The following is a 144179-nucleotide window of genomic DNA, read 5'->3' as shown; positions in this document are numbered from 1 at the left end:
GGCCAGATGCCCAGCTCTGAAGGCAGCGCTGCTGCCAGCAGCAGCACAGAAGTAAGGGTGGCAATACCATACCATGCCACCGTTAATTCTGCACTGCTGCTGGCAGTGGCTCTTCCTGCAGAGCAGGGTGGTGGTGTACATACTTGTGCGGTGGGAGCAGAGGAGGGGGCCATAAATGACGACAGACGCAAAGAAGGGAGGGGGAGTGATCAAATAGGTTTGAGCACCACTGAATTATACAAGAATCTGTTGGTGATCTTCTGGCGTCCCACACAACTTTACATTTCTAGGTCGCCTGCAATTGGTATGATATGGCAAATATTATGTCTAGCGGGTTGTTATCGATCTGAGTGATTTAAAGCTGGTAAAAAGATTGTCATCACATTGCTTGAGGAAAAATTGGTTTTTCAACTGTATGGAATTTTTGATGGAAAATGCCTGTTTTTAAAAACCCGAATCCTAGATTTTAATCAAATCTGAAAACCAATATTTTTTTTTGCCCCCCTGCAAAAATATTGGGGGGGTTTCAGTTTTGACTGAATCAGAAAGATGTTTGATGAAAAAGGGACTAAAAAGGAAGGTGTTTCAGTTGAAATTTTGTTGAAAGAATTTCCTAATCAGTTCCAAATTACTATCATTTGAAAATTTAGGCCAGAAGTGTGTTCGATTTTGCTTTAAGACCTTTCAGTCATGCCAACATGGAGCAGGAATTACTGGTTACATGCCATAACCAGTGGGAAATCAAGGTGAGCAGCTCACAAATATGCTGTAGGCTGTAATCTGATCACGTAAATTATTCATACAGATGTTAGACAGGCATTTATTTGATTTGCATTTAAAATCTATTGGGTGATTATGCTGAAAGAATACCTCAGTAACAATCTGGATCTGCAAATGATTCCAGAACTAAACAGAGAGAAAAGGTTAAATTCACTGTGTATGTTATTCATAACCAATAATCCGACCTGCTCCAATACTAATCCAAAATCCATGAAACAGTTCCCATGTTGGCATGGTCTGTGTATTGCACTTCTACAGGACGCACGGGCAGGTGCAGCTCCTCCTTGATGGGAAAGACGCCTAACGCAGGAAGTAACTCTGAGCACATTCAGGGTGGGGTTGTGCTTCCTGCGTGGAAAGAGAAGAAAATGTTTTTTCCATCAGTAGCACCAGCAGCATGAGGAGCTGCCTCTGTGATCTGTATGTAGCCCAGTAATAAACACATGTTCTGTTTACTGAGCTCACGCCTTCCTTCCTGGGGCGCTGCCTATTTGTGCTAGTCCACCAGTCTGATGACCATGAAGTCATGCAATGCTCATTTGAAACTAATGCAAAGATTCCTGTTGAGTTCAATAGGCCCAAATTTGGCATGATTTACAGCGGAGCTAAATACCACTTAGTGTGTTCAGTACCCCACTTAGTTAACGGTTAGAACGAGCCCTTGTTCAGGGCTCTGAATATGGCATGATGCATAGTCATGCTGTTCCAGGGAGGAACTGACTCAGAACTGCCTCCTTCTGGGGATGGGGGGTGTAATTTGCTGCTCCCTTTTACAGGGTGTAGCATACTCCCCTCCCAGCTGGGAGCTGAGGAAGCACAGCTAAGCTTTGCCCTGGCCTGGTACCTCTCCATCCCCTCCTGGCTCAGGGTGGAGGACCAGCCACTCAACCCTTTTTTTCCCCTCTGGACCCAAGGTCTAGGGACGCCTAATATGGCCATCTGGGTGGTAGGAGGTTTTCTTTGCTGCATTAGAGCCATACACAATATAGCCTGAAATGACTACCGTATATACTCGTTCATACTCCAAATTTTTTAGTAAAAAAGGGAAGCACCAAAGAAGGGGCTAGGCTTGTGAATGGGGATAGAGAGGGATACAGCCTCTCCCCACAACAGAGGGAGCAAGGAGAGGCAGCACAGCCAGTAGAGCCAGAAGAGAAAGGTCTCTTTGCTTCTAGCCACGCTACTCTCCCCCCAGCCTCCGAAGCAGCTGCAGCTCCAGGGCTGGCAGGCTGCAGCCTTGCTGCTCGGCCCTGCTCCACAGAGCAGGCTGTGGCCCCACTGCCCAACTCGCTGGAGCACGCTGCAGCCGTGCCGCCCCACCCAGCCTGCCGGAACATGCTGCAGCCACACCGCCCGGTCTGGCCCGCCGGAGCAGGCTGTGGCCGCACTGCCCAGCCTGCCAGAACAGCTTCAGCCAGGACAGAGACATCCTCCCCTAGCCCTTCCCAGATAAGGTGGGAAAGGATAGAATGGGGAGAGTGTGGGGGTCCTGGGCTAGGAGTGTGGTCATGTGGGGGGTGGTCACAGGAGTTGCTCCCCTGATTCCCAGCTTCTCCCCCCAAAAAATTTCCCCACCAGTTGCTGTCCCGGCCCATCAGGGTAAGCAGCTAGCACTCCGGGACGCTTTGTTTACTTAGGTTTACCTCCGTGCCTGCGGATGCTCAAGGTAAACAAACCATCTCAGCCGACCATCGGCTTATCCTGATGGCCCAGGGGCCAAAGTTTGCTGACCCCTGAATTATAGAGTCACCTTATGAACGGGTTATAAACATTTTCCATTTTTACTTATCCATCTTGGATATAAGCTTATAAATGAACCTGCTTATGATCGAGTATATACGGTATGTTACCCTTTATTCTTATCATTGCACTGAAGTTTTCAAAATCACCTATGTGACATAGGAACCTAAGTTACTTTGGAAATAGGACTTAGGCTCCTAAGTCACTTTGCAACATTTGAACACTTCAGCCAGGAAGTATGCTTCTTCCAGTGACTGAATCCCGTGTAACTAAACACATGTAAAGAGATCCAGGTGGGACAGGGGACATCCGAGTCTCTGCTCTGCCAGATTCGAGGCAGGTATGTGACCCTGGGTTTCCCACATTCCAGGAGAGTGCCCTCCCCACCAGGCTGTATTTGGGAAACCGTAACTCCCCTCTTTGCAAAAAAAAAAAAATATATCCAAAGGTTTGGTTTCATCCCAGTGTGAAACAGCATTTTTTTTGAAATCTCAAATTTTCATGGGATGGGAAAGCCATTTCCTGCCCAGCTCGAGTTCAGACTAGAAGGTGTTTCTGAACTGTTCACTTTACCTATTCTACAGAGACGTTGCTTAGTTGGTTACTTGAGTTACATGGTATCGTTTCTGCTTCTTGGTTGGAAGACTGTAGCGGGGCAATAACCCCACTCCTACCCTGAAGGGCTTAAAACAGCCCAGTGAGAGGGCTGTGGTGGGGAACCAGTAAGTCTGGGCTGATTGGGGAAGCAGCCGCAGCTGGGCCACACCCCAATCAGGCCACAGCTGGCCCTATAAAGGGGCTGCGGGGCTGGAGCTCAGAGAATCTCTCTCTAGATGCTGAGAGGGATGGACCTGATGCTGGGAGCTGAGCAGGGGACCTTAAGTGGAGCAGGGCTTGGGAAAGGCCAGAGGAGCTGCGGTGCTCCAGCCTGGAAAGTCCCCAGGCTGCAGGCCTTGTTAAAGGCCAAGAAGGGTACTGGAGTTGCAAAGGGGCAGCCCAAGGGTAGGCAGAGGCAGCAGGGCCAAACCCTCCTTACCGATATGAGTGGTAATTATGTTGCAGTCTGCCCCAGTGAGTGGGGGCTAGATGGTGACTAGCAATAGCTAAAGACTGAGGCGAGGCGGGGATAGGGGGTTGGGGGATCCCCAGGGAGGGAAGACCCAGCCAGACTGCAGGGTACTGCAGGGGGCAGAACCCCGAGATAAGGGGCATCAGGGTCCAGGAGGGACTCCGGGGCCAGCAGCTAGCGGGACACCAGCCTGCAGAGGGCGCTCCTGAGTGGAAAGAGCTAATTCGCTTGACGACCATCAGGAGGTGCCACAGGGTGAGCGGTCGCCCTGTTACAAAGACCAAAAACATTTTAAAGAGGAGAACAAATAACCAGCAATTAGTTAGCTCACTTGTCAATGCAAGTTTTTGGATGAATAAGTTTATCACGAAGAGTGAAGCCATGCGATTTGTAGAATTCACCACTGTTTGGATTTCTACATCCCTGGTTACTATTTAGACACAAGCAATGCTATGAAAATTAATCTCTATAAATTGGGACAGTGATTAAGTGCTTTTCACAACCCACATTAAAATCACACATTTGGTTTTTTGAGCAATAGCATTTCTTTCCTCCAGATGTTTCTTCATTTCTCTCAATTAGAGAAATGCTGTTATCTTTCATAAGTCCTCTGCTCTGCCATTCCGCAGACCCCGTGACCTAACTGCTTAAGCTTTTGTCTTCTAGGATAAACTCTTCCACTGCTAAAGTATCCAAGACACTTCCTGCATCTTTACTGTGGCTTATTTCCATAGCGGGAAAAGAGTGCAGAATACTGTTCTGCAATTTATATCCAAGCACAAATGGCTTTTACTGAAAATTCATCCACTCTATGTTCTGCCTTAGGAGTGCTTACATGTACTGTACACCAGCGAGACACTATTCCACTGGAAGAGAAAAATCACCAAAAAAGGGCACAGCCCAATTTGTGCTTTATGGGGAGCCACAGTTCAGTTCCTCAGAGCTTTGCTGCTGCCATTCAGGTTTGTTTGGCCTAGTTTTACCTGTTATTGGTGCTCATGTAAGGAGCAAGTTTTGGTGACGTCTCTTCAGATACAAGCAACTTGCTGCTAGGCAGCCCTTTTTTTTACAACAGAAAGGGACAACTGTGCAGTGTTAGAACACTGGCGGGTGATGAGGCTTTCACACACAGGATGAATGAAATGTTTGCCTGAGACTGCGTTAGTAAGGCTGGCAACTTCATTTCAGCCATGTTTTACAGGGAACTTTGAAGCCTTTTTTCCACTGGCTTCTGCCATAAGCTGTTGGAAAGGCTGGTAAACGGTAACTGCAGCTATGTAATCCTTCCCCACCTCTTCCCTCTCCGGAGAACAAGTCAATCTTGCATGTGTAAAGAACACCTTATAAAACAGACTCCCTTCATATAAAATAGTTAATAAGCTCAGGCAAGGCCACATATACCGCCTGGTTCAGGATACCTTAGGTGCTCACCAGGGAGGATATTCACCTATTCAAGGTTCCAGTTTCAGCAGCACAGCCCATCAAATAGTCCACAGGAGGCACAACAGCCCTATCCCCTCTTTGTGCCAAGCCACCTGAACAGAAAAACCCAGCAATGGTTCCCAGTCCCGCAAGTAATTAATTAAAGAGATCTGCCTTGTACTGTGCTCTGGGGGCTGATAAACTTCTGCTTCTTTAAATGAAGCAGTGACAGATGGACTGAGGTCCACATTTTACATGCCTCTCCTTCCCACTTAAAATGCCTCACTCCTCATCTCCAAACGGAAGAATCTGGCACCCTTACTCCCACAGAGCACCTTATACCATGAGTTGGCCCACTGCCATTACATGTGGTTGTCAGAATCTGACCCCGCTACAGGCTGTCTCCAAACCGATTCAGCTGATCTCATTCATCACAGTGATGCATTGCTAGAGAGGTCCCAGGTCCCAAGCCATATGGAGCTTTATAGAATAGGAGTAAAGTTTTAAATCGTGCTTAAAGACCAGACCTTCAAAGGCATTTAGGCACCTAATTCCTACTGATTTCAATGGGAGGTCAGTGCCTAAATGCCTTTGTGGATCTGAGCCTAAGTAACTTAGGCTTGGTCTACACTTAAAACTTATACTGGCATAGCTATGTCAGTCAGGGGTGTGAAAAAAAACACACAGTGATGGGAAATAGATGTACTGGCCGCACTCAGGGCCACCCAGAGGGGGGGCAAGTGGGGCAATTTGCCCCAGGCCCCACAGGGGACTCCACAAGAATATAGTATTCTATAGTATTGCAACTTTTTTTTTAAGGGAAGGGGCCCCTGAAATTGCTTTGTCCCAGGCCCACTCAATCCTCTGGGCAGCTCTGGCTGCACCCCCAGTGTAGACCTCGCTTTGGGGACAGAAGGGTGCTTCTCTTGGCTCAGTAAATGTCGTTCAGGGAGATGGTGTTCCTAAACCGACAGAAAAACTCCTTCTGTGGGTTTACACTGTCTCTGCATTAGGGGGCATGTTGGCACGGCTATGTCAGCATAGGATCTGTAGTGTAGGCATAACCCTAAGAACCAAAGCCTCATTTTAAAAAATTAACTTAGGTTCCTAAGTCCTATTGATTTGCAATAAAACCTAAGCTGTTACGGGTCAGATTTGTAAAGGTATTTAAGCAGTTTATTCCCAACCTGAAGCATATTCTCACCAGTAACTGCACACCACACCATAGTAACTCTGGCTCAGGAACCAATCCATGCAACAAACCTCGACACCAACTCTGCCCACATATCTACACCAGTGACACCATCACAGGACCTAACCAGATCAGCCACACCATCACCGGTTCATTCACCTGCACATCCACCAATGTAATATATGCCATCATATGCCAGCAATGCCCCTCTGCTATGTACATTGGCCAAACTGGACAGTCGCTACGGAAAAGGATAAACGGACACAAATCAGATATTAGGAATGGCAATATACAAAAACCTGTAGGAGAACACTTCAACCTCCCTGGCCACACTATAGCAGACCTTAAGGTGGCCATCCTGCAGCAAAAAAACTTCAGGACCAGACTTCAAAGAGAAACTGCTGAGCTTCAGTTCATCTGCAAATTTGACACCATCAGCTCAGGATTAAACAAAGACTGTGAATGGCTTGCCAACTACAAAACCAGTTTCTCCTCCCTTGGTTTTAACACCTCAACTGCTAGAATAGGGCCTCATCTTCCCTTGTTGAACTAACCTCCTTATCTCTAGCTTGCCTGCATATATATACCTGCCCCTGGACATTTCCACTACATGCATCTGACGAAGTGGGTATTCACCCACAAAAGCTCATGCTCCATAACGTCTGTTAGTCTATAAGGTGCCACAGGATTCTTTGCTGCTTTTACAGATCCAGACTAGCAGGGCTACCCCTCTGATACTTTATTCCCACTGACATTCCTGGGGGGGATAATAAAAAGGTTTTGCATTGGATCCAGTGATTGGAAAGTCCATCACTTTTTGCCTTGTAAGGACTCTTCTCTCTCTATAGTCATGTGCAACTGTAGCCAATCTCAACTGGAGTTAAGCATGCATATGGAGAAAATAAGAGAGCTTGAAATCTACCATACAAAATTCATTGTTTTCAGTGGTTTTAGAAACAGGATTGCCCTCTTTATTATCTCTTCCTTTGAACTTTCCTTTATCATCGCAGAGCAGCCTGGTCCTCACACATTATCAAGCATGTCAGTGATATAAACACAGTAAAACAATCTTTAGTTTCACTTCAATAATCTGACTTTCATTGCACATATAGCAAGAAGCATTTTACCATATATGCTGGTCATGAATTCCTGGCACTTCTGCTGCATAGTTTAACCATGGGTTTAACCATCAGCTGTCAATGGGATTTTGGCTCCCAGGTGCCTAAATCTCTTTTGAAAATGGGGCTTAGGGTTGTCAATCATTAGTCATTGTAAAGCTGAGCACAGCGATGCTTAAATATCTTTACAAATCTGGGATTTCAGTGCTTATGTCACTTTTGAAAATGTTACCCCAAGAACTAATGCTTTCGGATTGCATTCAGAAACAATTGGGAAACCAGTGCAAAACACAGCTGTGATAATATGCTCCCATCAGATCACTTCCACTGGGGTAGTTTTGCCTAGGGGTGTCTGTCACCCCTCGGTTAACATTTTCAGCAGAAGTGCTAACGAATGCATGAAAACAATTAATTTTGCCTGGTAGATTTCAAGCTTTCTTATTTTCTCCCTGTGTATGCTTAACTGCAGTAGACCTTGTTTACATTTGCACATGAATGTGGAGAGAAAAAAGCCCTTCAAAGTCAAACAGCAATAGATTTTGCAGTCACTGGCTCCTACGGAAAACATTTCTACTAAAATTACTTAAGTATAAATGCTGACCATGTGACAAAGTGGAATACGAAGTAATGAAGCAGGAAGCAGAGATGTTATCAGCCTGGTGACATGCATCAAGATAGGAAGATCTGAGCTGCTGCCAGAGACAAAGGAACAGCAGGAAAGTTCTACAGCTCCTTTTACAAAAAACTTCTGTATTTGTCTCTGCCCCACCCCCCACCCCCTGACTCTCCAAAGCGGAGGAGTGAAAGAGGGAAAGCTAAGGGGTTTATCTCTTCCCACTGCAGCTTTTTGACTTTCTGCAGAAGGTTTTGATGGAAAATGTTCAAACAGCCCAAGCCACACAGTTCTCCCCTGGGGGAGAGAGAAGAGAAAGAAAGAGCTTCACATGACAGATGTTAGTCATGTCCTTAATGCACAAATGGAAGGTGGTCAGGTCCAGATCCCTGTGGATATTTAGGTACCTATATACCTTTGAAGATTTGGGTCACAGATACTACAGGGACGAGGGCGGTATAAGAACCTGTATAGAATAGGCCTCTGAGGTAGTATCTTAGGCTTCAGAGTTTATTATCCCAGTGTTCAGTTATCATTGATTTAACCTTACATTTTGATTACATGGAAATGTGCTTTCCATCTTCTCATCAATGAGCTCTTACTGACTTTTGTCCTCAGAATTCATCTCAGTGGAAACCAATGCAGCTCCTCAGACCTCCTCACACTTTTCTCCACATTGCCACTTCAATTCACCCCACACTTCTCAAGGTCTCTTCCCACCCCTTGAGGAAAGGTTTAATTCCCCCTCTCTCCATGAAGAATAGCTTCTTTGATAATTAACTTGTAATTAATATCGGCGTTAGCTGAGGTGATAGGTTAGGGGTTAGGCAGAAGTTGAGGTGAGCATGTGTGTTGTGGGCATATGTGCCGGGAGTTCTGAAGTCTGCGCTAAGACAGTTGTTTATTCTGGATTGAGATACAAGACTTTTCTGTAGGAAGTCCTCCAGCTTCCTGGAGTGCAGCCCATTTAACCTTCTGCAGCAAATCTGAGCCTTGTAGAAGGAAATAAACCAAACACCTTAGAGGGCTCAGAATATGTACAGGGACCATCAGGTACGTGACTGGACATGAGAAGGAATTAAACAGAAACCAAAACCAACTGGGAACACTGCATTGGATGTGTGATATAGAGGAGAGGAAAAGTTCACTACTAACTGTGGCAATGTACTCATCGTGGACAAATTATTGGACCAGATTCTGTCTTAGCTCTCTTACATTCAGTGGAACTCTGTCAGTTTACATCAATCCTCTTAGCAATCAGTCTTTATGCCTGCACCAAATAGTTACCAAAAAATCTCTGAAGTATCTCTGATTTGAATATGACAGGCAGCTGAGAAAGAGCCTAATTGATGATCTTTGGTCTTAGGGCCAAAATTAGGTCTTTAGACCACAGTACTGGTATGCAGAGTCTCAGGGAGTGTTTCTGACTCTTGTGTGGCAATCAAGGGTTTCCAAGTGAAACTACTACAGATGTTTGGAACGATCACATTTGTTTTTCTTGAAATAAGCAAACCTGAGGTTACCCATGGACAAGATATTCCTCCCACACTCAAACCCCAGCTCCATCTTACCTATTCTTGCATACAGACTCCAGTGTTGCAAAGATCGCCGCACAGCTATTCGCAACAGCTGTTATAATAAAGCCACACACAGTCAAAGACAGCTGATGAAGAAGAATAGATTTATAGGTAAGATCTCTGTGAATGGTGAATTCTCCCAGAGCCATTCTTATTTTCTCAGTCGGATTCAAAGTAATGACATTTTGATGAGTGGGGACATTACGAAAGTGCAGATTTAGGGCCTAATCCAAAATCCATTAAAGTCAACAGAATGGCACCCATTTACTTCAAAGGGCTTTGGATTAGGTTCTTTTCTTCTACATCTGTCGGGGCACATCCTCTTCTTCATCAGTCTTACACTGGTGAAGCAGCAGGGGCTATCAAGATTGTCCATATTAAAAGATGTCTACTGTCCATCCTTGGCTACTTCTGGAATCTCCATACTTCAACCATACATGCAGACAGTAAAAAACTGAAAATCCACTCCAACGTGTCTCGCCCCCTGATTGCTCTGTGCCATTTGATTTAAAAAAGAACAACACAGTAAGTAAAATAATTACCCAAAATCATTTAGTTTAAAGAAATCCAGAAAATGGCAAGGCATACATTCCAAAAATTGCCTTGAACAGGAAAGGACCTATTCTATTCACCCTCATTTGGAAGTCTTTGAAGTCAGGATGTATTATACATTTACATAATGGCTTTATAATAGTCTCAGCATTGTCCTCTTTCATAAGGTGCCCTCGCATTGTTTATTTACTACCACACAATAAGCAGATGTTTTCAATGAGCAGTACTGAGTGATTCATAGGGCCACTTCCTATCATCTCTCCCCCGACTGCTATTATCCCAAGGTTGCCATTTGGATTAAGGTGGTGTGAAGGGTGTCTGCTCACAGCAAGGCACCTTCTGGTGGCTGCGTGTAACATGGTAGGTTCCTTCTTTGGGTGGCAACTGCCTCCTTCCATGGTGTGCCCATCTTCCTGGGCCAGCTCAGTCCTAGAATTTTTCCTTGTGGGGGCAGTCCAACCCAAACCAAGGAAATGACCAAAACTCAGAGTTTGTATAAGTGGGAAAAGTGAAGGCTGCCCTCTCTTGCTGTCTCTGTAGCAGGCCCTCCCATCCCTCAGGGAGGGATCTTTGGACAGTTGTCTTACAGAGAGATTCTGCCTTTCCCTTGGCTCTTCTCTGCTGGGGCTGCAGGGTGCAGATCTGCTTTCTTCCCTGGCTGCCCCCCATGTGTGATGCTCTCCTGCCTTTGGAGCATTTCCCACAGGGGCAGCAGGGTGGGGCTGGCAGAGCCCAGAGCAGCGCCTTAACCCCTTGTTGCCCAATGTGGGGTTTGTACACTCCATCAGAGGTATATACAAGACAAAAATTTGGTAAAATGTGATTCCTATCCTCAACTGGATTAAATGCTACATTTAAAGGTGCATAGCCATGAAGTGCATAGAGACCTGCCTACAAGAAACGCTGTACATGTTTGTGATCTTAACCAGCACAGTAGATTATTATTGTAAAGTTTAGATGTTTTTTTCTGTTATTCACACAGAGCTCGCGCTAGACCATATAGCAGTGTGGCTTGGGTCCTGATCCAGAGCTCACTGGTGTCCATTGACTCTAATGGTTTTGATTTAGGGCTTTCAGGCATATGATCATTAGAGGCCAGGTCCAGGATTATAGCAACCCGCAGCCACTAAAGAACTTTTCCTTTAGCTCAAGTCCTAGAGGACTGGGATTGATTGTCCCCATGTTCCTCCCCAGAGCTGAAATTTCGTTCAAACTTTGAAATTCAAAACTGTCAGCCGGCTCCAAAAATAACACATTTATTTGAATTTGCCACAAAAGATTATGGCCAAAATTTACAAAAGTGGCCAGAGATTTTTGGTTACCCAACTTCAGACACCACCATGAACTATCTCGACTCCCCACGGAACAGAGGCACCCCAAGTCAGTGTCCACTTTTGAACACTTCGGCATGTACGTCTTCTTTCACAGGTATTTCCTGTGCTATGGCTTTCAGTAGGAGAAAGCATTGCATAAGTAGTGACATTCCCAACAGCTGAATTTTCTGGTTCATATTATAAACAGCGTATTTACTCACAAATTAAACCACGGTCCTGTACACACATTACATTACAGGGAAACAGGATTAAAATTATTTAACTATTTGAGAGTAGTTTGTTCCTTCTGATTAGAGATGACGTGAAAAGAAAGTGGTAGAACTGGAGTCTTTTCATTTGATTTTGTTTTTTGCATAAACTCCAATGTCGGATGACTGATAAACAAATAAGGGACAGGATTGGATTAAGCACACGATTTGCTATGTATAGCATCACTATGTCTACCATCATTTACAGTATCAGTACAGGCTTGTGTTTCACTTCCTCGTCTGAGGTCATCCGAGGTACTAAAGCTGGTAGGGAATTTTCTGACAGAATGTTTTCCCATCAGAAAATGCCGATTTGTTGAAAGTGAAATGTTTTGAGGAAGCATGTTGATTTAGACAGATTTTCATTTTTAAAAGGTGACACTACATGCTTCCATAATGTCTGAATTCAGCATTTTCAGAATGGACCATTGTGATTTTTTTCATTTTGAAACAACAGTTTGTTGTGCAATGTCTTTTATTTTGTATTATAATAAAAAAAATAAACAAACATAAAAATCAACTCGAAATGATATTCCCTAACCCTCACATTTTTATTTTGCAGGATATTTTGAAATTTTTGATTTCGTTCTAATCGGAAACAAAAATTCAAATTCATGGAATTTCCCATAAAATGGAAAATCTGGTTCCTACACAGCATTATTGGGTACCTGGCCCCTATTAACACAGTATCTGAGCTCATCACAACTTCTAATGCATTTACCCTCACTATACCCCTATGAGATAGGGCAGTGTTCTTATTCCCATTATACAGATGGGGAACTGAGGCAAAACAGCTTGCCCAAGGTCATATAGCAAAGCAAGGAATTGAACACCCAACTCCCAGGCTAGTGCCCTAGCGCCTGGACTGTTCTTCCTCATAAAATGACTCAGCTGGACATAGGATCAGCAGTAATCTACTATTCCAATGTGCATTATGAGTAATATCCTTGCTCCACTGAAGTCAATGGGAGTTTTGCCCTTAACTTAATGGGGCCAGGATTGCACCCAGGATCTTCTGATTTACCCATCAGGACCTAACCAAGATTCTTCCTTCCTTTGCGGGACCCACCCCCCAATGCTGCTTCCACTTAACATCTCATCACAGACTGAGGCTAACTGGGGATGTGAACAGCGTCAGGACAAAGGGGGGAATCATATTTGGGAGGCAGACATTATTTTGAATCTCTCCCCTGGCTGCAGGTGTATTCTTTGCACCATATGATGGGAAAGGCAGAACAGGGTATGTATTCTTCTAACTTATTCACATGTAACATTTGCTATTTTCTATCTTGTCTGCATTTCCCGCCCCCGCCACATACCTCAGAATTTCCTCTGCACTGCGCCACCTTTTGTTTTAAGCCCAAGTACAGTCCCAAATAGTTGGTGCAAATGTCAGTGAAGTATTAGCATGCAGTGCGACACACAAAACACAAAACTTGGAGAGAAATGGAACCAAGAGAGGCTTTAGAAAATATGTTCCAGATCATTTCCTAACCGGGGGAAAATGCTTTAGAAGAAAGCTATGAAAAATCCTTTGGAACTAATGAAAAACATATCTTTCAAGCAAAATTATAATGCAGCCTGCGATTCTGGTCTAGGATGTAAATCCTTTGTGTTGGAAGTAAATAATAAAAACAGAAGAACAATTTTCTTAAGGTGACAGGGCACAACATACACAAAATCAGATTTTTCTAGTTCATTTCACCATACATAATCCAGGTTAGAAGTTGTTCTGTTGCTGACAGACAGAGGGACAAGATGAACAGGTCTTTTCTGCCTCTAATTTCAGTGATTTGTCACTAGCTAACCTCACTACAAACATCAATCTTGTCTTCCAGGAACTGCAAGCACTTTCTTCGGGAGGAAAGCCACAGATCCAGCAGGACATACAACCTATGCCTTCTGGAGAAAGCGAAATACTGTTCTGAGCATGTTCAGCCCCACAAACTAGGGGTGAGTTGCTTAGGCTTGTGATGGAGTGGAAGGCAGCCAGGCCTTATTAAGCAAGGTCCTCAGTGGTGGACCAAGTACTCTGAGTGACCCAAGCTGTAGGAGTGGTTTATGGAGCCTCCCCGTCCAGGTGATAGTTATGGAAGTGCTTTCTTTGTGTATCTGTGGAAATGGTTAGTTCCTAGGTAAGGTGTCAGTAGATGGTGCTTAAGAATCTGTAGCTTAGATCCTGGCTTTTGTAAAACCAATACAAATTGATGTCGGCACTTCACAGAGCTTCCTCTGTGCAGCTCCTTACATCAGCTCATAAAGTAGTATCAGAAATCAAAGACTTCTCACTCCTTTAGCTCTTTGGACAACATTCCAGTCTCTGTAGTGATGAGTGAGGATGACTGTGAAAACCGGAGTTTTTTCAGGGCCTCACGATCAACCTATTTACATAATTACAGACATAGTGCACTCCTGTTACAGTGCCCCCTCAAGGGGAAAAGCTTTGGGGCCTCCCTCACCCATGGTGAAGGTGGCCATATTGGTGGGCCTTCCCAAGGTGATGGTATCCCAAGGTGAGGCTCTCTGGAGGCATCCTACTCTCTCTAGGGGTGATAGTGCCCAATGGGGAGGCTGTCTTAGGGTTTACATTACACGGCACAGCTCCATTTGAGTGGGTCACCACAGGTGAAATTGAAGCTTTTCATAGAAAAGAGAATGAATGTCTGCTCTTAACAAACAATGCCATTATTTTATGGAAACTCAATTTATCATAATTAGGGAATAATAAATAACATTCATTCCTTTTGGTACAGAACCTCTGCTACACTCACACAGGTGAATCCCCCCTTCCCCTACATACGCACAAGCTTCTGTGTCTACACTTGAGGGAACAATCTGGGCCTGCTGCATTTAAGTAAGCTGAAAATCTCCACAAATCATCTCTTTCTAGTCACACATACAAATGTCACTGCTAAATCCTAAATACATGGGATTTTCAAAAGGGCTCAGCACTGGCCCACCTCTGCCCCATTGACTGTTTTTTTTAAGGGGCCTTACTCCAGAGAAAATAAAGGTCCCTCGTGCTCAATGCCTTGAAATTGCTTTGTTGTATGCAGTGTAGTTGTAGCTGTGTTGGTACCAGCATTTTAGAGAAACAAGGTGGGTAAAGCTTGTCTCTCTCACCAATATAAGTTGGTCCAGTAAAAGATATTACCTAACTCATCCTGTCTTTCAAATTTTATGCAAATTTAAGGTTCAAGATTGATGGAAAAGTATCCTCATGCTAACAGGAGCCTTGAATACAGGCTGGAGGCTTGAAAAGGGGAATGCTTCCTAACCTTCTATTTGTCCAGGCAGGAGATGACGTGATACCCTTCTCTGAGAAGTGATTTTTCTTCTGCAAGGACAAGACCAATTGGTGCTGAGATGACTTGCCCGAAACACGGTTCATAAAGAATTCATTGGGTTCAACTCACAAAGTTCTTTTGAGATTCCTGACATAGAAATAGCTTATGTTTTTGCCATAGAAGAAAATATAGATATATACAAAGTGTGAAATTCCGGTACCCTAACCGAGATCCTTTACTCCACTGCTGAAATCAGTGAGACTACTTATAGAGTAAGGTGTTGAGTGAAGGTATCAGAATCTGGCCCAAAGCCAATAAAAAAAGGATTTCCCAGCCCTCAGGCCCAACAAGTGGTAGAAAATAGGGCTCCTTCTGGCATTAAAAATGCATTTCTTTAGGATAATACCAAAGCTGTGCTTCTCCTGCCTCCTAAATTGAGAATTTACTGCTTTATAGAAAAGAGAACATCTTCTGAGACACAGGAAATAAAAGTTAGGAGGGAGTCTGGTAAAATTAAGTGCTAATCTTGTGTCCTGCTGTGCGATGTATAATACAAAGTGATGCAAAAATGTAGGTAACTCCAGATGAATCCCAGCAATGTTTTCCCCAATGGCTTTCAGAATGACTGGCTGCAGAATCAGTATTTGCCCCAAGCCCAGGACATCTTGGGTCTGATTGGTCCATTTGCACAGTGTTCTTGTTATCTGCATGCTAAAGGTGATGGCATGGACTTTAGTGGAGCCAGAACTGCATCCGATCTGCTTTTCAGGTGCTTTGGCACTGATTGCAATATTGATTTTTCTTCCTATCCAGACTTTGGGCTAGACTTTGTCCTGAGCCCATAGTAAGGGGCAGTATGTAGCTTTGTTGTGCCAGGAACATTCCTGGAAAGGAATTGTGGCTCAGGAAACCACTTTTCCCTCCCACTTTCCACTTTGCTTCTTGTGGGACTAGCAAATTACAGCTGGTTTATACCAGCAGTAGCTGCTGCCGCACACATGGTGGCTAGTGAGTGGCAGGTGGAACTCAGACACTGTCCATTCCCCACCCTTCCCTACCCGCCTGCTCTGAGGAAAGAATAAATACCCAGGGAGGTTAGTCTAGTGGTCAGGACACTAACTTGGGATACAGGAAACTAGGGCTCAGCTCCTGTAGCTCGGTCCGTTAAGGGGGATGTTCTAAAGGCACAATTGGCACTTAGGTCAGGTGCCTAACTCCCAATTACTTTCAAGGAGAGTTAGTGTCTGTTTGCCCGCTCAGTCTCTGCCTCAGTCCCCACACACAGTGGCTGGCCCCTATAAATGAAATAGGCCCCACAGCAGAACAGATGCTCCAAGTTTGGCCAGTTAAGACGGCGGGGCAGGACCTGGGGGCTATAAAGGCTCAAGAAGCGACCCCAGCAGAGGAAAATTCCCGCAGGAAGCCAGTGAGTCAGAGCAGACCAGTCTAGTTGGGAAGAGCAGAGGGCTCTAGAAGGTTCTGGAAGGAAGCCGAAGGTGTTTCCTGGGGGAAGGCTGAAGACACGGGGAGTGCCAAGAGCAGATTGATGGCTGACTTCCCCGATCTGAAGCCAGGCCAGGAGGCAAGAGGAACAGCAACAAAGGGAGCTGTCTGCCGGTTCTAAGCCAGAGCACACGGCTGGAGTGGCCTGAAGACAGGGGAGCAGTGGATGGGCTGACCTGCTGACATCTCCAGGGCTGGACAGCTGCACCCAAAGGAACCATCAGAGGGCCAGGGGACTAAGGGATGCTCGCCTGGAAAGGATGCTCCTAGTAGAGAGGCTTGGTGGTTACTGCTGGGAAAAGCAGAGTTGCATTCCAGTTTGAAGACTGTCCTGGTACAAGGATAGGAGAGCCGGGGCCCGGTGAGGGGTGCAGGGGTGCGCTGGCGAGCCAGGGCCTGGTGAGGGATGCTGGGGCTGTATGTTGTATGTACTGTTTGGATTATACTTGGGGAAATCTGGACTTCCAGTGAGGGACTCTTGTTATGATTGATGTGCAGGGAATTCCTGTAATATACGAACCCCACAAGGGCTATATTTATATTTATATGGGAAGATGGAGTACTTCTGGGGAGTCTGAAGAAGGGAAACTGAGGCAGGCATGTCTGCTGTGCTGTGGGTTGCTGCAAGGGAGCACTCCAGTTGATTCCACCTATCTGACAGGAAAATTGGAACTTTCCTATCTGCTGGGGGAGTTGAGGATAAATGCTGTATTTTAAGGAATGTGAGCTGCCTGGATACTGTTATAATAGGGGACACAGACGTAACTTAGACGTAACAGGTAGCCTGCATAAGGCTATACATGGGCTAGGTATATTTAATCCTGGGGGTTGGACTAGATGACCTCTTGACATCCATTCCATCCCGACATTTCTATGATTCTTCATAACTTCCTCCCCTGTGCAGGCATGTAGTCCAACTTAATCTAGGTCTTTGCATTAGGGGGTCATAAAATAATTCATTGGGTTTTTTTATTTCCCTATGCTAGCTAGATGGGAAAGGAATCTTTGAAAAACCTAAACCTGCCTCATGGCCATTAAATCATGTTTGGCTAGTAATACTACAGAAAGGACATTTTACTAGTGTTAGCCATTCTGCTCGGCTACTGTCTGCAGACCTTCATGGCATGTCAAGATGGTGTGTTTTAATAATGATCAAAGTCCTCCCACCACTTTCAGGTTGAAGATGGAAACAAGTCTGAGTCTCAAAAGTGCCTTGCCATTTTCTACGCTATTGTTTATACCCCATAATCTCTAGGTAAACCCCGATGACGGACAATATATATGGCTAGGATTTGCCTTTGCTTTGAATTGACCGTTTCTATCTGGAATGTTTCTCTTTGATATTTTCCAGCTGGCAGATGGAATATTTTCTGATGCTGCTCAAAGTGCCTCTGCAGAAGGAGAGGGAATTGCTAGAATTGGCAATTGAGGCTGTTATGAAACCACTAACAGAAATAACTGAAAAATATTCTGAATTACAAAACCCTCCAAGCACATTGCTGGATTGGCTATGACACTCTTGCCATGAAGCTTTCAACCCTTTCTTGTAAAGAAAAATCTTTAACTAGATTTTTAGCATAAATAAAGCCAATCGTGTGTAAGCTTTTAATCCTTCATTACTTTACTTTAATGATCAAAGCAGTAGGTTAGATAGCTTTAATATTAAAACCATATTAAGAAAAATTGGTGTCATAAAAATACAAAATATTAAATTACCAGTCAAATATGTTTTAAATATAACTGCTGTAGAAATATAATGCAGACCATATGAGTTTCACCAGTGTCATTATTTATCTCTGAGGCTGTATCTTAGCTGTTTTCACTAGAATTCTGGGTTTTTTTAACAGACAGCTCCTCTGATTTGCTGACAATACAGTATGTTCAGAAAAACTCAAAAGATCAGCAAGGCATAATTTTGAGTGCAATAAATCCTACAGTGTCATTGAATATTAGTGCATAATTTGTACTGATGACAATGCAAATTATATGCATATAGGAGGCTAGGACAGAGCTCAAATATGTGCAATTATCACTTTTAATTATTAAATTAGATTTACTTTTATGATCAATTATTGTTTTTATTACAATAGCTCCAAAAAAACCCACAACCCAATTGGGAGTAGGGTCCCATTGTGGTAGCCGTTGTAGGAACAGGTAGGAAGAGAGCCCTTATCCTAAGGATCCTAAAGTCTAAATAAACAAGGGGTGGGAGAGAAAACAAACAGTGAAGCAACTTGCCCAAGGCCACACAGCAGGATGGTGGCAGAGCCAGGAATAGACTCCAAGGCTTTTGATTCCCAGTATAGTGCCCTGTCCAATGGACCGTATCTAATTAGCCATTGTTTATATCCTATGCCTAGGCAAATCCTGAACTCCTTCCTTAGGTGTGGTCTATACTACAATGTTAGATCGACCCGACCGTGTCTTTCAGGCGTGTGAAAAATCCACACCTCTGAGCAATATAGTGAAGTCACCTTAGTCCCCAGTGCAGACAGTGCTACATTGACAGAAGAATTCTTCATCAACCTGGCTACCGGCTCGTGTGGAGACAGATTACCTGTGCCGATGGGAAAACGCCTCCCGTCGGCATAGGTAGCATTTACACAGAAGCGCTCTAGTTGTGCCCCTTTCACGTGTCAAATGTAAACAAGCCCTTAGTTCTTAGGCAAAACTCCCTTTGAAGTCTGTAGGAGTTCTCTGGTGACAATTGAGTCAGGACTTCAAAAGGTGATGCCATTGGAACAGTGCAAGGTATGTGTCAAATAGGCAGTCATAACACCACTGGATGTGGCAAAAGTTTGATACCAAAAAATTATTCCACCATTTGCCTGTAAGCGAGTGGTGAATTTTGGCCCAGTGTCTGCTGATTGTGGGCCTAATTTCCAAAGAGTTGTTGGCAATCACAGTCTGTGGTTCACCCACAACTATAACCTATGTTTCTTCTTGAGCATCTGCCCTGGGCCTCATTTTGGCTGTGTGGTCCTTAACTGGCTCCCTGGTAATTTCTCCACTGTCAAAAAAGCCAGCATGCTCAAGGGCAGATTCTGATATGCCTTGGGAATGGGTGTTCAAGGTAGGGAGAGCAGGCAGGGAGCCCACTTCTCTAACCGCCTTACACACCTCTTTGGTGAGAAACCAGACTCAGGATGGGAGTAAGGCAATCTGGGGTGTGTTGACCCTGAACTGAAGTTGTGGGCGTATGCAAATTACTTGCAGCTAAGTCAGTTAGGTCATTAAATAGTTTGTCCCCCCTGCCCCAAAGAGAAATGTAGAAAACTTGGTAGCGAGGAATGTGAGTGTAGAATGGTAGAAATGGGCAAGGCCAAGACTGGTTTTGTCCTTTAACAAGGGCAGCTGTTCCCCTTCAAGCATGTCTGGCTTTTGCAATTCCTATTAAAATTTTCAAGGCTGCCCCTATCCTGGGTGGGGTGAGGTTCTGCGGGGAGGGGATGGCTCCCTTCCTGGCAGTGCCTTCTGCTGGACACTTCAGCATCCCCACTCCCCAGCACACACAGGTGTGTCCACACACTGCCAGTTGCTGGGGTAGGATGCAGTGAGTCTGCTGCCACTGCTCTTCAGGCTGGCCGAGGTCTCGCTCCTGTTCAGTGTGCTGCTTCCAATGTCTGTCAGTGCAGAGCCCTGGGCCAGAGGAGACACCATATCCCCGCTCTCCTCCAGCTGAACACAGTGTGATGGGAAGCCTTCCAGTCACACCGTTGCCAGTCCAACCAAGGATCCTGTGTGGGAGCCTCTGCCTCCCCCAACCTGCCCCTGCAGCTGGGCCGTCTGTTAGGGTGGCTATCTGCCTCCCATGGATGGCTCCAGGCACCAGCACGCCAAGCGCGTGCTTGGGGCAGCAAGCCGCGGGGGGTGCTCTGCCGGTCACCATGAGGGCAGCAAGCAGGTTGCCTTCTGCGGCATGCCTGTGGAAGATCTGCTAGTCCCGTGGCTTCGGCAGACCTTCCACAGGCTGCTGCCGAATCCACGGGACCGGGGACCTCCTGCAGGCAAGCTGCCGAAGGCAGCCTGCCTGCAGTGCTTGGGGCGGCAAAATACCTAGAGCCGCCCCTGCTGCCTCCGAACCACAGGAGTCTTCTGCTGTGCCAGCAGGCACTTCTCCGCAGAATGTCAAGGCCTCACTCCTCAGCCCATGGCTTCTCCTCTGCCTGCCTCTGAGAGAGCTGCGAGGAGCCAGGCCTCAGCTTCTTGCCACCCTAGCAGATGGCTTTCTGTGGTAATACACACCTGCCACTCTAACCAGGGTCCCACGTGAGACAATGACAGAAATGGGCGAGTACAGTCCATTCAGTCCGGTACAGAGCCCAGATCCTTCAAGAGATTTTGAAAATCCACCCCACATCCTAGAGCAATCAAGTGTCTACAACAGAGAGGTGTGACCTGTAACCAGATAGCTTCCTGTCAGCCATGTAAGAGTTTGGAGTGAATTACACTCCAGAAACTGGTGCCAAGTTCAATGCTGGTAATTTGCGTGAGGATCTAAAATCTGATCCTTCTAGTCGCAGTGTGTCTGACTACAGGATAACTCATTCCAACTATGGGGCCAAACTCTGCTCTCATTTACAGTGGTGAATAACAGGAGTAACTCCAATGTCTGCAGTTTAAGAACTTGATTTTGCTCCAGTTCAAGTAAATGAAAACACTCCCATTGCCTTGAATGGTGCAGTGTCAATCCCCAAATGGAGAAGCCTAGAGGGTCTATTCTCCCTTTGGTATGTAGAATCAATGGGAGTTGCATAGAATGGGACTTGAGCATCAGACAGGTGCCTACCTAGCATAACATGCCTTTTGGGAGAAATGTGGAATCCCAGCTGAGCAACAATTCAGGGTGAAGCCTGCCGTGAACAATTGAAAACTATAAATTATTCTGCTCTTTAGAATCAGAGGGGTAGCCGTGTTAGTCTGGATCTGTAAAAAGCCACAAAAGACTAACAAAAGTACTGGAGTATGAGCTTTCGTGGGCGAATACCCACTTTGTCAGCTCTTTAGAGATATGCTTATATAGCTCTGAGGGCAGAGCTCACCTTAAATCCAGTCTAATCTGGAAAATTGAAGACTGCATTTCGGTCTCAAGTGAAGAGTTGTAAATTCAGTCCTTCTTAAAAGCAATAAGCTATAAGGGCTTTCAGATGGCTTATGTGCAATTATAGTGGCTGTTGAGATTTTTAATCAATACTTTTCTTATTACTATTTTGAAGGTGTGTTATAGCTCCCAAGGTGTTAACTTCAATGGAGCTATGCAGATTTCTGCTGAGGATCTGGCCCCAAGTCCTCAAGTCTGGAGCAGAAAATCCTGTGGTTTGGAATAAATGATGGAACATTTTTGTCAATAAATTACTTGAACTCTGTACTGGTTGTGCAGATTTACTTGTCTAGGAGTCATTACTCCAGTTGCCTTATCGCAACTGATCGTATTTGTCCATATTCTGCAAAGAACCTTATTCCAGCTAGTTGTCCTGTGAGATTCTTTGGTCTCTTTAATTAGCATTCCAATTAGGCTCAGTCATATGGTACCTTAATATGTTCTGTTTTATATTAATGGTCTCAAAACAGAATTTTATGGACGCACATTGTAACCTCTCACCAGTAAAACCATCAACAAAAACTTCAGCACAATTTCCACATAATCTATAACATCCATGCAGATCCGTTATTTTTTCTTCCACTTTAGAAGCAGAAGATAATGAAACGTTGACTTCCATAGTCCTTTTATAGCAGCCTGCTTGGTAAGCTTAAATTAAGCCTCATGACACTCTTGAAGGTAAGTGGGGATGCTAAGACACAGAGAAGTGTGATTCCTGATTTGGGGGCATGCAATGCATGTGCAAAATGTATGTGCCATTGCACCCCTAATTTGTGTGTGCAGCTGTCACGCTTTCATGTGCAAATTTGAGTTATTGTGCATGCAAATGGCCAGTTCTGGTCACCTGTTCATACAGTTCCCCATTCCTAGATGTAAGTCACTCCTGCGTAGAGGACTTGCCATCTGCACGGAGGTGAGTTTCAGCCCTTGTAAATACAGTTGTGATAGACGCATGCATAAATTAGGCACCTGTTTGAGTGTGTATTTGAATGCAGATTTAAAAAAAAAAAAAAAAAAGACCTGAATGACTTGCCCAAGGTGACACAGCAAAGCCAGTGGCAGGGTTTGGAATAGACTCCCAAAACCAAGGTTCCCAAAGTGTGGGCTGCAGACTGCTGGAGGTCTGTGGAGTATTTGCTGGCCACATGGTGCCAGCTTTCCTTATTTCAAGCTACCAAATTGTCTTAAAAATGCAGCTAAAAATACATTCACTGCACTCCTAATATTACTTTTCCATGGAAGTAATTACTGTGGTCAACCCAGGAATTATATGCGATCATGTATGGGAAGAGGTGGTCCAAGCAATCATGAAAGCAATGGGAAGCGGCCCTAGTGATCACTAAAGGAAGGAGAAGTGATGCAGGGGCCAATATATCAAGATGTGAACCACAATAGGAGAAGTTTGAGAATCCCTGTTCCCTGCCTCTTAGGGCTGGTCTACACTAGGGGAGGTGATCGATCTAAGATACGCAACTTCAGCTATGTGAATAACGTAGCTGAAGTCGAAGTATCTTAAATCCATTTACCTACTGTCCTCACGGTGCGAGATCGATGTTCGTGGCTCCTCCTGTCGACTCTGTTACTGCCGTTCGCATTGGTGGAGTTCCAGAGTCAACAGAAGCATATTCAGGGATCGATATATCGCGTCTAGATGAGACGCGATATATCGATCCCTGAGAAATAGATTGCTACCCGCCAATACGGCGGGTAGTGAAGACGTAGCCTTTAATGATATACTTTAGAATTTAGAACCGAGCCTCAGATGGTGCCAATCAACACAGCTCCAGGGATTCAACCAAGCTACACCCATATATACTAGCTGAGGATCTCAGCCCCTTATTTTGCAGGACACTTTCCTAAATGTATCAAATTCCTGCTAAGAGATTAGTTTCCTCTGAGGTCAGGTTCTCTGGAGTTGGGGTCTGTTTTCAGTATGACACACATAGTATGAATGTTTGTACTACATCTGTATATAAGTTCAAGGTTCAAGTTCCCTAATTTAAGGCAGTAGCCTACTTGATAGTGAACAAAGAATGCCAAGTGCTATTTTGAAAACTGATCATTACATCAGTATGAATGCTCCAGGGTGTTCCTTTATTAGAGCATTCCAGCAATTTTTTATGTGGCTGATATTTGAAATGCCAGAAAATCAAGAACAAACATAGTAAATCCCCCTGTAAAAGTGGTTAAATCCTTTGAGAAACATTTTACTGCTAAACTATCTTGATTCCAGACTCAATAGGGCTGAACTAAGAAAATAGAGGTAAGAATAAAGAGGTTTTCTTATCCTAATTTCTTTTATAAAAAAATCAGAACCAAACTATTCTAATTTCAATCAATGACTCCCATCATTCAGAAGGTAGAAGGTTACATAGACCATTAAATACCTGTTTGACATTTCTTGCCGGTTTGAAGAAGTAGGTTAAATTTTCTAAACTATCTAAACAATTTAGGAGCCCATGTTCCAGTTTCAAAAGTGACTTAGGCACCGGGACTAGATTTTTAAAGGTATTTAGTAATCTTATGATGCAGAGGGGTGTCGAATGGGATTTTAAAGGGGACTTTCACCTTGAAATCTCTACTGGCAAAAAGTTAGGCACGTTTGAAAATCCCACCAGGTGTTGTCATAGCCATATTGGCGCCAGGATATGAGATAGACAAGGGTTGGGAGTAATATCATTTAGTGGACCGGCTTCTGTGAGTGAAAGAGACAAGCTTTCAAGCTTACAAGGGCTCTTCTTCAGGGCTTGACTTTTTCACCAACAGAAATTGGTCCAATAAAAGATATTACTTTATCCATCTTGTCTCGCTAATCAAAATCCTTATCGTTTACAGTGACCTTATTTTTCAAACATTTGCAATATCACACAAAGACAACACTCACACATTGCTTGACGACAGATTAGACAGAGGAAAAGCCTAGGAAAGTGTGCGAAAAATCCCGCTAACGCTGTCCTGTTGCAACGTAGAAGCATATTGGAACATGCCACAAAGAGGGTTCTTTTTACAACCTCAGTTCTGCCTCTTGCCACTGTTTCTTTAATAACAAGAGATTCGGTATGGAACGCAGGGCTTGCTCCTATTTATTGCTCAGTCTACAACCCAGGGATGATTTTACTTGCTAGTAAAATGAAAAACCCCTTCCCCAGTTAAGGAGGAATTATTACAATAGACTGTGTGAGCCCTGTAATCCAAACAAGCAGATTTTTATTTCTAAATGTTGGAAAAGCAGACTGCATTTCCTGTTTTCTTCTTGCAGATACCCATGAAAAAAGGGGTCAAGTCAAACCCTGGCTAGCAGAGAAACAGAGCATGAAACAGCGATCCCAGTCTCAAGAGCCTCCCCACGCACAGTGACTCAGAAAGGTGATCGGAGAGGAGACAAACTTTATTTTGAAGAGCTGTGGGACAGAGGCAACGCTGGCTCTGTGACATCACCCCCGCAGAAGGGCCAGAAGAAACAACGTAATGCAAGTCTGGTTTTCATTTACAGTTTGGGTCACTCAATGAGGCGGCCTTGACTGTAACACTGGAGAACATCCAGTTTGGAGCTGCATCCTCTACCAAAGGCAGCTCCGTTTTCTGCTGCTCCGGCCTCACTGGAAAAACTGCAAGAGGATTTTTACCATTCACAGCCCCGCGCTCACTGTGGAGAATAAACAAACTCCAGGAAAGGGAGATTGAACGCCAAGGAGAAGAGATGAGTCCAATCTGCGAATAATTTGGTGTAAAAGGCCTGGGAATAAGTAATTCTTCACATTTATTTGGGGTAAGTGTTTCTTCCTCTACAGGAGCTCCGACAGCCAAGGGTTTATTAATGCTCTATATATCACAGCTGTACTGAGAGATTGTCTCCTGTGCTCTGAGTTTGCATGTGCTGATTTTGCAGATTTCAGGTGGTTTTAGCCAGAGCGTTATCTCCTAGTTATGAGATCAAGGAGCTAGATTCATCCAGGGTGTAATCGTTCTGAATCCTGCAGGATAAGGTGACCAGATGTCCGAGATTTATAGGAACAATCTCGATATTTGGGGCTTTGTCTTATACAGGCGCCTATTACCCCCCACTCCCTGTCCTGATTTTTCACCCTTGCTGTCTGGTCACCCTATTGCAGGGTAACATCCAGGCTGAGTTGGGTCCCATGCCAGAACCATTCAGGACTCTCTTCCTAGCTCTGCTGCCTCTTCCTGTAGCCAGACACAGCTACCTGAGCAATCCTGGAGCTGGAAGCCAGCAGCGCAGCGAAAGCTGAGAGCAGAACAGGAGCAATTTTAATTTTGTGGAAGGAGAGGGGAACTGAATATGGTCCAAAGCAATTAATAGCATTTTATTGACATTGCTGACCACCGAGGTCCTGGCTTTGCTGTTCTTACTGTTGTAAATGTTGCTGCAGCCCTGTCTAAGGAGCAGCATGAGAAGGGCAGTGGAAGGGGCCGGTGGCAGGGCCAGTGCCTGAGGGGGAACCTCAGGGAGGGGCTGGGATGGTGGCAGGTCCCGTGCCCGAGGGGTGGGTGGGGGCTGGGAAGGGGCGGTGGCAGGGCTGGTACCCAAGGAGGAGCCTCAGGAAGGGACCAGGGCAGGTCTAGGGTTTGAGGGGGAGCCTCAGGGAGGAGTCGACGCAGTGGCAGGGCCAGTGCCCGGCGGGGAGGAGGGGCCTGGAAAGGGGTAGTGGAGCCGGTGCCCAAGGGGGAATCTCAAAAAAGGATGGTGGCAGAGCCAGCACCCCAGGGGAGCCCCAGGGAAGGGTGGTGCCAGGGCCTGTGCCCGAGGAGGCCAGGGATGAACAGGGTGCCCCAGGGGGCCCCAGGGAAGAGACAGCATGTCCGAGGGGGGCCCCAGAGAAGGGCAGTACCAGGGCTGATGCCCAAGAGGCGGTCCCAGGGAAGGACAGCGTGCTTGAGGGGGTGGCCTAGGAAAGGAAAGTGGTGGAGCTGGCACCTGGGGGGAGGGTGGCTCTTGGGAGGAACAGTGTGCCCAAAGGGGAACCCTGGGGAATGGCGGTGGTGGGGCTGGCACACAAGTGGGGGCTCCAAGGAGGGACAATGTGCCCGAGGGGGGGCCTTGAGGAAGGGCGGTGGTGGGGCTGGCGCCCAAGGGGGTGGCTCTGGGGAGGGACAGTGTTCCCAAGGTGCGACCCTGGGGAAGGGCAGTGGTGGGGCTGGCACGCAAGGGGGGGCCCAGAGGAGGGACAATGTGCCAGAGGGGGGGCCTTGAGGAAGGGCAGTGGTGGGGCTGGTGCCCAAGGGGGTGGCTCCGGGGAGGGACAGTGTGCCCGAAGGGGGGCCCTAGGGAAGGGCGGTGGTGGGGCTGGTGTGCAAGGGGAGGCCCCGAGGAGGGACAGTGTTCCCAAGGTGGGGCCCTGGGGAAGGGCGGTGGCAGGGCTGGCACCCGAGGGGGTGGCTCCGGGAGGGCCGGCGTCCGAGGGGGATGGCTCCAGGGAGGGACAGCGTGCCCAAGGGCGAGGCCCCGGGGAGGGCAGTGGCAGGATGCTAGTAGGGTCTGTGCCACAGCCTTTGGCTGAGCGAGGGGGTGGGCGGCTGTCGGTTGTGCTGTCCTCCCCGGGCTGCAAACGTCCTGGCTTGTCCTACTCGGAATGACTGGTGCTGTTGGAGTGAGGGGGATGGTGGGAGAGCCAGGCTGACACTGGCACGTTCCCGGTGGATCTGGCTCAGCTCTGTGTGGAGAGGCTGCAGGGAGTGGGGAGATCAGGTGGGCCAGCCCACGTCGGTCCAGCCATTGGGCATGTCTGCAGCAGGAGTGCTTTTGCCTGAGGTGTTTTATTGCAATTACCTCTGAACCAGTCCCCACGGTGGGGCACACTGCCCAGTGGCAGGACACACCCTATGTCTGCACAGGAAATAGCCCTTTACTCCTTTCCTTCCACATCTTTTTTTGGCCCCCTCCAGAATGAAAAGGAAACCAACAACTCTGAGCTCTGCTCACTGCAGAGTGGGTGCTAGGGTGGGCGCTAGGGCTCTGCTAGTCCTGCCCAGCCACAGTCTCTCCCAGATCCACCCTGCCTGGCTACTGGCCTGCCCCCAACCACCCATCCACTGTCACGCCCAGATCTGCCCCCTGCCACCCACAGCCCTCACTCAGCTGCTGGACATTTCATTGCATTAGGTGACTTCTTGGAAAAGCCTCTGGGTCCCTAGTAATTTCCCGGAAGGTGAGAGGTGGCAGCTCCGTCAGTTTCCCGTGCCGTGTATTTGGTGCAGGTGGGGTGGGTGGGAGTGAGTAGTGGTGAGAATGGGAAGTGGTGGCCAGTGTCATTTCCTTACGGGGCAGTGGAGAAGTGGGGTTTTCCATGATCTGTCCCAGGTGCTGTGCATAGCCAGCGATTCACTCTGCAAGCTGGACCCTGGCTGTGGGCAGGGGTGTGTGCAATAGCCAGGCTCCCCGGGGGCAAGGTGTGTTATGGAGATGCTAATCACCTGCTCTATCTAATTGCCCTGCTGGCTGAGTCCCCACCCTGCCACTTCTGTCCACACAGAGTTGTCTCCCTAGAGGGACTGATGCATGAGAGAGGTAGGAGGGGACCAAGTGATCTCAGCAAGGCCGATTCTGCTACTCATGTGCACGCTGAGTGGCACCTTCCCCCTGCAGTGCTCCTGTGGAACCCAGTGGGGCTACACACAAAGGAGAGGTGGCACAATCTGGTCCTTTATATGCAATGCCCTGGAAGACTATGCCTGTACTGCGGCGAGAGGGAACGGCCTGGTCTTTGTGTATACAATTGTCAATGAGAGAGACAGAGATGCCCTCCCAGGGAAACCCTGAGACTTTTATTACCGGCTGGGGCCACAAAAAATGTAGCTGGGCGTCTGCTCTTGGGGGATTTTTGCTCTGACTCAGCTCCTGCACATTTGCTCTAGCAACACGCCCCTCCTAACCAGAGCCCTTGGTGAGAAAAATGTTCCTGGCCCCAGCTGCTTCCTGACCAGACATCTGGGCCAAGATTGCTCCTGCCCCAACTCCGGCTGGCTAAAGTCAGCTTCATTCCAGTGCGACACTTCTGAGAGGGGAAGCTCTCCACTTATTTGTGGCTCTTCCCCTGTGGTAGCTAAAGCAGGATCTCTGGGGTCTGTCAGTTTTAATCCCATGTCTTTGCCCCCCCCCATCTGATAGTTTAATCCCACTATTTGCTACTGCACTGCAGCAGGCATTTCAGAGAAAGCCTGTCATCAGAGCACCTCACATTTTAAAACCCGTTTAGCTCAACACCATGCTTATGATGTAGGGCCATACACTTGTGCCCACTTTGCAGGTGGGGAGCTAAGGAACACAGAGGATAAATGACTTGCTCAAGGTCACCCAGGAAGCCAGTAGCAGAGCAAGGAATTGAACCTGGGTCTTCTGAGTCCCAGGCAAGCCCACTAACTACTTGGACTATCCCTCCTCAGCCAGCCTCCTGGCTGAATGGCACTGCCACCAGTCCCCATGGTTGAGATAATTTCACTCCCTTTCCCACCATTTCTTCAGAATACAATGGAGACATTCACGAAGCGCCCCTTGAGGAGAACAAAGGAGGGGTGACTGACAGCGGATTGCGCTGTGATGGACAACGCATATGACTCCCTACATCCATGAAGCAGAACTGCCATCCAATCATGTTCTCCCCCCGGATTAAGCCTTGTAGATCCATGGCTTTTGTGGGATGAGATTTTCAGGCTGAAAACTAGGGCTCTGATCCTGCTACCACTGATCTCAAAGACTATTCTTTCCCTGATTTCAGTATCATCAGAACTGGTCCCTGGGAGTAGATATGTATTCCCACGTGACAGATTAAAAACATCCTTCACTTACTTCTTACTTTGCACTAATGATTTTGCTCTTATAATTCAGGTTTATGATCTTGACACGTGTGAAATACCTAAGGGGGGGTGAGGGAGGTATCATCAGCACCTTCGGTGAAGATATTTGCCTGAGGTTACCATTTTCCTCTTGTTTGTCAGGCTGGGATTTCATTCTATCCATCTGATCCTGGTCACATTCAGTATGAATTGTAAACCTGGCTTACAATTTTTCTCTCTGCCTCTCAGTTAAGTGCATTAAATGTAGTTTGTCTCTCGATGGTCTTTTGTGCCAGTTTTCTCCTGTGAATCAGATGTCAAGCACTGGTGTTCCACACGTCCATCACTTTTTCCGCATTTTAACGATCCGTGTTCTATATTAAGAAACCGAGCAGCGTGTGTGGAGGGGACCTGGTAGAGTAGGTTCCTACGTATAAAGAGTCATTGATTCCTGAGGGAGTTTCCTTGTTTCTTCAGCAAATACTCCCTTTCCTCTTACTAACTGCTCTGGTTCAGTCCCAGATATAAGAAGTAGAAAATAACCAGATTTTAAGCCAACAAGAGGATTTTAGAGAGAAAAATCCCTTGCAGTTCAGTATGAATTAACCACCAACCCTTCTCTCTCCTTTCCTCTCCCTTCCTTGACATACTTGCATTTTCCCTGATGTCGGCACAAGAGGGCTGGGAAATCTGCTCCAGAGGAACCGCCTTTGAGACAGAAGGGTGTGGTATGTGGTCTTCAGTTAGGGGAGTAAGAAGAGACGCTGTAGAACTAAAATGTTTGCATTGTATGGGCTCTGTTGAATGGAGAGTCTCCAAGAACTTTACTGTGGAGCCTTACCCCGTGCCTCAGAGACCTGACCCAACTGCCAATGAAGTCAGCAGAAAAACTCCCAGCAGGGGGCAGATCAGGCACAAGGAGAATAGGCAAAGTTAAGGAATAAAATAAGTCAACACACAATGTGACATAATTGAGATGAGCTGCTACAGCGGCTGTTCCTAACTTGTGTGCTCATTCCGTTTTCCTCTAGGGATGCATGAAACAGCTGATGGATTGCATAATAAGGCTGGGGAAGTTTACCAAGTGGGGCTCACAGAGCGCATAGATCCAGCTACTACATTTCTCATGAGAGATCACTACTGACTTTAGTTAGTGGTTAGGTAGATCAGGAATGAATCACTCCCCTTCATATTTCTATACATCTGAAGTGGATTTGGAGGCAAAGGGCATTTTTTTCGTTCAAATGCACATATGCAACTACCATCAGAGTTAGCACAAGTGAGAGCTACCCAGGTACAATGTGAGAAGAACATATCCCAAAACGTGAAACCCAGCCTTCAGCAAAACAGGAGAGCTAAGAAAAATTGGGTTGCAATGGCAAGGTTTTCAGATGTTCTAAACCTTTTGTTTTTTGCTTAGTCCAAGTCTAACTTGCCGTCTTTGGGAGAGGACATCATCCTAATAAAACCTTCACTTTTCAAGTGTCATCAGTTTTCAATATCAGTAAGCAGCTCTGCTATTAAACACTGTTTGGGCCAGTCTTCAACTGATGTGAATTGCTGCAGCTCCACTGAACTCAGTGGTGTGCCATGTCAGCTGAGGATGCATAGGAACTCTCAGTGCTCTACAGAAGAAGCCTGACCTTGTTTGGTGATGGTGTTGCTTGCCACAATATGACCAATGGGTAAGATTTTCAAAAGTGCGTAAGTGATTTAAGAATCTAAGTGCCATTTTCAAAGGCGACATAATCTCGTGAGTCCCAGATCTTCAAAGGGGTTCAGGCTCCTAATTTCCAAGAAGTTCAGCACCTGAATACTTTTGAAGACCTGGCCCTCACAAGCCTATGTCTCACTGAAAACCAGTGGGACTTACGCATCTAAGTGTCTAAGTCATTTCTGAAAATTAGATTTAGTCTCCTAAGTCTCTTAGGAATTTTTGAAAATGTTACCCTGTACGATATGAAGAGAACAGATGAGAAAGGCACAAAATTAGAGCCTTCAGCAAGAATCTCTTATTAGCAAAGGTTATTCTGTATCATTTGTTTCTGTTTTCAGGCATCTGGCAGCATTCAGTATAGCAGATGCCGTCACCACTTGATTTCAGGGAGTATGCTATATAACAAGAAACATCTGAGTCTCCTGCAGGTATGTCAGGCTAAAGATTCAGTCAGGGAGACTTGTAGAACAAACAGCTTTCTGCAGAATTGCTTAGACCTCCAGCTGTCAAACATTTAACATTGATTAACGTTGGGGGCCATGATTTTGACTCTGGGGTATGGTCCTCTGCAGTCTTCCAGATAACTTCAGAACTGGAATTTATTGAACAGCAGCTGTAGATGATTCAGGTCTCAGAGGACAAAGTTCCAGGAAATCAGTAACTGACTAGGAGACTTCTGAGGTAAGTATTTAGCTGGCCAATGTGGGGATGGACACTTAAAACTCATCTGACTTAAAATACAGAGTAAACAAACAATATGGCCGCTGGGGCCGTGGTTCCCTGGCTTTCTGACAGCCACTCGGCATGGCTGAGTTCTGCATTGTAGTCAGCTCTACCAGAAACAGATCATTAGTTGTTCTGTGCTGTGTCTCAGATTTCCGAAAGCAGCGGTTGTGGGTAGTGCAAACGCAAGAGTCGCTCCCTCTGTTTTGAAATGGTCAGAAACTGAGTGAGGGCAAATTTGGTTTTTTTTGGTTCGTTAGGATCAGATTTTTAAAGAGGCAGAAGGAAGTTCTGTCTTTGTGGCCTCCCTCCATTACCAGAGTATCTGAGCACCTCACAATATTTATTGCATTGATCCTCATAACGCCACTGGGAGGCAAGGCAGTGCTATTGTTCCCATTATACCGATGGGGCGCTGAGACAAGTAGACATTTCTGAATTGTAAAGAAAGGGCCCCTGTCTGGGGATTCCATAGCAGTCTGAGAATGCAAAGCCCTGCTTTAATGTTGTGGTTAGTCTTTTCTCTCTGGACATGCTAAGAGAAGGAGGAAACAATTTTGAGACTCCAAAAGGGTTTTGTTTCTTTGCTTCCTTTCACAGTTGAGATTCCTTAGTCCCAAATTTCTTAGCAGCCAATTTTACTTCTTGAAAAATGGGCCAAATTCAGTTCCCCGTACTCCCATAAGCAGTCCCGTTGATTTAACAGGATTTCTCTTTGGTAGGGGTTGGATGGGTAAAAGGAGCTGCCAATGTGAGACCCTGACTCAGCAATGCAGTTGCATTCCTTGGTGCTGCTGCAAACCATCTGCAGAAAAAATTGGTCATGTTTAGGTGAAGTCAAATTCCACCCATGTTAGAAATGCTTTTTATGGGCCAGTGACTTTTCATTTTTCTCTGATGATGTAGAAGTGCCAGATGCCATAAGGGCTGAGGAGAATTAACACAGAACTTGAATACGTACATGACATTTAACATCACCTTTTTAAACAACTGCATTTAGAGGAGGAGTTGGGTTCTTTAACACTGAATTTTAATCCCAGTTCAACCGCCAACTTGCTCTTTGACCATGGGCATTTAATTATTCTGTGCCTCAATTTCCCCTGACCAGTTTACCCATTTGCAGTCTGGAGCTCATTGAGTTTACCTAATGCAAGGGTATTGTGAGGATTCACTAATACTTGTAAATTGCTTTGAATATGACAACTATTATACTAGCAATAAATATCGTGAGTATGAAACTCACGTTGACTTTCCCCAATACTTGAGAGAACACTGTACATTCTGCTGCATATGCTGAAGAAATGTTAATCAAGGACTCCAGCAGATGGCAGCAAAAAGGAGATTACGAAACATGTCTCTTGGCAACCGGGAGACCGTTGTGACTCACACCAGAAAGAATCATATGAAGTTCAGCCAAAGCTGAGAGCTGAAGAGATAAGCATGAATGTCCTCGCTACATTAGCCTTTTTCAGTTGGTACCCTGGGACGATTGGACATTGATAACTCATGTATCAAAAAAAAATTTCTTCAGAAGTAGATCAGCAGCAGCCAGATTTACTCTCACTTTCCTGTTAGTAAGTTAGAATAGCTAAGAAGAGATGGAATTGCCTGGTTTTCTAAGACACTTAAGTCAGTTGGGCTGATTTACCCCTTTTCGTTCCTATCTGGCAAGTCTAGAAAGGGGATTTTTGTTTTGCTTGTGCTTCAGTCATGGCTTTGCCACAAGCCTTGAGCTAGGCCCAGTGTGTAGTTGCTCTGCCCAGAGGACAGAGTCATTCTCTGGGCCCTGGTTCTCCTTCAGAGAAGAAGCAATCTATGCCAACCTGGCCTCGCCCACTTCCTCAGGTGCCAAGGCTCAGTGTATTTGGGAGGTGGGGCCAAGGATAAACCCACTCCCCACCCTTTGCTGCTCATTCCCCCTCCAGATGCACGAGAGGAGGAGTAGCAGCCCCACGGAGGCTGCTCTTATTCCACACAGCTACCCTTGAAGTGGGTACCCAATGGAGAGGAGTAAGATCCTCCACCCCTGTCTCCCTGACCCTTAATTCATTTAAAAATACAAATGCTTGAGTTGTTTCTGCACACACTAAGTGGAGTTATATTCTCAGAAAGAGAAACAGCCTCTGAGTGTATCTCAGAAAATACTCTGACAAGGCCTCAATTATGATTCAGGGTATGGAATGGCTTTCAGACAAGGAGATACTAGGACTGTTTAGCTCAGGGAAGAGACCACTAAAGGAGGGGTATGATAGAGGTCTGTAAAATCATTAATCAAGTAGAAATAGTGAATAGAGGAGTGTTATTTACCCCTTTCACACCATTCAGAAACTAAGGGTCACCTGATGAAATTAATATGCAGCAGATGTGGAAGTACTTTTGCACGCCGCGCACAATTAACCCGTGGAACTGAATGCCATGAGATGTTGTTATGGCCAAAAGCATAAATGGGTTCAAAAAAGAACTACATAAATTCACGTAGGATAGGTCCATCAATGGCTATTAGCCATCATGGTCAGCCAAGCAACCCTATGCTCAGGGCAACCCTAAATTTCTGGCTGCCAGAAACCAGGAAGGGAAGACGTGGTAGATCACTCCAAGGTACCTGTTCTGTGCACTCCCCTGAAGCTCTGGTCTCAGCCACTGTCAGAGACAGGAGACTGGGCTAGATGGACCATTGATCTGACCCAGAAGGCAACTCTTACTTTCTTATATTAGTTAAGTGTGAATAAAATATAGGTACAAAATGGATTGGCAAACAGACCTCTCACTGTTCTGCTCAGGTTCTGATCCTCTGGTATCTCAGTGCTACTGCTATTGCCAAATTGCAGGCAGGATAATGCCATCTTGACACCAAATGAAATGTTTTTAAAGTCACTGAAGCATGACTTAGAAAGTAACATTGCTACAGTACGTTACAGCTAAGATCTTCAATGTCCCCCTAGTGATTTGAACACCCACTGAACATTAAACTGAACGGGAAATGAGCCCCTAAATCCCACAGGAAACTTTGAAATTCTCAGCTTCTCTCTCTCTCTTTCTTTCTCTAATATCACATGTACTTCCATCCCCTGGAAAAAATGTAGTGGGGTGGAGGGGGAAACCTACTTTGATAGTTCAGTGGTTTCTGAATGCTGCAAGCCCTACTGAAGAATTCCATCGTGTGATGAGCTGCTGATCAGTAGGGCCCTTCGGCTTAGGTTGAAGACACATGGACCCATGGCTAAAAACTGGCCATCCCATCTAGCTGCATGCCTCCCAAAGGCCTCTGGGCTGCTTTGGACTGCCCTGGGTGCCTGCCTGGCCTGCTGCCAGTGGCTCCCCACCCAAAACGTGCAGGAATTTGGTCCCTCACCCCGATGGGATTGGCTGTCTGCATAGAGCAAGTTAATGCTGGTGGATTAACTTATGTTGGACTTTTCCTTGCCTCATGCACTCATTTTGGGAGGGCTGAAGGTGCTAACTCTGATCAGCCTATAGATCCCTCCTGCTAACACTGGGATCACAACTGACAGACATGCCACTCTGCCATTGTCTACTCCAGCCTGCCACCTCTACTGGCTCCGTAACCCACAGCGGGTGTGTTTAATGCTTGTACTAAGTAGATCACCTCTATTCCCTATTACTTATCCCTCTTTGCTTTGGGAGCACTGCATGTAGATCCATGCTTCCTGTCTCCCTCAGCCGCTGCCCATGGCCTCCCAAGGCTGAACAGAGCCCAGAGGAAGCTGCACAATGAGAGAGGGAATCTAATGAGCCACCATGACTCCATGCTTTTGGGATGGCTACCATCTTGGCTGGCATATCAGGTATTGAACCATGGCCCTCCAGAGCTAAAAAGCGCGAGCGGCTACAACTTGAGCTAAAAAGCAACAAGGAGTCCTGTGGCACCTTATAAACTAATAGACGTATTGGAGCATGAGCTTTCATGGGTGAATACCCATTTTGTCAGATGCAACTTTGTCATGCATCTGATGAAGTGGGTATTCACCCACGAAAGCTCATGCTCCAATACGTCTGTTAGTCAATAAGGTGCCACAGGATTCTTTGCTGCTTTTACAGATCCAGACTAACATGGCTACCCCTCTGATACTTGAGTTCAAGCATTCAGACTGCAGCTGCGGCTCATATCCTCCGTGGACAGGGCCCAGAAAGGGACCTGTAACACACACTCACTAATGTCTTACAGACCTCAGCCCCTTCGCCCTATGGAGAATGTCATACGGACATGGGCCTAAATCTGCCTTCCGTCCATGAAATGAAACGTACCTCACTTGCACATTAGAGATTATCGGCACAAAAGCAATGCATGCATTTGTTTAATGTAATACTCAGATACAGTCCTGGATCTCAACAGAAGATTTGTACCCCTTGATCTGTGTTCTTTTGAGGCAATGCATTACGTGGATTGCTAACTGCATACGCCTAGTAAGCACCAAAAAATGCCTGCAAGAGAAAGGAGAGACTTCATCCCCTTATTTGTATAATTATAGCTCTGTAGATAGGTTTTGCGTTTTGCTAGCCAGGAGCTCTGAAGTAGAGTATTCTGCCCGGGCACCTCCAGCCCCCACCATGCCCCTGCACTGCGGGAACTAGCATAGAACTCTCTGTGCATCAGCTGAAAGTTATCCAGTGGTGGGGGAACAGTGAGTTGCCACTTTAGAGCAATGCCATGGGTCCCTAGCACAGGTAAATACATCTCCTCCATGAGTTGAAGCTTGTGATGTTTCCAGTCATCTCAGCCCAGGGGGCAGCAGGTTGGGAACATTCCGACATATCTCCGTTTGCTGGCTCTGAACAGTCCATTGCTACATCTCCTGTCCACAGCTGACGTTGGTGCCATTATGATTCTATTCCCTTCCCTCTGCAGCTTCAGTGCCATTTTGGGTGTCTCTTTGGCGTCCAGATTTCACAAATAAATCCCTATCTATTGCTCATTCTGAAAAAACTGTATAGCTGGATATTTGAATTTAATGGGAATATTGAAGCCACATTGTAATTATTCCCCTTGGACACAAACACACACACTGGAGTCATATCCACACACCCCCTTCCCCTCAAAACCAGTCGGGCCAGATGAGACATGTGCAGTGAATCAGAGTGATATGAAACAGCTGGACGAAGTTTTTCCTGCCTTTCATGTTCAGATCTTTTAGCTCTCATCATCCGCTTTGCACGTCTTTATTTTTAAAACGAGGCTCTAGTGAAAAAACAAATAAAAAATGATTTTAGAAAGTCAGTTTTAAACATCCACTAGAAATACAAAGTTATGTACAATGTCAAACTTTACACACACAAGGCAGAAAATAGCTCCTGAGAAAATATTTAAGGAAATCACTTTACTACGTTAGTAGTAAAAATGATTGCCTTTTGAAAGGGTTATTACTAACAGATGGATATTATTTGACGCAATAGAGTACATACGTTGTCTTAAGGGGTCAGTACATACTATATACATACACTGTAGCCAGATATGGTATTTGGAAATTTCAGTTTTATGTGACTGAATCTTTCCACACATAAACTATTAGTGAAATTGTTCTGCAATCTTTGTATGAATTCTAATCAGCGCAAGCAAATGTTCCGCAGTTCCAAGTTTACTAATAGCTTGTCATCCCCACAGGGATCTCAGTCCCAACTTTCTCACATTTGCAAACTGGTGGCTCAATCCTTATCAAGCTTTCACACACTGAGAAAAAAAACTTTCCATGAAAATTTAAGGAAGTTCCCAAGGAAAAAAACTTTGTTAACATGGTAGTAAATCTGTAAATAAATATCTACCACTTTCAAACAATATTATTCGAACGCTGACGTTACAATATAACAAAACATTTGAAAGGAAAGATATTCAGAGGTGTGGTTGCTTGAAAGTCAGGAACTTAGAAGGCTGTAATGCAAGAAGCCCGTTTGCCATAATGTCTGGAAGGGCTTAATCATGAGTGGACCTGCATGACTACACAGCGCAGTAAGGGACATGTGGTATCCCTTATTTCCCTACACAGGCTTCGTGCATCACAGGTTACGACACAGTGCACAGAATAGCCACTAGGAAGTTGCTACCCTTCCTCTTCTTGTGCTGCTGGGTTGGGAGTGGGCGAGAAGGGGTGGGGAATGGGTGGATTCTTGGTTCTCCCCTCCCCACCTTGAACGCATTGGCCTGCAAAGCTGAACTGACGTGCAAGGGGAAGTGAGCTGTGATAGGGACAAGGCTGGTGCAGTTTACTTCCCCCATGCAGCAAGGGGGAAGCAGTTGGTCTTTGTTTGGTTTCTACCCTGCTCTTGAGGCAGTGTGAGCCCTTTCTAAGGGCAGACTGCAGGTTTCCAATACCTTTAACTCTGCTCCTTCTCTTACCGGTAGAACGGTTTCATTTCACTCCCCCTCTTGTGCTGGGGATTCATAGAGTGCTCACGAGCATAGCTTCCTGGATGTCTGTGTGGCCCCATTAATCTTCTAAACCATCAGGCTATCCAGGTCCTCCCACTCTTGTCTCCAAGCCTTATGCCACGCAGTGCCCCCGACTGATCCTGTCTGCCACGCCCCGCCCTTTCCCTCCTGCAAGTCTTGCTGCAAGCCTTTCCCTGGCACTTCTGAGCATGCCCGTGGGAGGGACGTATGAGGAAGGTGAAGGAAAGGATGAGGTTATTAGAGTGCTGATGGTCACAAGACATGTGCATCGACAGCCTCAGCAACGTCATTTGCTGATTCCTGTGGCCTTCCTCCACCTATCCCCTCCTCACCCCTCAGTTGGTGTTTATCTCTTTTCCTGGCATGGCTTGTCTAAACTTAGACCCCCTAGCCTGTGAGCCAGGGGCCTGCAGGGCCCTGCTAACTGAGTAAGGCTCTGCGGGGGTGCAGCAATCTACTTATTGTGCAAGCAGCTCGAGGATCGGGGTTTTAGATGGGAAGCTCTTTGGGGCAGGTTTTGTCGATTCAATCAGTGTACAGTGCCCAGCACAAATGAGCGCCCTGATTCCTAACTGGGGCCTTCAGGCTGTACCCTAAAAAATAATAAACTGGAGTAACACATTGGTGAATCAGGCCCTTTGGCCTTAGCTGTAGAAATCAATAATTAAATCAGAGGACCCTAAATTAGCTTCTTAGGTTCCCCCCCAAACTAGCAGATGCTGCCTACACCAAAATGTATTTCTGTGTCTCTAAGGAGCCCAGCAGTTTCAGTAACTGAGCCGAATAACACATTGCACCAAGGTATGAAATATTATTATTACTTGTACATCACCACCGAACAGTGACTGCCATTGAAAATCAGCCCACTTCAATTTAGGTCCCTAAATATGGAGCCAGATCCTCAAAGGTATTTAAGTGCCTAATTCCCATTGGGAATCAGGCACCTAAATGCCTTTGGAGGTCTGGGTATTTGGTAACTAATTCCAAGCATCCAAATTGGAAAAGTCTCTGCACTTCATTTTAAAAATTAAGCCCACTCCCGCTCCCACTGAAGAACTGAATGACCAGCTATTAACTTCAGTGGAAGCGGGCTTGGGCCCAGGCTTGTCACCCAGGCTTGCTTACAGCAGAAGGCATAGCAAGACAGAGGCATGCATTACCTTTCCAGCAGCCTTCCTCATTGCTTCCCTCCCAGGAGTGATTCCAAGCTGGCAGGAAGCTTCATTCTCTCTGACCTCCCCCTTACTTCCTGCTTACTCTGTGCAGCTGCTAAACTTTCACCATTACTAAGCCAGTGACTCTCTCTTGTGATTGGGACAGCGACATAACAGTGTTGCCAGCAGGATTGCTAGGTGTCCGATTTTCGATAGGAACTCCCGGTCGAAAGGGGACCCTGGAGGCTCCAGTCAGCACTGGTCAGCTGTCAAAAGTCTGGTCGGTGGCACAGTGGGGCTAAGGCAGGATTCCTACCTGCCGTGGCTCCGCATGGCTCCCGGAAGCAGCAGCATGTCCCCGCTCCAGCTCCTACACATAGGGACAGCCAGGGGCTCTCCATGCTGCCCCTGCCCCACGCCCCAGCTCTGCAGCTCCCATTGGCTGGGAACTGAGGCCAATGTGAGCTGTAGGGGCGGCGCCTGCGGAAGGGGCAGCTCACAGAGCTGCCAGGCCATGCCGCCATGTAGGAGCCAGAGAGGGGAAATGCTGCTGCTTCTGGGAGCTGCCTGAGGTAAGCGCCACTCAGAGCCTACACCCCTAACCCCTCCCACACCCCAATCCCCTGCCCCAGTCCTGATCCCCTTCCTGCCCTCCAAACTCCATGTACCAACTGGGAGCACCCTCCAGCACCCCAAACACCTCAACCCAGCCTCACCTCAGAGCCCACACCCCGAGCCCAAACCCCTCACCTCTCTCACACTCCAACCCCCTGAGCCAGCCCAGTGAAAATGAGCGAGTGAGTGAGGGTGGGGAAAGCAAGTGACAGAGGGAGGGGGGATGGAGTGAGCAGGGGGGTCTTGGAGAAGGGGTGGGGTAGGGGTGGGGCCTCAGAGGAGGGGTGGGAAGGGGTCAGGGCAAGGGTGTTTGGTTTTGTGCGAGAAGAAAGTTGGCAACCCTAGTTACCAGCTCTCAGCTTTTCTCATGAAGGTTGATGTTTTACTTAATATCCCTATTCCTGGAGTCATGTTATTATGTGAGGCTCTCAGCTGCCATTTAAAATAAGTTTCTAGCCCTCATGGGTACAGGGAAAAGCTTGAGAATGTGACCTGAATGCATCCCAAAGGTGCAAAAAGCTGAAGGCAAATAAAAAGATTAACAAATGTACTTTGTAAACTATCTCGTGATATTCAAGTCAGTCTTATTTATATTTTGGGGTCCAGCTCATGATTTTTAGATATGTGGGGCTGACAATCTGGGGTATATAGAGTGAGAAGAATAATGTTTGCCTATATTGCAGGAGTGTTGCAAGGAAATTTAAGGTTTTGAAAGCCCCTTGAGATCCACAGAGGAAGACTGAGTAAGAGGGAGGATGGTCTTGTGGTTAAGTCCTTGGAGTGGGAGGCTGGTGAACTGGCTTCAATGCCTTGATTGACCTCAGCCCTTCTGGGTGAACTAGGGCAAGTTACTTGGTTGAGATTTTCCAGGCCACCTGTAGACTTAGATGAAAATGAATGGGAATTAGGTACTCAAATTGCTGAGGCAGCACTGAAAATCCCACCTTTAGTTCCTTTGTGCCTCAGTTCCCCATCTTCCTAATAAGAATAACAACATCTAGCTCTTACATGGACCTTTTCATCAGTAGATCTCAACACACTTTGCAAAGGAATTCAGCACTATTATCCCCATTTTAAAGATGGGGAAAGTGAGGCACAGAGCTGGGACTAGAACCCAGTCTCCTGAGCTCTATTGTACAATTCTGCCTCCCATCCCATCCCAACGGTATCATGAGGAGAAATAAAGTAAAGACTATGAGGCACTCAGAGACTACGGTAAATAAGGGCTGTATATATATTAGATAGACAGACTGACACTGTATTTTCTTTCTTCCGTTGTCTTGTCTATTTGGACAATAAACACTTTGGAACAGGGACCAGCTCTGTGTATATGAACAGTGCCTGGAATAATGGATGGTTAGGGTCTGTATGAATAATAACAGGAGGGCTTTATAAATGCAACACGACAGTGCTGCTGCTAAGTTGCAGACACCTTTTTCACTAATGCATGAGGGGGAGAAAGTCACATTGTAGTAAAGTATCATTGATACTTAATTATTTGGTCTTTATTAACAGCACATGGCGTGTACAGGTGGGTTTTTTTTGAGATTCTTTTAGGTCTTTTAACGCTCCACAATATTTTTTTCTTCCTAGCCTCGGACTAGAATGTGCAACCTAAACATACTAAAAAGTGTTTCCTTCATATTAAAGAACCTCTTACAAATATATTTTTTTATGGTATGCTGTATTTCAGAGCCTGTAAACAATTTAGGAAAATGACTTACAGCTGTTTAATATTAAAACAGAAAACCAAAATTGTTCGGATGGGCCCTTTCATATTAGCTGGAAACAGATTGTCTCAGTTTGTGAATATTCTTTCCCATCTCCCTACAGACCAGCTGTAATATACTGTGGCATGTTTGATAAGATGAAATACAGGTCTAATATAATATACCTTTCAGAAAAAATTGCAACAGAAAAGCTTCAAAAACATCCTCCAACGAGAAACTGCTGAACTGGAATTAATTTGCAAACTAGATACCATTAACTTGGGCTTGAATAGAGACTGGGAGTGGCTGGGTCATTACACAAAGTGAATCTATTTCCCCATGTTAAGTATCCTCACATCTTCTTGTCAACTGTCTGAAATGGGCCATCGTGATTATCACTACAAAAGTTTTTTTTCCCCTGCTAATAATAGCTCATCTTAAATTAATTAGCCTCTTAGAGTTGGTATGGCAGCTTCCACCTTTTCATGTTCTCTGTAGTATATAGCTCTTCTTACTATATGTTCTATTCTATGCATCCGATGAAGTGGGCTGTAGCCCACAAAAGCTTATGCTCAAATCAATTTGTTAGTCTCTAAGGTGCCTGTTCTTTTTGAGAAAAATATCAATCTTCTTATCAAATGAAAGATGTTATTCACATTTGGGTGAATAAGGACAGCAAAATTCTGAAGCCACTTTTTGGCTTATGCATTTTATTTCAGATATTTGATTAATAGCAGACCTCATTTTAATCCCAATTGATGAAACTAATGTTAATAAACAATCACAGCATGAAACATCCACTTGTCCAGTATTTCTAGAATCCCACTTTCCCACAAGGGGATTTTACCAGTATGATTTAATGGGAGGTCAGTGTTAACTGTTCTTCTCATTTTTTTTTTGCAAATCTAGCTCCTACAAATACTTACGTATTTGAGTCATTTTACACAGGTGAATAAACCCATTGAATTCAATGGCTGGGACAATTCACACGTGTAAGCTTTTGCAAGGTCAGTCTGCCAGTTACTTCAGTGGGGCCAGGATTTCACCCCTTTTTGCAGTTTGGAAAGGATTATGCAGTAGTCTTCCAAGAGAGCAATCTGTGGCAAGGTCCTACAAAGAAAGGAGGAGTCAGCTGGCTCAGTGACCAGATGTTCAAATAGATAACAGCTTTGTGTGAAACAGCACGGAGTTCTCCAATGGTTAGCATGTAATTGTCACAGGATCTTCCTGCGTGAACTACTATCTTACAGTTGACAGACTGATTGAATGTAAAATATATCGGGCCAGATCCTCAGCTGGTATAAATCAGTGTAGTTCCAGTAAAGCTAGCGGTGCAACATTGATTTTATACCAGCTGAGGCACTGGGCCCAGATTCTCCAAGGTATTTAGGCACCTTACTCCCATGGGAATTCCCAAGGATTACATTACTTTGTTGAGGTCCTAGAATGATGATGGTTTAATATTTGTGTTGGGCTTGCTCCCAGAGGCCCTGGCAACATGTTGCTTTTTTAAATGTTATATCTCCCTTGTTTCCTGTTTGTAGTCACAGTTCACCAGGATTAGAAATAAAGATCCAGGTTGCCCCTTCCATGGAGGAACATGCCAGAGAGGGCCAGAGTTGGCGGACATAGGGTGACCAGATAGCAAGTATGAAAAATCAGGATGGGGGTGGGGGGTAATAGGAGCCTATTTAAGAAAAAGACCCAAAAATCAGGACTGTCCTTATAAAATCAGGACATCTGGTCACCCTAGGCGGGCATCCCCTGGGTTTTCAGGCACTCTTCTCTCTCTAATGGGAGGAATTTGGGGGTAGACTCAGAGTGGCTGGGCACAAGGCTCCCCCACCCCATAGATCTATGGGGAAGGGCATTTCCCACATAGGCAGGTGATCAGCAGTGTGGATGGTGCATGACAGAGCTGGACCATCCTTCCCTTTGAAAGCAGGGCTCCATCACCTCAGCAACCCTTTGTAGGCGCTTAGAAATAGTCGGCTTGATTGGCCACTGAGTTTCTCCAGCTTCCTGGCAGTGTAAACCTACTGGAATTGCATCATCGAGGCATAAGACTGGTGGAAAGCAGTGGGGAATCAACTCCCCAAGTAAATCAGTTATGAAAATAACCCGGCAGGGGCTGTTGGGGAACAGTGACAGATAGAAGCCTACAGGTGTTAAAGCTGCCACTGCTGCTATCTTCAATCAGGATTTCTGGGCAGCAGAGCAGCAAACGCTACTGCAGAGAGTGGCTGCCCCCATGCTTCATCCTGTCTGGCCTCCTTCCCGCCACGTTTCAGAGGGAAGACAGCCCCTGAAACACCTCTGGAAGGGATTTCTCAAGGCTGTTAGGGAGTGGTGAGATGATAATGGCCTGGTAGGTATCCCTCCTTCCTTTCCTCCCAGCTTGGAAGAGTTTTGTCTTGCTTTGACTGGATTGGAACCTTTGCTTGTCAATTAAAAATGGTCATAATGCCCTGTGCTATGTTGGTTGCCTTTAAAAGGCCACGCTGCCTTACATGTGGGTTGGGAAATAATTGCAATGTCTTGCCTATTGCTTTGGGTTAGCTGTTGGTATATGTTAACTTTTTAATAGCAAGTACTTCATAGAATTGGAAGGGACCTCAAGAGATCATTTAGTCCAACCCTCTGCTCAAAGCAGGGCTAATCCCCAAATGGCCCCCTCAAGGATTGAGCTCACAACTCTGGGTTTAGCAGGCCAATGCTCAAACCACTGAGCTATGTCTCCCCACCATCATTGCTTGGGGTAATGATTGTTTGCTAACAAGGAAATAAAGTGCTGCCTTTGATTTTTCTTATTCAGTGGCTTTAATGCTGTGAAGCAAAGAAGTGCAACTAGAAAGAGTGGCAGGATAACCCAGCTGTTCATATAATCTGGGAGAGTAAACACTGTGAATTCTTTCACCCGAATAGGAAGAAAAATGTGTGTCTTGTGGGCTTTCAGTAATTCATCACAAAGCAAGTGAGCGTTTCCTATATCTCTAGCAGTTCCTTGAAACACATAGGGCCAGATTCTCAGCTGGTGCAAATCAACCGTGTTCCGTGGAAGTCAATGGAGCAACACTGATTTCATCAGCTGAGGATCTGGCTCAGCATACCTCCTCAAGTTTCAATTGAAACCCAGCGGGACAATCATGAAAAGAGCATGTGTGAAATTGTCCCACTGTGTGCAATTAACTTCTCAGGTGCTGCTTTATTTGTGCATTTCAGATGATCGAGGGATTTATTTCCAGCTGGTTTTTTGGTCAGCTGTTTGGCTTCCAAGGCTTTGTTACAAAATCTTGTTATTCTTTTCATTGAAGGTCTTGGATTCCCTTGTATCACTTAGGAGCACTGAGTTAATTGAGCTGGCAAGAACAGCAGAAAACAGTGAATGTAATTTTTTAAAGCTGACTTGGTTTAATCATTTGGCTTATTTGAATCTCTTCTGGCTCATTTGATTGCATCATGTCCTTCGGGGGGAAGAGAAATATTAAATCAGTACATTTTATACTTGGATGATATTTATCAGTTACAAAGTATTCCTGGGGTATGCTATTTAAGATTGGAAGCAAGTCTTAAATCATAAACTCACCACCAGTATGGCAGCATATCTGCTGTCACACTAAGGGCTATATTCTTCCAGCTGATTTGCCATGTGGATGTCAGATAAAAAGCTTACATAAAGTATTATCTTGGCTACAACATATAAAGTTATTCTTGGGACACTTCCATATTCGTACTACGGGATCATCCCCACACAGGAGGGGATTCCACAGAGGGGACCGGAAACGTGCAAGATTCCTGTAGTTATTCTGCAGATCAGAAGAATTAAGGTGCTTGAACTTGGAATGAGGTTTCCATGCCTGCCTTTGAGGTCCCTTAAAGGGTGAAGTGAGTAGAATTGCTATCCCAGGCAGATTGTCAGTCTGGCAGTGGCTTAATAAGAAAAGAACTAGCAATAGAAAGAAATGTTGATCAGTGCACGATGCTCCTGACTGGGTGGCCTCCAATGGCCAGCTGTAATCCTAACTTTTTTTTTAAATGGGGGAACTACAGTTAACTAAGTGAAGCACAGGTAAAGAGTGGATCGTCCAAGTCCTTGACAGAGGTCTAACTATACAAACTCCTGAGCCACAGAGACTGTGGCTTAGATCCTGGCCCATGCTAAGGTCATTGAATTGCCAGAGTGGCACAAAAGGATCTTAAAACCTCCTTATATGGGGATCTGGGATTCCCTCCAACCCCCATGCTTGTCATTCCCGAATTTTTCCTTGTGCTGTAAAATAACCCGGCTGGGTGCGATCACAGACTTTGTCCCTGGGCAGGTTTTAGTAACAGGCAGCCACATAATGTCTAACGTCGCATCACACGTTGCATCTAGTGGGGAGGAATATGGGGGGCTCAGGTGGAACCACCCCTTCCCCCCTTTGGACCTACCAGACCAGAGCTGTGTATGTTAAAGAAACACTAGGACCTCTGTGGTTTTCCCCGTGGGCTGTGGGAAGAAAGCACTTGCCAGAAGGAGCCAGCCCCCGGGGCCATAGGCACTGAAACCATCAGGAGTAGGCAGCCAGGTCTGACATCATCAAAATGTTCACTATGGTTTTGACAGGACATTCTCTTCCCTGTGCGGATTGGCTGCTTGCTCCAGCCCATCCTGCCCTCTTCCCCTCAGCCTCATTCCACCTGCCTGCCACACTTCCCTCCGTCTTCTCCCTCACCCTCCCCTTGCCCTTCGGCTCCGCTAAGCCGCTCCCAGCACTGCTCCCAGGGAAGGCTGCGCTCTGAGGGTGAGAACCCCGGGGTGTGTTGTATCAGCTGTCTCCTCCAGTGCCCCCTGCTGACGGTCACGCCGCTCCCAGGGTGGGGCTGTCTCGCAATTCACCCTCCAGCCAGGTCACATTTTAGACACACCCCTTCCGGGGTAACAAAAGTCCAACTAAAAGTCCCAACGGAAAGGATCCATTTACCCACTTTGGGGCTATTCCTCCACCCACCCTTGAGGCTCAGTCTTCAGCCCCACTCTGGGCTTAGTACTTCTTATCTTAGGCCTGTGCGCCCTGTTCTTGGGGCTGCTAGGGGAACCCCAACCCACCGTCTGCTAGGGGCTCCAGTCCAAGGACCCTGTATTAAGCAACTCTTGCAGACATCTGTTTATTTGGGCCACATTGTATGTCTGAGCCCTTTGTGCTGCTTCCCTCTAGCCTGTGCTTAACACAGCCTCCCCTCTGGTTCCCAGGCCTCTGGCTTCTCCTTGGGTCCTCCTAGCTCTGTCTTTTTCTCGTTCAGGACTGCCTCCATGCCTTACCCCCTCTCCCGGGCCCACCACAGGGAATAATTCCAGCCCTGTGGCCTTCTTCACACTGTCTTCCCCAAACCTTTTCCAGAGAGCAGCGGCTGCGCACCTCCTCTCTCCTGAGTTTCTCTGTCCTGGGTCCCTCTCCTGGACCACCCCGTAGCTTTCACTTCCTCCTTTTGTGAGGAGGACCCAGCACCTCCCCAGCTGGGCCTGACAACCAGTCAAACCCGACATGTCCTCCAGGAGCAGCCAGGTGGGCTAATTGAGCTCTCTCTCCTGCTAACCCTTTGGTCACCCCATCCCAGCCACCCCAAAACATGTTAAAAGAAGCTGGTGCTAACATACTGTTGGCCTGTCATCACTCTGGTGACTCTGCTTGGGTGCTCCAGCCCTTCCCCTACCCTTTGCCTGCCTTAGCTATTTAGACTGCAGGCTCTTTGGGACAGGGATTGTTTCCTGCTCTATGATTGTACAGCTCCTGGCGCAACGGGCCCTCAAGCTTGATTGGCCACTGTAATAAGTAATACATAATAACAACAGAGGCATAGCCATTTTCCTGTTGCACTTGGAAGGAAGCATCTTGGCCTGGCTGTGACCAGGACATAATATAGTTTGCTTTCAGCCTTTTTGAATTTCTTTATGCTTCAGTTATGCTGAACTCTCTTTTATAATGGATGCTCCTGGACCTAATGATTATTCTTATTTCTTATTTGCGTTGCGGCCGTACTTAGGAGCCCTGATCATGGCGAGGTGCTGTACACACCCACTCAACAAAAAGGTGTCTCCTGTCCCAGCAAGCTCACAATCGTCTCTTGGTGACAGTCACATGCCACCAGTCTTAGAAAAGAAAGAGTGAGAAACCACAGTGAGATGCCCAGCTGGCATTTATTGGCATAGCTCCGTTGACATTGGTGGAGCTATGCTGCTTTGCATCAGCTGAGGACCTGGCCCTTGCTGACAGATTTTATGGAAATGTTTTCTGCTCCTGCTGGTTTCCTATGACAGAACATGCCTCTGTTGGAGCCAGTAGGCTCCCTGTGTCTCTCTGCTCTTTCCTTTGCATTTAGGGCTAGATCGTGGGTTAGGCAGTACATCTGGCAGGGTTGCCAGGATGACTAAGAAACTCCTTTATGCCCCTATGTTGGTTACCCAGGCTTTGGGTCCAGGTGCACAGAAGTGAGCAGGAAGGGAGGGGTGCGGCATGGATGCCAGGCTCCGCCTCCTCAGTGCACAGGCCTGTACTGCTAAACCAGTGCATGGGGAAGGAGAGTAGGAATTTGTTGCTGTACAGGCCATGAGTAAGTTACTATTCCATGGAGCATGGAGGACAGAAGTGGGGTACCATGTGTTTCCTGGAACAGAGCAGTAATGCACCGTCCCTTCCTATGGGCTGGGGCCTGGTGGCATGATCTAGCCCTTATGTAGGAAGGGGCTCTGATCAGTGCTCCACCAAACTTCATCTCTGCAGCGCTGTCTGTTTCCCACTATTTGTGGTATCTTCTGCTCATATGAAAATGTTTTCCTTATCAGATTGCCATTTCCCATTTGGCGAACGCTGTCTCTCTTTTGAAATTCACACACCTGGTTTTTGCCTGTCAATACCCACTTCCATCTTCTAAATGACGTATCATGCCAAAACATGTCATAATTTGTGCATCAGCAATGCCAGCAGCACACATCCAAATACTGTTGTATTTAAGTGATGCTACAAACCCCCCAGAAGTCATATAAAAGGTCGGGAAATGGGACAGAACGAATGTCATCGAGAACAGAGCGTAACCTGTTACGGGACAAATCTTCTTCCCAGTTACCCCAGTGGAATCCTATTGAAGGCAGTGGGCTAAATTCAGCCTTGGCATAACCAGCACAGCTCCCATTGAAATCAGAGGGCATTATGTGTTCTGATGCCAGTGCCGAATTTGGTCCAACTACATTTCACTGTAACCGCGAAGAGAATTTGTCCCGGTTATGGTACCTTTTCATTCACAGACCTCTAGCAGAAGTCAGCGTGAGTTCTAAGTAAAACATTAATACCAGGAGAGGAATTTTTGGTATTTACTAACAGGGATGGGAGGGCTTGTGGCGGGCGATGATGCTCCATTGTTACGCCTCCGGCTGGTCATCTCAAGAATTAGCTCTCTCCTCAGCCTGGAGTGCCCTTTACAGGCTGGTGTCTCACCTGCCGCTGGCCCCGTGCCCCTCCCGGACCCTGGAGCCCTCCTATGTCAGGATTCTGCCCCCACAGTAACCCACAATCTGGGTCTCCTCGCCCACAGGAAACCCCTATCCCCACCTTGCCTCAGTGGCTACTGCCAGTCATCATCTAGCCCCCCCCTCCCTGGGGCAGACTGCAGTCTGTAAACCACTCATCATCAGCAAGGGGGGTTGGACCAGCTGCCTCTACCTATATCTGGGCTGCACCTTTGCAACCCCAGTACCCTTCCTGGCCTTTCTCAAGGCCTGCAGCCTGGGGCTTTCCAGCCTTGAGTTCCCTGGCTCCTCTGGCCTTTCCCCAGCCCTGCTCCACTCTAGGTACCCTGCTGAGCTCCCAAGCAGCCAGACCTGTCTCTCTCTGAAGCTAGAGAGTGTGTCTCTTTAGCATCTTTAGTTGTGGCCTGATTGGGACATGGCCTGACCTGTGGCTGCTTCCCCCAATCAGCCTGGCTTTTCCCACTGCAGCCCTCTCCAGGGCTGCTTTATCCCCTTCAGGCAGGAGCGGGGTGACCACCCGCTACAGGGCTATAAAATCCTTAATCCATTGACGTCAGGGGAGAGTGGCACTGGGGACAGCATGGGTCTGAGGCCTTACTTACGCCCCTAACACTGTATCGTGAGCTCTGGTGAGCTCTGGTGTGAGAATACCTTTTACACTGATAATCTCTCTATTCCTCTTTAGATCACACATTTGGTGCTTTGAAAAACAAAACAAAAAATGAGGAGACATCGGCATTTGCCGCTTGCGGCAATCTTTTGCCTCATGCTCTCAGGCTGTTGCATGGTTGATGCTCAGCAACAGGAAGGTAAGGCTCAGACATCCTTAGAGGATTTGTTATTTTCCAGAGTTTGATGATATTTCCTGTTGTGTTTATGGACTGTTTTAAAATGTGCATGTTGAAAATATATGGTGACCTGTCAAGGTTTTTGACTGAGAGTTAGTCCGAGCATAGTAGATGCTTATCGATTCCTCACAAGTCAGTCAGCCTGAATGCCAATTCATAGACACATGCCGGAGTGGACTCCCAAGTTATCCTAAGCATGCAAAGAGTAAATGGTGTCAGTCTGATGTTGCTTTGTGTTGCGAGTGGAGCATTTGCATCTACTGGGTTGACACTCTATGTATTGTCTATGCTTCTTGGCAAAGGTATTTTGAGTCCCTTATATGACCGAAAGCATGGGAAGAAAAACGGAATATTGCAATGAAAAGAACACCCAACTCCCAGCTGTTGCCACTGAGTGGGCAGAAAGCTTCCTTAGTTTTCTGAAGGGATCTAATAGCATCTTTTGGATTGTAACTAGTTTATTAGGAGTTCATGGGGAGCAGAAAACACTGGGAACTCAGTATACAGAGCCCAGTTCTGCACCTTCATCCTTATGGACACTAGCAGGGGATTCTTGTCCAAGCAAAGGTTACAGGGTTTGGATCATAGAGCATAAATTGCCTGTAAGCAATACTCATGTATATTAACATTACTTAATACCTAAGCCTGCGTTTTGACTAGTGGAGAAGATTTCCTGGTGCTAACAATCCATGCTCCAGGAGTTATTTAGTGGAAAGTTGATCCTTTAATGGTTTTAGGCCTGGATCCTGCAAAGCATTGAAGCATGTGTGTGACTTTAAACTCATTTGTAATCCCGCTGACCTCAATGGTCCAGATCATCAAAGGTAGTTAGGTGCCTATGGGAGTTAGGCACCTAAATACCTTGTAGGATCTGGGCCAATGAAACTAATCATATGCCTTTGCATCAGTGGACCAGGGCTTTCGCCACAGCCCACGGTAAGGGCAGGGGAGGAGTCATGCCACTCCAGTGAAAGTGCACAGGGGAATTGTCCCAGCGATAAGTATAATACCCCTGTAGTGCAGAAGGGGCATCATCTATGGAAGAGTGCAATGCATGCTGCTTCCCATGCTAAATGTCCTAATTTCTCACCCTGGTGCTTTGGGAGTGCCGGGTCTGGGACTAGTTCTTGTGCAGGTGGAAGGGAGGATGACTTTTCGCATCTTTCCCCCTCCTGGTGTCCCTGCGCAGAGCTATTCGCAGTCTAGCGTCAAATGATCCTTTTGTCTTGTACCAGGTTATACGGGGAATAAGGGGCTTCATTTGATAATGCAAAATAGGCCATGTCTGAGGAAGGGTTTGGGCAACATGGACTTATTCAACTGACCTGTAGAAAATCCTAAACCAATCTGTTTTTTTAAAGATGTCAGAATCGTTGCTGCTGCTGATATAATATTTCTAGTGGATTCCTCTTGGAGCATTGGAAAGGAACATTTCCAACTTGTTCGAGAGTTTCTGTATGATGTTGTAAAATCTTTAGCTGTGGGAGGAAATGATTTTCGTTTTGCCCTGGTCCAGTTCAGCGGAAACCCACACACAGAGTTCCAGTTAAATACGTATCACTCTAACCAAGATGTCCTGTCCCATATTTCGAACATGCCTTATCTGGGGGGAGGCAACAAGACTGGAAAAGGATTAGAATACCTAATCCAAAACCATCTCACTAAAGCTGCTGGAAGCAGAGCAAGTGATGGCGTCCCCCAGATTATTATAGTGTTAACGGATGGACCATCCCAGGATGATGTCGCTCTGCCATCATCTGTCCTTAAGTCTGCTGATGTAAACATGTTTGCAATTGGAGTGCAGGATGCAATGGAAGGGAAATTAAAGGAAGTAGTGAGTGAACCCCGAGATATGCACCTTTTCAACATAGAGAATATTACTTCTCTCCACGCCATAGTAGGAGACTTAGTGGCAAGTGTTTGCACATCCCTGACTCCAGAAATGGCTGGAGGAAAAGGAGTGATTAAAGACATCACAGGTAATGGCAAACTGCTGTGCTGAGACATTGCCATACTGATCCTTGAGATAAGTATGGTAATTGCTGGTATTGCACTGTTTAAAGCCTTTGTAGGGGAGGATGAAGATGGACGTTCAAAGGTTTAAAAACAAAGGTTTCCAGGCAAATCATACAGTGAAAGCCTGTCACTGTTTGCAAAATATACTGACCTCCCTGCCAGATTATTAAATCAAGCATTGTCTAGGTCTGTGAGTCAGCGATAGGAAAAAAGCATCACACTTCCTAATGCAGGCCCTAAACCTGTGATCCAACCTCCATGGGCACAAAGGTCAGCCTGCTTGCACAGAGCTGATTGCAGGACTCACAGGCAGCCTCACCCTACATTCAATGCTTGGGCCAAACTCTTGCCTGATCACAAAATGCAGGGCTTGTCCCTATTTCAAATGCATGGGCTTAATAATGCGAACAACTGCAGAAATCCCTCCGGGAGTCATTTTTGTGCATTCATTAACAGAACACAGGTTTAGGGATTTTTGTAAGAAATGTTCTTGTGAGACAACTTAGTAGAAACTAAGGATCTTTACGCCTAGCCCATAATATCCACCATTTAATATCTATTGATATAAATGCTAAAGGAGGAGAACACCCTATCAGCTGCCCAGTTGGAAGATGGGAGCTGATAAGCTGGGACTAGGCTGTCATTGATTCACAGTGAAATGTGAAATAAAGGCCTGCAGCAATAACGGCAGCTGTAGAAACATTCCCCATAAGACCTCACTCCAAAACCCATTGAAGTCAGTAGGGAGACTGTCACTGACTTCGGTGGGGCCATGAACTAGTCCTACGTGCATAAAATATATCTAGATAATTGGGTTTGTGAAATGCAGTGGATCACACTTGTCTTGTCTGATTCAAAGCCCCTCGGAGCCAATGGGAGCCACTCCACAGACTTCAGCTGGGTTGGGATCTGGCCTGTAATGAAGTTGTTTGGGGATCATTTTCTCTCCTCAAAACTTCGCTATAAGCAGACTTTCATGATAGGAAGTGAGGACCAGTTTGGCAGATGATCTTCTTCTTGCACTGCAGGGAAGACGCTGTGGGGGGTTCTATTAACCCCTGCACTTCCAGGAGGCACTGATCAGTATGAGGAGCTTCAGGAAGGCCATGCTTGCACTCTCAGAGTGACACAGCTTTAAAAACTCTGACTATTCTTCCTGTAGCTCACTGGAAGCAGATGCGGCAAGAATGGCTCCTTCCTCCTGTTGGCTCCTTGCTTGGTAACAGTTGTGGTGAGACCAGGCTCCAGATATTTTGACATCCCATGCCCACTCTAGGATAGTGGTAGCTTTTCTTCTCCTTTGCTCAGTCTGATCAAAGAAGGTGGGCAAGTTGGTAATCCCCTTTGCAGTGCTGCAGTAGAGCGCTAGAGCAGTAGGACCATCTTGTCAAAGAAGGGAATGTCACCTTGGACCCCACTGACTTCCATGGTGCTGCCCTGGATGCAAGACAGGGCAGAACTGGGCCCAATGAATGAGACAATTTTGCCCCCTTATGTGATTACGAAGTTGGAAAATAACTGTAGGTTCCACACAATAAAGCTGAATGATCAAACCTTTGGTTTTATTCCCGAGACTCCATCTAAACGTCAATAGCCTTTGGGTAATGTAAGACAATAGCGATATACAAGATATAACATTAATCCACTCATTTTGTCTTGTCTAATTAACCTCTCATTTCAGTCCCACCAGTTGCTATCCATCATTGCATGATACTTTGCACAAAAATGCGTGAGCACAGGCCTATTGTTTTGCTAAGTATTTGATGGGGCAAATAGACAGATCATTTGCAATCCATGGGGAAATTAAACTTTTTTCCACCAGTGACCTATGATTTCTCAGTTATAACAAGGGATTTTTTTTGTTATATGAAATAACTATGATACCTGACGCTCTGATTGCACTCTATAGAGAGTTCAATACTTTTGCCACTAAGGGCCTGATCCAGCTCCTACTGAAAACAATTTGCATTTTGCCATTGCCTTAATGTGTGGAGGATTGGGCCCGTATATGAAACATCTTGACAGGTAACTAGACTAATGTATTGAATTCCCTGTTGGTTCATGGACATTTTTCTAGAAGAAAATATTTTTAAGCCCAAAATACATGTTTATTTCTGTGAAGGAGTATATCTAAGGTTACCTCCCTTCAAGACTAATTTTGGCATGTTATTTTTCTACCAATAAAATGAAAGGTAACATTAGTACATAAACTGTGTTTTGTCACTGTGTGATTTACACAACCTAGATATAAATGATAATAAAAATAATGATGCAGCTGATGATCAATGCTGGATGATATTGTGAGCTCCCCTAGACATAGTCCAAGCTGATCATTGGTCTAACATGACTTTATGGTGCCATTCATTTAGCTGGTAATTGACTTTCATTCATTTTATCTTGTGATCCCATGTAGCTGTTTTTGTAAACTTCTCCACCTAAAAAGTGTCACGGCCATTATAATGCATGAAAACTAAGTGTAAGAGGAAAAGCGGACCTTGAATTTGCACTCTAGAAAACACAAACTTTGAACGCCACAGAGCTGGCTAGAGTGAATAGGAAAGTCAGCCTTGAATTTGCCCTGATGCCTACATTAAATCTTAGCTGTCTGTCTAATCTGACACACTTTGCTTAATGGTGTAACAAGCATGCTTTCATTTGTCCTCCATCACTGGCGTGTTCCATCAGTGTGTACGTTAAGTACAAGGTTTTTACAGTGATGACAAATTATCCAACATTTGCATACATTGTATTCTGGTTTCCTCTTGTACAGGAGCTACTCATACTACGATGACCAATGGACACGACAGTCAATAAATTAAATACTATTATTAAAAAGAGGGTCAGGACACATGAAATAGATATGAACAAAACCATGTATTCTTCAAGTTATTTTCTTGGCTTTTTTATTGTTATGTGGGCTGAGTACACCACAGTCTGAAATGATCAATTCAATTAAAAGCTTTCATAGCTTTTGACTAAATCTCTGAGCCCTTAGTAGTTCTTAACCATAGCGAAGTTATTTAATTGGCATTGCTTATGGGGACTGAAATGGCTCATGAGATAAATAAAGGAATAGAGCCTTTTACTGTATCACATATTTGCATCATGTGATGGTATTTCACAGAAATGGCTGCTGGTGAAGACCAGAGGTGAAATCCTGACCTCATCCAAGTTATTGACTTCAGTAGAGCCAGGATTTCGCCTTAGGTGCTTTAAAGCTCAGAGGCAGAGAAGATTTCCAAAATCAACCTGTCAGATATTTATTAATGGCTTCAGGATTGCTTAGTTATATCATGGAAACATTTGTGTCTGCTTTGGGGTATATTCTGCCCTTGATTCATTTGTACAACTCCCATTGACCTCAATGAGCACAAGAAAGGAAGAACAGACTGTTTAGGAAATTCTTAGTCTGCTTTGGTAAGTCCTGCACAAAAAGAGGTCCTGCCTCCTTTTCCAATTCAGAATTCATTTGACGTACATATTCACATTAGTGTTTGTGACCATCCAGGTTATCAGTACGGTTGGATAATTATGTCATGACTGGTTTCATCTGCCTGTTTTAACATGATTCTGCATTATTTGATTGAATATCGAGTGGTCATGCAAAAATACAAAACCAGATACCTGCATTTGTAACCAATGCAAGGTTCTGTGTTTGCACAAAACCACAAATACAAGCACATTTATTTGTGGTCTTCATCTGCATAGTTATTTTACCTGTAATGATAAACTTTCCCCACTAATATTGTGCATGGATGGGACTACTGAGAATAAAGTTCTAAAATTAAATAAACAGTCAATGGCACAGCCTTTTTTTATTGTTGGTCTACAAACACATTTTAGATACTGGTCACTCAGTGTGAAAAAAACAATATATTCAGCCAACATTTCAAACATACAGCAGAATTCCAAATAGAGGCTGAAACTTTCCATATGAAAAGAACTACTGGTTCACTGGCTGTGAATATATTCTTACAGCGTAACAGTAACATTTTGTCTTGAAAAAAGTGCAATGAGATAACTTCTCCAGAATTTAACCCTGATTACAGATTATGTTCACATTTCCACTGACTGTGCAAATGTGTGTTTATGTGTAAATCTGTTTAGTTCTTTTGGGTCTCCTAACTTCTGTAAATATTTAGACAAGTCACTTCCACAGAAATTATCTAGATTTCACAAAATTCTGTGCTCTAGAGTTTCCCCCATGTAAAAATAGTGTCATGGTATTTAACTATAAAAATGAATTTAGATTTTTTCATAATATTATATTGTCTCATGAAACAGATATTTGGTCTGTTAACTCATATTCAATCAGAATGCAGAACTAAGAGGCAAAATTCACTGTCCTTAATAAGCGTGTGTTTTGTTTTCCCATTTTCGTGTTTCTTACTATTTTCCAAAGAAACATGTCAGAACACTGTATGACTGCATGTAATCACTTGTTTTAATGCTTTCACCTTTTGCATTTCTTTTTTTAAAGCGCAAGAATCTGCTGACCTTATTTTCCTTATTGACGGATCAAACAACATCGGAAGTGTCAATTTCCCAGCCATACGTGATTTCCTTGTAAATTTCATTGAAAGACTCTCAGTTGGAACTCAGGAGATACACATTGGGGTGGTGCAGTATAGTGACCAACCCAGAACTGAGTTCTCTTTGAACCGCTACTCCACAAAAGCTGATGTTCTGAATGCAGTGAAGGCACTTAGTTTCCTTGGTGGTGAGGAAGCTAACATTGGTGCAGCACTGGAATCTGTGGTGGAGAACCACTTCACACGGGCAGGAGGCAGCAGAATAGAGGAAGGCGTGCCTCAGGTTTTAGTGCTGATAAGTGGTGGAGAGTCTAGTGATGATATCAGAGAGGGAGTGTTTGCGGTGAAGCAAGCTAGTATATTTTCATTTAGTATTGGGGTCCTGAATGCTGACAGCGCAGAGCTTCAGCAAATTGCTACTGATGGAAGCTTCGCATTTACTGCCCTGGATATTCGTACCCTTGCTGATCTTCAGGAACTCTTACTGCCAAACATTGTTGGAGTGGCCCAAAGACTCATTTTGTTAAATGCCCCAACCTTTGTTACAGAAGGTATGTATGCATTTATAGAATGTTGTATTTCATTGAATGAATGGCCTCTTGCATGTTTAAAACACATCTCTGGTATGTTCTCTGAGGGAGAGAGGAGAAGACACCGGGCTACTTTGAGGAAACACATTAGCCCAGCAGGCGACACGTTGACCTGATACTATCCCAACAGGAGGTTTAAACAAAATAAGCAGGGTATAAAAAAACCAGATGTGAACTTCTCTGATTTGTTAGTCTCTGAAAAATGCTTGTGTCATGGAAACTTACAACATATATTGCTGTAAAGCTTCAATAGAAGGCTTAAGTGTGACATTTGGTCAGGGAAGTTAACAGATGTAAAATTCAGATGAGGATTCTACAGTGCTATAGACAATGATATGACTGCAGATTGGGGTTCATTATTCTTAGTCATTAGCTAAGAAGTAACTAGTAGGGATGGCCCCAACATGCAGCTTTCATATCCAGATCTAGCTTTTGAACAACTGCTATGGTGATAGGCTGTTCAGAGCCAGTTTGGGTTCAGGAAGGAGCTAGTTGGATATGTTTTTCCCTCCTGAAAATGTTGATTTTTTTCACCAAAAACAAACAAAAAAGCCAAAAAAATGTTTTTTTTCTTTTTAGTAATTGAAAACTGAAATGTTTCAGCCGAGACCTGATTTTTTTCCTTTCTTCTCTTTTGTTTTTCTAGTTATTTTGGTTTTCTGACAAGAAATTGAAAATTTTCAGAGGACAGCAGAAATTTTCAGCAAACATTTTCATTTAGTCAAAAACAGTTTTCCACTGAAAAAAGTTTTGATAGAAAATGTCAACCAGCCCTACCTCATGTCCAGTCCTACTATGCCAGATTTCTACATTAAGGGCAAAATTCATCCCTGGGCAAAGGACAATTTCAAGTCCTACACGCTACTTAAGTCCTTTATTTTGAGGACTTAAGTGGCACAACTGAATGACACATAGATGTTGTACAGACCATCTGTACAGGAACGAGGGATAAGTTTGCATTAGAGGGTACCATTACATTGAACTATTTTTTTTTAAAAAAAAAGCAGCCCTCAATTATTTTTAGAGGCAATCCCTATCCTATTAACATAATTTATCCTTAAATACTGTCGCAGAGTTGGTTTGCAGCTTTACATGGAGGCAGTGAAAGCAAAAGTGTCACTTCTCAGTTTAATGGCAATGAAGATTTCAAGTAACACACCCAATCTGTTTATTATTCACAGCATTAACTGGGTTATTCATGCATATATCTGGTAACATGTCCTTGAAATGAAACATACCTGTGCTGGAGTTAATATGTAACACATGAATTTTATGGAACATGCAGGTAATTAGGATCCCTTGGTACTGTCATTTTATAATTGCTTTAATCAAGTTAAATTCGGTAATATATGGTTACCATAATAGACATGAAGTGCCATATTTTCAAAGGCCCCTGTGACGAGTGAGTCTTCCAAAATGTTCATGCATCCATTCAGCCAACGCTCCTTCTGGGTCATGAACATATCCTTTTGTGCATGTCATTACCCAAGTGATATACATAAGAAACCCTTTCTGGATCCAAAGGCCAGTACGGACTAGGGTACATTTTGTATGGTTCACTCACTGCATAGGCATTCGAAAACTTCATCCCAAAATGTTTGTCAGTTACATTCTGAACTATACTATATCATTGGAATTGTATGGGTGTAGCCCAGGGCAGAATTTGGCCCAATACCATATCTCACTACATGGACTCCATTTGTCCGTTGGTAAATGCATGTAATTCTCACTCATGGTAGTTGTTTAATCTAACCATCTGGCCTGATTTCAAAATTTAATTGAGACAGTTTGTTCTTGTTTAGCTAAAAGCGTCCATTCCAAAACCCACTAAAATCAAGCCCAAAGGATCCAGTTAACAGCTCATCTGCGCATGGGGTGGGCAGCAGCTTGGGGATCTGAGTTTAGAACTTTTTTCCAGTTCTTTGATATTTATATTGGAAAGGTTTTTTTTCTAAACATTCTACTCAGAGACTGCTAAGAGTGTAAATTTCAGTCTTCGCAATACCGCACGGTATTCTGTTTCTATTTGTATATTTTCTGTTTACAGCACCGCTCGTTAAAAGAAGTATCAGTTTGAAACATTAGACGACAACTAAGAATATGTGTGTGTCTAGATGTATGGAGACAGAGAGAGAAAAGGAGAGGCTGGAATTTTCAAAAGTGCCTATGGGAGTTAGGCCCTGAAATTCAATGGGAGTTGGGCACCTAATTCCCATCTGTGCCTTTGAAAATTTGCCCACAATGTACAGATTGGATATTATACAGATCAGCGCGAGAAATAAGAAATCATTCCTGCAAGGTGCTAAACACCCCTGTGAAACACCGAGGCCCAGATCTCATAGGTAGCTAGGCCCCTAACTCCCACAGTTGAGGGAGCCCTTTAGAGCCCTCAGCATTTTTCAGAGTCAGGTCCTAATAGCCTGATGCAAAGCCCATTGAACTCAGGGGGAGTATGTCCATTGGCTTCAGAGGGCTCTGGATCAGACTTTAAGAGTCTAACCTCCCCTAAACAGTCTGGAAGAAATGGCTTTGTCTTAATCTTGTCCATTGAAAGAGGCACTATGATGAAGTGGGTTTTTTAAAAAAATTTTTGGGGGGCGGGAGTTTGCAGTTCCTGCATTCCTGTTTTATGAGGAAATGTAGTGTATAATTTGACCATGGCAATCACTTATGCCTTATTGATCACCTTTGTGCCTGCCAAACTCTTTGGATGAGTCACACTAACTTCTATATAAAGTTAAAAGAGGACCCAGGGCCTCCATGTTTGGATATCTAGCTGCTCACAAGCCCAGAGGGTGCTGCTGGCATCTTTCTGGAGGACACAAATCAGTGCTTTAACAGGCCTTATTATTAAGCTGGCATCCTTCCTACATCCAAACCTCTGGCTTTGTGCCTGGCACCCCTCTCCGGTGGAAAACTGATGAGGAACAAAACTGACTGCTGGGGGAACAAATATTGGAAGGGTTTGGAATCTATTCAAGGTTCTGGAAAGCAGCAGAGAGTAAACCACTAATGAATGGTATGTGAATAGCTTAACTTTGGCAGCTTATGTTAGTAACATCCTTTTTAAACTGGGAAGCCTAGGCAGTTAGAACTAGATTGTCTATGCTGGTGGATAATCTAAATCACAGAGTAAGAACTCCTGCATCTAAGGTGACCAGATACCAAGTGTGAAAAATCAGGACAGGGGTTGGGAATAAGAAAAAGCCCCAAATATTGGGACTGTCCCTATAAAATTGGGACATCTGGTCACCCTATCTGCACCCCACACACCCAACTTTGGGTCCAGGGGCACAGGAATAAAACCTGTTCACCTGCTTGCTCTCATCTGGGAGTAGGTGGACTGGTTGTGGGCAGAACCTTGGCTTTACCCTTTAATGTAGTCCAAGTCATGCAGTTCTTAGTCAAGCAAAATTCCCACTGAGTCTTTCAAATCATAGGGCTTTTGCTTGAGAAAGGACGTAAGGCCAAACACTAGTCTTATTCAAAGACAGAATAGATGGGCAGGGGCTCGCTGACTGGCTCAAGGACTGCCATTTCCTCCCCCCCACACGTAGAAGAGTTGCTACTACCACCCATGAGCTGTAGGAGAGGCTATTACTTCTGTGCCCCCCCTACTCAGCAGCTTTGGACAACAAGTACAACATAGTCCGGAACCATTGGCCAAAGTTCCGGGGCAAGCTGCCACAGACAGAACTCTGGCAATCTTTGCCGTATTGTGCACATGGCGTACTGTATTGAATCCCTATAACAGCCTTCCCACAGCCTGCCTGCCAGTGCATCAACTCCACTGCTTTTTAGGCCTTCTGCTCCGGCACAGAGTCTGATCACAGCAATGGCCCTGATTATGGATTTTTCCCCATAAGAGCATCAAACTCCTAAGAGTATTTTAAGGTGGCACATTGCTTTTCACCGGCCAGCCACATCACAGAGAGTATTGTAATATGTAGTTTTCTTGTACCTTGCTTTCTTAGTTAGCCTAAAACATACAAAACAAGCTGGGCAAGGTTTTCAAAAGTGACTCGTGATTTTTAAAGTTTCTATTTTTGGGTGACCAACTTGAGACCCCATAATGGAGTCTGGCTTCTAGCCTTTTTTGGAAAATCCAGCCATTATAAGGCATCTTAAGTTGGGCACCCGAAATTAAAGCCCTCAAAATCACTAGTCACTTTTGAATATCTTGGCCACTGTGATCTAAAAAAAAAAATACTGGAAAAAATTCCTCCAGTGCTCCTGTATAAATTGCTTTTCACTGTCACCCGGAGAAGCCAAGAATTTGTAAAAAGAAGTGTCAGTTAAGGGTGAATGTGGAAATTGAAAGGTACCCTCTCCCCATCCTATAATTGTTGATTTTCTTATTATGGCTTCTAGGGTAATATTGTTGAAAGTTAAATGAAGATTGCGCAATATTCACATGCACAAATGATGCAATTAATATTTATTTATGATAGTGTCTACATATCATCATGTTTTATCATAATGCCTATTAACCATGTTAATATTTATTTATCTAGTGCCTACATTTTCTGTGTTAAATGTAATGGTGTTTTGATTCCAGTATGGCACAACCAACTTTTTTCTAATTACCAGCCCTTCAGACTCAACTGGGGATTTGAAAATCCAGTTGTGTTCTTTCTACTTCTTACATCAACATCCCTAAAAATATTTGGGAGTTAAAATTTAGTCAAGCCAGAATAGAATCCAGCTCACTCTTCCATAGCTGGGCTGGCTGTGTTGGGCGAAGAACAGTAATAACTTGTTTTATTAGCTAAGGAAACAGCCAGGACATGAAGACACACAGGGAACAGGTATGTGGAATAAATGGGAACTGTTCTTTACTTAATTGCTTTTGTGAGCATAACCATTTTGAGACACATGGGACTAGATGATGTAATTAGCATGCCTCCACTGAAGCTAATAGGAATACACTAGTTTATGTCAACTGATGTTCTAGCCCATTGAAAAGTATGACGATTTTTCATTTGTGTGTGTTTCTTCTGTGCTAGAATACATTTTGCAATTTTATTATGATTAGCTTTTGACATCTTTCTAACTTTTCCCATGATTTAGAAAGAGACATTGTTATAATAAATCATATTATAGTGGAATTCAATGCAATTCCACATTAGAAAATGGGGAATTGTTCTGAAAGGAAGCACTTCAAAAGGGAAGGAAGTGAAGTTCATGACAGAAGTACCCATAAGAGGCATGTAAAACAACTGTAACACTTAAAGCAAACAAGAAGTCATATAGCCCATTCAATTGTTGATGTTGCATTAATAAGCATTGTTGATTGAGCACTTCCACTGACAATATATCTGTATATTGTTAATTGCAGTTGTTGAAGTGAACAAGAAGGACATAGTCTTCCTGATAGATGGCACAACTGCATTGGGAACTAGCCAGTTTGGTGCAATCCGTGATTTCATTGTCAAAATCATTCAAAGGCTGGAAATTGGACCAGACCTTATCCAAGTAGCTGTGGCACAATATGCAGATACTGTAAAACCAGAGTTCTATTTTAGTGCCAGTCAGAATAAAAAAGATGTCATCGCTACCATTAGGAAATTGAAGCCAATGGGTGGTAAGACACTCAATACAGGTTCGGCATTGGACTTTGTTAGGAAAAGGTTCTTCACCAGTTCTGCAGGGTACAGGAGTGACGAAGGTGTCCTGCCCATGCTGGTGCTCATTACTGGTGGTAAGTCCACAGATGACGTTTCCCAACCAGCAGCGGAGATTAAAAGGAATGGAATTGTGGTTCTCACCGTCGGCTCCAGAAATGCAGATCAGTCAGAACTTCAAGCAATTGCCCAGGAAGCAAACTTTGCGTTCACTTCAGCTGCCTTCAGTACTGTAGCTCTGCAAGGCCTCCTCCCTGAAGTGCTGACACCCGTAAAAACACTCTCTGGAGAAGTAGTTATTCAAGAAATACCACAAGGTAACCATACACATTTATCAAAGGAGATGTAGCTAACATAGTTCTCAATTCTTATTTTATACCTAGTAGAGATGAATGAATCATCTGTAATGGACATTTAGTTCAGTTAAATGTTGCCTCTTTTCCATTTGCAAAATGTTCATGAACAGATTGTTAAATTCTTTAATGCATTTGTTACTTGAGGTTTTTCATTAATGTCTTTGTAAATTTGCCCTCCCCATATATTTGTCATAAATATTTAGAACCTAAACTTCAAAATTCATGCTATGCTGGTTAATTACAAAAGTCACACAGTATTGTTTCCGATCTCTAATGAGATGATTTGTGTTACTAATCACCGCAAAGCAAATTTTGAATATTACAATCAAATATACAATTTGAAATTTGCTTTCAGTGGATATTCAATTGATCGTGCAAGTTTAAAAATTCTATTTGAAAGTATTGTAAATGTGACGATAAAGCTTGACCATTCACACATTTACAGAAAGTGAACCTGAAAAGTTTGTGAACATTGATGACTTCTAATTCACTTTCAAATTCAAATTTGAAATTCAAATTTGCAGAAAAAATTCTCATTATCCACCCATCTATAAAACTAACTGAGTATAAAACTAGTCTAGAATTGATTGTGTTCATTTAGGGTGTGACCCAAAGCCCATTGAAGTCAATGGTTTCTTTCCATTGACTTCTGTAGGCTTTGGATTAGTCCCTTACACAGTAACCTGAGTAATGGCATCTGAACCAGTTTCCCATGTATTTCAGTAGATGATTTATGGGCCTAAAGATTTTGTAGTAAGGTTCTCCTAAGGATTTTTCACCAGTAGACAAGTGTAAGGCTGGATTCTTATAATAAAATACAGAGGGTCATGTTCTAAACTCTCATTTCAGTCCCATGTCATGAAAACATTAGACAAATAAGGCCTCCCTCTCAGTTCCCATTAAGGTCACTAGAGAGATTCCCATTGACTTAAATGAAACAGGATCAGGACTGTATCACTTTCTAGTTTCTCCAAGTTACTAAAATGATAACCTAGGATGTAGAGAAACTGTATGGTTTTAGGAATTCTTTCAAAACACAATGACTGCTCCCTACGGAGAGATGACATTTTACAAATCAGTTTGCCTGCACTGATCCTTAATTAAGATGAATATCACGGGAAAAGAATCTATCATTTAACAAGCTTTTTCAAAATGCATTTCCTGCTAATATAGTTTCGCATGGCTCCATGTCAACCCTGACATTTTTATTTCAAAATGCCAAGTAAAAATGTCCTTAAACGTTTTGTTCTTTAAAACTTATAAATGTAGCTTCCCTTTTTGTCTCTCTGTCTCTGTCATAAACATAGCCGTAAAGAAACACGGTATGTAAGGAAATGTTCCCTTGCAACAGCCCGTTACAAATATACTACTGGAGTGTCATACTCAGGTCTTCAGTGGCAATTTGGTGGCGAGTCCCTCAGTCCCTCTCAAAGGGAAGCAGCAAAAAAGCTGGAGCCAGCCCTGACCCCAATACAGCCAGGAGAAACACCTACTTAAAAACACAGCATACGGTCAACGATATTTAAGGTTCTTTCTATAGGGCCCTAGTAACAGGGCATTAAAAATCAAAAGGGCAAAACTGGTCCCTTTGGAATGAAATGATTTCTGCCAAATCATATAGATTAAGTTGCTCTTTAAGTGACTCAAAATACCGTCAGAAACCAGTTACTTAAAACAGGTGCTCTTCTACTGACAGTTGTACTCCAGGGGCCATATTATGCTCTCTGATATGCCAGGGCAAACCTGGAGTAACTCTATTAGAGCCCATGGAGTTACCTCAGATTTACACTGAGAGCAGAATCTGGCTCACTATGCTCTGGGGGCAGTCTCTCGGAATGGGAGATTGTTCCATAAGGATGGTCTCTGGTACTGGTTTCACTATATTTGGCCATGTTTCAGATCACAATGTATTTTACATACTACCAAACTCATCTTTTCTATAAGGTGTTAATAGGAGGCCCAAGTTTTAATTAAATATTATCTCCCTCACACCAGTGTACTGGAGACTGCAGAGAGTCAGATTCTTCTCTGGCGTACATTAGTGTTTCTCTACTGAAGTCAATGAAACCAGCTGACACCAGCGGAGGTTCTGACCCCGAGTAGTTACAGAGTACGCAACCATTCTGATTGGCATTAGTGATAATATACATTTTCTATGCAGCAGACAAGGATGAGGCTCCATTTCTAAATACGAGCCATTCAAATGCTATTTGCAGCACAAGCGAAAACCAAAACATCCAATAACTTCATATAATATTCTTGATTTTACTCTTTTGGAAACTCTCTCTTCCCTTCGCTTTCTCTCTCCCACTCCCCTCTTCTCTCTAACAAGGTATACATGTGTGTACGGTACATACTGTGTGCACACATGACAAATACTGGTATGTTTTCTACGATGTCTCACGTTATTTTCTGTGCTCCACTGCAGTTCAAAGCAAAAGGGATATCATCTTTCTTTTGGATGGATCACGCAACGTTGGAAATGCCTACTTCCCATTTGTACGCGACTTTGTTGTGAGCCTAGTTAACGACCTTGATGTTGGAAATGACAATGTACGCGTTGGCCTAGTACAGTTTAGTGACACTCCTACAACTGAATTCTTTTTAAACACATTCCCAACCAAGGCAGATATCATTACTCGCCTGAGGCAGTTGTTCCCTAGAGGGGGATCAGTGCTGAATACTGGCTTGGCACTAGACTTTGTCCTTACGAATCACTTCATTGAAACTGTTGGCAGCAGAATAGATGAACAAGTTCCACAGGTCCTGGTCCTGCTTGCAGCAGGGCAGTCTGCTGATGCATTCACACAAGCGTCCAATGCATTAGCTCGGGCTGGAGTGCTGACGTTTTGTGTTGGAGTTAGAAATGCTGATAAGGCAGAACTTGAGCAGATGGCATTTAATCCAAGAATGGTGTATTTTGTGGATGATTTCAGTTCTCTGGCAGATTTACCGCAGGAGTTAATTAATCCTTTAACAACATATGTTAGTGGAGGTGTGGAAGAAGTTCCATTTGCCCCTTCAGGTAATATCTACCTTTCTTCATGTTGACTGTATTAAGTTGGTCTTGTTTCTTTTGATTGTTTACTTTGAATGTTGCACAACTTCTTACTTCTCCAAGGCCTTGATCCGGCAAAGCATTAAGCCTGTGTTTAATGTTATGTGGGTAGACCCATTGACCCACTGAAGTTACCACTAACATGCTTAAAGTTCAGCAACTGCTCAAGTGCTTTGCTGAGTCAGCACTGGACTGGAGATCAGAATGGGTCTATGTCCACCATACCAAATATCCTGCCCAATCGTCCCCGTAGCCTTTGTATCCCGACTTCTTGGGATGCATTAGTGCCTACGCTAGGTGTTTGTATGGACCAGATCACATGTAGGGAGTGGTTACTGCTTCCCAACAAAAAAGTAAAATGGAGAGATTAATATAGTGCATAACAGCATAGATCAACCAAAGCAAAAGCAAACCACCAACATAAAAGGCTAGAGTCAACCCTTAACTGCAACTCCACTGAAATAAATGGGCTGGTACGGGTGTAGAGGAGGACAGAATTTATTCTTGATGGTGAGTTAAAAGTTAATGAAAGCCTCTGACATTAGCTCCAAAAATATTTTTGTCAAGTTTAAAGTTAACCTGATATATATAAATATTCCTTCCCCCGCCACCCCGAGTTCTTTTATTGTGGCTCCGTTCAGAAGGGGCCATTAAAAAGATTATTTAATTTGGAAATGCGAAAATTAAGAGGAATTTGACAAATAGATAACAGATGCTTCACTTTGCTTTGGAAAGTCAAAGAAATTAAAAGGTGACCAAAGTAAAATAGGTTAAGTATCCCTTTTCATTTAGTTAGATACTTTCATTTAGATACTTTAGTTAATGAAAATCACTCAATTGTTTAAAATATCAAAATCCAGCTCCTTAAAAGAAAAAAGTTTCCATGATGAACCATAAAAAAGTTTTAACATCTTGTTTTCTTTTCCTTTCTATTTGTTCTAGAGAGTAAGCAAGACATTTTATTCATGATTGATGGCTCATCCAACCTAGCGGGGCTGTTCCCTTTTGTCCGAGACTTTGTGCACAAAATTATTTCTCAGCTCAATGTGAAGCCAGATGCTATCCGAGTCTCTGTGGCTCAATACAGCGACAATGTTCAGGTGGAGTTCACCTTTGACGAAATCCCATCCAAGCAGGAAATACTCCAGAAAGTGAAACGAATGAAGATCAAAACTGGGAAACAACTGAATACGGGGGCTGCACTGGATTATGCAGTGAGGAATCTGTTTGTGAAGAGTGCTGGAAGCAGGATTGACGAAGGCGTTCCTCAGTTCTTGGTTCTGCTTTCTGCTGGGATATCTACTGATAACGTGGAACAACCAGCAGAGGCCCTGAAAGGAATGGGTGTTGTCGTTTTTATTATCGCAGCCAAGAATGCCGATGTCACAGAACTAGAAAGGATAGTTTATGGTCCAGAGTTCATTCTAAAAGTCGATTCCCTTCCTAGGATTGGAGACATACAATCAAAGATAGTGAACTTATTGCAAACCATAGACATTCAACGGCCAGGTATGGAAAGTCACCATTTCTTTTGTTTTTATAATGTTGAAACATGTATCAAATTTGGTTCAGAGGACTAAAAAAAAGTGTTGCAAAACGATTATTGTAAATTAGAACTACACGTGAAACAATAGATCCTGGGCCTAATCCAAAGCTCACTGAAGCTGGTGGAAAGGCTCCTACTGATTTCAGCATGTTTTGGCTCAGGCCCAATATGGCTAAGGTTTAAAATAATTATATAGCAAGTGGTAGTCTACGCTGGTTTTCCTTCATTCAGGCTCTGATCCAGTAAAGCGCTTCAGTGCATGTTTTCCTTTAGGCACAAACAGTTTCATTGAAGTAAAAAGCCTTGGTTTACGATTTATATTATAAAGTATAATCTGCAGGTCACAACAGAGACTGCAGCCCCATTGTGCTAAGCACTGTGCAAACATAGTGTAATAGTCTCTTCTCTGAAGAGCTTACAGTATGAGTAGCTTTAAGCATTTTGCTGGGTTAGGGCTACAAGGAGCAAATTAGGGCAAGGTTGTCTCTATTTCTCTTCCAAACTGATTTTGTTCTTCTTGAAAGTGGTGTGGGGAAAGAGGAACATGGCAGAATCAACAATCCAGTGCATAAATCTATCGCTTGCCATCCTAGGTTCATTCATCTATCTTTCTTCCTGAATGAATAGCTTTTATTTTTTGCACTCAGATATCAACCAGTAAATGAAATGCTATTAAATCAGTTGCAATTATAACTGGAGGAAATTAAAATGGCAGAACTACAATAAAGGATAACAAAAGGGTAACAATTCAATTATCAAAATTCTAAACAGTATGGTACCATACAGACATCATCTGTGAACACATATGCCTTTTTTTGTGAAACATCCCTGCTTTGCCAGCAAAGACAATGGGCCTCCTACCAGCGGATGGAGACAGGGAAAATGCAACATACTTAACATGAAGCCTCCATAAAGGTTCTAGCCAGATGAACCTTATCTGGTCTTTGATAGGCAGTGACCGTTTACTGGTTGGCCTGAACCAGGGTTTTGAAGTTTGGTGTGAGTTTGTTCGGTAGTAGAACGGATCCATTTTTTTTAGCTTTTAGAAATGTTCAGCTACTTTTTTCACAAAAAAAGACTGAACATTTTTCATTTTTATTTTAGTTCACTTCTTTATTTTGCTGGCTTGAGCTGGTTGAAATATTGTCACAAAAATATTTTCACCATTGTCCAATCAGCTGTGGAATTTGTGTGTGTGTGTGTGTGTGTGTGTGTGTGTGTGTGTGTACGTGCAACATTATTTATTTCTAGGTTAGAATACTCCCTGGGGAAGTTTTTTTTCTATTTCTCTCTTCCATCTTGCACCCCTCTCTAGGGCACTCTATGTGGAGTAGTCAGCTGGTGCTAATGTGTTCCACTCCCTAGAGACCCTTGATCACTTTGGGAGAAAATGCCCCCTGGTTACATACTCCATTTGTCCTCCCTTGCTGAAGGCTGATGCCTCCACTAAAGAGTATAGAGCCCCTCCCGACTAGGTAGATATCACCCAGCACATGATGTTGCATGGTTTTCATTGGATTTCCATCTGTCTGTTCATTAGTCAAGAGCATTTGACTGCCTGGCTAAAGGTAAACTATAAAGAAACAGGATCAGCATCTGTGATACATGACCTAAGATCCCAAGAGTTTCCTCTCTCTACAAATCATTTTATACAGAGGATGTCTACTTTATGCCAAGAATCTGACTTATCTTCCCCTCCCCTCATTGTCTCCAAAACAGCTGATGAAAGTGAGAAGAAGGATGTGGTGTTTCTGATTGATGGCTCAGATGGTGCCAGAAGTGGTTTCCCTGCACTGAGGTCCTTTGTGCAAACAGTGGTTGAGAGCCTGGATGTCAGTCCTGACAGAGTCCATGTTGCCGTGCTGCAATACAGCAACATCGTACAACCCGAGTTCCTTCTGAACCGCTACTCTGATAAAGCAGATGTGATCAGCGCCATCCAGGGCCTGTCCAGTATGGGAGGGGCTCCTCTTAATACGGGTGCAGCCCTGGACTATGTCATAAAGAATGTGTTCACGAGCCCAACTGGCAGCAGAATAGTTGAAGGTGTCCCTCAGCTACTGATTCTGCTGACATCTGGCAAATCAAGGGATGATGTGAGAAGGCCCTCGGTGACCATGAAGACTGGTGGCATGGTGCCATTAGGCATTGGAATTGGAAATGCCGATATCGCAGAGCTACAGACCATCTCTTATGTTCCAGACTTTGCTGTTGCCGTCCCTGACTTCAATCAACTGGATACTGTACAGCAGGTCATCTCAGAGAGAGTCACTCAGATCACCAGGGAACAAATTAAACAGTTAGTCCCGGTTCTTGAATTGCCATCACCAGCTCCAGGTGAGAAGGTGTTTTCTGGCTGTTGTGTCTGCAGAGCAATGCTCATTCGAGTAAGATTCAGAGACAAAAAACTGATGTTTAAATAAAATTATGGTTGTGATGCAAAGAGGGAAAGGCAAGGCATTCACAATTAAGGCTCCAAAACCAACCTCATCTCCCTGCCAATTTATCCTCTATTTGCCCACTTGTACCTGGGTTTGCAAGGATTTGTGTCATTCCTGCCAGTCATTCAAATACATCTATAGGCCCTGTGGTCCATGCAGGCAGTCTCCTCTGTCTACACAGGTATCAGAGGAGTAGCTGTGTTAGTTTGGATCTGTAAAAAGCAACAAAGAGTCCTGTGGCACCTTAAAGACTAACAGATGTATTGGAGCATGAGCTTTCATGGGTGAATACCTATTTTGTCAGATGCAACTGCTGCGTCTGACAAAGTGGGTATTCACCCACGAAAGCTCATGCTCCAAAACATCTGTTAGTCTTTAAGGTGCCACAGGACTCTTTGTTGTTTTTTATGTCTACACAGTCCACTGAAGTTAATGCAGGCTCTGGACCATAGTCTTACAATAACTAAATGGGATGATATATTAATTAATAACTTAGTGACCAGACAATTTCTGCCCCCACTTCCCCAAAAGAAAACTAGATCATTTAGATAAGAAACTGACATTTTCATGTAAATTCAGATTGCTGTCTAGATGTTTCAGACATTTATAATTCAGGCACAGAACTTTGCTCTGACCTGAAGCCAGGTAGAAAAGCTCATCACCAGGAAGCAAACCTTCCTCTAGGAAATAACAGCAATGGGGAAAATAACTCTCAGATGGCAAGTGTAGAGCAATCCAGTGATGCAAAAGAGATGGGGGTGTCCCTGAATTCACTTTCCCAGTGTCTAGATGGTCATCTTGCAATCTGCCCTGTGCAAGGGGCAGCATGGGGCCGTGCTTCTCTGGGAAAAGATCAGAGAAGGACCCGTGGCTCAGAGATAATCCTCATGTTTACTACCTCATGTGTGTGGCAAGCTAGTCTGGTAGGTGTGGAGACAGGGCTCCTCTGACTCCTTGCCTTCTCAACCCCCTTTCTGGCCTTCACTCAGAGGACTCGTATCAGGAAAGCAACCATTACTCCTTCCTACGTGGCCAGAGTCGCAATCTGAACAGGAGAGCAAAAAGTCTTTAATGCTTCTGTTCGCTGACACAGCCAAGAGAGACGGCTGACGGTTTCCCCTCTGTGTACTAAATGACAAATCATGATACCGATTTTTTTTAATTAGTGGCTGGATCGAAGTGAGATTGTGTGAGTGCGGGACAGAAGGTGGCCTGCAGGGTCTAGCCTCACTTGGATTCTGAATGTTGTAAATCAGAGTTGTGTATGAGGACTGCAGACTAAGTTTCCACACTATTTAATCTTATATGTTGATTTCATTGGACAGCTGATTTCAGCCGAAAATGAGGATGTGTAATTACACATCTGTGGGTGCCTTAAATTTTTGCCCTTTAGATCATTTACCAATGCAACTCTTGGACATATGTGCATCATCTGAACTCTTTCTCTTTTGACAGTGAGCAGCAAGAAGGATGTTGTGTTTCTCATTGATGGCTCCCAGTTTGTTACCGCTGAGTTCCATCTTATCCGTGCTCTGATTGAACGGATAGTGAACTCTCTGGATGTGGGTTTCGATGCCACCCGGGTTGCTGTGATTCAGTTCAGTGACGACCCCAAGATCGAGTTTTTTCTCAATGCTTACTTCAGCCGAGATGAAATGCTGAGTGCTGTGAGAAGATTAAAGCCCAAACTTGGCCAAAGGGTTAACGTAGGAGCTGCCCTGGAGTATGTATCGAAGAATGTCTTTACAAGACCTTTGGGAAGTCGCATAGAGGAAGGTGTCCCTCAGTTTTTAATACTGCTCTATTCCCGCCAGTCTGCTGATGAGATAGAGGACCCTGCCCTCCAAATCAAACTAGCTGGAGTCGCACCTCTGACTATCGCAAGGAATGTGGATCCTGAGGAGCTGACAAAGATTTCTCTCAGCCCTGAATATATATTCTCAGTGAGAAACTTCCAGGAACTACCCAGCCTAGATCAGAAGCTGCTGACCCCTATTAGAACGCTGACTTCAGACCAGATACAAAGACTCCTGGGAGACATAATTGTACCTCCAGGTAAGACTGTCTGATCACCCAGTGCCTTTGTGTCGCTGTTCATGTAGATATTGCTAAAAGTGCAAATAACTTTCCATTCTTTCCCTGTCAACAGATGATTTCCCCCTGAAAAACAAATACAGCACATTCACACTGTCAAGTGAATGGAGATTCATTAGCGATTTCGTGAAGATATTGAGGGCTAAGGTTTTCTGGGCAAAAGCTGCATTGCTTACCTTGTCTACTGCTCTTTGAAGAGTTTTCTCGTTCAAATGAGCATAAATCTGGGGCCAAATGAGGTTAGGTACATTTGAGGAAATGAATGCATAAAAAGTAGAAATCAGAGTGCAGGAGATTAGGATTTGGGGTGAGATATACTTATGATTTTGGATATAAATTTAAACTGACTGGTAAAGCCCAAAAGAGGCAAAGAAAAAATAGTGCCCCCCAAAAGAAACCAACTCCAATTCCCATGCCTAAAGGGTGAATTTTCACTTTAACAGCTAGCACATTTTAGCATTCCCCCTTAAAAACAAAGCATTTATGCTACATTTATCAGGCGAATGGAGCTTCATCAGAGATCTCATGAGTTGGCTCACCCCTGGGAAGAGATTGCTCAGAAACCTTACAGCAAATCTCAAGCAAAGGAGGTTTTTCATGTCAGTAATTTTCCTCTCTCCTTGACGTTTTTGTTCTTCTGCAGATTTGGACAGTGATAAGAAGGATATCATCTTCCTCATCGACAGCTCTGACAGTGTCAGGACCGAAGGTTTTGCACACATTCGGGATTTCATCATCAGAATTGTTCAGCAACTGGATGTTGGGCCAAACAAAGTGAGGATTGGTGTGGCCCAGTTCAGCAATACCATATCCCCGGAGTTCCCTTTAAAACAACACAAGACCAAAGATGCTGTTCTGCAAGCCATACGCCGCATGAGGCCAAAAGGAGGGTCCCCACTGAATGTTGGTACCGCGCTGGACTATGTTGTAAAGAATTACTTCATTAAGTCTGCAGGGAGCAGAATAGAAGACAGAGTCCCCCAGCATTTAGTCCTCCTCCTTGGAGGGAGGTCCCAGGATGATGTGACTAGACCTTCTGCTTTGATTGCATCCACTGGGGTTAAAATCCTGGGTGTAGGAGCAAGGAATGCAGACGGCACTCAGCTGCAGAGAATTACCAATGATCCTAGACTTGCATTCATAATCAGAGATTTTACAGCACTCCCAAGCATTGAAAAGAGATTCATCAAATCATTTGAAGAACCTCAAGAGCCTACACTTGCACCTCCTCCAATTCCAATTCCTGGTCAGTCTTTTATTCATGTTGGTATACACGGGAGGGAACCTTCAGAATGCAGCATGGGATAGAATTCTCATAATTGTAAAGCCATTCAGAATTAATGTATTTTAGTCCTTATTCCTTTGCTTGCATTGCACTAAATAATACTCCCTGAAAGGCCTTACAGAACTTGGAAAATGGTAGAATTTTGAACGTGATTAAGATGGAAATATGTCCCTCATAAAAATAAATAATATATTATATAGTGTAACATTTGGGCGGGGTGGGCCCATGCTCTGAGGTGGCACTCTCAGTCTCTCTCTTAGGTGCGTGGCTGGCTGGCTCTTGCTCACATGCTCAGGGTCTAACTGATTGCTGTATGGGGGTTGGGAAGGAATTTTCCCTCAGGTCAGATTGGCAGTGACCTGGGGGCGAGGGGGGGGCGCGTTTCAACCTTCCTCTGCAGTGTGTGGGGTGCAAGTCACTTGCCAGGATTATCTGGGCACGTCTCACTTAATCATCTCCCTGCCATTGTGGGGGTCTCGGGCACTGGTGCCCCTCAGTACCTCTTGTTCTCTGCCTGTGGCACATAGAGTCTAGTCTCCTGTGGACTGTCATACTTTGGTCTCATTTCGGTTGTTGAGTTTAGTGTGTGTGGGTGCTGGGTGGTGGCGTTGGCCTATGCTATACAGGAGGTCAGACTAGATGATCTGGGGGTCCTCCTGGGCCTTAAACTCCATGACTCTATCATAAACATTTTGTTTTCTGGACCCTTTCATCTGAGCAGTCACAACACTGTATGTGTCGCTGAAGAAACATTAAGAAGAGATGGAAGTGAGAGGGAAACGTGACATTACTTCACACGGGGCCCACTCCAAAGTCAAGTTGAAGTCAGTGGAAAGATTTCCATAGACTTCCAAGAGCCTTCAGTCAGGACTATATTTGGGAGTTCTCCTAGCCTTAAAATAGAACCGGGCATTTTGCTAAACTAATAGAGGTTTTGCACTTAGATTTGGCATTTGGGATTCTGTTCCCTGCCTTCCCTCACCCCTAATCTATCCTGTTCTCTGCACTGGCTTCACCCTTGCATGTTGTGTGTGAATCACTGTTCTTATCATTTGCTTGCTCAGCATTTTCCTCGTTTGATTTTTCACTGGCGCCCAGTAATGAATTACATCCAATGGTACCCTAATCTGGAATCTTGATGGACAAACCTCATAATGTTTGGTTCTGATGAGCCCATAATCTTTGGGTGCGCCTCCAAAGTTTTTGAAATATAGTTACTCCTTTTCTCCATGTAACCATCGTTGTCTCTTTCAATGACCCTAACTGTGCCCTTTGTATTCTCAGCATATAATCTGTCACCCTAAATGGTTGCCCCAAGCCTAGGCATGTTGATTCTCTTCTCCTTCGTGTTGCTATGGTCTCTTTTCCCCCAAGAGGTCATTTCTGGTTGATATTTTTCCAAATCCAAAATGTGGTCTCAATAGATCTTGCAGAACCTGCTTTGCTGGCTGGTTTCTTCAAATCTCACATTTCAGAGGGCTTTCCTAGTTCACTGGTGCTTTAGGACATTTTCCCCAGCAGGGACTGACTGATTTTGCTAGAGATTTAGCAGGCTAGCAGCACAGAGACTTTGGACATCAGGTGCCAATATGAATCCCCAAAAAGGTGAGGTGTGAGCTGGGGTTTGTGTCAGTTTGTATAGTCCGGCCAAGATTTTAAAAAGTGACTTGTGAATTTGGGTGCTAGCAAAAGAAGAGACATCTTAAAGGGACCTGACCTTCCGAAAATGCAGCGACCACCTGCTCACTGAACGTCAGGTTCCTTTAAGATTGGCCATCCAAAAAAGGAGGCAGCCTCTCATTTTTGAATGGCTTGGCCTTCACTGGCTCATTCACTCATTCTGAATCAGCCATAGCCTTGCTGCTCATCTTATTTCCCAAGGCAAGACGTGTTTCTCAATGAAATGCAGAATTATTTCTTCGTGCAGCACGCAGCCTTTACAGACAATTTAAGAATGGTCTTTTTTCCTCTATTGTTTGAGACGATATTCTGGATGCCACAAAGCATTTAATACCCACCTTCTTTTTAACTGTTTCAGATGGTAAAAAGGAAGTCGACATCGTGTTTCTGCTGGACAGCTCCATCAATTTAGGGAGAGAGAACTTTCAGCAGGTTATCCAATTTGTATATTCCATAATTGATGCTCTCTATTCAGATGACAAATCCATTAGAGTGGGATTGGCCCAGTACAACTCTGATGTGACCGATGAATTTTTTCTCAAGGACTATCCCACCAAAGACCAGATCTTACGTGCTATCAATGGAGTAACCTATAGAGGAGGCAGAGTGGCTAATACTGGAGCAGGCATCAGACACATCCAGGCAAAGCACTTTGTGAAAGAGGCTGGTAGCAGGGGAGAGGACAGGGTCCCTCAAGTTGCTTTTATTGTGACAGGAGGCAAACCTATGGATGACGGACAGACAGCAGCATTGGCACTGACAAATGCAGGTGTCAAGGTGTTTGCCGTGGGTGTGAAAAACATTGACCTGGATGAAGTGAGCAAGCTGTCCAGTGACAGTGCCACAGCTTTCAGAGTGCCAGTGGCCCAGGAACTGTCAGAACTGAATGAACAAGTGTTGATTACTCTCGATGCTGTTATGGAAGAGCAGCTGTGTCCAGGAGTGAGTGACTTCAGAGGTAAGTACCATCGGCATTAAAAATATTATTTCCATGTATAGTTCTCCTCTTGGAGCACTTTGCTTTAAACAGACTCCTCCAATAGCATCATTGTATTCCTGTTCCCGTGCTTTCATACAAATTCTAGTGACTGGGCTCAGCCCTAGACTGTAAACTCTTCCCTAGATGATAAGCTCTTCAGCACAAAAACCATGCCTTCCTATCCATCGGTGGAGCACCTAGAACACGTGGGGTGGTACTGCACTATATGTCAAATAACAATCCCAACAGGCATTCTAAGATGACAAACACTAGCATAGAATATTAGGGTTGGAAGGGACCTCAGGAGGCCAGCTAGTCCAACCCCCTGCTTGAAGAAGGACCAATCCCCAGTCAGATTTTTGCCCCAGAGCCCTAAGGGGTCCCCCTCAAGGATTGAGCTCACAACCCTGGATTTAGTAAACTAACGCTCAAACCACTGAGCTGTCCTTCCCCAAAGAATTGTAGGACTGGAAGAGACCTTGAGAGATCATCTAATCCAGTCCCCTGCACTCAGGGTTGATTGATCATGTGTTGACAATGATAGTATCTCCACCTCAAACAAAATAGTTACTAAATGATCTAATGCTGCCCTGCGGATTTGAGTGTAATCTGATCTGACTGGCCCCTTTGTACTGACTTAATTAGTTTTCATGATGTACTAAGTGATAAACTCAAAACTAACTGCCCAAGGTTAGCATGCATGTTATGCCAGTGAATTCCAGCTTGACAGGTGGCCTCACCATGGATTTTCCCTTTAGATCAAAACTGGGTATAACTATGTATATCAGAGGATTAAGGATTGTGGGGAGAAGAGTAGTGAGATTTACCCCTTTTGTCAAGGTCTGCACTTAACTTTCAGGGCACATTGTCATATTGTAGGATCTTTTTCATTGGTCCATCCTCAGAGAGTGATGGGCTTTGTTTGGCTCTAGACAGCCACAAAAGAAAGTACTGTACAACTACTGGGTTGTTCTGTAGATAGCCCAGGTCACATGATGCTGGCTCCTCCTCATTTCCAGCTGACTGCATGGCTGCAGATGTGCCAAGATGCACACAGAAGCAGCTGGCAATAAGGAAGGCGATTCTGGTGTTTCTGCAGGGTTCTTGCATGAATGGAAAGGGAGTCCAGACTGGTAGGGCTCCAGTGGATGGACTGGGAGGGGAGATGAGGCTGTGCGATGATCTCTCTATTAAGATGTGGTCCCCGCTGGGGAAAAGTTAGACATGTCCATGATACAGATAATAATAACATTTTGCACTTATCATTGCATCTTTCATCGAAGGATTACAAAACACTTCACGGAGATCGATTACAGCTCACAACATTCCTGTGAAGTAGATTAGCACAGGAGCTAACAGAATCTACCTGCCATGCCAAATGATACAAAACTGTTTGGCCACTAAACTGGAACTAGAACCCAGGAGTCCTGGCTCCCAATGCCTTGCTTAAACCACTAGACTTTTTGCATCTCATGTTAAATCTTTGTACTAATTCTCTCCTAAAATAATGCAAGACTTGTAATTCTGTGCAACTCAAGATAAAATGAAACTCCAGTTTTTGGCCGCAAATTGTAGCAAATGAAAGGAGAAAACACTTGCCCACTATTAAAGGATGGACAAGCTTTTACAGAGGTAAAAGAAGGTATTTCCCCATGCAATCTAGGACACATTTATTTCTTAGCAGATACATTTCCTATTTGTTTTTGAACAGATGAAGTCAAATTCTAAACAACAGCTACACTGAGAAAAACATAGGCCCTTTCCCCAATATAACCACTTTTTATTCATTGTTATTATAATAAGTAGTAGCTAGGGATCCAAACCAGGATCAGGGCCTCATTGTACTTGCCGTTGTCATTTGGACAACTAGCAAAAGATTGTCGCTTGCCCAGAGAGCTCACAGTGTAGGATTCAGATAATAGTCAACACATGAATAAGCGGTGACTCAATTTAAAAAAATAAATAAACAGAGTTCTGTACCTGCTCTGCTCTGAAGGAATCATTGTAGAATCGTAGAAGAATCATAGTGATTAGGGTTGGGAGGGACCTCAGGAGGTCATCTAGTCCAACCCCCTGTTCAAAGCAGGACCAACCCCAACTAAATCATCCCAAGCAGGCCTTAAAAACCTCTAAGGATGGAGATTCCACCACTGCCCTAGGTAACCCATTCCAGTGCTTCACCGTTCTCTAGGGCCGCCCAGAGGATTCAGAGGGCCTGGGGCAAAGCAATTTTGGGGGCCCCTTGCGTAAGAAAAAGTTGCAATACTATAGAAAACTATATTCTCGTGGGGGCCTCTGCAGGGCCTGGGGCAAATTGCCCCACTTGCACCTCCCCTGGGTGGCCCTGCCACCCTTCTAGTGAAATAACTTCCCACCACCACTTACTCTGTGTCTGAATGAGTCTACACATTTTTCCTCTCCAGAATGCAAACTGGATGTGATACTTGGGTTTGATGTCTCGGATGTTGGACCTGGGCAAAATATATTTAATTCTCAGAGATCATTGGAGTCCAAGGTAGAGATCATTCTGAACAGAATTACCCAGATGCAGAGGATCAGCTGTACTGGCAACCAGCAGCCGACTGTGCGTGTGGCAATCATGGCCCAAACACCCACCGGAACCATTGAAGCATTTGACTTTTCCGAGTACCAGCTGGAATTGCTTGAAAAGTTCCAAGACATGCGCAACCGTGGTCCATATGTCCTGACGGCACAGACGCTGAGCTCTTACCAGAACAAATTTAGAACAGCTCCTACCAACAACGTGAAAGTAAGTCTGGGTTCTCCTCTCATTCTAGAGGTTTTTCTATGTGCATTGAAACAGAAACACAATGGGCAGGATTCTCTACTGGTTTAAACAAGCACAGCTCCATAGAAGTGAACTTAGCATTGCAAGTTTACACCAGGTAGGAAATTGCCGCACTGAAATGTTGAGAGCATGAAAGATTTCCTGATACTGAAAAGCAAAGATCCCTAGATGTCTGGGTTTCTCCCCATTATTTCTTTACTTGGAATATTGTTGTATATATTTTAGTTTAATTGATGCAGGAAAATTAATAAACAAAGCATCCTTGTTAGAGCATCTTAACCGTATTGTCTTGCTGCACTTAAGTGGCATTTTAAAATATATTGTAAGGCACAACACTGTGGTCACTCTGGCTAATGTTTGTGATTACCAATTTGGGCCATTTATTGAGCTGTAGCTATTACTAACTGGAAAACGTACATCTGAGTAATATGATCCGGCACATCAAGCCAAACATCCACATATTTGAAGGGCAGGAGGGACCAGTAGGATCAGCTAGTCTCACCTCAGATGAAACGTGTGCCTGAGGAAAATATGTTATTGCAAGATCGGTTCTGAATATTATAGTGTAAATTCCACTCAAGGCAATGGAACTAAGCAAAATTGACACTAGCAGAGAATCTGGCCAAACATTTCACTGTATGTGGCTGTTTCACAACTGAGGCCTGACTTGAATTTTTTCCTTTCCAGGTGGTAATTCACCTAACCGATGGTGTAGATGGTGGAATGGGTCAGCTGGAGGCTGCTTCAGCCGCACTGCAAAGAGAAGGTATTCTAGTAGAGTGCCAGGACGCTCACTTTTCATTTTGCTTCATTTTGCCCCGGGCTTCTCGTAAAAGAGGTGCACCCAGCTTTTTGATGGATGGTGAGGTCAGTATTAAGCTGAATTCCGCACACCCTTGCTGTTTTTAATCCTCTTCCCCTTTGAATAATGCTATGGAGGCTTTACACTGATGGAGACTCTGTGCATGAGTCAAGAGGCAAGCCCATGCGGACAGACTCAGATCTGAATCTGAACGTTTTAGAGTCTGGGGCGCAGGGGTGGAGTTCAAGCCAGGATCCACACAGCTCTTACTCAGCTTACATTAATTGATAGCTTGGGACCCGTGACAGCAGAGGATTCCTGGGATGCTGATCTGTTTCATCTGAAGTGATGGCAGTGCAGGATGGGAAATGGAATCCTTCTGGTACAGAACAGGTCCAGCATTGCCAATGACAGTGCAAGCCCCACCCTGCGCTGCTGACAGGGTCTGCAGGGACCAACTATAGGAATGAGATGGGAGTTCAGCATCCACGCTCATTCATGGGCCGATTCTGCAAGCCCTTCATACATGTAACTTCCATAGACTGCAGGGCAAGTTCCTGAGGCAAAGGGCTGGCAGGACTGGACCCACTGCCTTTGCTCTTTCCACCTGGGATTATGCACGAGCTAGATTGTATTGTTAATGAGCAGCCCTGCACTGCCACTGGTGACTTTCTGCCTCCTAGTGCACTGTGGGCAGTACAAACTGCTGCACCCCTTTAGAGACTGCAGCATAGGCCCTGCACACTCTCACAGCTGACCATGGTTCTCTCTCCTTCCTGCCCCCTTCTGGGCACAGTGCTCCTAGCGGGAGCATCTTGGGACAGCCCGGAGCACAGAAGCTGCAAAGCTGACCCAATCTTCTGCAGCCCACACAAGAGCAGAGCAATTCCTCGCTCCCTCCCTACCGCATCACCCAGGTATGGGGCCAGCAGGAATCTAGCCCCATAAGGACAATTTTGGTCATCTGGCCATCTGCCCCCACTGGGCCGAGACCAAGTAGCTTTAATTGGACAAATGCCCAGCCACCAGGTGTTTCAGCCATTAAATGAAGCAAATTGTATTCAAGCTGGTGACCTAGAGGTGAAACACAGTGTGTGTAGGCCGTCCACTACCTACTGGCACCTAAACAGGATGACTTTCAAACCCAGAGAGAGTCAGATGGATCATTAATCCCTTCCATTATCCAGACCTCCTAAAATCATTCAAGTTAATGAACATGTGCCAATATTTTCTTTAGATTTCCAGTTAAGCAGACAGGAACAATCCATGCTTAGATTTTACAATATGCATGCTTCCCAGTGTTGCTGGCGCTTTCATAGAAATGCATTCTGTTCCAATCCGTCAGGTGTAAAGGCTCTCATCTTCGTGGGGCTGGAGAGAACACCAAATTTTGAGGATGTGATGCGCTTAGAGTTTGGACGTGGGTTCACATATAACAGGCCTCTCAGAGTAAATCTGCTGGATTTAGATTTCGAGCTGGCAGAACAACTTGTAAGTAACTTTGAGCTAACAGCTTGTATAGAGCAGAAACTTTACAAACACTTTGGCCGGATCTTTGGCTGGTGAAAATCCTTCATCCATGGAATTCTGCTGATTTACATGAGCTGTGGATCTAGCCCTATAAGCTCATTTTGTGTATTTTTGTGGCTGCTGCAGTGAATAAAATTAAATCCTGACTTTCTTGTATGGACTGGTGCTGCTCTATTGATTTCAGAGGAGCTATGTCAGTTTATACTACCTGAGGATTCAACCCTGTACTCCAGATGCGATGCCACAGAATGGGACTATTATTTCCTTGTTCCAAGAAATTAGGCTCTCTACATGCCATTTGCTTTAGTCTTGTTGCTTTATCTCACTGCAAACTTGTGACTACCATCAGGGGCGGCTCTAGAGATTTCCCCGCCCCAAGCACGGTGTCATGCCACATGGGGTGCTCTGCCAGTCTCCGGTCCCGCGGCTCCAGTGGACCTCCCGCAGGCACCAGCGGGGACCAGCAGACCCTCCGCGGGAGGTCCATTGGAGCCGCGGGACCAGCGGACCTTCCGCAGATGTGCCGCCGAAGACTGTCTGCCTGCCGCCCTCCCGGCAACCGGCAGAGCGCCTCCGACGGCATGCCGCCCAAGCATGCGCTTGGCATGCTGGGGCCTGGAGCTGCCCCTGGCTACCTTGCTCTCACTCTGTGTCATCATTAAATCTCTTAGCAGTGCTGCTTTCTAGGTTTCTTCCTCTGCATGGATAGCTGTCTTTCAGTAATATTTCTGATAGTGCACTAGCTTGCAATTGTATTATTTTACACCCATGTACGTAATCTCTCTAGGACTCTTTGCAGTAATTTTCTATCTTCACTGGCATTTGCAGTTGCCCCCAGTTTACTATCTCCTGCCAGTTTTATAACCTTCCTCATCCAGATCATTAATTAAAATGTTAAATAAGACCAGATTTCACACTGATCCTTGTGTTACCTCCACTGGACACTTCTCCCACAAATCACTACATAGCTGTTTAACATTACCCTTTGGCTTACCATTTGAGCTAGTTTTCAATCTACCTCTGTGCAATTCAATTTGAATGAATTTTCCTAGTACAATGCTGAGTAGAGCGAGGTGAGACCTCTGGGACAAACCAATTTACTTGCTGAATTTTGTTACTGGTTTCCTGCTAATGAAGTACCCAAAACTAACAAGGAGTCTGGTGGCACCTCAAAGACTAACAGATTTATTTGAGCATAAGCTTTCGTGGGTAAAAAAACCCCACTTCTTCAGATGCATGACTCCACAAAAGCTTAGGCCCAAATAAATCTGTTAGACTTTAAGGTGCCACCAGATTCCTTGTGTTTTTTGTGGATACAGACTAACACAGATACCTGGTACCCAAAACTAGACAACTTTTTACTAATTTGTCTGCTCTTTGAAATTGTTTTGTTCAAATGACTTTCAGTCTGTGGAATGCCTGCGAGTTGCTTGCTGTGAGGATTCGTTGGAGCATTCCATGTTCATGATTTGACTGTTCAGCACTGAGATTGGTTACTTTAAATCATATGGCACTGTTTCTGGGCGAAACTGGGGCATACCAAGGGCAATGCACTACTCAACTCTCACTCAAGTCCTTGCATTGGCCTTCTGCCCAGGGGTGAATTTAGATCCTCTTTTCCTCGATATGTGACTTAGCCTGTATGAATTACTTCCACATTCTGCCTGAAAAGGAGTTTGCTGGGAGTCTCGCATTCACTTTCCGTGAACGTGTGTGTACACACATCTTTGCTTGCATGGGCATTGGGAGGGACAAACAGAAATGGTTGCAAATATAGTGGAGGCAAAATTCCATTTAAAAGCTTCTAAAATCCTAGGGCATATTTTTTCTCCACCTTCGCTGGCTCTGTTTCAGAGGCTGTATCAAACATTTCACTAAAATCCACTAATATCTAGGTCCTTACCCTGCAATGAAACCTTGCTCAATGTGGATAGACTCCTAAACTTGTGCAGTGTTCACTGCAGGATTGGGGGATAAACCTTAGCTCCTTCATCTACTAAATTACTCTTCCTGCATACCTGTCCATCACACAGCACTCAGGGATGAATGTTGCTTAGGGAGTTCAGCTCCTGCATGGGTTTTTAACAGCTTTCTTTCATTATAGGACAACGTTGCGGAAAAAGCATGCTGCCGAGTACCCTGCAAGTGTTCTGGACAGCGGGGAGATAGAGGAGTGCCAGGTACCATTGGACCAAAGGTACTGAGCTGCATCTAGTTTCGTAATATCAAAGCTTAGGGTTCACATTTCACAGAAATCCTCTTCAGACCTTTCCTCAATAAATATAAATGTAGCACTCACTCACTTCAGCATCCTGCATGCCTAGCTAAAAAGGTGGGAGGGATAGCTCAGTGGTTTGAGCATTAGCCTGCTAAATCCAGGGTTGTGAGTTCAGTCCTTGAGAGGGCTACTTAGGGATCTGGCTCAAAATCAGTACTTGGTTCTACTTGTAAAGGCAAGGGGCTGGACTCAATGACCTTTCAAGGTCCCTTCCAGTTCTAGGAGATAGGTATATCCCCATATATTATTATAAGACACAAGTTCCCACATTATTATTTTAAAAGCACTTTTTATTTAAAAAAAAATAGGTTCTGAGCTGCAAAATGGCACTTTTTTAGTTTTTAGATTTGCTTGTTTTAAAATTACAATTCAGGAGGAGACAATCATCTAAAGCAACACTAATGAAACTGTAGGGCTTCATGTTACATAGTAAGGGGATTCATTCAGAATTTCTTCTTAATACAGTTCTATCTAGTGTCTCAGTCAGGGTCAGAACCTGATTGTGCCAGGTTCTGTACAAACACAGCAGGAGACAGAGCCTGCCCCAGAGCGTTTACGATCTAATTTAAAACAGGGCACAGCCAGTCGGTGTAGCAATTGGATGGGACGATGTCAGGAAAATGTAGTGAAAGAAAACGTGGTTGCATAAACTAGCTAGCTGCACAGCCTGAGAGTCTGTGGAAGTCGTAATCAGATTATTTAATTTAACTAGTTTCTTTATAGGTTATACGATCCAAACGTCTGCTCTGTATTAAATCCAGGGATATTTTGAACAGGGGCTTAAAGGGGGAGCATGGATTGTAGCAAGGAAACCTCAGATATTATGTGAAAAATCAACTGATATGCCTTGTCTTTTTAGGGTGTTACAGGTGAGAACGGCTACAGAGGCTATCCAGGCGATGAAGGTGGACCCGTAAGTAGAGCTATATTATCTCAGAGGGGAATGAAGGGGGTGCTTGACACTGCTCAGATTGTTTCTGGCTGTGGCGGGTGGTGGGCACTTTGTGCCCAACATCCCCTCCTGTGAAAGTGTGGCAGGGAGTGGAAGGTGCCCGGCTTCCAGCCCCCACTAGTTACTAGCCTAAGTAGCAGGCCTGACTCACAATGGGGCGTGAAACAGTGTTAGAAGCAAGGGGGAGCTGGGGAAGGGTGTCTCTTTCAGTCTCTGGGCTACTCCGAGGGCAGAGCACACACCTCTTTGCCACCCCTTACTCAGGGCAGAGAAGCTTTGGCTGCACCTGAGTTACATAAAGAGCCAAACAATCAGAGCAAACACCCTGCCTGTGTGAAGATAGTGGAGTACCCCAAAGTAATGAATACTGACTAAAAGAAATGTGGAGTGATTGTGCTGCCCTTTTCAGTCCAACCTCTGGGATATCAGACAGTAACAGTGATGGTGAAGACAATGAGTCCCATGACTTTAATTTCTCATTAGCATCATCGCCTCTGAACTGGTACTTCACCATGAAGTCCTACATAAACTAAGAAATAAACAAACACCCTGTGATGCACAGCACCAGATGGTGAGCTGGAGGCCAGATGGCTGGCTTTTCTCATCCATCCAGCAACATAATAGAGAGAAGCCAAATTCTGCTCTCAGAAACTGTACTATGAGAGTTGTGTCTGAATAGTTAAGGGCAGGATCTCATTACTGACCCATCCAGAATGCATTTGCTTTTAGGAGAACCTCCTAGAGACAATTTAACAAGAAGATATTCTCTTTCAATTGCTTCCTAAGATGAGGGTTGGCCCCCATATGTAGTGACCAAGGTCCTTGGCAGGATGCTGTAAGGAAACTCACACTGCAGCTGCCTGCCCCTGTCAGTTATTGACCTCTGGAAAGTACTGTTAGATTTTGTCATGTAAACATGCCCAGCCCTTATATGCATTTCCAGTTTCTGGTGCAGTAAAACCACAATCCAAGCTGCAAATACACAAAGTTAGGGTGTATTGTACACCATTACTAATTGCTCCATTCCTGCAATAGGGTGAACGGGGTCCGCAAGGTGTCAATGGAACTCAAGGATTCCAAGGATGTCCTGGTCAGAGAGGAATTAAGGTATGTTTTTAATGAATCTCTAGAGAATACATCCGGAGCCTAAATGGGTGTCAAGCAGTGTAGCTCCATTACAGCTTTCTCCCCCAGCTGAGGATCTTATGCAAAACTAGGAAAGGGCTATTTCCATTAGACAGAAATATGATGCCTTCCACATACGTCACAGTGTCTATAGTTCATAGCACTGTAATGTGAAGGAACAGTACCATGCAAAGCGCTTAAACCCAATATCACGCCGTCTGCAGACAAAATAGTATTATCATTGGGAGCCTTTGCAGCTGGACCACAGGGGACAGAGAAGAGAGGAGATTGATTTTCTTGACACCATCACCATGTGTGAATGTTGGCTCAGGGCTGGGATTGTGTGGGGGAGGGAAACTGCAATTGGGAGACAGACCAAAGTGAGAAGATGACTATCGCTTTAAATGGATGTATTAAATAATGGCTCAGAAAAGGGGACAAGGAAAAATAAGAACTTGGGGGAATGTGCAATTTTTATTATAAATATTCATAGATTCTGAGGCCAGAAGGGACCATTCTGCCACATGCCAGAGAATTTCTACCAGGGATTCCTGTGTCAAACCCATATCTTTTGGGTGAGCTAGAACGTTTCTCTTAGAAAAATATCCAGTCTGGAACATCCCTTGGACATAGATTTATTGTGGTTCAGAAAAGGGATCAGGCATGAGGTCATTAGGTTGAGGAGAAGGGGATTTGTTTAAGGAGTAAACTATTTATCGAGGCCACTGGCTAAAATAGACATTACTTTGTGATGCAGCATGAGAACAGTGGAGGGGCCCAATTTCTGAAGGCCACGTTATGGGTTAGATTGTGCCCTTATCTTACCCAGCAAAGTCAAATGAGTAAAGGGCGGTAAAAGCGGCACTCCAAAGTCCCTGCTAGACTAAGACCTACCCAGATCTTGGGTCCGGTGGGGATTCCAACCCCTGTTCTCCAGATACTGCCTGTAGTGAATGAGTGTGGTGGGGAGGGGTTGAAGAATGGTCCCCCCTTCCCCCCCCTCCGCTACTTGCTGGTCAGTGGAGCTGCTGGGTGGAAGGGAGTGCTCTGTCAAAAGCTGCAGTGAGAGAGGGTTGTAAAATCCCCTCCCAGGGCGGTTCAGCTACATCTTGCCCCTCACTTTGGGCTCAGTCTGTCCTCAGCTCTCCTCACACTTGGAAAAGTTCCTTAGAAAACAGCTGTTTGATTAAATAGGGCTGCTGGCTCCCATAGCAGATTTTTTCTAAACTCTTCATGTTTATCAACTGACTTAGTGCACAGTCCAGCTCTGGTGCTTAATTTGTAATGAAATAGCTGCCGGGACTCAAGTAATTAGGTGCTGGGGCTCAAGAAATTTGTTCACTTTCATAACTGATGTGGCAAACCCAGAGGTGCCAAGGCTATGAACTGCCAAGCTCAGAGGTGCTGGGGCTCTGAACTGCCAAGCCCGGAGGTGCTGGGGCTCTGAACTGCCAAGCCCGGAGGTGCCGGGGCTCTGAACTAACAGGCTCAGAGGTGCCGAGGCTATGAACTACCAAGCCCAGAGGTGCTGGGGCTCTGAACTAACAGGCTCAGAGGTGCCGAGGCTATGAACTACCAAGCCCAGAGGTGCTGGGGCTCTGAACTGACAGGCCCAGAAGTGCCGGGACTCTGAACTGCCAGGCCCAGAAGTGCCGGGGCTATGAACTGCCAAGCCCGAAGGTGCTGGGGCTGTGAACTGGCAGGCCCAGAAGTGCCGAGGCTCTGAACTGACAGGCCCAGAGGTGCCGGGGCTCTGAACTGACAGGCCCAGAGGTGCCGGGGCTCTGAACTGACAGGCCCAGAGGTGCCGGGGCTCTGAGCTGCCAAGCCCAGAGGTGCCGGGGCCATGAGCTGCCAGGCCCAGAGGTGCCGGGGCTGTGACCTGCCAATCCCTGGCACAAATTAAGCACTGTCCAGCTCCCACTGATGCCAGCTGAAAGGCTCTAGGGATGCAGATAACCTGGCTGCCTCCCCTTTTCACTTTGACTGGGGGAGGTTTATGACCCTGGTTTGACTGCCCCGTCTCTTCATAGCTGCAAATCTCTGTGGAAAGTCTCTAGGGGAGAATAACTGTCTATTTTCTGTTATCTTCAGGGCTCCCGCGGATTCCCAGGAGAAAAGGTATGTGAACGCATTACAAACATAATGACAGTGACGGGCAGCGTATGTGAAATATTTCCTCTCTTCACCTGTGTGCGCATTTAATAATTTGTACCATGCTTCTTTTATTCTGTAGGGCGAACTGGGAGAAATTGGCCTGGACGGCATAGACGGAGAAGAAGTAAGTCATTTTAATGAGTTCTCTCTTAATGAGCTGCCGAAATTCCCCCTAAAGCAGCAGAAATTCTTCTAACGCGTATGTCTTTGGCAGGGGGAGAGAGGCCTACCAGGCACTTCTGGGGAGCGAGGCAATGCCGGCAGAAGGGTATGTTTTATTATATTCACTGTTCCGGAACAATTATACTTAGTGACTCCAGTCCTTGGCTGGGGTGGAGGGACACACCACACAACTTGGGAGGGGATGGGTTTAAGCCACTTTTCCACTCTTCTCATCCTGGGCTGGACGTGCAACAGTCTGGTCCCGTGGTATAAGAGCAGCCTTCAGGCTTCTCTAAATTATATCTGCTCCCTGCATTTTCAAGGGATTGTTACACCAGCTAAGGATTGCTGGGGCAGAAGAAAGCCCTGGGCACGTTCCCTTTCTCCTGCCACATTTCTTATCTCAGCAGGGAGTTGGAGAGCATAGGTGCCACTATATTACCTGTACAGCAACAGGGGAACCTCCTACGCTGGGGAAATCCTCCCATGACCAGCTATAACAGCTGCAGGGCTGCTGTGTGTGTAGCTAAGGATCAAAACCAATATGCTCCCTTTCTTATGAGTGGCTGAATACTTTTTATTCATTAAGACTTGTACCAAAGCCGACAGCAGTGGGCAAATCCAGAGCCAAAGGGACTCTCACCAGCAGTGATCAGTTTTATTCCATGAGTCAAATTCACATGGTTCAGCTTGAGCCTGCATTCCTCACTTCATCCTTACGGGAGTTTCGCCTGAGAGAGCAGAGAAGAATCACAGTTGATGCGCTGAGTAAATTTACCCCAGATAGGCAGGTGTGTGAGCCCGTTCTGTGGTGTTTCTAATTTTCTGTATATCTCCTGAAAGGGCGATAAAGGAGTTAAAGGAGCCAAAGGAATACGAGGTGACCAAGGGCTTCGAGGTGATCCGGTAACTATACTTTAGCCTTTGCAAGGATTTACACTGGCCAGGCCTCCCCACTCTGCCCTCAGCACGGATTAGCCTACAAAGATTGTTCTTCATTCTGCTGAACTCCAGCTGATTGGGTACTAGATCCTTGGTGCCTTATAGCTCCACTCGAGTCACCAGTTGAGGATCTGGCCATGGCTGCATTAGGAATGTACAAAGAGGCCCTCAGTAAGGGACAGAATGGACAAGAGCTGTCTGTGCTGTTACCCCACTTCCAGAGTACAGGCACATGTTTAATTGCCATTGCCATATACATGTCAGTAATATGCCTGTTTCCAGATGCCTGCCAGAATGTGACCCATTGAGCCTACTGAGGATGGCTGCTCAATAAGATGTGGAAGTAAACATTACAGGTTGCCTTGTAATTAAATATGAGAACCCTTCCTGTTTTGAAACCCAAAGGTGCAGTCTAAAAATATGAGGCTGAGATGAAACAAATCAGGACAGTATAAGAAGCACACATGAGCCAGTCTGTATTACATGGCTGATGAGAAGAGTCATCTAAATAACTTCACAGGATCTAGACGTACTGTGAAAGTGGTAAAGTAGTTGCCAGACGAAGGCACTATTATACTGAATCATACCTATTATCTAAGTTACAGTGTGGGCAAAGGAAAGCCCCAATGTAGTTGCTGCCTGGGCAGAATCAATATGTGGCAAGCACTTGCCTCTTGATATTGACTTATGTTTAGGGTGACCAGATAGCAACTGTGAAAAAATGGAACAGTGGGTGGGGGTTAATAGGTGCCTATATAAGAAAAAGTCCCAAAAAACGGGACTGTCCCTTTAAAAATGGGACATCGGGTCACCCTGCTTATGTTAAACTGGCCATTCATTTACTTATTGGAAACATGGTTTCGTTATATGAAATCCTTTTGCCATTCTTATTCCACTCTTGCAATATGCCTCATGTCTCGAGTAACCATTGTGATCTATTTATGTTAAAAAATGAAACATGGATGTTAAAATATGATGGACTATTTTACAGCGTGTGATGTCTGCCTCAGTGCCCCACTTACACCGGTGTTTTTCATTGCTTCGGCTGCTTTCAGGGTGAGCGTGGAGCCAACAACACACAACGGGGATCCCGAGGCTCAAAGGGTGAAATTGGACCAATGGTAAAGTATTGAGTTTTTTTTTTAAAGTAGGTTAGAACAAATAAAGCAAGAAAATAGGACATTGCAAACAATGTTTAGATTTAGGAGAGCTGGTCAAAATTTTTCAGAGAACATATTTTTCCACTAAAAAATGGCATTTTGTTGAAATTGAAACTTTCTGTGGGACCATGTCACTTTTAGCAAAATTTGATTTAAAACCATTTGAAATGAAGCTTCATTGGAGCAGACGGTTACAATTTCATTTTTACACTACTCTTCATTGATAAATGTTTTTTTTTCATATTATTATACATTGGAATATACCAGGGGTTCTCAAACTGCGGGTCGGGAACCCTCGGGGGTCGCAAGCTGTCAGCCTCTACCCCAAACCCCGCTTTGTTTTCAGCATTTATAATGGTGTTAAATATATAAAAAAGTGTTTTTAATGTACAAAGGGAGGTCACACTCAGAGTATTGGTATGTGAAAGGGGTCACCAGTACAAAAGTCTGAGAACCCCTGGAATATACCTTAATAAAAATGAATTATAATATAATATATGTTATCATTTTAAATAGCTATTTTTTTTAACTCCAAGATTGGAATGAAGCATTTAATTAACCTGAAATGATTTTTTTTCCAAAAATTGTGTTGAGCAAGAAATTAATTATTCTTTTTTGAAATACTGGAATTTCCTATAGACTAGGAATTCTGAGTTTTGACTGACTCTAAGGTGTATGTCAAGGGCCTGATCCAAAGCCCACTGGAGTCAAAAGAAAGATTTTCCATCGACTTCAAAGGACTTTGGATTAGTCACTAATAGAGCTGGCATGAATGTTTAATTTTTGAGAGCTAAACTGTGTTCTGCTTGCTAGTAAATCTCAGGACTCTCACCTCAGTCTTTCATTTACCGTAGGGAGAACCTGGACCAGATGGAGGGCCGGGTTCCCCTGGTGAAATTGGAAATGATGTGAGTATCCTTAGTTATCCTGGTGTTGTAGACATCCCCTCCCTCTCAAGGAAGTATCTGGTGCTATGAAAAGGATCTTGAAGGGTCAATAAAAAAAGTAAAAGTGTAAAAAGGGTGTAAAAGTACACCCGATGGAACCTAAATGAAAAAGGCATTGGTCTGTCACTTCAACCAGTGCTGCTTAATCATGACAGACCATAATCTGCTGTCTTTTCTGTCCTTAATGAATCAAACCTCCCAAACTGCCAACTCAGTGGGAATTTTGCCTGAGTAGGGGCTGAGTAGAGATTTCAGGATTGAAACATACATTTTTTTAATTTGTATAGAGGGAACTTAGACATATTTAAAGAGTGCAATTATTTTACAGAATTAGGCTTGTATTTTTATTAGAGATGGGCCCAATTCAAATCCACCAATCTGAACATCCCAAACTGTGGGGAAGTTGGATAATAATGTTGCAGATTAGATCTCTCTCTGCTTTTGATAGTCAACATGCAAAGAGAAGTAAAATTTTACCTATCAGAACAAAAAAAATCATTACCTAATTGTGAAACAAAGTCAACTTGACACGTGCCATGTGTGTGTGTGTCTTGGATCTACAACATATATGTCAGAACTTGAGGGCACTGCTGAGTGGACATTGAGTGCAGAATGTGCCATACAGATCTCAAAACAGAGGCCTGCTTCTGCTCTTGGTTACTCTCTAGAGAAGATCTGGGAGCTAACACCAGTGTGAGAGCAGATTAAATTAAATGTCTCCCCAAATTCACAGCTCCATCTTGCGCTCAGCTCCGGGCTATGCCCTATTGGCATGATATACCTGAAAGAAGATTGTTGCAGGGTCAGAATGGTGTTATTAGCTAGTAGTTTGCATCAGAGCACTTGGTATATTTGACATGACTCACGTTCATAGCAGTGAATTCCTTTTTGAAATGGCCATATTGAATCACGGAACCAGGACTCTTCTCTGAACCCTCTGAGCTCCATTCTAATCTCATACATCACAACGTGCATTTGTGCATCTCTGCAGACAATTGCAACCTTCCTTTACATGCTTTAGTGGAGCTTTCAAGAGGTATGGGGATGCTTATTTGTATGTTTGGGATCCAAACTGAGTCCTGAATGTGTAACCAAGATGCACCCAGTCTCATTTGATATAGGGTTTGCTATAGCCCTCAGGCCACCTGCTATAGTAAATGTGCCTCTTCCAATTCACAAGTGCATTTTTCATGTATTTTCTTTGCCGATATTACAGTTGGGAATATTTAGGGCCAGGTCCTCAGCTTGGGTAAACCCAATTCACGTCTGAGGAATCTTGTTCACAGAAAGAACTTGCTTCGTTCTGTGCCTTACTTCATATTATCCTTACAACTCTAAAAGGGAACTAAAAAAATACCAAACAAACCTCAAGAGGAAAAAGTCTTGTGCTTTAACACCCTTTTCCTAGAGTTTTAAGGTCAGATTTTGATCTCCTTGCCACTGGAGGAACTCTGGTGATGTCTGTGGCGTTTACATGGGTATGAAAGACAGCAGAATAAGGCCCATCATTTTTAAAGGGCAAAAAGGAAGTCATTGCTATTTCAGCTGGGAAGCCAGAGCCCTTTGGAGACACCTTTCTCTTCTGCTCTGTTGCTTCATGCTGTGTACATAAGCACATGGTTAAAGGAATCAGCGCTGACCACAAGCTGTGAGTATTAGATTCAATTGCTTTGCATAACATGTTTTGTTGCAATTTATTGATTCACAGGGGAGTTTCGGAAGAAGAGGGCTCCCAGGAGTCAAAGTAAGTGTCCAGTGTGTTGCATGGTAACCATAAAACCTGGCAATGTTGCACAGGCAGCCGGTTTCCATTGCAGACCGTGTAAGTGGTACAGAGTTGATGTGTTCCAGACAGAGAGCCAAAAGTGACTTGTACAGTAGTGCTGGAAGCAGATTTGGATTTTGTTTTTCTCTTCTTTTCTTCCACATCTCCTCCAAACTTACCTCCTTCCTCACATTTCTCAGCTCCTTCCCCTCCTGTGAAATTAGACTCCACCTCTGCGAAGTGCAGGCCCACTCTACTCTCTCTTTCCATCCAGTCACAACAAGTGGGAGGCCAAGGAGCAATCTCATTTTAAATAGAGCAAGAAACAAACCCCAGCGTTGACTTACCCTCCAGTCATGTGTTCTGAAAGTAAAGGAGGAGGCAGTGAGTAACTGGAGGAGACTGAAATGAGCTGAGAGAATACTTGACAAAATTTCCTAGGATTCATTGCTCGAATAGAATAACGAAATTTATTTCAGCTCCACAGTCTCGCTCCTGTCTGCATTTGTTACTATTGTGAACACATGTATTAGCCGAATGGTCATGGAAAGGGAAAATTTTAAGTGACTATTTGTGCAATTCGGATGTTGAATCTCTCAGCCTGAGTATTCATATAGGAAACCCGAGCCTCACAATTACAGTCAACAAACTATAAAGCATAAACAAGTCCATGTGACGTGTGTCCAATTGTCATTAAGTAACACAGCTCAGATTTCAATATCGACTACTGGACACTCAGAGTGGTCTTGATTCTGCATCTCTCTTCCTGGAAAGTGCTATTTTCCTGCTTCTTTGAATCCAGTCTGGCCCTTCTTTGGGTGTTTCGGTACATCTTGCTTTGTTCAAAAGCATGTTGACTACTTTTAACGCAGGAAAAAATAAAGTGTTGGGAATCAAAAATCTAGTGGCCTGGATTCCTGATCTTGTGTGCTTAATAAGAATGTTGTGCAGTTATTTATTTAATATGTGACCATGTGTATAACAAATTTATTTTGGCATTGTCTGGGTCTGTACTGCCCTGAGTTGTGTCCTCTGTCCTGCAAGATGCTGAGTCCCTCCTAAGAAACTGTGAGTGCCCTCAACTTCCATTGAAGCAATGGGAGTTCAGAGTGCTCAGGTTGTTCAAAACCCTACAATGGTTTATCATAACTGGGGTAAAGTGGGTGAAATCATCTGGCCTGTGTTAGACAGGAGGTCAGACCGGATGAGCTAATGGTCCCTTCTGGGCTTAGGTCTATGAACCTATTGTACTATGCTGTGTACCCAGGAATCCAGCCCTGCAGATCTCATGCCAGTGCTTTCATTGCAAGGTTTGCCTGAATAAGGACTGCAGGATAGGCCTTCGCTTTTGTAAGTCAGTGTCACTAATGCTAGTGGGACTTAAACACATACGAATCAGTAGGAGAAATGAACCCCTTAATGCACATGGTTTACTGGCCTTAAAGGGTTCATTTTCATTGTCCCTGATTCTCACTTATACTAAGGCCTCTTTACATCACCAGAACAGTGTAACTAGGCCTTAGAATACACAGAGCCATTGTTCTTGCTAAAGCAAAAGGCAAGGTAACAGGAGCTGAAATGACTCTACGTCCACAATTCTTAACCGTTTCTGTACTGTGACCTCAGGTTACATGAGAAAAAACCTCATAACTCCCCTCCCATCTAACCATAAAGAAAGGGAGGCTAGTTGGGACTCGCTGAAAATTGTTTGCGACCCCAGACCTGCCCGTTCTAATCTCCATTGTGTTGTATTTTAAGGGTGCCAAAGGCGCGCCGGGTCTACCGGGAACCATGGGAGAACAGGGTACAAGAGGGCCACAGGTTAGTAAGTTTCACAGGCCATTCCTGAACAGCCTAAATATGTTTTCCTTTGCTATGTTATTTCCTTTAACTTGCTCCTGCAATATGCTTCAGTTTAGGCTTGTTCTGTGTAAACATCTGTGAGACCTTGTCCATAACTGCTTCTGAACATTACAACAAAGTGACTATGATCTGTGGATTGCTTGGTGACTGAAAGGGCCCTGATTGCCCTGCCCCAGGACATGAGTCACTCATTATATTTATGGTGTGTTGGTCACATCATGAAACATTGGAACTGGTCCCATAGTTTTCAAAATTGTCTTTTAGTCTTGTAGCTTTGGTTCTCCCTCCTAGTCTCATTTTAACAATGTTATCTCAGCCCTTTAATCTTTTATATCTTATATAGTGTCTGCCTTTTCCATATGCAGGGTCCTCTTGGTCAGCTTGGAACTCCAGGTCTAAGAGGAGAGCAAGGCATTCCTGGCCCAAGGGTAAATATTTCTTATTCTTCTCATCCTGGGGGACCAGAAGAAGCTTATTGCACCTGATTTAAATGAAGTCAATGAGAATCTTTCCATTGATTTCAGTGGGACTTTGGATGAAGTCCATTATTTGTCTTTCTCCTCAGTACCATGTGCCTTGCAAAAATAATTCTATTTGAAGCTCATGGCAAGGTTCCCCAAACTACTGGTTTAAACATGAACATGAATGTGAAATTCATTGGATCAAATCCTGACCAAGTTCCAATTTTTTTACAGGCAAAGTCCCTGTAAGAGGGGGCTAGGAGGGCCAGGTGGCCTAGTGGTTGATATGCTTGACTTCCAGCCCCCTGCTTCTGTGGTCAAAGTGCCCAAGTCTTTAAGGCAGGGGGATAGGGGGAAGGAAGAAAGAGTTACTGAGGAATTAAAACACATTTAGTCCGCAGACAATGTAGATTGATATTAACAATGCCACCAATTCAATTTTTCCACTCATTTCCCATTAAAATCAATGGGAACTGGGCATCTGAACCCCTAAAAAGCTTTGATGGATCTCAGTCTTAATAGCTAATAGGTGATTTCCACTGTTGGACAAAACCTTTTCATTGTTTGGTGTGGCTGATACACCTGTTATTAATAAATGAGCTATGGAGCTAGGCCCCAATATTTAATTTCAATTTACTGAGCTTTACTGACGTTGCAAAATTTCAGCTCTTTTCTTTCTATTGTAGGGGGGTGGTGGTGCTGCCGGACCACCCGGGGATCGGGGCAGGATTGGTCCCTTAGGACAAAAGGTACATTGAACATCAATATTGAGAACTGATGCCTAAAATAATAATGAAAAGCTGCTGAATATGAGTTTAATCTCTTTTTTTAAATATACTGGCTATCAACTTGTTCAAGCAAAATTGTGATTTATCATCTTCAAGAGTTTGCATAGAGTGGAACAAAGCAGGGTAAAGGCTAAGCCACTGACTGCTTTACTGGCATCCTATGTCATTGAACTAGAAGGCATAGTTATTAAAATAAGAACAACTTCGAGATTCATAATATTCTGGACCACATCCTCAGCTGGTGTAAATTGCTGTCGCTTGATTGACTTTGCTGATTTGCACCAGAAAATGATCCAATCTTTTTCTTCGTGATCTTTATCGCTGTTATGCCATCTTCACATATAGCCACTGGGCCACCAAACCTGCTGTTGTAACTTCGCCGTGGAGTTCGATCACGAAAACGTCTGGCTCGTTGTATTTTGGCTTTAGTGTTGGTATGCTCACAAAAGACAAATGGTGGCACTTATTACTGCAGCTTCTGTATATCACCCCATTTCTGAAATCACTGGATCAGGCAAAATGGTCAAGAGTGCTACTGCTTTAGCCACACATTTTCAGTTGTGTAAGCATGGCTGTGCATTTCTGCTTGAAAGGGACTGTTACAGATGCGTTCGTAGCAAAGAATCAATGCATAAGTAGAGAGATATGGGCTTAAACGAATACTCCCTTCTTCAGGGTGAACCTGGTGATCTTGGAACAAAAGGACAACCTGGATTTCCTGGGCCTCGAGGAGAGACCGTAAGTATTGTCATGAGCACCTCTAAAGGATGCTGGCCTAAATCCCATTCTGGTATAAATGTGCAAAATTCCATCAAAGCAGAAAATTTAGTTTAATTGTCCTGTCTGTGGTCCTTGTATCTTATATGGTGACATGTAAAGAAGAAATATACATCATAGTTTTACTCTCATGTGAGCATTTTTTTAAAATTGCAATCACTCTCCAGAGGAGTCTTTATATTAGCTGAGGGGATACTATTAGGTGATTTTTTTTTTTTTTTACCTCTTACTATCTGTTCCTTAATACCTAAGAATTCTTCACAATGGGCAAGAACAGGTGTATAGACCAGTCCAAGAAACATTATCAACGCTATGGGTAAAATTCACCCTGTTGCCCTGAAGTGGTAGCTAGGGCTATGTCTAGACTACCCGCCGTATCGGCGGGTTAAAATCGATTGCTTGGGGATCGATATATCGCGTCTCATCTAGACACGATATATCGATCCCCGAGCGCGCTTATATCGATTCCGGAACTCCACCAACCCCAACAGAGTTGCAGAATCGACAGGGGGAGCCGCGGACATCAATCCCGCGTGGTGAGGACGGGTGAGTAATCCGATCTTAGATATTCGACTTCAGCTACGTTATTCACATAGCTGAAGTTGTGTATCTAAGATTGATTTCCCCCTGTAGTGTAGATCAGCCCTGAGTCTCTTTCTGGCCCATTGCACAGGGCCTAGATGGATACCCTACTTAGCAGTCACCATAGTTCCTATGATCCTCAACTTATTATATATTGCAGTCTTAAAAGTCAACTGTAAGAGTCATCTCATAGGACCTGACACTCCTTACGCCATGTAGGATTGGGCCATAGGAGGGATGGTTGATTGTCTAAAATAAGGAGGAACAAACTCACCTGGGTTGCAGGATCAGCACTTATGTAAAGTTAAGCATATGCCTAAGTATTGGTGAGATCAGGGAAGTGGTTCTCAATCCTGTTCCCATTGGAGGCAGTGGCAAAATTTCCATTGACTTGATGGGTGTTGGATTGGTTCCCCTGGTTCCTCTAGGAATAGAATAGCTATCCAATATACTGGTTCAGAGAGACTTCTGGTTTCTTCTGAGCAACATAATATACAACCAGGGTAAAATCCTGGTGCCACTGAAGTCAATAGCTAAATTCCCATCAACTTCAAGGGGGCCAGATTTCACCAAGAGTGCATATACACCAAGCCTGTTTTTAATTTTATATCTTTGTTTTTACTTCTCTCTAAGTAACTAATTCTAAAAGGCCTGATTCAAAAGCATCTTTCCATTGACTTCTATGGACTTTGGCTCTGGACTAAATAGATTTTTTGTGACTCTTACATTGCACCAATAATCCTAGCACATGTGTTATATATTAATACTTTCATCTTTGCCAATTTTAGGGAGAAGATGGGCGAGATGAAGTTGGCAGGCCAGGACCTAAAGGCAAAAGAGTAAGCACAACCACGATGTGTCTAACAGTATCGCTACTAGGACCTTAAAAAACAACCCAAACCCTGGAGGTAACAAGGACCTCCAGCCTCCAATTGGATCCACACGCATGGAGCCTGGGGGTGTCTAGTTGAAGTCAGTGGGTTTGTGCATAGGAACAAGGATCTGTTCTAGTGCATCTGATTATTGAATCACAACAAAATGCTGGCCAAAACCCTGCACCCTCATATGTGTTGGGTGTCTTTGTGCTTGTTAGCTCCTCAGAGGAACTTGTCCTACCAACTGATGGCACAGCATCGGCTGTCATTTCAGTCTTGTTTGATATTAACAGTCCAATAACAATCAGATTTTTAAACCAGCTGCCATTTATTCTCTCTCGATCATACCAATGTTACGAGTCTGCAGTTTCAGTCACTTTTCCTTCACCGGTTCTTTCCCTTCATACATTTGATTTGGACCTGTCTTCAAAAGCAAGATTAATTTTTTTAAACCCTAAAACTTTTCTGTTATTACAGGGTGAAACAGGATTCCCGGGATACCCAGGGCCAAAGGTACCACTGAGCTTATGTAACTTCCCTTCATATTCTGCGAGCGTAGCAAATTTCTGCTCTATACTGTCTGTCGCTACAACTCCTGTTTATGCTGTTTTCTAAACAGGGACCATTTGGACCTAAAGGTGGCCCTGGAGGTCCTGGCCCTAAAGGAATCAAAGGCCGCAGGGTAAGTTTTACCACAACACAGTTTCTCATGCAGTCCTTTATGCGAGAATGGAGTGAAAGCCTGCTCAGCTCCAGGGCTTTGTGAGTTCTGCGCAGCGTTTGTTGGTCATTTGCGCTATTCTGGGGATTCTCCTGCTACCAATGACTGGGATTGCTAGGCTGCAGCTTTGGGAGAGTGATCGGTTGGGCCAGATTTTGCTCTTTGTTACACTGGAGCACGCTGCCCTGCTCAGACAGTCCCATTCTGCCTGGGGGGGAGGGGATTTACCTGCCACAGGTAGATTAATTCAGTCGCTGGTCTGAAGGAACCGCTGCACATTGGCTTCACTGGTGAGGGAGGAGGATTCCTCTCACCATGAGCATGTACCAAGCTTTCTGGATGGCTACTCCTGTCTGGATTTGCAATTAGAGCACAGACACATTGCTGTGCTGTATGTAGTCAGCCGGACAAAGTTATTCCTCAGGAAGCCATTTTTGTATATTAGTACCTCTATTCTGAAAAATAATGCACCATGGGAGGTTACACTGGTTGTATTTCCGACACCTATTCCTTAATGGGACTGTCCTCGACAAAGCTCCTAACTCATTAGCACCTATGTACATAGGACCCTGTTCGTCTTGAAGAGCATTCGGGACATTCTCCTAGTCTGGTGTTCAAACATATCGAATGTGGATTGGTGATCTTTACTCTACTGTTTCCTAGGCAGGTGTAGGAGATCCTGGGCCGCTAGGTCCAAGAGGAGAGATCGGATACCCAGGATCACCTGTAAGTGTTCATTGTATTTACAGCTGGTATAGTAAACTGGCTTCACTGTCCCCAGAGAACTTGCTAATTTCCCTTTCCATTAATATGTAGCATGTTTGCCAACAACTGAAATAAGCTCTATTTTGCCTCCTATCATCTTACACTATGGCAAATTCATCCTCCGTTATCTTGGACAAGTTGCGTGTTTCCTTTGGGTTTAGTGAGGATAATGAGATTGTAATTTCATTGTGCTCGCTTTATCAATTCCTAGCTTGTTATCACTGATCGATATTCATATGTGCTCCAGGTTCAGTGGGTGACTCAAGGCACTCTGAGTAGGGTAGAATCTCTCAATGGAAGTGTGCCAGCTAAAGGCCTTATCTAGAACTTTCTCTGATCTCTGGTGCTTACTAACACATACAAGAAGTATGTTGTACATAGTGGTGAAGTCTGGCCCTTTGCCCATCTTGAGGGCTTGAGACAAGAATTACTGGCTAAAATCCTTTTGGCTTGTGTTATGCAGAAGGTGAGACTAGATGATCCTAACGGTCTCTTCTGGCCTTGAAATCTGTGAAACCTGTGCTGAAGCTAAGGTGGTAACTTTCGCAATGAAACATGTGTGTCATTTGTCAATGGACTCTGTGTGTGTCCATGTCTGGCCATGGCTGGGATTAGAGAGGTAGTGTGAGATGTGCCATTCTTTCTTACGCTGCATGTGGAATATTTTGCTCCAGTCATGAGACCTAAGTCTAGGTCCTCCCTCTCTCCGGATCTGGGGCTAGTGGTAAAGGGCTGGCACATGCTGAGAAGTTTGTCAAGGTACATTTCTTTGACATTTGGCCTTCAGTTGTTCCACATGGGAAGTTTCCTTCTCAGCATTTGGTCAAATGGAAACCAGCCAAATACACCAGCTAAATCCATCACACCTTAACAATATCATGAGTACTTGGGAAATTCTCCCGCAGGACTCCTGGGGACAGATTGCCAAGCCTGCAGCTGCAGGGACCCTGGGTGAGAGGTGGAGGTTGTGTGGCTACTTGTTTTCAAAGCAGCAGGAGGTCACCCATCTGCTAAATCTGCAGGGCTTTTCATTGTATCCCCTTTCCTTACCCAGCATGTCATTTTTTCTTATGTGCGGACTACCTGTGACTGAATGAGTCCTGTGCTACCTAGTGCAGGTAGAAGCTGTTCCATTGCACCGCCCAGTAATGCTCACCTAAAGTGGTATGCAAATTGCTTACTCCTGGGTGTGGATGTGGACTGTCCTACATACCCCAGCACAGGACTGGGCCCTAAGAAAACATCCTGAGTCTCAGACACAAGGTCTGTGTAGCACTTTATTCTCACAAAAGCCCTTTGCGGCGCTCGGAAGGGGTGGTGACCCTCTGCAGAGGGGTGAATTTCACCACTCGCTTAACAGTGACTGCAGTGATTTAGATGAGCAATAAGAGCCCTGCATGCCTGTAATACAACAGAACCTTGATTTTAGGAGCTCCTCCATCTCCAAGTAGTTTGCAAAACAGGGACTCTATTGTATAACATTGATAAGGACAGAAAGTGGCAATCTCTTCCTGGAGGTGGAAATTAAAGTATGCAGATTTTTGTTCTTACTGCCGCATGCTCACTGGCTGAATAATAATTTTAAGTGACTTTGGTATAACAGCCCATCACTATGTATTGTAATGCAATCTTTTTTTTAAACAGGGACTTAAGGGTGGAAGAGGAGAATCCAAAGATGTAAGTTGAATATTGCTTCTCTGCCTCCATCTTGTTCTGAAATATCTTTTCTTTGGTGGCATGTTTATCTCTCTATCTTTTCCTTTTCCTCTTTTTCAAAGCAATGCACCCTTATCCGGAACATCAAAGATAAATGTCGTAAGTATCTCTGTGCTATCGTGTTCCTGTAGCTCACCTTGTGTGCTGATCATGCTTTACAAACTGACCCAACTAAATCACTTTCTTTTAATTATTCACAGCTTGCTGCTATGGTAAGTCACTTTCAATTGTTTCATTTCTGGTAGCAACATTTATATATGTATTTATTTAGGGCCAAAACCTCAGGCGATACAACACCCTCCATTGACTTCAATGGAGGTAAGTTGATTTATGTCAGCTGAGGATCTGGTCCTTGCTATTTAATAATAATATCTAATATTGACTATTTTAAACCCACCTTTCTGGTAGGCCCCAAGGAATGCCCTGTGTACCCAACAGAACTGGCATTTGCTATAGATACCTCCTCAGGTGTCAATAATGACACTTTTAACCGAATGAAGCAGGCAGTGCTGAGAGTGGCTAACAATCTAACCATTGCCGAGAGCAACTGCCCCCGGGGTGCCCGGGTGGCAGTCGTGACCTACAACAGTGACGTCACCACGGAGATCCGTTTTGCTGATGCCAGGAAGAAAACCAATCTCCTAGAACAGCTTCAGAACCTCCAAATCACCCTGACGACAAAACAGCGCAGCCTGGAAACTGCCATGTCCTTTGTAGCCAGAAACACCTTCAAGCGTGCACGCAGTGGCTTTCTGATGAGGAAGGTGGCTGTGTTCTTCAGCAATGGCCCAACAAGAGCCTCATCGCAACTTAACGATGCTGTGCTGAAGCTGTACGATGCTGGAGTCACGCCAGTGTTCCTGACTAACAGAGAGGATCGAGCACTCATAAATGCACTGCAGGTTTGGATCCCTCATTCCTGCGCTTTCCTTTCTGCTTGATGGGCTCCATCCATCTCCCAGGGAAGGCAGTGGGCACGTTTCTATTGACTTCCGTAGGCATCGGCTCAAGCCTTTCAAATGCCTAGTTCTGAGCAACATTGTCAGGGCAAACAACAGGCTTCATGCATATTTCAAAATTCCTTCCAAATGCAATGCATGCTGTGGAACGAGGATATTGATTCTTGGTATGCTGATAACTCTTAGAGGCTATAGTCATGGACCAGGACTCTATTGTGCTAGGCACTGGACAAACACAGAACAAAAACAGTCCCTGCCCCAAAGAGCTTCCAATCTCAGTAAAATACCCACATGAGTACCTGACTTTTAAGATACTGACATGAATGAATGGCATTTTGTGAATGAATTGGGTGAGAGGTCTCTCACACACAGAGAACAGGAAATCTCTGTACTGTACGATGAAATACAACTTAAAATCTGAGTCAGCTCCAAAGAATATAAACACCAAAAGCCCAATCACCCCTCTGTGTTAGGTCCTGTACAATCGTAGCAAGAGACAGTCCCTGCATTGAAAACCTTATAATCTAAACAGACAATTCCAATGGGGTGGGGGGGAGAATGGAAGTACCACATTATTATCCCCATTTTAGTGATGAGGAACTGAGGTTCGGAGAGATTAAATATTTTGTCCAAAGGTCACACAGGGCATGTATGACAGATTAGGGAACTGAATTCAGCTCTCTAAGCCCCAAGCCAGTGCCTTAATTCAAGACTACCCTTACCCTAAGAAGTTTATATGTTTAAAACGTTCATAACACGGTATTTATACCCTATGCTTTTTGCTTTTGTCTAAACCAGATGAATAACAGTGAAGTGGGACAAGCTATTGTCCTTCCTACTGCTGCAGTTCCACTTAATCAAATCATTAGGAGACTACTGACTTGTCACATTTGTTTGGGTAAGGCCTTGGATTTCTCTTCTTTATAATTCGGTTTAGTTAGGGCCTTATCTTACATGAGTAGCCCCAGGACAGCTAATGGAAGTGTTTATGTGATGAAGGCGCAATCAGGAGTCAGCCTTTATGCAGTATGAGGTGGGATACATTCATGTTTCTATTTTTTGCTGAGTTGTTATGTCTGAGAGAGAGCATTCAGCAGAAAGGGCCTGGATCACACTGCAGTTTAACATGGTGGTTCTCCAGTTATTGTATTCTGCAGATCACATCAGACATTTATATTCCTTTCATGAGCTGTTTCTTCTCCCAATGTCTCAATCCCCTGCTTCTTAGTGCCCAAAATACTGCCTTCTCCAGTTGGCTGGAAAGGGCTTGATGGACTGCAAAGTGTAGAATTCATTGATTTAGTAGATATGTGTTCAAGTAATTGAAGATGCCTTGGGAAGAAATCCTCTATATATCATACAGCCTACTGATTTCTCCTCAAGCCTTGGTCATATTTCATATTATGAGGGAATTAGATTGTAACAGCTATATAAAAGATATGTTTAGTAGATGAATAAATACAATTTGAGCATATTACTACATAGATATGTGATATAATTAAGGAAAATTGTAATTGATTTAGTTGCACCTACTGGAACAAATGCTTAATTTATGCCAACAATGTGGAAACAAGCAAAACAATTATTTGATTTGCTTTTATAGCAAAACTATTTTACCAGGCAAATACCAAAGTATTTTATGGGAGACCACATCTGCGTTATAACCTATTTTCTGATGAGATCAAACAATAACTATGTCAAGGAATGATCATCTTAAGGATGTGCATATGAAACAAGATGTATTTCTTTTCTAGATGTATGTGATCCTGATCCCATCTGTGGCTCTAGTCCTCAAAGGCCTTTCTTCAGAGACAGGAGGGCAGCTCCCACAGACGTTGACATTGACATGGCATTCCTCCTGGATAGCTCTGAGAGCACCAGTCCTTTGCAGTTCAACGAGATGAAGAAGTACATTTCCTACATAGTAAATCAGTTGGAGATCAGCTCTAATCCAAAGACCTCACAGCACCACGCAAGAGTGGCAGTTCTCCAGCATGCTCCTTATGAATACCAAAGCAACTCTCTGCCAGTAAAAGTAGAGCTGTCCCTCACAGATTATGGGTCCAAAGACAAGATGATGGATTTCGTTCAGAACCAAATGGCCCAGCTATATGGCACCAGGGCTCTGGGAAGTGCAATTAAATACACAATGGGACATGTTTTCGAAAGTGCACCAAACCCCAGGGATCTGAAAGTCATGGTTTTGATGATGACTGGAGAAGTTAAAAAGCAAGAACTTGAGCACCTTCAAAAAGTTATCCTGGGCGCCAAATGCAAAGGGTACTTCTTCGTGGTACTTGGCATCGGCAAGAAAGTGAACATCAAGAATATCTACAGCTTGGCTAGTGAGCCAAATGACGTGTTCTTCAAATTAGTTGAGAAGCCGTCCGAGCTGCATGAAGAGCCCTTACTGCGCTTTGCAAAATTGTTACCGTCGTTCATCAGCAGTAAGTAGAACATAGCACAGGCATGGGGAAAATGGAGAATACAAATGTTAATATTGTAGTGCAGCCTGAAGATGGGGACAGCATGAAAGTACAGAAAATTAGCAGTTGTTGACATGGCTTTTTTGTCTTATTTGATTTTAACTAGAGATGGGCCTACAGCCCGAACTGCAGATTTGAACATCTGAGGATGTTAGGCAAGTTTGCCGCTGGAACCAGTCAGGATGTCTGCTGCCTAAGTCCATACACTAAAACTCTGGATCTAGGCAGCTCAGCCCTTTAGGGAACTTTGGCTCTGAATCTGTATTTTGCAGTTTAGAGTCAGCCCTATTATAACATTTTTTATCCTTTCATCTTGTAGATGCAAATTGGTTCCACGAAAAGAGAGTTCTGGGCTGGCTGCTTTCGGCAGTGCAAAATCTTTAGTCATACTAAGTCTTTGGTGGCTCAAAGAACCACAGAGATTTCTCAGGGACGGTCCAATGCTGCTTTGTTTCTTGCTGTCCCGTAGCATGCTGGAAACTCACTAAGCATGCTTCCCTCTTTATCCCAGCACCCCATCCTGGTGATATATGAAGAGGTCAAACAAGGAATTACCGTTCTCTGAGCTTAATGCTCAGGAGTTTAGTGATGTAAACCATGCTAGCCAAAGATTCAGATCCCAATCATTTTCTCAGCCCTTTGTCATTCAGAGGCTGTGTATGGCTCCTTTAGAGGTGCCTTGAAAACCAAATCTCTGCTGCACTAGGAATGCCCGTCAGCACGTATAATGTTACTGGCCAGATCCTCCGCTGGTGCAAATGGTCATAACTCACCATTGACTTCAACTTATGCAAGTTGAGGATCTGGCCCACTGAGAGGAGAATTGGGTGCTTTGCTGAGGTCATTAGCTCTTGTGTGTGTATGTTAACCCTCTCGGGGTTCTTCACAACCCTGCCTCTCCTACAATACACAATACTGGAGTACCAAAAGCAACCCATTGGGCTAACAAAGCCTCAGTGTTGGGATTTTCCCTTATGGACTCCACAATTACCACCACCACCACACAGTCTTGGCACCTGGGAATAGAATATGCATTTAGAATGCTGCAGCTTGATTTCCCCATCATAGAATATCAGGTTGGCAAGGGACCTGAGGAAGTCATCTAGTCCAATCCCTTGCCCAAAGCAGGACCAATCCCTAGACATATGTTTGCCCCAGATCCCTAAATGGCCCCCTTGAGGATTGAACTCATAACCCTAGATTTAATAGGCCAATGCTCAAACCCCTGAGCTATCTCCCCCCGCCCCAAGGAGGGCTAGATCCTTTAAATTGTCAGAAAAATATTACATGTTCAGCTGAGCCTGTATTGAGGGAACACACAGGTTTTGTTTAAGTGCAGCAGGATTTAGATATTCTCTGTATTCTTGTGATTTGTCCTGAAATAAATCTAAAATTTATGATCACTATGGAGATGTTGCTGTCTTGAAATAATCAATATACCATTTTAAGCAACAGCTTAATTTTTTGTAGGGATCAAATGGAGCTGGTGCCAGAGATATTATAATAGAGTTGTTAACACAACATTCCAACCTAAAACAGGTGTGCTGTCTTTTGCGGCCAAAGTGAGATCAATGTGGGTAAATTAATATGAAATAATTGTTATGCTGAGTTGATGAATTCTTTTTTTTTTGAAGCATTGCCATTAATAAAAACAACATTTCACGTGGAGCTGTTTCTCTTTCTAGGTGAAAACTCTTTTTACTTGTCTCCAGACATACGGAAACAATGTGATTGGTTCCAAGATGACAAGTTAGCAAAGAGCTCTTCTAAATTTGGCCAAAAACGATTGTAAGTAGTAGTTTTTCTGCAACAGATTGGGCTTTGAAAGCCAAATTTCTGAGGGACAAGCACGGTCTTCATATTCCTTGTAATATTGAATTAAACTGAATCCTAGATCTTTCCACAGGGCATCTAAATGTTCATGCACCCTGTTGTCCTTAGCAAAGGGGCGGCACATCTATTTCTTTAGATAATTTTGATTCCTCATTTGGACCAAGATTTCCAAAAGTGATTGGTGGTTTTGGGTGCTCAGCTTGACCCACCCCAAAGGGACCTCATTTACAGAGAGACCAGTTGCTCAACACTGTCTAAATAGGGTGACCAGATGTCCTGATTTTATAGGGACAGTCCTGATTTTTGGGTCTTTTTCTTATATAGGCTCCTATTACCCTTCACCCCTATCCTGATTTTCACACTTGCTGTCTGGTTACCCTATCTCTAAACATCAGACCCTTCTTAGATAGCTTTTCCCAAACTTTTGAAAGCTGATCCCCTGCTTCAGGAAAATGAAACCAATCACACTCCCATTCAACCTAGTCATGTGTTGTTAAAAGCTGTCTCCTCTCAATTTATACATCTCCTGCTCCAGCTAGTGCTTTGCACTCCCTTAAGGAGCATGCTACACACTTTGGTTAATTCTCCTTTAGGGGGTCTCACTCAAGTTGGACACCCCAAAAGTAAGACACTCTCTATGACTAGCACCTTTGGAAAATCTTGGTACTGGATTTTCGTACGCAGGTTTTTTTATGTTAAATCTACAAATCAGGTGAATGGACCCATCCTCCAGGTTCTCTCTTCATCAAAATTCCAGTAATGTCAGTGAGAATTCCAGGTACAGAGCAAGCAAGACTGAGCCTGTTATACATTGCTATTCATCTGTTAATTGTGCATCTTTCTCTTACTTCACTAGCTTCATTGAAATCACTGCTAAAATGATTGTGCTATTATGGGATGTCGTGTATAGTAAGGGTTGTTGCCCTCTCTCATACCACAATCATGCCATAAGGCATGGTCTAGATATACTTGGTCCTGCCTCACTATGGGGGGTGGGGATCGAGTAGATAATTGCTTGAGGTCCCTTCCAGCCCTACATTGTTATGAATCTATGTGTGGCAAGATGATTCAGCTTGTATGGTGATAGGATATAAACACCAGGACAGGTATGTTTGAAAATGAGAAAAATTAATTTCTTTTAAAAAGCTTATACTATAGCAGAGGTGGGCAAACTTTTTGGCCTGAGGGCCACATCAGGGTATTGAAATTGTATGGTGGGCCATGAATACTCACAAAATTGGGGGCAGGTGTGCAGGGGGGATGAGGGCTCTGGCTGGGGGGGTGGGCTCTGGGGTGGGGCCAGAAATGAGGAGTTCAGGGCGTGGGAGGGGGATCTGGGTTGGGGCATGGGGGGTGCTGGGGATGAGGAGTTTGGGGTGCAGGAGGGTGCTCTGGGCTGGGACCAAGGAGTTCGGAGGGCGGGAGGGAGATCAGGGCTGCAGGCTCTGGGCAGCACTTACCGCAAGCAGCTCCCGGAAGCATGTTCCCAACTCCAACTCCAAGGCGTGGCCAAGCGGCTCTGCGTGCTTCCCTGTCTGCAGGCACCACCCCTGCAGCTCCCATTGGCTGGAAACCATGACCAATGGGAGCTGTGGAGGCGGTGGCTGCAGACACAGCAGCATGCAGAGCCACCTGGCCATGCCTCCATGTACTACGTAGGAGCTGGAGGGGGGTCATGCCGGCAAACCGCTGACCCCGCTCCCTCGAAAGCTGAGGGCCAGATTGGTCTGATGGGCCGTAGTTTCCCCACCCTTGTACTATAGGATACCTACAGTGCTATCTAATTAATGGCCTACTTACCAACAGAACTTGTAATGTGCTGGCCATGATAGTACTTAGGCATAGTGCTCAGGTGTTTGGCAGAAGTCCACCAGCTTTTTATTTTTCTGTGGGCACAGTCTACAGCACAGGGAGGTCCATGGAAAGATTCCCACTGACTTACTGGACTTTTATTACCTTCTACCTCCAGCCAGGTACAGCTACATTTCATGTTAAATAGAAAAATTTACCAAGCTTTAACAACTGGTTTTATTTAAACAGCTTTGTTGCAAACAATGTGACGACAAGTGCACCTACAACCACAACTGCAAGCACAACTACCAGTGCTCATAAAGCTACAACCACAACTGCAAGCACAGCTACCAGTGCTCGTAAAGCTACAACTACAACTGCAAGCACAACTACCAGTGCTCATAAAGCTACAACTACAACTGCAAACACAGCTACCAGTGCTCGTAAAGCTACAGCTGCAAACACAACTACCAGTGCTCGTAAAGCTACAACTACAACTGCAGACACAACTACCGGTGCTCATAAAGCTACAGCTACAAACACAACTACCAGTGCTCGTAAAGCTACAGCTGCAAACACAACTACCAGTGCTCGTAAAGCTGCAACTACAACTGCAAACACAACTACCAGTGCTCGTAAAGCTACAACTACAACTGGAAACAAAACTCCCGGTGCCCGTACAACTCCAGCTCCCAGTGCAAGTACAGCTGCTGCAGACAAACCAGCAGGTATGTATGGTATTCCCCAGTCTTCCCTTTTTTAGAAGATGGGCTGCGATCCAGGATGTGAGCAATAAAATTCAGTGTTCAATTTTTAAAATACTGGGAAATAAAAAGTCAATGCTTTCGGTCTCGGAAAGGACTATATTCATTAAAAAGTGTCTAGAGGGCCAGATCCTCTACTGGTGTAAAGTGGTAAAATTTTATTGACTTCATTGGAGCTTTGTTGATTTACACCAGCGGGAGAGCTGCCCTAACTTCTGTGCCTGGAAACACCCACAAAGATTTGGTTGGATTGTGTGGCTATGAATGAATCAGAGACTAGAGAGGATTTATACTAAACAAAAGATATTTCTTCTTTCAAATGCATCGTTGATTCTCGGTGGTTTAGATGGAATAAATAAAGCAAATGATCTATACAGTCCAACCCAGTACTACTGAGTCATAGGTGTAATGCCATTGGCTTGACCTTGAGGGTCTTTAATAGCATTACAGCAGGGCTGAATTTGGCTCATTGTGGTTAAGCACATAGCCACTGTATAGGATCATTTGGCTTCTGAGTCAACTAAACGTCACAGTCTATGCAGACAGAACCAATACTAACACCATATATGGGAAAATTAAGCCTCTTACATGAGCAGTGGTAACTGAAAAGAGCTATACCATATGCTTTTGTCAAGGGATTGCACAAGTCTTTACTTTTCAGTAACACAAGTAACAAAGAACATATGGCAGATGTACACTAAATGTTTGCAGAAAACACGTCTCCATGTAAATATACAGTTACACTTTCATTAGGGGACAGCTTTTCATCAGCTTGCAGAGGAGACACAGTCTCATGCTTCACTGGAGTTTTCAGCCAGTTTTCTAATGGTTTTATCCAACATTCTATCATAGCTTTATCCAGAGCTAGGCAAACTCTTCACTGCAAATAATTTGAGTCATTTAGACCTATTTTCTGTTCATAAATTACCCTTGGGTGGACATTGGGCTAGGGCTTCAGCTGGTATAACTCAGAAGTCAATGGAGCCGTGCCAGCTTATAATGTGGCCTGTTTGCAGATTTGTTTGCTCTTTGAAATTGCTAGGAACTTCATACAAACATATTTCAGTTTGTGGGAGGATTGATTGCTTTGAAGATGTCTTTGACTAGTCATTATTCTTCTACATGGACAGTGATTTGGTCACTTGTAACACCGGATAGCTGGGTGATCGAAGTTTTTATAAAGAGGAAGAGGGAAAGCAGAAATGTTTCAGTGTTCAGATGAACATTTCTGCCACAGACCTTCACATGATAATACTTTTGCTCAAGGTTTCCCAAGAGTCCGCTTTCCGTGAACTTTCTTATGAGCAAAAAATGTGGCTGGTGCCAATGAGTGTGGAAAAGTCACTTCACAGCTTTTAGTCAAAGAAACATTCAGAAACAGGGTTTTGCCGCTCCACCCAGATCTAGTATTGTTTCTAGAAAGAAAATTGTGTGTGTGAATGAAAAGTATTGAAGAAATATTATGTCATTTAGAACTGAACTGCTGATTTGGAGGAGTTGAAGTAACACATGGCACTACGTGCTTTCTTTTTTTAATCTAACCCTGGTACCTATAAGTAAGCTGGAGAGAGCAGAATAGGGTCTGGTCTGTACTAGAAAATTAGGTCGGCATAGCTACATCACTCAGAGGTGTGAAAAATCCACACCCCTGAGCAGTGTAGTTACATTGACCTAAATCACCTTGTAGACAGTGCTAGGTCGATGGAAGAATTCTTCTGCTGACCAAGCTAACGCCTCTCAGGGAGGTGGATCACCTACACTAACAGAACAACCCCTCCCATTGGCATAAGTATAGTCTGCACTGGAATACTGCAGTAGCACAGCTGTGCTACTGTAGCATTTTAAGTGTAGACTAGCCCTAGGGAAGGGCTGGGGCTGTTCTGCTGTGGTCATGGGGCAATCTTCCTCCAAGACTGTAGCTCAGCAGCAGACCCTAAGGTGTGAAGCAGCCTTCACAGAGCTGCAGTGGCATCTGCAGCTACTGTCCTCCTGCCCCATTTCTGTGGGGATATTTTGGCCACATAATCACAGATCTACCAGCCCTGACTCTTCCCTGATTTGCACAGCCCTCTCAGACCGTACTGCAGCAGTCCAGATTAAGCTCTCTCATTGCACATCCCTTGCAATCTCCATGGGCTCCTCAAACCATGCCCTTTTTTGAGCAGTCAACCCATCATGGTTGCATTATCCATTGGTTTTTTCTGGTTCCACAGTGGGGTGGGCAAGAATCAAGAGCTCTCTCTTAATGAACAAACATGAAATACTTAAGAAACATTGACTAAAGCAGTTTCCAAGTGTGAATTAAAGAGCATGATTCATTTTCTATAGAGCATTTTTAAAAATTCAGTTCATAACTATGACACTATGCCACACATGGCATTTCAACCAAGATTTTCACAAGTGACCAGGGATTTGGGGTGTCTCAATTTTTGGGTGCCCAACTTGGCACCCCTTGAAGGGTCCTGAGTTTCAGGAAAGGCAGCACATCCACCCTCTGAAACTCACTTTTGAAACTATTGGCCTTAGTATTCTATAATCTGTTCCATACGGTGATAATTAAAGCCTTGGTTAACCTTCCCATCCTCTTCCTTAGGAAAGGCTAATTGGACTAGAATCCCTTATGCACCAAACCCTCCCTGCAGCTTCTCTCTTCAAAGCCTCTGACTTTAGTTTGTGTTGCACTGCAGTTAAAGTGGAGAGTGAAATCCAGATCACTGACATCACTGAGAACAGTGCTAAGCTACGCTGGGTGAATCCTGAACCCCAGACCCTTGACTTCTTTGACGTCACCATCACCTCTGCCCAGGACCACTCTCTAGTCCTGAAGCTAAACTTAACCAGCACTGAACGGGTGATCGGCGGCCTTAGAAGCGGGCAGAAATACCAGGTAGCAATTACCGGGTACCACAAATCACAAGTCAGAGTAACCTACATGGGAACGTTTAGCACAAGTAAGTGTCTTTCTGGGCATGTGGGATGGAATAAACTTTTTTTTCCAGGGAAGATGTTGAAATCATTAAATGGAAAAAATCACAGAGAGTGGAGAGTAACTTGGTGATGATTATGATGATTCCTGCCTTGATAATGCTCAGTGTGTAACCATGTGTTTTACATTCCACCTCTCAGTGCAGTACCCTGGACTGTGGTGCAGTGGCAAACGGAAATTATTTGCAACAGCAAATACTAGTTGTCATTTCAACTCAGTTAAATTGATGAAGATTTCAATGGAATTAGGCCATTCCCCAAAGAGAGATTTGTTTCTTATTGTGTGTACAGCCCGTAGCACAATGGGGCCCTGATCTTTGACTCAGTCCTTCAGTATCAAAATAACTCAACTTCCCAACTGTCTGAGTATAACATATCATATGAGTCCATTCAGAGGGGATTAAGCAGCAGTTAGTCCTCTGGAGACCTAAATTCAAATCCACATGCCTGTAACTCATCAAAACCACCAAATTCTTTGGTGCAGTCGGCAGTGGCTACTCAGGCTAAGCCCAAGCTTTTTTGCCGATCAGCACTGAGATGCACTGGCAGAGCAGTGTGAGGAAGATTGCCCTGTGCCAGCCAGCTCCATGACCGGCTCACTCTAGCACTGGTAGAGCCTCTCCCAAGGCCCATTGGAGTCATCAGGAGGCTTTCCATTATTTCAGTGTTCTTTGGATCATGCTTCTCGCAGTTGCTTACCTTTGCGAGCAATCAGTTCACCCAGCAGAATGTTCAGAAGATGTCAGCCCGAAGAAGAGGTATTAACAGAATTAGAAGCTAGGATGCCTAGGAAAAGGATTCGCCCTATTGCTGCTGCCTGCCTACACCCATACTTTGAAAAACAACCCTTCCCACAGAAGCACTGCTGCAGAATTTATGGAGAGGGCTGTGTCCTTCTGGCTGAGGATCATTATTGAACCAGTCCTCTTGACTGCTGTTATACTTTGGGCAAAACCCAGTTTGGTAGAAGCTTCCATTGCAGTGAGAATAAAGGCCTTTTCCAGCAGAGTTTGGGCTTGACAAGGTCTATGTATCCCTGATTACATTCAGCACAAATGTTATCATCAAAGCATCTGTATAACTGCTACCACATCTGGGAACTGCAAATTGCATTGGGGGTAGCAGCATGCTCAGCTGTTGTACATTGGCACAGCTCTATTGGAACTGATGAGGCAGCACTGATTTACACCAACTGAGTATTTGGCCCACTGGCTGGGCTCATCTCCCCTCTCAACCCAAATCCAGATGTGAATCACCCTGTCCTATGCAGAAAGAAACCTATCAGTGTTAGCTGCTTTTGAGCACCATCCCCTTCCTTCCTCCCAATGTTGTGGAAAGGGGGTTGCAATCTGTACTGTGGGGTGGGAGCGGGGCAAGATGGGCAGGGAGAAGGAGTATGGATGCCTAGGGCAGCATGCCTTGTGGAGATTGCTCTGTCCTCCACTCCGAAAGTCCTGGGAGCAGTTGTATCCAGGAGAGAGTTCTTGGTAGTGCATGTACACTGGGGCTGTGCTACTATCAACTGTGTAGTGGGGGTACTAGGGACCAGAGTAGGGCCTCCAAGCAGATCGCAGGGGATCCTGGAGTTTGAGTGTAGGCCCCATGCACCTTTCTAGGAGTTTCCAAACTCCCCAATAGAACAGTTGGGGGAACCCCATTAAAGGATTTTTATGGAGACTTCCTCCTCAGGAATCCCTGCCAGCGGGATTTTTTCCCTGAGATGATGTGATCTGGGCCCAACGTAAGCACTGCTGAGTAAACACTGTCTTTGTTATAATACAGAATAAAGCAGCTTATCCTGTTAGCATAGTTGCTGGAGGCAGAAAAATCAGTCTCAGACACAGTTACTCTGACATGAATTACTCATTGTCTCAACTGCAACCAACACACATTTCTAGAGTTTATGTATTTATGTAAACAAACCCAGCTCTGAACATTGCAGCATCTCTTCCTCCCTGCACTAGCACATATTATTTACCAACTCTTATTCCATTCCTTCCATAATCAATATGATCACGGCTGTGTCTGGTTGGCAAGCACAGTTCCTGATCCAAACAGTAGATTTCTAGTAGGAAAGAAATAGAAGACAGGTGGCTGGCCTGGACAAGTTGCTAGGGGAGGTGATGTTGGATTTTCTTTAGCTACATGTATTGCTCTAGGATTTTTTATTCCCCTGTGGCTGATCATTCCATTTGGTTTTGCTCTTACAGAAAGTATGCCAGTGCCCAAGGCACCTTCAGTAGCGACTGCTAATCTGATGGTGAATACTGAGCCAGAAATAGGTAAGTTGCAATACACTTAGCAGTATGGGAGCAGTAGGTTCCATAATTACCTGTGTCTTGTGACTGTACTAGGTCCTCCTCTAGAATCTGCTCTAGCTCCATTGAAGTCAATTGACTTTGGTGGGCCTCGATCAGCTCCTACTGTAAACTGCATGGAAATCAGTGAAGCTAAGATGATTTCCAACAGCAGAGGATCTGACCCTTTATTTCTGTTATGAATGAAGTTATTTCCTCAGACAGTTAAGGTGCAAAGAGCTGGAAAAGTTCTGTTCAGGGCCAGATTCTGCTGGCCTGCCTGACCCAGAGCAGGACCTTACTCTGTTGGAAGCCACATTGACTGCAATATGACTGCTCAGGGAGTGAGGTACGACTCCCCGGGCCTGGTCCAAAGCCCATTAATGTGAATAGGATTCTTTCCATCAATTTCAGGGGCCTTTGGATCAGTCCCCATATAAGTAAGCCTGGCACAATCCGGCTCTTAGGCCAATCCCAGGCATAACCCCATTAGCTGTTCGGTACTGTTCTCCTGACACCCTCCCTTCCTGACCTGAAGGTGTAAATGGTGCAGGATGCTCTATGACACACTGCATCATTGTACTGGAGTGTCAGACTGGAGAAGGAATGAACCATTAGATGCTTGATTCACTTGACTCCTGGGTGTAACACAGAGCTCTACCCAAGAGTCTGTGGCCTACCGGGGAGCAAAAGTGAAAGATTTCCCAGGGATCCTATGAAGAATGGTCATGTGACCTTTTGAGTTGGTTTAATAAGCTTCCCTCGCATTGTAAGTCCTACCACCTGCCCACTTTCCTTTTCATTTCTTCCACCATGGCATCAATGGTTTACTGTAATAAACCATTAATGAGCAAGTAATCAGATCCTATTCAGTGATTAACAGTGTGTTTATTATTAACATTTGTTATTAACATGTAACTATTCTAGTGATTAATATCTATGATGGCTCCTCCACTTTGTTTTAAACGACCATAAAGATATTACATTAAGGCTACTCCACCCACCCCGAAAAAAGAATGTTAAACACCTGATTGCACCTAATGTGATCACTTGCACTTCAGCTAGCATCCATCTCAACCCCCTGGCTGTAACATCTGATTCACAAACGAGGGAGCTCTGGACCCTCAACTCATGGAAAGCAACATAGTTTCATTGCAGTCACAGGGGCGGTGCTGTTTTCCATTGGCTGAGGACCTGGCTCCCTGTCTGAACTGTAATCCTGAGGTTTGTAACCTTTGTCTTGTTAAGACCTTGGTGCTACCTTAACATCATTGTTTTTGAAAATAGGTTCTGTGGATTTGAGTTAAAAATGCAGACCTGGAGGGTGAGATTTTCAGAGCTGACTGGGGGGGTTGGGTGCCAGATTCTCATTAATTTCTAATGGGAATTAGGAAGTTCTTGGGCCAACCTACACAACCCCACTGAGGTCAATGGGGTTTGCCTGGATGTACATGAGGGTGAAATATGGCCCCTGTTCTTTAAACCAGATTGAATTTATTCAAGTGATTTTTTTACACACACTGAATCTTACCTCACCCCAGAACCCCCGGGTGCTGTGAAGGGCTAGGATTCCTAGGAACATCTGAAAAAATTTTTGCTAGCTTTCCTATAGTTAACACTGGCTTTGGGGAGGGACAATCTTATTATGGGTGCAGTATGTATAACTGCCATTGCGTTTAAATAGCACTGCACAGCAGCAGCACTTTCAACTTGCTGGCTCCAGAATAGAAATAATTCATTTCTCTGTTTGGATGACATGCCATTGCTGAGATTGGCTGTAATACACTGAATGATTCCTTCAAAGTATATTCCTCTTCATTTGCCATCTTCCACCATTTCCATTGTCTGTATGTGAACCATCTCCATTTTCTTTCCCCACCCCCTCCATCGTCTTTCACCTGGAATGACACAGCTGGCTTGGACTGCAGGGCTACTTTGAGAGCACCAGCCCTTGTCTACACATGTAACCCTTTGTTTGTCATGCCTTCCGAAACAGCAGCACAAGATGTCTGGTGCCCTGTACATCTATGTGTCCATGTGTGACGTCATAGGACATACAATGTACTGCGGGAATGCTTAAGGGTTGATATACGGAACAAAAGCATCAAAATACATAAATTATACACAATACAATAGCTAATCAGGCATGGGTGCCTATGGAATTGATACAGACTCTCAGAGGACTAGGAAATGTGTTGCTTAGAGTGTCGTGGTACCAAGGGAACCCAGGTTTCCAGTAGCTAGTGATCCGGAGGAAACATGCCGTTTGATAAAGAGTGCAGTAGTTCATAAAGTGGCACAGCTTATCTGGATTCCATCCAGGTGCTTAAGACAATAACCAGAATAGCGTACTGGAAATACTGGGTTATGTAATCTTAACCCACATACAAGCTTATGTGTCAGTTATTTGGCACGGAAAAGAGGCACGTGTTCAAAGTAAGGGCCAAATCTTGTAGTCAAACTCCTATTAAAGTGAATGGGATTTTTGCCTGAGCAAGAACTGCAGGATTTAGCCCTAAACAATCAATTCCAGACTCCAAGTAAAATACTCGAATCTTCAGTTAAGTCAGACCTTATGAAATCAAAGAGTTTTTTAAAAAAATATACTTTAAACCCAAAACTCATGCCAAAGCAAATAGGTTTTTGAATACACACTTCAGAGCGCAGTAATCTTCGAGCCCAAGCCTGCTCCCATTAAAATCTACAGCAGACTTCCCACTGATGTAAACTGGAGCAGGACTGGATCACAGAAAGCAAACAATCCCTATCTAGAGATCTCAGAGAAAACCCAAGAGTAAAGCTGAAATTCCCAAGTGTTTCATCCATCACTTTCCCAAAAAAATCCAACCACCATTCACTCACAGAAACACCACCCATTCCGAGCACTTGAAAATGACAGCTTACTCCTGGAACTCTCCGTTTAAGGAGACGGGATTTTAAGTTAATTTTCCCTTTGAAATTCCAGCCTACATTGTTATCTGAGGAGCTTAAGGGAATTAGTCACGCTACTCCCACTGACCTTCCAGGAAGCAGGCTTCTTTAGCCTCCTGCAACCTCCCTGACTTGGTATCTCAGTGGCTTGATAGGGTTTTAGCTTACCTGGAGTACTGAGGAATTTTTGCTATGGTACTTGAGCTCACACTGTATTTCATGCTTTCTGCCAAGATAGAAAACCTCAGTGATCTCTAAACTGACACCACTACCACATGATTCCTGCTATGGAAAAATGTCCAACTCCGACTGACGGCCCAGAGTGCGTGCGATGGGGGTGTATTGTCCAAGCAGAGGCGGGTGGGAAACACCGTGACTGCATACGGCATAATGCCACAGGGACTGCTGGGGGCTTCCCAAAGTGATACTTGCTAGGCCTGTTGAAAAGGTGCAGGGTGTGTTTCCTGCTGCCACTGGCTGGAGGTGGTGGTGATCAGCCTTCGTCCCCATCCTGTCTCTTTGGGCTGCCCAGCATTGCCATCAGTGCTAGAAAATTTACCCCTCTTCCCAATCTCAACCCCACAGACTGTCCCCAGAGAGCATTGTGGCCCTCTTCTGCATTGGTGCACACAGGGAATCCTTGTGCCCTCAGACATGGGCATCTCTGAGCCAGCTCATGCCACCCTTGGCCACAGAGGAGCAACCTTCCTCTGTGAGCGGTTCCATTAAAAAGAATAGGGCTGCTCCTGGAGTACAGAACCCCTCAGCCTACTTAAAGTGGCACAGTCTGGCCCATGACTTGCCCCTCAGTAATGGATGAGGTGACAGGGATGATCCCTGTGCTGCGTTTTTCTGCTGAGATCTGCTTGGTAGCAAACTGGAGAGGATCGTGAAATTTCACATATACTGCAAAATGACATCTCAGTCTGACATTTTGCTCAATTTGGCACAATCCCTGTGACCCCCCCGCCCTAGTATCTCCATTTTCTGGGGGTTTTGCTTAGAGAGGGTCAGACTATGAACCTCCAATGAGCTGTTATTTGTGAAGGTAGTTCCCACTGACTGCTCCTGTGAATCACTGCTCACCAGTGAAGTGTGGCACTCATAGTCTGGCCTGAAGAAATCGGGTTTTGACAAATATTGGACTTAGGACAAAAAATTGTTTTGTTTTATCATGAAACCTCAGCAAACAGCAATGTCCCTGATTTCACTTGGGCTGTGAAATGTTTTACACTGTTCTGGCACTTTCACCATGCTCTGGTCTGCCCCTGACTACTACATTGCATTGATTTGGCGCTTATGTCCTAGGCTAGGTAGAGGCACGTACAAGCATAGAACATTTCCTGCAAACCTATGCAAAAAAAAAAAGAAATCTGAGGCGCATGCACCAGCTGCTTGGCATGTTTGATCTGGTGGGGTTTGTGCAAGAGTATGTGCAGATACGACTAGAGACCTGGCACAAGCAGAGTTCAGGGCAGGCCCAGTTCTACTGATAATTTTTTTAAATGCTTGATTTATATTTGCTTTCTTTGCCTTTTCAGCTTTTAACCCTTTCAGAGTCATTTAATGTTTGCACATTTTGAAATTCAGATTTGACAGATCCTTGCTTGCTGGATTTTGACATGGGCACACAGTGCAAGGAGTATCAGGTTATGTGGTTCTTTGACTACAAAAACAAGATCTGCACCCAGATTTGGTATGGTGGGTGCGGCGGTAATGCCAATAGATTTGAGACAGAAGCTGATTGCATTAGCAGATGCTTGAAGCCATGTAAGTACCACACGGGGTTAACCATTTTTGCTCTTTTATAATATTGTCAAATAAAATTTTAGATTGGCAAGAAATTTTGGTTTAGAAACAAATCCCCAAACACTTTTTCCCCCTACAGCGGCTGAGAAAGTCATGCAGCAACCGCCCCTTGAGAAAAGATTATTGCCAGGTAAAAGCACAAATGCAGCAGATCCTGCATTTAATCTCACTGCTCTGGCCACTTCTATTGCAAGCTTTGCCACTGTGGGACTAGGGCAAATGTAACCAGAAAGTATGTTTTTTTCACTTATCCACTTGACCAGCTGAGAGGATCTCATCATATGCTTTGCATGGACACGCTTTCAGCATGCCTCATGTTGCATCCAGAAACGCAGTGTTGACACGAGTTAATTACAAACTGTAGTTACAGCAAAACGGGGTCATTTATTTCATGATAAGTATATAGTCATTGAATTGGAGAGGATTGCAATCACAAGGAAACACGTGTTAGCCCTATTGTGTTGTCCCCTGGTAACTGTGTCCCTAACTTATGTCATCACTCTGTTGTACACGTTTGCTTTTATGCAAATAGTTACTCCTGGGGGAATTCTCTGCCAAAAAAAATCCAAATTTCTGCACCAAAAAATCCAAAAATTTTGTCAAAAATGCAAAATTCTGCATATTTTATTTGTCAAAATAATGGCATATAATCACACCAGTTTCACTTATTTTGGTAATTTATTTAAACGACTAAACAGAAAAAAATCGTGATAACTGTTCAGGATTTTCTAAACACATGAAAGTTAAGTTACAAATACTTAGTAACCAATACCCTGCAATACAGTTATAATCCTGGATTTTCATTTGAATTACGTTACTTGTATTTTTGTGTTTGATGTTCTGTAAAGTAGAATGTCATGTTATATGGCCCAGACTTTCACACATGAAAGTTATACAGTTTTGTTAATCATTGTCCTGTATTTTTTTTTTAAATGGATAAGTAAAATAGACTCTGAGCCGTAATCTAACCCCATTGTGCCTCTCTGGCACAGGAAAAACAGGAGAAAGCACATAGACCTTCCTAGCTGAGGAGTCCCTTACTGTCATTTACAATAAGCCTCCTTTACACCACTCTGGCAAGGTAAAGGAGCCTCAATTGACCAAGAATGGGAGCAATTCACTAACAGTGGGAATATTAGCAGCCTGCCTGCTTACTTGTTACATGTCTGCTCTGCCTCAGGGACAGAGCCTGCTTCACACCGCTCCCGGATGCAGCAAAGGAGAGTGAAAGAGAGAGAGTGTCTCTCTCCAGGGATTCAGGCACAGTCACCCAGCCTCCCTCCTCCCCTGCATGGTAATCTGCTCTCTCTGCTGTTGGCTCCTCCCAACAGACTTGCCCAGGCTGCCAGGGAAGGGGCCTGTGTTACCCACAGATTTCTTGGCTCCTCCATTTTTCTGCTTGGGAGCCAAGAAATCTGCAAAAGGTATGAATTCTGTGCCCCCCAAAGGGAGCAGAATTCTCCCAGGAGTAAAGTAATGTGGATCTGTACACTTTTCTTTAACTGAAATACTTAATTGAAAAATATTCCTCATTGCTTGGGTCTTGAGTCCAGATGTTCCCCTTATGTGGAAAAACCCAGAAGAAATGGGAGGGGGACTCACACTAGAAAACAGCAATGTTCTCCTTAAGGAATTTCCTCTGCTCTACTGTGGGGGGTTGCAGCTTTGTAGACTGGACAGAGGGTGTAGCCTATATTGCATGGGATCTTGAAGATCAGTGCACAACAGACTTCCTCCTCCATAGCGATGGTCACAGGACAAAAACCTGAATAGAACAGAGTCCTGCCAGCATTGATGGAGCCCTGTTTCCAGCCCACTCTCTTTTCTACATCACAAAGTTGCAGCGCTGGTGAGGGGGTTACAGCGCTGCAACTTAGGAGGCGTACACATCTGCAGGGCATCACCAGCGCTGCAACTCCCTGTTTGCAGCGCTGGCCGTACTCCCGTTTTGTCTCGGGTGTAGAGGATCCAGCGCTGGTGATCCAGCGCTGGTAATCAAGTGTAGACACTTACCAGCTCTTTTCTTGACCTCCGTGGAATAAGCAGGTATCCCAGCATACCTGAGGAAGCCTCTGGTAATCAAGCTGGTCTCCTTCCCCGGTTTGCTCTCGCGTTCCCCGAACCCCGAGCAAGCAGGTCTCCTTCCCTGCGGTTTGCAGGGTGGTTCGGGGAACACGAGAGCAAACCGCGGCGAAGCTGGTCTCCTTCCCTGGTTTGCTCTCGCGTTCCCCGAACAAGCAGGTCTCCTTCCCTGTGGTTTGCAGAGTGGTTCGGGGAACGCGAGAGCAAACCGCGGCGAAGCTGGTCTCCTTCCCTGGTTTGCTCTCGCGTTCCCCGAACAAGCAGGTCTCCTTCCCTGCGGTTTGCAGAGTGGTTCGGGGAACGCGAGAGCAAACCGCGGCGAAGCTGGTCTCCTTCCCCGGTTTGCTCTCGCGTTCCCCGAACCTCCGTGCAAGCAGGTGTCCTTCCCTGCGGTTTGCAGGGGGGTTCGGGGAACGCGAGAGCAACCGCGGCGAAGCTGGTCTCCTTCCCCGGTTTGCTCTCGCGTTCCCCGAACCCCCCTTGAAGCCGCCCAACAGCGCTGCAGTGTGGCCACATCTAACACCACTTGCAGCGCTGGTTGCTGTAAGTGTGGCCACTCTGCAGCGCTGGCCCTATACAGCTGTACTAATACAGCTGTAACAACCAGCGCTGCAAAATTTTAGATGTAGACATAGAGGGGAGACAAATCCAGGAAGGAAGCTAATGCCAGGGAACCACAGCAATGTAGGGCTCAAAGGGACCTTGAGAGGTCATCTAATCCAATTGCTAGAAGCAACATGCAATGTGGCCAATAGAGCCATCTGGGAAATGGGATTTTTCTTCAAGTGATGGTCCCTGTGTGTGAAATATACGTAGGGACCGCACATCCTGAAGAACCTCCAGCTACAGATAAGTAACCTCCTCTTTCAGTAACGCAAAAATGTTGAGTTTTTGAACAAAATATCATCCCAAATCAGGATTAATTTTGTAGGGGAAAATTTCAATTCTGCAGAAACTGAATTGTCCATCAGCAAATCATACTGCTGGAAAATTTCTGACTACCTCTAGAGACCAACTGTCATGATTTTAGTGTAAGTTTCATGTTATTTGGTGCATTCCTGAATACCGCAGCTCCTGCAGTTACAAGATTACTTGGGAATCTTGGCTTTCATATTTCCTTTTTAAAAAGAAAGTTTCTAGCCCTCATGGTGGCAGGGAAATACTTCAAAACGTGATCCAAGTGCATGCTAAAGACTCAAAACACAAAAAAGCAAATAAAAAGAATGCCCACATTTATTTATTTAGTTTTAAATCTTACAATGTTTCAGTCAATTTCATTGGGGGTGTGGGGCTGGTCATGAGTTTTGACCACTTGGGATTGGTAAAGGGGGGCTTGGTCACAGTCTGTAAGTATCCACAGGGGGAACAGAAAATTGATAATGACTCTTCAATCTAGCAGACAAAGTTATGATCCAAGATGCCAGGGCTGGAAGGTGGAGTTAGACAAATTCAGGATGGAAATAAGTTTATCCGTGAGGGTCATTAACCACTGGAACAACTAACCAAGGGCTGTGGTGGATTCTGTACCACTCACCATTTTTAAATCAAGACTGGCTGTTTTTTAGGAAAGATCTACTCTAGCTGAAACAGGACTTAATTCAGGCAAGTTCTGTGGCCTGTGTTGCACAGGAGATCAGACCTGAGGATCGCAGTGGTCCCTTCTCACCTTGGAATCGATGAACATGAACTCCTATGTGGATTTCCTAGTGGAAATACACCAGAGGAGCATGCCATAGAGAACTGCAGAAATGTCTAGACTGACAGTTTGTTGCGCCAAATGGATTACCGAGTCCTTTATATTAGAAATAGGTTGTGTCCCGTCACCAACTCTCTAAACTCTGGAGAGAAACAATGATCTGCGGACCATGGTTTGAGAACGCCGAGCCAAAGGGAGCGTATTGCTAGTGTGGTAGCGTTATCTGGCTTCGATTCAGCTAAGCACATCAGCACATCCTTAACTCCATTCCTGTTCAGCAAAGCACTTAAACTCAGTCTTAACTTTAAGTAAGTACTGAAATCCCATTGACTTAAAGTTAAGTATGTGTTTAAGGACTTTGTTGAATAGAGGCCTTGCTGAATCAGGACCTAAATGAATAGATTTGCCAAATGAGATCTATTTCTATGTTATATTGGTTATGCATTGATTGGGTTTCTGATGTCCCTTCGTAATGTTTCTAGTGAATTTTGTTTCTTAGGCTAAAATAATATTTCAAATACATAAAAAGTTGTTACCAGGAGGAGGGAAAAAATTGTTCTCCTTAACTTCTGAGGATAGGACAAGAAGCAATGGGCTTAAATTGCAGCAAGGGAGGTTTAGGCTGAACTTTAGGAAAAACTTCCCAACTGTCAGAGTGGTTAAGCACTGGAATAAATTGCCTAGGGAGGTTGTGGAACCTCCATCATTGGGGATTTTTAAGAGCAGGTTGGACAAACACCTGTCAGGGAAGGTCTAGATAATACTTAGTCCTGCCTTGAGTGCAGGGGACTGGACTCAACGACCTCTCAAAGTCCCTTCCAGTCCTACAAGTCTATGATTCCTAAACTTGGCATTATTACTCTGCAGACGGTCCACAGCAGCTTGACAAGAAAAGCAATGAAGAGGCCCCCTGTGACGAACTGGGAATGTTCTTAATGTTTTCTCTGAATACTGTGTTGGTGCCTCAATGTCCCCTATTCAGTTCTTAATATCTAGGTGGTGGAATAAGGGCATGTGATTGCTGCAGAGGAAGGGGCCAGTGTACCTAAATGCCTGACACTCTGTCTCCTAGCAACTGATGGCCTGGGCCCCTTCTCTGCAAAGATGCCAGCTGAAGGTGTTGGAGACAAAGAGATCAGGTGACCTCCTGGCCCCAGAAAGGGGCTGAGCAGAGAGGAGAGGCTGGAGGGGGTTGTTAGTCTGGAGCTAGCTGAGGACGAGGAGTGAAGTGCAGATGTGGGGGTCTGGCTCACTGCCCCCCAGAATGGACCCAGCCAAGGGGTCCGGTTCGCTATATCGACAAGCTCTGTTTTAGACCCTGTTCCTGTCATCGAATAAACCTCTGTTTTACTGGCTGGCTGAGAGTCACATCTGACTGCAAAGTGGGGGTGCAGGACCCTTTGGCTTCCCCAGGACCCCGCCGGGGCGGGCTCCCTATGGGAAGGGTACAGAGGGGCAGAGGATGCTGAATGCTCCAAAGAGAGACCCAGGAGGTGAAGACGTGTGAGCTTCTTGCCCTGAACAAGTCTGCTCCAAGGGAGAGGAGGCTCCCCAGAGTCCTGACTGGCTTGGTGGGGAGCAGCTCCAGAGCATCACCCGGTAACTCCGTGACGCCCCCTTTATGGCAGACAGACATTTATCTCCACAGTTCTCCAGGAGAATTCTTCTTTTTATTTGCAAGTTTTAGTTAGACTCTCTTCCCTCTGCAAACTTCAGCCTGAATCTTTGATTGAAAAAAAGAGATGGGTCTGAGATACTAAAGTCAGCACTAGATTTCAGACACTGATATTTGGAGCGGGGAAGGAGAGGGGTTGGATCAGGGATTTTGGTGCAAAGAAATGAACAGCTGCAAAACTGGGATATACGTGAGATTCCAAACCCAGCCAAACTTTAGGATTCTTTGTATACAGAGCTCTGCTTCAGGACCATTTCCATATGTTTTAAGTATGAAAGGACTAAAGAAGTCTAAACAGCAGCAGTCCAAGCCTAGCATTCCAGTCATATATTTCTGTGTGAGACGGGGTCAATTAAAGCCATGACTCATGGTGGCCACCTCCTCCTTTTCAATTATGTGCTATATGGCCACAGTTTAAAGTTCATTTCAGTTAATTAGGAGGTCTGAACAAAATTCAGAAAACAACACTGTGATCAGACCCAGCTTGTCTGGGTAATTTTTTGTCTACTGCAAGCTTTAGACACAAATCTTCTTCTTAGCGTATGCGCAACTTGTCTTAGGTGGCACGTGACCAGGATTCATCACTGAATTTGATCCGCTGGTTGGATCATTAGCTTGCCTGGCCCAGACCTGGTACTGACAGGGAGTGCGACATGAATGCTGATCCGTGCCACCACCAGGCACCAGTTAGATGCACTGAAACTAATTAGGGTCCTGGTGCCTAAACTACTCGTAAGAATTCGGTCAACTGTCTGAATGATTTGCTCATTAATAGCACAGTTTTCCCACACTTGAAATTCACATGATGGACACATGAGAAATCATAGTGAGTCAAAAGAAGCACTCCTTACTCAAGCAGAACTCCCGTTGACCACAGTGGGAGTTGAAAATACTCAGTGGCTCAGACGAGTGCTTAGCGTACTGCACAATTGAGCCCGTAGTCACCCTGACATAAAAAAAATTCAAAGTTTAGCCACAGGGGAAGATCCTGAAGGGAATGTGGTGCATGAGGCTGGCGAATGGAGTTTGAAAAAGGGTTAGAATAGAGCTGATGTTTCTTACAGAACACCTTTTATCCAGGAACATCAATGTACTTTACTAAGGCGAGTGGAAGCCTTATTTTAGCAAGAGAGTAAATTACTTGCTCAAGATTACATCAAGTCAGATTAAACTAAAATCCTCTGGTTCTCAGTCCCCTGGACTAACAGATAGTTGGCACAGCCTCCCTGTAAAATAACTGCTTTCAAAATACCCACAGAAGAAATTAGCTATCGTTAGGAAAATTGAGAAAGAATGCAGAATGAATGGCAAGAGCTGCTGTGAAACAGACAAAAGAAAGAAAGGCTAACAAGATCGTAGGAGGCACATGGAGACTTGTGTAAATAAGAAGCTAATTAGCCACAGAAAGTAGAAAACAACAAAGGAAAAATAACCTGGAGAATGCAAAACTATCACGCAAAGGACAAAAGCTGGAACAGGGGAAAGGAAATGAATTGTGTAAGCAACATAGATGAAGCCCAAATAATGGCACAAAAACAAGATCTCCACTTCCTCTGCTGAAGCACCAAGGGCTTAACTTCAGTCATGTGCGTTAGTGCTTTCCTGGACAGAGAAGCTTTGCTGAATCAAGGCCCCAAGTAGAGTAAAAGCTTTGTTATCATAGAATCATAGAATCTCAGAAGGGACCTCAGAGGTCATCTAGTCCAACCCCCTGCTCAAAGCAGGACCAATTCCCAACTAAATCAGTCCAGCCAGGGCTTTGTCAAGCCTGACCTTAAAAACCTCTAAGGAAAGAGATTCCACCACCTCCCTAGGTAACCCATTCCAGTGCTTCACCACTCTCTGAGTGAAAAAGTTTTTCCTAATATCCAACGTAAACCTCCCCCATTGCAAATTGAGACCCTTACTCCTTCTTCTGTCATTGGGTACCACTGAGAACAGTCTAGATCCACCCTCTTTGGAACCCCCTTTCAGGTAGTTGAAAGCAGCTATCAAATCCCCCCTCATTCTTCTCTTATGCAGACTAAAGAATCCCAGTTCCCTCAGCCTCTCTTCATAAGTCATGTGCTCCAGCCCCCTAATCATTTTTGTTGCCCTCTGCTGGACTCTTTCCAATTTATCCAGCATGTTGAGGGAATTGGGAGTGCTGGTAAGTAAAAAATTCCAGTCAACTAAGAGGGAAGGAGTTTGAGTATGAAAGAGGCCTCAGGACTGGGGGGTGGGACATGGCAGGGGTGTGGGGTGCCTGCTCCAGGCGCCATCCCCACAGCTCCCATTGGCCGTGGGGTGGGGTAGGGGCAACACACACAGCTGCCTACCCACACCTCCGCTTAAGAGCATCTGGGATGTGTTGCCACTTGCAGGGAACTGCCTGAGGTGAGCACTGCCTAGATCCAGCACCTAGCACCCCCTCCTGCACCCAAACTCTGAGGGCCCATGTCCTGCATCCCCTCCTGCACTCCAAACCCCTCATGTCCGTTCCTCCGCCTAGAAGCAGCAGGGACATGTCACCACTTTTGGGGAGCCAAGTGGAGCCAGGGAGGGAGCCTGTTGGTCCCGCACCAACCAGACTATAAACTGGATGTTCTATGAAGATCAGAAATAACGGTTTATAGAGCTTTCCAGTTGGTAAAGTGCCGGATAACACAGCTTTTACTCTGGGCTTAACTCTTTAGTGTTCTCTAAAAGTCAATGGGAGGTTAGCTCGACCTAGAGTCTCTCAAGAACTGCAGGTTATAATCCATTGCCTGGAGGTGGAGCCAGGAAAACGCATGAAAGAAATTAAAAGATTTAACTAGTACTGAAAAAAGAGCAAAGGAAAGACAGGGTCAGCACCTCTGCAAATTACTGCACAATCCAGAACCTGACACATGACCAGATGATATCACTTATTAGCAACAAAAATGCTGTGTATTGTGAAAAGCTAATCAGAGAAGGAGGTTTAAAAATGCTCCTAGAGGACTATGGAAAGGACTGGACTGATAAGAAAGTATCACTTTAGAGCAGACGTGCCATTGTGTAACAGTCAAAGTTAATTTAGCCTGATAGGAAAACTGGAGAGACGCTGTTTTGCTATCTCCTATAGCCAAATCTTTGGGAATCTCATTCTGAGTCAGAATTAAAGCACAGAGTACCGTAAATCATTCATGGTGCATAATTTAGCCTTCTGGACTAGCTCTGAGCAGGATTTCCTTGCATATATTGCTCATGAACAGATCACTGCAAAAGTCCAATATTCACGCTCCAAGATATGTCGGTTAGTCGTGCATTGGTTGGATAAGTCACATGGTTCCCACTAGCCATCACTCTCCAGTCACTCAGCTGTGAAGCCAGTGCAGAAAGAAGGGCAGCAATACTGCCTCTCCCTGCCCACAATAGCCAGATTTCACGGGGAAGAACAGATTTCATGGTCCGTGATGCATTTTTTCACGGTCGTCTATTTGGTATGGCCCTAATTACGGTAAATCATTGAAATAAGCAAACACCTAAATGGCTCCCTGAATTCTCTGGATTAGAAGACAGAGCTATAAACATCCATTAGACTAGAGCCCTGCACAGATACAAATTTATACCTGCAGATGCAGATATCCGCGGATAGGAATCAGTATCCGCAGAATTGCAGGGCTCTCCCAAGAACCACAGCGGCGAAAGGAGCAGAACGTGGGGTGGGCAACAGGACCACCGGCAGCTGTCCCTGGTTGCGCTCTTGTGTTCAAGCAGCACACACGCCCCCAGACAGGAGATGCAGACAGCTGCGTGGAAGGGCTGGGGGTAGTACAGCCCCACCGGAGCACAGTTCTGCGGCCGGTACTGATACGGCCACGCTGGAGGAGCTGCTGGCACAGGGTGCTGGCTCCTGGGAGCGGCGGCCCCACGTTCTGCTCCTTTCACTGCTGCGGTTCCTGGAGAGCCCTGCGGTTCCGTGGATACCAATTTCTGTCCGCGGGTATAAAGTTATATTTGTGCAGGGCTCTACATTAGACACTCCCATAAATACTAAGGGCCCAGGGATTGCAAAGATGTATGATGAAGCATATGCAAGGGGAGCTACATCTTCCAACTTCTAGGTTTGCATCTGAGTCTGGGCTGAATGTAATGATTGCCCCTAAATGGCTTTTCTGAGAGAGCCACTAAAATAATGTGGAATTGATGAACAACCATCAACTACCCAAGATGAAAAGATAGAGGCTAACTATGAAGACTAACACACATTATATCCCTCCAACAGACACTGAAATGAAAACTCCCTCACTATGAAAGAAGAAACAAAGAAGCAAGTCAAACTGAGGGGGAGGGATACCTCAGTGGTTTGAGCATTGGCCTGCTAAATCCAGGGTTGTGAGCTCAGTTCTTGAGGGGGCCATTTAAGGAACTGGGGTGTTTTAAAAAAAAAAACTGTCTGGGGATTGGTCCTGCTTCAAGTAGGGGGTTGAACTAGATGACCTCCTGAGGTGCCTTCCAACCCTGATATCCTATGGTCAGGAATAATTTAACAAGCAGAGAGGATGGTTGCTTTGGATCTGGGCTTACTAATAAGGCTCTGTAGCACGTAAAGGAGAAGTAAGAAGGTGAGCACAAAAATATTACTTACATGATGCTTTCAAAAAGCAGGCAGCTCCAGAGAGTTTTAACAAAAGGCACTAGAAGAAGAAACCTCTTCTCTGTCAATGAGGTTGTGTCTGTATACAAAGTGCAACACCAAAAAGAACAAGTGGGCCCCATCAACAATATACAAAAGGACTCATTTCTATCGCCTGTACCCATTAAGGCTCTGATCCTCCAGGGTGATGTGTGTCCACATGACATCTGATTGAAACCAGAGTTCCTTTGACAATCAGGCCCTTCCTTCTTTCCAAAACTCTTTAAGATTCTCCTGTATTTTTTGGTCCACAAAATAATCGCAATCTGTTATTCTACATTATCAACATACACAGTTTCATAAATCTTCACCTACGGTACAGCAGAAACAATCCTGAAGTTGAATTTGAAATTTGATGTGTACAAAGTAAAACAGTAGTTGACTTTTACTGTGTGTCAACTGATCTAGAATATCCACTGACTCATTGTTAGTCTTAAAAAGGAGGAGAGTGTGCAACCTAACTATGTAGACTCTGTGCTGCAGAAAACTAACTACCTACACATACCATGATCAGACAGCTTCTTACCAGCTGGATTCCATAACGGAGCACCAGAATTTGGAGTAGATTGGGTTTTGTATGTGTAAGTGCTGACTTTTATACTTGACCTTGGCTGATTGGAATGCAAAAAGTAGTGAGCTGGAGTGTTGTTTTTTAAGACAACACTCTCCTCTCCCAAAGGCCTGGAAAAGCTTTTGGCTGCAGAAGTCCATCAAAGTCCAACAAAGCTGAATTGAAAGATCTGTATTGATTGCAGACTTGTAGGGCACAATGGATAGAAATGGCAAGCACTAGAAAAGTGCTTTTAAAACTTTCTCCTATCTCAGAATTGCAGTTCCTAGTGTCAGTGGATTATACATGACAATAAACTGCTAGCCATAGAGAACTGTTAACCAGAGCAGCCAACAAATTTCCAATGTGATTCTGGTAGGAAGGATGGACAGTTTGCGGTTGAACCGATTGACACGTTGGAATTTCTTTTAGCAAAGAGGTACTCAGATATATGTGATCATAAAACAGAGAGACTCTTAATATAGCTTAAAGCATCACAGTAGGGAACCTCTCCCCCCCACAGTTCAAATGAAGAGCAGATTTGATTTTATATATGCCAGATTCTGAGTCAGAAATATAATTGCGTGAAGTACACAACTGCATACATGGTGGGGGGGTGTGATGACAATGTGATAAATTGCATGGGTTTGTGATAAAGATATTTACATGTATCACACACTTATGACTGCATCTCCAGGCCCTTAATTGATCTCCTGGGATTTATTCTAACATTCCAACCTCCCGAGTAGCTTCCAGGACCTACCAGTATAATTTATTTCCATCAGCTTGCCACTGGAATCTTTTCTCTGGAGTTCTTTACCAGACCTGTTTTCTAATCAGAGTTTCAGTAGCATAGTTCAGGGTCATGCCCCAAAACAGAGCTTAGGGACTATTAAGTCTTGTTCTTTAGGATATGCCTAAGCTTAAGAAATGAGCTTGCAAATGTCCATTCATTCCTCCAGTCTGCTAGGTTGGGACCCTGGTGCTGTCAAAGTCTCCAAGCCTGGAAACAGCCAAACAAACCAACCCCCCCAAAACAGCAACAACAAAATAGGCAGGGAGGCTCTCTCATTATTTAAAAAGAACTGGAAGAGAAACTATACTCAGCCCCTAAGACAGGAGTTCTCAAACTGGGGGTCGGGACCCCTCAGGGGATCACGAGGTTATTACACGGGGGGTCACGAGCTGTCAGCCTCCACTTCAAATCCCACTTTGCCTCTAGCATTTATAATGGTGTTAAATATATTTAAAAGTGTTTTTAATTTATAAGGGTTGTTGCGCTGAGGCTTGCTATGTGAAGCGGGTCACCAGTACAAAAGTCTGAGAACCACTGCCCTAGGAGATTTCTCTAATTTTAAATGAGAAAAAGTCCTTTATCCTCAATGCTGATGTAGAATTGCTTTATAGAAACTGGGGTCTGACCCTACAATCATGTATTCTCATGATTAGTTCTTACTTGACCAGCTAGGCCCATTATGCTCAGTGGGACCTTTTGTGGGAAGGAGAATTACTCTTTGGGCCTTCTGTGCTTCGTTAACATTAACTAAAATTTGTAATCAAGGTGAGGACTGCTGAAAACATTGCAGCTGTAATGCATGTAGGCAGAGATTTCTGAAAGTGACTAGTCAGCTGAATAGCTCAAGTTTTTGATGTCCAACTTGCCACACCTTCCAAAGGGCCTGATTTTAAGGGGTCTCAAGCTTGGAGCCCCAATGCTGAGTTACCTCAAATCCCTACAAGTACTCCTGTTCTTTTTGTGGATACAGACTTACATGGCTGCTACTCTGAAACCTCTCAAATCCCTAGTCACTTCTGAAAATCCTGTTTATATATTGAACTGTACTTTACAGAAGCCTAGGCTAAATTTCATACTGGAAAGGAAGGCAAAGGTTTTTAAATTAAAAGAAAATGTAGTCTTGATCTGATGCAAAATCAAGCATGTAAAAAGTAATTTCCGCTTTCACATCCTGTGAATGTCTTGCAAAACTGAATGCAAATATTGCCAGCCCTGAAAGGCATTTATTAGCTTTAGCCTGCTTTCCCCCTTGCAGCTGTTTATGAACTACATAAACACATGATGAATTTGTTACCCGTGTTCCCAAGTGATGAGGAAATATTGCAACAGTTAGAACATCAGCCTTCCTCGCCTCCCCAGCTAATTGATTTTATTTTCTGTTTTTTTGTGTGCTGCGTGTGATTTTTAATCCCGTGGCAGGCTGGAAAAGGTCATTCTGAAACAAAAGAGAACAAACAACTGGAAGTATTGAGGAAGATGCTTGGGTCCCACTGATCTGTGCATGACACAGGACCCCAGAGGGGTGTCAAAGACGGTTGTTTGCCAATTTTAAACTTCACTCTTTAATTTAGAGGCCAACTGGACCCACAGATTAGGGCAGCTTCAGGACTGCTCTAACTTGCATTCCTTGGTGATGGCTTCCAAGTGGCTGCTATGCCAGACCAAGATTACCAGGGCATAGCACACAACTCCTGCCCCCTAATTCACCTCCTTGCACCAGAGCCTGCACAATGGGAGTGCCTCAAGCCAGCTTTGTGTCCCTCTTCTTTGTAGTACAAAGAGCCTGAGCAGAAGACCAGGATCTCTCCCATTGCTGACAAATAACCGGAAGAGAAACTATGACAGTTAGCAGCCCCTCTAACAGCTAGTAGCCTTATAATAGCTGGCAACTATTAGAAAAAATTGGACAACTTAGGGACACAGTAGCCTGAACTTTTGAATTGTTTTTTTTTATTAGTTTTGAGGCAGTTAAAGCAGGTCCTAAGCTTGTGAGTGTGTATAAAAAATTTTTAGTTTTTGTATGGAGTAGAGTTTTTTTGTACCAAGGTACAGAACTCTCCTTTCTTCTGCAGAATAAAGCAACCTTTCCTTATCTCTGTCTGGCTCTCAGCTAGGAAGACCCGACATTTCGGTAACAAAACTATTCTTTAATAAATAGAAAAATAAATGACCAAGGATCAGCTTTTTAAAGGTATTTAGGTGCCTAACTCTGAGTGATTTCAATGGGAGTTGTAATATAAATCCACTTATATGACAACCATTGACTCTGATACAGTAAAGTTCAGGGTCCCATAGAATTCTGTTCCTATCGATAGAGTGTAGCTGCTACGTGACTTTATTTTTATCTGTACCTAATCAATCAGCCCTCACTACTCCATGGGCTGTTTTTAGATGTATTAGCCTTCGTTTTGCACTTGAATCAGTGCAGGAATTCCAGGGCCAAGTCTTCTCATTAGATTCTGCCTGCCTCACCACTGCCATTTAAGGCATGGATTTTGTCTTGCCTGTGGCTGATACTGAACTGCTCAGAAATAGGCAGTGCTTTTTACATAGCAGGCTATTGAAAATAAATAGTGTTCTACTAAACAGATAAATAGTGTTTCTATGAAAGGCTGTGGTTTTATAACCCCGATTCCATGTCTGGGCTGTCTTGGTGGTGAATCTATCCAGCTAATATATCATTTCTTGCTAGGCTGGGGAGCGCTGTCTGGTATGTGCTTCTACGCTATAACCTCAGCAAAGAGATTTGTATCTGTATACCAGGGCCTCCCAGAGGATTTAGGAGGCCTGGGGTCTTCGGCGGCAGGTCCTGGAATGGAAGGACCCCCCACCTCTGAATTGCTGCCGAAGACCCGGAGTGGAAGAAGCGCCAGTGGCCTGGGCCCCGCGAGAGTTTTCCGGCACCTCCGGAGCGAGTGAAGGACCCCGCTTCAGGGGCCCTGAAAACTCTTGTGGGGCCCCTGCGGGGCTCAGGGCAAATTGCCCCCCCCCCCCCCCGGGCAGCCCTGCTATATACTGACAAAAACTGGACCTTTATACTCCAGATAGGGCAGCGCACACTGTAGCCAACAATGACTCTGATGCTGGTCCTAAGTATATTTTGTAGAGGACCCCAGTGAAGGATCAGGGCAGCTCATTGAGCTAAAGCTGCAAACTCTTTCTGCTTCCCTTGCCAACGCCTCTGGGGTCCCTCCACCCTATTATACATCCCCTGCACCAGGAGGGTGTATCGAGTCCACTCTGTGACACCTGGCTCTGAGTCACTAAGGACTGTGCTGTGACTAGAACATAAATAGAAAGGCTTGCTAACATCCCATCAAGTCCCATGGAGAACCATGTGCATAAGTGATTTTTTGGTTCAGTTGCAGAACTGAAGGGAAAAAAATGGTTCCGCGCAACCCAAAATAAACCTTTTTCAATTTTTTGAGTGAAACAAAAAAGTTGAAGCAAAAGTGTTTTGGGTCAAATGAACTATTTTGTTAGTTTTCAAAGGTTTGGGAGTTTTTTAACTTTTTTTTTTAAACAGTGTGAAATTCCAAAATGAAACTCAGAATGTTTTTGGTTCAGAAATGCCCAAACAAATCATTTTGACATTTCCAAATTTTTTCTTTGCTTGACCAAAACAATTTGCCACAGTCTGCCCAAGCCTGCAAATTATTGTGGTCAACCCAAATCTGCTCTCTTCAGCAAAAAAAATTATTTTCACATAAAATTTTGCCCTGTGGTCGTCCTGTGGAGCAACCCTCTCATCTAGGGTAAATCATGGGGCGGATTTACATGGCTTGCACCTATGTACACTACCTGGAGATTAGAGGACCCAACTGTGGCTTAAATTGCAAATATGGGGGGAGAGATAGCTCAGTGGTTTGAACATTGGCCTACTAAACCATGGTTGTGAGTTCGGTCCTTGAGGAAGCCATTTAGGGATCGGGGCAAAAATCTGTCTGGAAATTGGTCCTGCTTTGAGCAGGGTGTTGGACTAGATGACTTCCTGAGGTCCCTTCCACCCTAATATTCTATGATTCACTAAAAAAATCCAGAGACTCTTGTTTGTGTGCAGATAGCACATCTCTGGAAATGGCTCCATGAGGAAAAGCATCTTGACCCTGACATACCACGTGCAGATATTTAAGTCAGACTGGTTTCAGTGGACTGGGCTGACCCAATATCAGGTACATTCAATAATAAGTTAACTAAATATAAGAAGTTATATTCAGCCTACAGTGTCTAAGAACAATGTCCCTAAGTGAAAGAAGAAGGATTATGTCCCAAATTACCTCAGTTCAGATGGCCTCTATAGCATTCACAGATTTTGTACATATGAGAAGATGGTATTTTAAGGCAGAAATGGGGTAATGGAGGTGGCGAGCGCCACAGACTGCTGTAAGCCCTTCTCACCAAAGGATTTCCCCTGTGTTTGCTTGGGAAAGAGAATTCAGCAGCCAGTGACAGCAAGCCAATACAGGACATGATGAGGGCTGGGAGCTGACTTCTAACCAGGAGGTGTCATCTTTAATCACGGCACCATCTGACATCGTGAAGGCTTCCGGGTAGTGAATGCATGGTAGAGTTCTGACCTCTGGCTGAGCTATGCTGGACATCAGTGAGGCAGGGGCTAGATCCCAATCTCCATCAGTTTACGAAATATGCCCCTGTTACTGTGAGAAAGCGACATAGCTATGTGGAGCTATTTAAGGTGACGTAAATGTTTCCAGATCAGTTTCTCTATCACACATACAATATGGATACTATAGTAAAATCAGCGCCAAAAATATAGTCACCTAATTTTGAAATTTGCTATCCATCATGTCACACCCTTGCCAAACCCAGACACAGCTAATGCTAAGGAACAACCCTTTAAATTGCCCCCTGCTCACACACACAATCACATCTGTCCACATCTAGTGGACTCATTTGTGACATTCTCGGTGAGAGGCCGCTCTATGTAGCCGGAACAGTTTGGTGCCAGGAAAACTGGAAGAGAAAAATGTAAATGTAAACTTGTCAGTAGGAGAGAAAATGCTGTCCTTTGGGAACAGACTAGAGAGGTCAGCGTGCAGAATTTGCTTACAGCCACTGGAGAAGATCCAGCACCACTCCACCGTTGCTCTGTCCCTCGTCACTAGATGTGAATTTGTTCCCAATGTAGGACTGAGGAATGAGACTTTTTCACTCCCGCACCTGAGCAGCTCTCGCTACACAGACTAGCCTGCGCAGGCCTGAATTCGACCTGGCCTGGATTTTAAAAAGGACTGGAAGTGGGCTTTTGGTCAGCATTGTTTGGAGTCAATGTCCAGCTTCCCTCTTCCCTAGGCACGTGAGAGTGGGGAGCAGACAGGGCATACAGCCGCTGGAGTTTCCAGTCCCCTCTGACACCACTGGGTCGCATACGCTGACGCTAGTGCAGCCTGTTCCAATTCCACAGCCAATTCCACTGGCTGGCGCAGACGGGAACACAGACATAGCCCTGGCCCTCTCCTCATCCTCATTCTTGGGGATACTTGGTAGAAGCAGGGACTATGTTCCCATCAAGATTGTGGCCAGCCCCTGAGTAGTGCAACATGGGGAAGGGGAAGTGCTCCCACACAGGGGCTGGCCAGATCATGTGCTTCAGAGCTTCAAGTGATCACTTGCAGAGGCCAGGAAGGAATTTTGTCCTCCCTGGAATACTTTGCATAGTTGCAGGGCCGGTGCAAGGAAGTTTCGCACCCTAGGCGAAACATCCACCTTGTGCCCACCCCGCCCTGTGGCAGCTCCCCGCCTCCCCCACCCTGAGATGCCTCCCCCATGGCAGCTCCCCCCCACTCTGAGGTCCCCCCTAGTATAGCTCCTCCTCCGGGGAGCCGTGAGGCACCTCCCCACCCCAGCTCACCTCTGCTCCGCCTCCTCCCTGAGCACGTCGCCCCTGCTCTAATTCTCCTCTCAGGCTTGCGGCGCCAAACAGCTGATTGGCGGTGCAAGCCTGGGAGGAGGGAGAAGTGGAGCAGCGATCGTGCACTCGGGGAGGAATGCTGTAAAATAAATTTGGGGGCACTGCTTTTTGGTGCCCCCAAATCTTGACGCCCTAGGCAACCACCTAGTTTGCCTTAATGGTAGCACCGGCCCTGCATAGTTGGCTAGGTAATTGTGGGTGGGTGATGGCAGTTCTGCCTTTATCTGATGCAGCAGCTGCTGCTGGCAGGACTCTGGAATGATGGACCAATAATCTGAACTGGTCATTTGTATGTTGTAATAAGGAGATTGTCTCTCTAATCCTGCATGCCATATATACCCAACGATCCATCTGTCTCAGTCTTCCAAGCATGCACTTTTTGAGAGGACACGTCTGTCTTTGTGGCAAATGATATCTCTGAAACCATGGAAGTACAGGAGCCTGTCTGGAAACGTGGTGGTGGTGGTTGCATTTATCAGTTGCTAAGTCTTTCTCTTTCTCTGTTTATTTGTAGTCGCAGATATCTGTAGGTTGCAAAAAGAAGAAGGAACCTGCAGGAATTTCACGCTCAAATGGTACTATGACTCAGAGACCAAGAGCTGTGCAAGATTCTGGTATGGTGGCTGCGGTGGAAATGAAAACAACTTTAACACACAGAAAGAATGTGAAAACGTTTGCATTCCTGGTAAGTGGAGTCCCTTCTGCCATTACGCATCTCCATTTGGCTACAATGGCTAGAGATGCAGTGGAAGTGTTGGCAGTTAATCATCACTTAAGATCATGGAGCCAACTCATCAGCTAGTGTAAATTGGTGTAACTCCACTGACCTCAATAGAGCTGTTCTGATCTACACCAGTTGTGGGTCAGGTCCATAATAGTTACGGCATCAGGAAATTTTCACTTCTGATGTGATACCAAAACACTGGCTTCTGATTAAAGAATGCTCCAAAACCTGTATCACGTGGACATTCCAGAAATAGACTAAAGGAGCTCAGATACCAATTCTGACAGTGACTACAATCCCTTTTTCCATACAACACCTGAGCTAAACCCCATTCAAGTCAGCGGGAGTCTTTCCATTGACTTCAGTGTGCTATGGATTAGGGCACAGGTGCACTGAATTATCCTTCTTGAAGCCTTTCTTCCAAGAAGGGTCTTGCTCCTGCCCACTGGTTGCTGTGGGCCAAAATTTCGAGTGTAGCTTAGTGGAAGGACTTGCTGCATATGGGGAAGACACTGGACCTCAGCCCATAAGCAGTCATCCCAGCTGGGGTCTTGCTGTGATCACCGGCCTTCTATATATTAAATTTGTGTACAAGAGATCTGTGGTCACGGAAGAACAGCGGAGAGCTGGCAGGACAAAAAGCACCCTATATTGTGTGTTATAGCGTTGTTGTTTAATTTAGGACATGAGAGTACACAAAAAAGACGTCAGTCATACCCAGACCTGGGATGACAGCTCATCCTTGATGTGTTCCACACTTCCATAGCCACGGGCACATCTCTGGGGCATGGCCAGAAATATCAGGACATCTCCTGGTTACAGTAGTCAGTCAACCCTTGTATAAACTGCTTCAGGAGAGGTCACTTGGGTGATGACTTTGAGAAACAGCATATTCAGGGCTGTTTTGTGCTCCTTGCATGGGCCCCTAATAAAGGTCAGCACATCTAGTTTCCACCCTGACCCAGGATCTGCATGTGCTTCAGGAACAATTTCCCCCAGGGTGTTGTCCCCTACTCTGCTGGGAAATAACTCTGCAAGGTGCAGCACACCACCCCTTGCATGACCAGGCTGCTCCACTTGCCAATGTGCTCAGGGTAGGGTCTAGGCTCCATGGATGCCTACTCACTCCCCATCCACCTGCCTCTGAGGGCAACATCTGCCCCGGCCTGCTCCTGAGCTGCTGTTGGCATAGCCTGAACACAGGCTGTAAAAAAGGGGTTTTCAGTGCCTAAATGTTGCCTTGTTTGGGGCTGTACGTGCAGGGTCTCCTGGCCACCCAATAATGTTGTTTTTTCTCTCCATTCAAATTTCAGCTCACATTAATCCTGGGATTGTCACGACAATAGAAACCTAAAGGCAGCAAAATATCAACACATACCTCTCAGAGAACCAGGAGTCAGCCAATGCCAACTTACCCCATTAGAAGCTAAGGGTATAGACTACCGTGCACTGTACTATTTCATGCTTTAAATTCCAAGCAAACCTTGAAGAGAGTGTTTTGCTGCATGACCTATCAATATGGTGCTAAACTGTTTGTGGACTGAGTACTACATGTGTCCGGGTTATAGTGTATACCTTCAACATTATGTAATAGTTATCCACTACAGATTATTTTGTTTGAACATGTCTACAAACTACCATTTCCTTCAGATTCTGGCATTATGCCTGTTTATGGCAATGTAAAGTCTAGAAAATAAGGACAAAATAATTTCACTGCAACTGTTATGTACTTGCTTGTATCATTTTCATAACTGAGCATAACTTTAGATGGAAAGCCTATGTGTAAAGGAGTCATTAATTCTGATAAACAGGCAGTTCATTTTTTCATTCTGTTTTTACTCTTGCTCGATTCGACTTCAAACTTATTCTTCTATATGCATTCGTGACATATGTGATCAATCAAACCAGAAAAGGGGAAAAAAAGCAAGATTTCTGAATACAGATGCACTGCTGTGACCAACTCCTCAGTTAAAGAATTTTTAAGTCGTGATGTAGAATGTTTTTGGCATTCCTCTAATGTTGTGTGTTGTATCTTTTTTGTTTGTTTGCAGGGTTGGGGATTTTTTTTTAATTGTGGTTTTTGTTTTTAGGAAGTCTATACAAAAGAACTTTTAAATAAAGTCTACTGGAGATTTTGAATCTCTTGTGGTTTCATGCCATCTTTTACAATCGTGGATGGTTTCTTAACTTCAGTGGAACTACTCCCATGACCAACATTGGCACATAAAGTCAGAGTCAGAGTCTGAGGCCAGAAGGAACCACCGGATTATCCAGTCTGACCTCCTATATAGCACATGCATAGGTCTTTGCAGGATCAGAGCCTCAATCATTGACCAAAATAAAAAAACAAGGAACTTAACATGGATTTTAGAGACCTAACAATACAAATACTTAGCTCTTCTATAGCAATTCTCACCCATAAACCTCAAAGCACTTGACCAAGGAAGTTGGTATCATTATCCTCATTGTATAGATGGAGAAACTGAGGCATAGTGGACAAGTAACTTGCCCAAGCTTACCTAGTAAGTCAGTGACAGCACTAGGAATAGAACCCTGCTCTGCTGAGCTCATGTCTAATGGCATAACTATTGGACCATGCTGCCTTGTAAAAGATCATAAAATACTGATTTCTTGTGTGGTTCAGTAGCCAAGACCCTGACTTGAGGTTTGAGGTGACACCCATTAAAGCCAGTGACTACACTCCCATTGACTTCAATGAGTGCAGGCTCACACCCTTAGGAAGCTTCCAGGGTAAAAAATACAGCTGGCCCATGCTCGCAGGCAGGCTAGGAACAGTGACCTTGATTTCAGCGAGCAGCCTCCAGATGTGTAAATGAAACTTTGCACACACCTTTGCCCTTACTTTTCATGCACTGTCACCTGCCTGTGAATGCTAGGATTGGTGCAGAGTTGCAACACCCCCTTCCCAATCGGTAACGGGAGTGTACCTCCTGCACTGTCCCTTTGGGAGTTGTCAGCTGCTCACTGCTCCAGATTGGCCAGTTCCGAAGGACAGTGTGCGATGGGCCAGGGCTTGCCACCTCACCTTCTTTGGTGTGATTTGCATGTCTGGGTTACTATCAAGGAGTACCCCGATGTGCCCCTCCCAGGGCAAGGACTGCTGGTGTAGCTGACAGGGAGCAGGAGAAGGCCCTGTGAGCCAATGCTGCCCTCACACAAGGCCCAGCATGCACTGCGCTCCATGTACAGAGTCAAAACAGAATCGAGGAGGCATTTTATGAAATGAGAGGAAAGCTTCCAACATGAGGATGAGTCACCTAGAGAAATTTGCCTGCCAAGCCGGATGATGCCGAAGTGAAGTGTCAGGATCTGGGTTCTTATCCGAGCTCAAACAGCAGCTGAGATCAGATTCTAGAGCAAGCGTCTGAATCGAATTGGTGGAAGTCACATTGTGTCTGGCTCCCTACCCCCAGCACCACTAACCCTGCACTCCCTTGGTCTCTCCCTTACCCTTCCTGTCCTCTGGTTCACATGCCTTCAGCGCCCTTGTTAAGCAATTCAGGAGTGAGGGCTGTCCAACTCCCCTCATGGCTGTCTGGCTGCTACTGGTCTACAGCACTAAGAGTCATTGGAGAGTGGGTCTCTAAGGTGCCACAAGGACTCCTCGTTTTTGGGGGGCAGTGGTGTGACAGCAGCCCTACCAACATACACACAGGGCAGTGGGGAATAACACTGCCCTCCACACTGACCTGTCAATCCAGCAGCTGCCCCAGAACCCCCCTTTTCAGGCGTTGGGTCCATTTGGATCCAGGCCTCAGAAGATGGATCTGGATCCTTCTGTTTTACAGGAAGTTAGACTAGATGATCAGAATGGTCCCACCTGGCCATGAAAGAATCTATCTTGTAAGAGAATTCAGTCACAACCACAAGGGCCATCAAGAAACAGATGGTATTTTTGGGTTTTCCTCCTTACCCAGTCTGGAAAAAGTCTGCAGAAAAGGAAGGATCTGGAGCTGGAATTTCGGATATTTCCAGTGCTGCCCATGGCAATTGTAATATTTTAGGACCTGGTGTTCCCAGATCTAGTCAAGAAGATCCTAGAAAGCTATTGGCCAAGGCAACGCTTTGAAAGTGAACTGTGTCACCTTCGCTTGCTTGATCAGATAATCCCGATGTAGATCAACAGGCAGATGAGTGATGGTCACATCAGAAATTCATATTAGGCAAATTAGTATCATCATATTGAGTCATACCCAATCAAAGGGCATTCATTGCCTTTGAAAGGATCCCAAAAGCCTAACAGGTTAATCCAGAAAAAGGGATCCCACAAATCTCTATAGGATCAGAATTAACATTTGTTTCCATGAGGACAAAAGCCAGAACATATTCATAGCACTAAACAGAGTGAAAAAGTAATGCTCAGATGATGACTGGGTTACATTTGATCTACACGACTTCTTCTGATACCCCAAGTGCCATTAACACTACATCTGTGATGTCAAAGAGCCACAGTCAGCCCAGTAGCACAAAGAATGACCCATGTGAACTCCATGTGCCAATGAGGACTACCCAGGTGTGGTTTTGGCTACAGGCCCTATCTCTAGGGCTCTGTCAGAGTGGTCAGCTTTAAGTTCTACTGGTGAATGAAGCTGCACTTCAGGTGTGCAGTATCAGCACATCCCCGGTCACACTCCCAGCTCAGCTGTGCTGCTTCAGTGTCCGGTCCCTTAGCAAACTTTCCGCTGAAGGGAGCCCAGCATGACTGCTCCAACCTGTGCAGTGAATGGAAGTGGGATCTGGCCCCAGACTCTAAATGGGGAGCTAGTATTGGTCCCTTTGGGTATTTTTCTGGAATGTGCAGAAGGCCAAGACTGTTGTCTCACAATAGCTTTTTAATTGCGGGCTGCAGGAAGATTAAATATCTGTTTCAGATCCAGTATATGGTTTTCGTGAGAGCTCTTGGAGAAGGGCAGCTGGATTATATTTTCCATCTGCTCCAAAATATTTTACATATTGGAAAAACCAGGTTGGAATGGCCCAGGCACACAAATACAAGCAAAAAAAAAGTCACTTCAGAGGAGGATTTAACCATTGGAATGGTCAAGTGAAATCCCTGGATCCAGTGGGGTTAGAGGAAAGCACTCTGTCCTTTGTCGGGCCTTTATAGGCAGAAACAATAGAGCTTGGATTCGAGTCATTGGTGTGACTCAACTTGGATTTGAGTCATTGGCATGACTTAGTCTAATACGGACCACGTATATTAATAGGTAAACATCTTTTATGGGGGATTTTTAAAAATCGCCTTTGGGAAAGGGACTGGTCTGTAATTAAGGCAGCAGTGTTACCAAAGCATTGTATTGTATTATTAACATTAGGTTAGCACCTGGAGCAGCCAGCTGAAATTGGCCCTATTCTGCCAGGCATTGTACGTGAACATAGCAAGAGGCAGTCCCCGCCCTAAAGAACTTGCAATGTAAACAGACAAGACAGATACAGGTTTAGAGAGGGGTTTGCTCAGGATCACACGGCAAGTCAGGTGGCAGAAGGAACAGATCCCATGTGTACCATCTCCCAATCCATTGCCTGATGCAGGGCACCATGCTGTCGGCCTTTTGGATAACATCAACAAAGCAGGCAGTGGGATAAATCTGTATTCTGTACCGATGCAGATGCACTAAAAGCAATCACTCCCGCTGCTCTTTCTTTCCATCCCACCTGAGTCCTGACTCTTCTCTCCCTTGGCTCCCCCTACTGTTCCCTGGTGTGTATTGCATTTACCGGCTCCTGTTCTAATCTATTCAATTCAGACACAACAGAGAGGTTGTTTGGGGCTGGAATGCCATAGGGGGAATAACGTAATATAAAACAGTGCCGTTAACTTCTGGTCTACAAAGATAAAAGGACATAAGGTGGGAGAGGAAGGGCATGCACCAAATATAAACTTACCACAAAGAATTCAAAGTTTCAGCAGATGGGAAAACAGAGCAGAAGAGCTACCAGGAACAGCCTGATAAACAGCAATGGTGCTCAGTAACCACCTGCTCTGAAGAGTGTTAAAAATGATTCACCGCATTAAGGAGGAGCTAAAGTAAAAAAAAATGTATTTAAGCTGGGACTTAAAGAAAGTGACTTGGGGGCTGGGAGAGTCTTTCCAGACCCTCAGTTCATGAGTGATTCCTAAGTGTCAGCCCTACCCTCATGTCCAAAAGGTCTTACTCCATGATGTCACTGGGAGTGCCCTGCTGCCCTTCATAAGTGAAGGTATCTCAATCCAATCTTACGTGTGCGGTGCATGGAAGGAACAAAGAGGATGCAGGATGCGTGCTCTACTGGATAAAACATTGGATTCGGATCCTGAGTGCTCACTGGGCTCAGCCACCAACCTTCAATGTGACCTACTTTGAGCCTCCATTCCCCATTTGTGAAGTAGGGGCACTTCCCTACCTCTTCAGGACGCAGCAGGGATAATCCATTAGTGATCGTGAGTTGCTCAGAAGAGAGAGGTGGTAGATATGACAAGAGATGAAAGAAAAGTTAGGAGGGGATGTGTCTTGTGTATCAGTCATGGGACTGAGTCCCAGAAGTAGAACTGGGTGAAATTTTTCTTACAAAGCCTTTCCACACCAACTAATGGAGATCAGGGTCAACCAAAACAATTCACAAATTCCACTTGATTGAGGCAAATTGTTTTGGAAAACAGAAGAAGTGTTTTTCAGGAATGGTGAAACCGTTTGTTTTGGCATTTCCAAAACAAAACATTTTGACTTTTTGCTTTGGAAAAACATTTCATTTTGGATTTCCCCTCAATTTTATTTGAATTAAAAAAAACTTAAAAAAATCCCTCAAAACTGCAACAAAAGGTTTTGTTTTGATCAATTTTTTTTTTGCCAA

At 44.6% G+C, this 144179-nt stretch overlaps 1 protein-coding gene and 1 long non-coding RNA gene across 8 annotated transcripts; one reads left to right on the top strand and one right to left on the bottom strand.

The window, feature by feature from the left end:
• The first annotated feature begins 24741 nt into the window (after window positions 1-24741).
• On the top strand, window positions 24742-139466 carry COL6A3 (collagen type VI alpha 3 chain). 7 transcript variants are annotated; one of them, XM_030580387.1, is made up of 47 exons: window positions 24742-25305; window positions 49838-49961; window positions 51362-51979; window positions 56497-57099; window positions 62477-63079; window positions 65547-66143; window positions 67119-67685; window positions 69442-70059; window positions 71619-72218; window positions 72901-73503; window positions 75581-76180; window positions 78625-78971; window positions 79698-79776; window positions 81158-81303; window positions 83447-83539; window positions 84480-84533; window positions 85608-85679; window positions 87792-87818; window positions 87934-87978; window positions 88069-88122; window positions 88860-88922; window positions 90014-90079; window positions 90973-91026; window positions 92774-92809; window positions 94589-94651; window positions 95059-95121; window positions 95841-95903; window positions 96618-96680; window positions 98090-98140; window positions 98654-98689; window positions 98796-98858; window positions 99561-99623; window positions 101307-101339; window positions 101441-101477; window positions 101579-101590; window positions 101787-102280; window positions 103136-103235; window positions 104092-104784; window positions 106509-106611; window positions 108697-108782; window positions 108825-109175; window positions 111899-112162; window positions 114407-114478; window positions 119015-119194; window positions 119313-119363; window positions 137118-137288; window positions 138641-139466. In XM_030580387.1, exons 2-47 carry the CDS (start codon window positions 49874-49876, stop codon window positions 138679-138681), a joined length of 9786 nt encoding a protein of 3261 aa, XP_030436247.1. In that variant the 5' UTR covers window positions 24742-25305; window positions 49838-49873; the 3' UTR covers window positions 138682-139466. The 7 variants fall into 7 exon arrangements, with proteins under 7 accessions (XP_030436247.1, XP_030436245.1, XP_030436248.1 ...); XM_030580385.1 differs by having other exon boundaries at window positions 24743-25305; window positions 108697-109175; XM_030580388.1 differs by lacking the exon at window positions 119015-119194 and having other exon boundaries at window positions 24743-25305; window positions 108697-109175.
• LOC115659759 lies at window positions 121846-134725 on the bottom strand. Its single transcript, XR_004002646.1, has 3 exons — window positions 134554-134725; window positions 126995-127000; window positions 121846-121856 (listed from the first exon to the last, which is right to left on the bottom strand). It is a non-coding gene; the product is annotated as an uncharacterized LOC115659759 (long non-coding RNA).
• Window positions 139467-144179: the final 4713 nt, after the last annotated feature.

Source organism: Gopherus evgoodei, chromosome 11 (genome assembly GCF_007399415.2).
Source record: "Gopherus evgoodei ecotype Sinaloan lineage chromosome 11, rGopEvg1_v1.p, whole genome shotgun sequence".
Classification (NCBI taxonomy): Eukaryota; Metazoa; Chordata; order Testudines; family Testudinidae; genus Gopherus; species Gopherus evgoodei.
This window is presented reverse-complemented; position numbering and strand designations above follow the sequence as displayed.

What these genes read in the sequence shown, in the direction of transcription:
- COL6A3 (XM_030580385.1), top strand. Translation starts at nt 49,874, where the DNA reads ATGAGGAGACATCGGCATTTGCCGCTTGCGGCAATCTTTTGCCTCATG. An exon ending in AGGGTGAAATTGGACCAATG is followed by an intron (nt 90,080 to 90,972) that starts GTAAAGTATTGA and finishes CATTTACCGTAG; the next exon opens with GGAGAACCTGGACCAGATGG. An exon ending in AAGGAATCAAAGGCCGCAGG is followed by an intron (nt 98,859 to 99,560) that starts GTAAGTTTTACC and finishes ACTGTTTCCTAG; the next exon opens with GCAGGTGTAGGAGATCCTGG.